Genomic DNA, 144,179 nt, shown 5'->3' with positions numbered 1-144,179 from the left:
TGCCAATTAAAATAGACATTTAATTACAGATTCGGGTAGTAGGAAACAAAACAACAAACATTGAAACAACACTTTTCCTCCCCCATTTTCCCATGCCCAACCTCCTGTCCTCCTTCCTGCCTCCTCTATCCACTTCAAAGTAGTATGAGGGTGGCTCAGGGTAGGGGATTATAGACAGTACACAGCAGTTGCTCTCTGCCTCTCCTTCCTCCTCATACTTTTCCTCTGCTCGGGCATGGGCTCTCCATGGACTGTGGTATCTGCTCTGACACCTGGAGCACCTCCTCCTCCAACTCTGTTGTTGAACCCTGTTGTTTCTCACTTTTTTTTTTTTTTTTTGACTCCTCCTCTGCCCATCCAACGTTTTCTGCCCTTTTTTGAAAACATTTTCCCAGAGGCACCACCAGCTTGGTTGATGGGCTCAGCTGTGTCCTGCAGCAGAGCTGTTGGAGCCAGCTGTGTCCAGCACAGGGCAGCTCCTAGCCCCTTCTCATGGCGGCCACCCCTGCAGCCCCACTGCTGCCAACATCTTCCCATGGTCACCCAATACAACAGGAGGCACACCAGCACATGGAGGTGTCCCAAAAGGCGTGGGTGACATCTGCACAACGTGATCCCACCCAGCACAGAGAGGCCAGAGACTGGCAGAGTGTGCAGCACACTCACAGCAGCATGGGGCAGAGTGAGGCAGCACAGTACTACCAGTTTGTGCACCAGTGGCCTGTAAATACCTCCTTTGGGTACTTTGGTACACACCAGATTGAGAATCTGTTTCTGGAATGTGCCACTGGTAAGACACTGGAAATACAGGCAGAGCATGAGGGTTCACTGCATAAAGCCTTCTAAGAAAGAAACGAGTGACAACAAAGACATTGGATTTGCTGTTATTTGGAGAGTACATCCTTGCTGTTTTCAAAAACATGCTGTGTAACTTGGAGAAATCCAGCCTGCACAAACAGCAGAAACATAGAAATGAGCTGGTGAAACTGTAGTGTCAGGAAGAAGAGGACTTTTTTTTTTAAAAAAAAAAAAAAGCAAAGCATCTTATGAGAGTTTTAATAAAGCCTTTGCAAACTTATTGGCACTTCAGTAGAGAACATGCAAGGATTTCATTTTAATACATTTTAATGGTTCTGAAGTGGTACAGAGTGGAGCCACCAGGAACGCATGTCTCCACACTGAAAACAGATGCCTAATTGTGCAAATTACATTTATCCTCCATACCTGGAACAAATCCCCTTTCAGTGTCTTCTGTCACAAGGAACACTGAGCTCCACTGAGGCTTTTGAAAGTGCTTCATCTGTGCTTCACCATGTGAAATTTGGTAAACGTTGCAGCTATATATAGCATCTACTTGATGGGAAACCCTCTTATCTTGACATGATCATATATTCTGCACCACAGCAAAAAAAAAAATAAATCTTCAACTCTGAAGATCAAGTTTGAGATGGAAGAGAGTGATGGAAGGACTGCTTTGTCCTAGAGAATTCTAGAGAATTAGAGCACGTGTTTATTACAGAATTTTCTTAGTCATATGAAAATACCACGCAAGAAGCTTAAGTTCACCCTATTTTTCAGTATCAGGCAACATTTGGAGATGTTTCAGGCAGCAAACTCCTGGAATGAAACTTAAACATATAACCCTTTGCTTTACTGCTTTAAACAGTCTCTTAAGTGTTTTTAAAAATCTTGGGGCTCCTTCTTAAACAATCGTTTGTAGCCAGCTTCACATTTCTTTGCAGGAAGCACAAAATTCCTGTTTCAATGTTGTGAACAAAACAATCTTCATGCTGAGACTGACAACTAAGTGGTTAAAGACTGGCACAGCCGCCTTCACTTCCAGAGCAAAAATAACCAATGATTTCTGTGGTTTGTCACTCTCTCCTCAGGAAGGCAGGTAATTTGAAAGAAACAGAGCTTAGATCTGGGCCAATGGTGTAAGCAATACTCTTAAACATTTCTGCAAATGAAATCCAATGTTCACTAGCATCGGTGACCGCTCTTTATTTGTTCATTTCTCCTTCCTTCCTTTCTATAAATGCTGCCAGTGACCACAACTGAACTTCTGAGAGCCTTCCTCAGGAATTTATTCCCAAAACCAACAGGAGTACACTTCCCTAAAGACATTCACATCAGAAGTTCCAGCACTAAACCCATCACTTCCATCAGAAGTACAACACACATCTTATAAAGACCTTTAGCCCATCTTTTAGCATATTCACCACATTCAACAGCAAGTTGGCTCCTTAATTACCTTCACTGTTAATCTTGTGCACCACACACACACTCACTCCCAAAAACCTATTGCAAGAAATGGCACCTCAGCATAATGTTATGTCCTGAACCAGCCTCCTCACTGCTACAGGCTGAATGCTAATCTTCACAGTGCTCTCTTCCTTCTGCATAGATGAAGGAGAATTGAGCACCAGCATGTTAAGAAGCATTCGAGCTCTTTCATAGTTTGCAAGTTGGCCAAACAGTTATTCCTGCACTCCCATGCGAAGGCAACAGATCAGATGGAAAAGCCCAATGGATCAGATCTGGCTCATAGATGTTCCTGCTCAGCTTCATAAATAAGGGACAGAATAAAGTAGCTATCTTGCTGCTGGAGGTGTCACTGGTGTGACCATTCCCACAGGGAAACACCAGCACCACGAGGAGTGAGATGCCCCTGAGCACATCAGACACTCACGCTGACACTCAGTTTGCCCTTCCCCACCTTTAAATATATTTACAGCAAAGTTACCACCCCCTCTCCTCCACCACCATGTGCACAGGAACATCAGAGGCTTTTTTATCAAAGGAAGGTTGCCAATCAAGACCAGCTCTTTAGATAAAGGATGTGATTTAATCAAATGGGAATTAATCCAGGGAAGCCTCAGGAACTGATCTATGGAGGAGGCCAGACCACACAACTTGTCACCAATGTCACTGATGTGAAGTTGGACGCAGAGCTCTGAGCACCTGAAGCCCATGACAGATGGACACCTAACCTACACCCCATCCCCACCACTGGCAGCTTCAGGGTGTCCTGGGATGCCAGGGACAGAACGCTCTTCTCTTGGCTGCCACGGTTTAGCACTGAGAGACTCAGGGAGGTGGTTAAGGAAAGCTGGAGCATAGGTCTCCTCTCATAGCCATGGCATTGTATTCAAAAGATGTTCATTCAAAACCTTCTGCTAGAACTACCCTAACTCTAAAATAAGCAAAAACCACAATTTTATGTATAGTGTGGGCTTTACAAAGGTGCAACGGAAGCACTGAAGGCTGCAGCTTTCATTTTACTCCTAGTAAATCAGGAACATGACCTGGTGCTAGAAAAGGCAGAGTACACGTGTGTGACTACTCCCATGAGACTGAAGCATATGCTGCCAAAGGTTTGCTCCATCCTCACTACCCAAATTAGTGGACATATACAAGATATATATGAAACGCATTTGTAGGAATGTAAGGATGAATTCTGCAGAGTGCACAAGAGTAGTGCTGGGTTTACACCTCGGACCAGCTCAGAAGGTGCTTTATGTCTCCTCTGGTTTCAGCACCAGCCTTCACCCACAGAGGGATATCCAGGCACAGTCTGGATATCTGTGGCCAGAGGAGTGCACTGGCAGAAGTTCAAAATCATAGAATCATCATAGAATCACAGAAGGGTTTGGGTTGGAAGGGACCTTAAAGATCATCTAGTTCCAACCCCCTGCCATGGGCAGGGACACCTTCCACTAGGTCAGGTTGCCCAAAGCCTCATCCAAAGTGGCCTTGAACACTTCCAGGGGAGTGAGAGGAAATGAGAGGTTCTTACACCACCGCTGTACCCACAGAGCATATGCTGTCCACAGACAAGACCGAGAAGAGTCATATCAGACACAATTTGCCTGAAAATTGCTTTTCCTTGCAATAAGCTGCACTACACGAAGAGATATGCCGATGGAGCACAGTGGGAAATCTGAGCTGTCAAAGGGCTGAGCAAGGCTCATCCAGACACCCTCTCATCCACACATGTGGTCACTTCCTTAACGTAAGGATTTTACGTCATCTCTGTCTCTCCCAATGAAAGCAACATCTCGATCACAAAGCAGAACCCTTGTTTTTATTCATCAAGATTTCAGCAACAAAAATACAGGTCGGAGCAATTACACTCAGGGAAAAAGCAACAGCAAAACTGGAATGCATTAGCCATAAATGAGGCAATTAAGTCTAACCTTTGCTAACCTGGCAGGGCAACGGTACAAACAGTATGCTAGGAGTTATTTGGGTCCTATAGATGCCCTTTAAAAAGCCAATTATCTGGAAAGGAGTGACTTTGTCAGATGACAATACGGCAGTCCTTCAGATAGTGCTGGGAGGGCAGTGGGGGGGTCTCTCCGCCTGGCCCACATGCAGCTTTCCAGGATAATTGAACAGCTCTCACTGTTCAGAGGAAGGCAAAGGTTTCTTTCAGTGGAAGGTCTTTGGAATTAATTACACTGCCTCTTACCAGGGAACGGTAGGGCACGTTTGCTTGGATGCTATGTCAACGTATGAGTAAGTTTTTAAGAGGTTGGAAAAAATGTACAAAAGCAAAACAAAAAAGAGAGGGGACGCAGCAAACTGTATCAGAGTGCCAATTCTTTCAAAAATGCTGGGATGAAATGAAACTCAACTAACTGAGCTTGTGTTACTAAAAAAAGAAAGCACTGAAATGGCTGTCAGGGCACACACGCAGACCACGGTTACAGAGCAGGGAGGACAGGCATGCCCATCCTCGGACACCTGGGGAGGGGGAAAGGAAGGCCTTAATTTCAGTCTGGCTTTCAAAACTAAAATACTCATCTACACGTTATTTCAGAAAGAGCCAGAGCATCAATCCAACCCCAGGGAATTCTCCAGGTGACATGGCTGGCCTCACAGCAGGCATCTGTATCAAGAGATTCCAGATACAAACACAGATTTGGGGTCAATTATTTTGCCTCAGCCCTAATTTTATTTTTTTTTTTTTTTTACATCTGTGAAACAAATTAAACCTAGGGAAGCGTTATGAATGATGGTTCAGCTACAGCCCTGACCCAAAACTACACCACGCCTCTCAGACTCAGCAAGAGGAAACTGAAGCAAAGGCAAGGAAGGAGGTCCACCTGCTGCCTTTTATCCTATCTCCTGCTCTCTCCTCTCTGCTGTCCTACTTACTCCCGGTCTTGCCCCATTGCCTCGAGCATCCATCCCATTTGTCCTTCACTTCCACTTCCCAGCATCCTGAAGCAGCAGAGGCTGTAAAAGCGTACCAGAAAGAATGAACACGAAATCCACCAGCACAAAAGGAATGGGATAAAAATTACTACCTGCAGCCCTTGCCAGCAGGAAGCAAAACCCTGGAGACGAGCCAAAGCCTCACAGAGAGAGCCTTTTAAAGCTCAGCCTTCGGGGTGGCCTGGCTGAACACTCTGGAAGGCAGATCTCTAAATATTACAGCTGTGAATCAAGATAAGCCCCAGGGCCCACCCGGGCAAGCACTGTTTCCACCGAACTAATGAGGCTGCTCACAGTCCTAAGCACTACAGTTATTTACGCCGTGGCTGGCCACCTTCCTGCACCTTCCGAGATCCAAAGGGTGAGTAGTCTATAGGCTACTGTCCCCCCAGGCATCCCTCCCTGCTGCTCTGATTACATCACTGTAACGTATCAAAGTTAGCACTATTTTTAACCATTGCAGTACAAAAGGGATCTGTGAACGAGCTGTACAGATACCACCCGCAGGACACAGGCTACTCTGAAGCAATATGCAAACAGTGCAGGAGGAACAACGTGCCTTCTGCGTATGTGCACAGCCAGAAGGCAGGGATGAATGCCCTGACCATCTGCATTACGCACCGCTCTTGAGTACTTGTCTTCTCCAGACCACTTCTCTTCCGCCTGAGCAGGATGACGGGCTGGTTCACTCTGGCTCCAGTAATGCACAAGACTCATCGCACACAAAAAGCCTCTGAAGCGGGAAGAGTGTGATGATGTGTGGGGTTAGGAAATGACGTACGAAAGCACCGCTGCTAGTGTAGGCTCCTGCCCTTGTGCGTACTTCTCTGCACAGGCCAACAAGAGAGAATATGAAAATCCATAAAACATCGGCAGATAGCAGGGAGCAATCGGAAAACATGAGATCATAAAACAGCGAAGTACTGCAAAATCATTATATGCTTAACTTTGACACACAGACTGTATGACTCCAGCTTTGGAAAACAAAACACGACTATCACAGCACCCAGTGAAAATAAAATAAGCAGCAAAATCAGCCACATCCATCGGCTCTGTCACTATCCCATACAGCCCTGCCCCACAAACCCTGTAATAAACATTTATTAGTTTCTCACCCCAAATTCAGGTGTACAACAGTAGACTCTCTTCTCCCAGGAGTCCTTTACAGCACACTCCACTCACCCCCCAACAGCCAACAGTCTGTAACAGCCACTGCTCTGTATGTCAGCCTGTTACCCAGGTGAGCGGAATAAAAAGCATCTCCTGGGGTGCTGCACATTTAATGAGCTGGGATCTCTTAACAGAAGTAAATTTACAAATTTTATATTTATTAGCACTCTCAATATAATCAACTGAAATGCACGGACCATTAGTTAAGCTGCTTTTTTGGTTGATTACACTATGTCACCAGAACTCCCTATGGTGATCTGACTACACATTACCCTACGTTTAATGGCAGTGACTGTTGGTGTACCTGATCTGACAATCAGAGTGCTTTACAGTTCCTTTTCTAAGAAAAAATATCTCCAGAAAAAGTAACCCTGTGGTCCTTTCAGTGAATTGTAAGACAAAGAGCACACTGAGCTCTTCTCAGCAGCACCAGTCTCCTCTGTTATTAACTTCCCACTCAGTGCACTTAATGCATGCCCCACTGACACTGGACCTAGCAGCTTGTTTCTCACAAGTGCTTAAACAAACTCCTACCAATTCATCTCTGTTCCCATTGCCATTTTTTTCCATTTCATTAACCGCTTAGATCTGCTTTTTCCCCCCATTTATGTTATCACAGCAGTAGTTTTCATACACCTCAAGCCACCTCCTGTTCAATAATCGCCAAAGTCTCAATGCTGCTACCAGCTCCATGTTGACTCAGTCCTGCTGAGATAGTCCAGAACTGGGTCTGCTCACACTGCAGCCTGGACATGTGCTGCTATCGACTTACAATGGGAAAAGCATTAGTACAGAGGGTAAAAAACCTACTATCTCTACTTAATAATTTCGAAATCAATAAGTACTCTCACTTAGATCTGACCTTTAATCAAGCAACACAGGATAACAACAAAGAAAAAACCCAAAAGCCCCAAGATTACTAACAAGCAGTGCTAGTAAATCTCAAAAGCCTAAGAGATGCTCTACAGGAAACGTGGAGGGTAGACTTGACCTAAGTATTTGGCATCACTGTAACACTGCGCTGCAAGCTCAGCAGAGCAGACTTTCTTATTTGCAGATGACATGTTATAAGTCAGCTCCTTCTGCCATTTAAGCTTTACCCACTTCAAGGAACTGGCTGAAGCTGGAAACCTGAGATGAAAGGAAGAAGGCTCACAGGTTTTCCTTGGAAAATAAAAATTGTGTTTGATTGTACCTCAAATTAGTCACTTCTTCAGCTCCTGGGAACAAATCCTGTCCTCCTGAAGTCATGCCAAGAGTTTTACTGACAAGCATCAGAAAGATGGCATTCACAGGGCTGTCTTCACACACATGCCTTTAGTCTGAGATTTCTCCTCTCCGTTCAGCATTCAGCTCAGCTTCACTTCGCATGGCAAAAGTGTCTACAACAATTTAGACACACCAGTGGTCTTATGGTTGCAAGTGTCCAGCCACAGCTCTCACTAGATATTGTAGAGAGATAAACTCGACCTCTGCCTCTTCCAAAGACTAACTTTTCAGTCTTTGTACCACTGCTTCCTGAAATCGATCTTTGCCCACAGCACATACCTCCCCTCCTATTTTTCTGGTGCTTCACGTGATGTTCAGGACCCTGTGGACCCTCAGCATCCTCTCTCTGATCTCTGCTGATTCTACCCAAGCACTACCTGCATCTGCGGCCCTCTCTTTCAGAGCCTGGAGAAGTCATCTTTCTCAGAGACATTTCTTCAGCACCACTGTCTGTCTAAACTTACCATCTCATGTTCAAACATCCGAATTCCCTCAAAACATCCTCTATGCTGTTTTTTCTTACAGTCTACCATAAACATTTTTATCCCATTTTGTCCAGTTCCTCAGTCTTGCCTACACAGGGACCTGATGAGATCTATGCTGACCATACAGTCTTTCTTGCTAATTTAACCCATTCTCACTGCATATTGTTCTTTCACAGCTCATTTATCCCATTTCTTTGCTTTTAACCTTTGGTTCCAGCCATTACCAATCCAAATAATTTTTTTTTCCCTCCTCCTTTTAAAGGTTTAAAATATTCTTTGTCAATTAATTCATTTTGTTCTCAGTCACTTTTGGCCAAAGACTCAAATAACAAGTCAAAATCAGCACATTATAATATCACAGCCTATCCCCCCTTTCCTAGCTTGTTAACAGGACTTCTCACCACTGCCTTTTCAGTCGACCAACCCCATTCCCCATGGTAATTAACACCCATTTGCAAAGTACTCCTACTGATCAAACTCTAGGAGGATCATGTCCGCAGTCAGTGCAAATGAATCCTTCAATCCAACTGCCTACAAATGTGCCAGAAGGTACATGGATGGACACTGGTATTAAACGCTTTCACAAGTGAATAGCTTCAACCTCTCCCTGGAAATCCCACAGCTTCAGAAGAACAGGTACCAAGCAGTCCAGTCACCTGAAAGCGTTAAACACATCACAGCAACAGTAGCAGGAGATACCTCAAGTACCAGGAGGAAGAAAACTGTGGCAAAAAGGAACAGCACCGAATATAGAAACCACTTTATCTAAGACACTCTTAATCCAAAGCAACCCTTAAGAGCAATCCCTGCAAATCACAATGTTCCTTCAATATAATGTCCATGGTGACAATTAGACTGAAGGGGAATTCTTGATACAGCATTTTAGTTCAGAATGGTAACAAACCTTTGCATTTATGTCTACATAAAAGCCAGGTTGCCTATGTTCATACAGAAAAAATAACCAAGGAATTACTTCTATTCATCTGTTTGGGTTATTCTTGCCTCACAGTGCTGGAACAGACACCGAATTCCCTATTCATTTTTCCCAACAAAACCAAATGATTGCCAGTTTGTTTCCACACTCAAACCTGAAATAAAAAACAAGGATCCCACACACTCCTTGTGCAGCCTCTACAAGTGACTCTTTTTCTCAAAACAAGTTACATTAACATAGACCTTCTTAGGCAGAGACTGGGCAAACAAAAAAAGCAAGGGTTATGATCTCCTTTTCTATTTTATGACCTGGAAAGGCAGGCCAAAGTGTTTGTTTTGGTCACTATAAGACTTCTTTTTGTTCAGCACTTTTGTCAACAAAATTAAAGCATGTTGGAAATGTTCCATTGTTCCAGCTTTTCTTGAAACAACCCAGAATCATAGAATCATCCAGGTTGGAAGAGACCTAGCACTGCCAAGTCCACCACTAAACCATGTCCCTAAGCACCACATCTACAAGTGTTTTAAATAGATAGGATAGTGACTCAACCACTTCCCTGGGCAGCCTGTTCCAATGCTTGACAACCCTTTCAGGGAAGCAATTTTTCCTAATATCCAATCTAAACCTCCCCCGGCACAACTTGAGGCCATTTCCTCTTGTCCTATCACTTGTTACCTAGGACAAGAAACCGACACCCACCTTGCTACAACCTCCTTTCAGGTAGCTGTAGAAAGCAATAAGGTTTCCCCTGAGCCTCCTTTTCTCCAGACTGAACAACCCCTGTTCCCTCAGCCACTCTTCATAAGACTTGTGATCTACATCCTTCACCAGAAATACCAGGTAGGAAATAGGGTTCTGAATGTTCAGCATTAACAGCTTTTCTTCCATTTGCCAGGATTTTAAGATAAATCTATTTTACAGACAGCCTCCCAAAGAGAACTGTAAACAGTCTTGAAACAAAGAATCATGCTGCCTTAGTTAACCAGATTCATTTGCTTATAATGCATGATCCCACTAGTACTCCAGTCTTTCATAAAAAATGGGGTAGGCAAGATTGTGTTCATACTACAAAATTAAGAGAAACAAAAATTCTAGATGTAATTCTAGTACATCTTAGAAGAGTAAAAAAAAGTCTGACTCTTTTTCCCTTTTGCAACTAATTGCATCAGTCATTTAGGAGCTGCGCCATCATTTCCAAACACCTTCTCTACAACAGGAAGTTTCAATTAAATTAGTTATTAAACCAAATTAATTAAAGTTGCACAATTTCTATACAGATGCACTTGGTTTTGTTCAAGAGAGTCTTACTTGCTCTTGGTCCTCTTTCTAATCAACCGAAGCAAAATCAATATACGAGAGTTAATACAGCCTTGTTCGTAGTTGAAGGATGAATTCCAAGTCATTTAGTTACAGCTAATTCGTAAAAACTTTCTCTACTACACTAAGCCTACGAAAATTGCCATTTGCTCTTATCTGAGAATTGATCATTTAATTTGATGACGGGGAGGAATCGTATTAAATGACTAATTAATGTTTTCCAGGTAACATTTTAAGTGAGGAAAATGAGAATTTAGACCATAACAACTTGCCAGAGCTTGAGAAACACCTCCTGTCACACAAAATGGCCACAGCTGTTTAACCAACACTATGAGGTCCACAAGCCGCTCCACACGAGGGCTAACACAAAAAGGTTTGCCATAGTTTTTGACTCATTCTCCCTCTCTTCCCACTCACATCCCACTAGCTTTTCTAAGTATTTCTCATTTGGTTCTTCCATTCAACAGTTCCTCCAGGTTCTTCTTGTGTATCCTACATTCACTTCTTATCCCCTTCAAATCCTCTCTTGTCCTTCTCTCCCTCTGTCTCCTGCCTTCTCCTAGTTCCCTCCCTGTTTTTTCCTCTCCAAGGCCATTCCCAGGCACTTGTAAATGTGACTGCTCAGCAGTCAAGCAGAAAGGGAAAACCCAGGCATCTAGGGAACCTTACTGCTTAGGCCTAACCCGAAATAGACTGACACAGGAGCAATTAGAATGCGATTTTATGTAATAAGATGATTTATTCATTAGTATAAGGCAGGGATAAAAAGCTTACAGTTGATGACAGAGGCAGGTTTGTTACAGCTGTCAGTTCCACCAGTAAAATGTATTAGTCATTTAATTTCTCTCTTTTTTTTTTTTAACACCGAAAGCATCCTATAATTATGTGTATGTGCCCTTCCTTATAGAAGGAGGCTTTGCATAGAGTGCTTTATTTTCATAATGAAATAGCAACAATTAAAGTGTCATGAGATGATTTGTCTGTCAGCAAGTTTGATTGATCCACGTATTACCAAAAATCATATCTTTTTAAAAAAATATAATAGTAAGATCTTGGACTCAAAATACCTATCTACTTCTCCATAGTAGAAAGGTTAATAAGCATCAGGTACTTCAAGCACACTCTTAGCCAAGATACCGGTACAAAAATTTAGATGGTTTCTTTTCAAGGACCACTGCATTAATAGGAGTTATCTCTCATTTCTTTCCTTCTTTCAAAATTATTTCAGCATAGAAGTCTGAGTACCAACATCTAAAGCACTTCTAAAGTTCACCTTCTCAGCAAAGGATCCCTATGAATAACATCTGCACCATTGATGGCCTCTGGACCAGAATGAGAAGCTCAAGGCTTTGTTTCATCATCTCAAACAGCAGCCACAAAACCTGAGACTCTGTAGAAAGTAAAAAGCACTCAGCTTTACCTCTGAGCAATTGTGACAGCAGAGCACACTTTCCCCTTCGCAGTAGCTCCTATGCAGAATTCATGCTAGATGGGAGCACTCAAAGCCTGCCCCATTCCTATCTGCTGGAGAATAATGAGAACACTTGGACATCAGCAAAACCATACCTGAACACAGACTTGGCACTCAGTGAGATTAACTGGCAGGGAAAATGGGCAGAAAGGATCCTTGCCCAATACCAAGTCTCTTGGCTCATTCCACTCTCCCTCTGCTTTCCCATCTGCCCTCTGAGGACTTGGTGTTCTTCAGAACACAAAATTGTGGACTAAGCACCAAAGAAGAGTGCTTATCACAGCAGTACTGGTGCTGGTTCACTTTAAGCAAGATTCCCAACTGGTATGAACCAGCCCCTGTTCCTGCTATTCACCACTCACCAGAAGAGGCAGAGCACCAACACCACCGTTTCATTGTTACAGGGAGTTTTGTTTGTTTTCACATGTCAAATCTCAGTAACTACATTAGCATGTGTGTTCCTGTTAACATTTCAGATAATGAGATTAAATCCCTAGGACTCAACGTGTGATAGAAAGGAAGGCGATTGGTGATTTGTGGAATCAACTAAGGTGGGTAGAAAGACATCATCCACTGAATAGAGTGAGGCCTCAAATAAAAAAAAAAAAAAAAGTGAAGCATGACATTAAGAAGGTCCCCTGGGAAGCAAGGAAAAACAAGGAAGACTACATTCCATCTGTGAATTTCTCAATGCAAGAAGGTCAAGCTGGTAACCCAATCTATGATAGGTTTTGGACTGCTTTGATGTCTGACCTAGGTTAAGTTGCTAAGAACATAATCCTGTCTTCAAAAGAAGAGTGTGAAATCTAACTCAATCAGCAGAGCAGGTGCTGCGTTGGTGAAGAGAGTTGTGACAGGTGAGTTATACTAAAAAAAAAAAAAAAACCCAAACCTGTAAAGAATTTAAACATCATCTTAATTCTGTTTAAAACAACTCAGATTATTAAATTCTATCCTTAAACATGCTTTCTTCTCCTTTTGTGAAAGGTGTCAGAAAAAGTAACCCTTTAAAATAAAAAATACTAAACTCTTCCTGGTGTTACCAATCCCATTCCTAGCACCTGTTCTGCAAGGAGATCTCATCCCTCACTGGAAGGACATAATCCACCACTATAGCATACTGACCTCATGATACTATTCAAGCAGGAGGTATACACAATGGTTGAAGGGGTGTCTGTTTCTATTTAAACTGCAGAAGCAATACACAGAAAAAAACGAGGAGTACTCATAAAGCACACAAGATACTTTGCCCTGTACTTTATGAGAAAGTATCAATTACAGAAGGGAAGGCGGCAGTATAATATGGGAACAGACCAATGCTTTGCACAGACCACAGTGAGCAATGCGACCAACAGCCCAGACGGGCTACAGGGAAGAGATTTCTCAGAAAAATTCCCACTTGCATTTCAGTTGGGATCTACCTTTCAACACGGCTGACCTCACACTCATCACTTAGGACGGCACATCCAATGCATTGTTACTGTGCATTGTACTGTTTAGAGGTGGAAAAGTGTTCATCCATGTAGCTCACTACAGGCTTTGTCCTGAAACAGTTACACTACCTAGAGGTTCATCCAGGCACATCCTAAAACCTCTTGCCGATGGATGGCTGACATTTCCCTTGCAGTAGCTGTGTCACGTGTCTTCCACTCTTCTGTGCAGACTCTATATCAGTCTCTCATTTACAATGAAAATGGTGAGTCCTTCTCAGTAAATATGTAATGCTTTAAAATAATAGCGAGTCTGCCCTCAGTTTCAACAGTACAGCTACTTGCTTGCACTCTCTAACCAACTTTAATCTCTCATTTTTCCTCCCCATTTGCTTGTTTTTAGCTTACAATGACGTACCTTTCTAAATAATTCCCAGATACGTTTTCTAGTTCCCACGTTCTTCTCCAAAAACCTCTATTTGTCACTAAGTCTCACAGTGCACTGGCCAGGACAGACTACTACCATCCAGAAGTGATTACACAAGACCATACACAAACACGTCCACATTGCTCAAATACTAAATGGTAGTTTTGTACCTTAATCTCGCTTTCAGATCTTCCTTAGCACACACTCTTCACCTTCTGGAGAGGAAAGTGCTAGAGATGTGCACAGACTGGAAGAGTGGAAAGACTGGAGCTCTTCACCTGAGAGCACCAACTGATGGCTAGAAAAAACATACTGCAGAAAACGTGAGAAGGATCTGTTCCACTGTCCCAGCACACAGAAAAGGGAATACTCGAGGGATCCAAGGCTAGAACCTCAGAAGTTGTAAAAAGCAGACACTTTTTTCCATCCAGTCTCAGCCTTTACCACAGATAACGGAAGACAGATACAGAATTAGACACAACTCCCACTGAACTGAAAAACAGGAATTAAGTGCCTGCTGTTGCCACAATTCCTGCATAAGTTTCAGTAGGATGCCATGGGACTCCCATTCCATAAGCAGCTACGACTTTGGGGGTTCTTTCTTTCCTTTAAGACCTGGGTTCTAGATCCAAGATTTGTCAACCAAGACTTGAATGTCTCAACTGGAAGCCAATGTGTTTCCATTGGTTTGGTGCCGGAATAAGATATGCCTTCAAAGCAGTCCCTTTGGCAAAAGCATCTGGCTCTCAAAATATTTCAGAAATTATCATCTGCTCTATGAGGTGCAATGTATTTGGCTTGTAAGTCAGCAGGTTCTATGGCAATAAGCTGACAAAACAAGTCACCTCCAGAGTCAGCAGCACTGGTGCCTTTCTGCAGAGATTATCTGTGCATGCCTGACGGTGTCACAACTAAGGAGAATTGGTGAGTTCACAGTGGCCTTCAGCATGTCAGCCTGGAGATACAGATGCATGAGTCATAAACAGGCTCTTCTAGGAAAACATCAGTACAAACATTTCTGCTTTCTACAGAAACAGCACTACTCTTTCAAGGTTTAAGGTGCTGATATGCACCTGAAGAAGTTATAAAATACTGCATTGAGGGTGTACTGTAAGAAATAGAAAAGATACTCTGCAAATCTTTGTGTTGAACAGTCAAAAATCAAAGAAAACTCCAACGAAAGCAGGACCATATCATGCTGGTTCCATAAACAAACCAGTAAACAGAATTAAGTGACTTACATCTTTAGAGAGACTCGTTTTATTAGAAATCTGTGTTCCAGGTTAGTGATGCAGCCTGAAAAATTTGTCTCCTGTTTTCTCACAGGTGATAGTCACAGTTTGCGTGACTGCAAACACTGCTCTTGAAGCAAGCGGGTGCCATGCTGGATTGCACTGAGACTAAATAGCCTTCTCCAGCCGGCAGGCAATGGTACTGTACTGATGCCGATGCAACTGTGCAGAAGTTTTCAGCACCTGTGCAGCAGGTAAGGTACTGCCCAGACTGAGGCAGCATCCAGATGCTCCTCCCAGGCTCTGGGCTTTGATATGCCACAGAAGTTCACACACGAAAACCTTCTGCACCATTTTTTCTAAACCAGGAGAAATAAGTGAATAAGTGAAGGGAGAAGAAAGCCTGAAAACAAAAGATGTGTGATTGCAGGATCTTACTGCATGTAAGGCAAGAGCAGCTCCAGATTGGACTTAAAATGCACACATTGAGCCCATCATTCATCGATGCTGCTCAGTCTGGCCATTAGCCTGATTTCTCATGGGTATCACAGAACATACTGTAAATCTCCACATTCAGGTTCATTACAAGCACCCAAACCTCCCACTGAAATGCCCACACCAATGCCCATACCTCATCCTTTGTCATTCAAGTGACAAAAGACTTTCCTTTCAGTTTAATTATATCAAGCACTTTCAGACTCGTACTTGCCACTGCCACAGCCTGCAGTTACCAAAGTCACACCATGTGCACGAGCAAAGTGCTTACACATCCACACAGCTCCGCAGGTGCACAGCAGTCCACTCAAACACCTCATCCTAGGCACCCCATCAGGGATCGTCCCTTTACTGAGGCAGAGGGAGAGGGATCTGCCTTGTGCCAGCTGAAAGAGCGCTGCCAGCAGGTCAAGGGAGATGATCCTTCCCCTTTACTTAGCACAACCGAGCCCTCTGGAACACTGGGTCCAGCTCTGGGCTCCCCAGTACAAAGGGACATGGACGTACTGGAGAGAATGCAGTGAAGAGTCATGAAGATGGCTACGGAGACTGGAGCATTTGCCACATGAGGAGAGGCTGAGAGCTCAGCCTGAAGATCAGAAGGCTCAGGGGTGATCTTATCAAAGTGTATAAACACCTGAGGAGAGGGTGTAAAGAAGACTGAACCAGACTCTTTTCAGTAGCGACCAATGAAAGGAAAAGAAACAAAGGGCACAAACTGAAATAAAGGAAATCCCATTTAAACATAAGAAAAAGCTTTTTTTCATGTAAACGTGGTCAAACCTGGAGCGGATTACCTGGAGATGTTTGCTGTCTCTATCGGTGGAGATATTCAACACCTGATTGGACATGGTCCCCAGTAACCTGCTTTGAGCAGGAGGTTGGAACAGACAATCTCCAGAGGCCCCTTCCAACCTCATCCACTCTGAGATTCTGTCACATCCTTATTCTAAGCATCTGTTGGTAGCCTAATATTCCAACAAGCAAGCAGAACCTATGTCAGGGACAGTAAACACATAAACGGGTACACAGGCTAAATCAATTTATCACAAACTTTTTTTTCAGGTGTTTTTTTTTTTCTTTTCATAGAGTGTGTACATCATATATCTGTCTACCCACACACTTGTGACAGTTGTGAGGTCTGCTTTGGCATGCCTCGAGTTGTTCACATCATCTTGGTGAATATTAAATTAAAATGTCAGCTTTCAGATTAGATACATTTGAGTGCCTTTCTGTATCTTTGTCAGCAGCAGAGTTAGGAGATGAAAATCTTGGATGCAAAGAGGCTTTGCCCTAACATTTACTGACTCCTGGAGAAGAGTAACCGAGTTGAGTCACAGCACAAAGGAGAAGTGAATGCAAGTTCACGCACGCACACGCACATACGTGGTTTTTAATCATCACCCCCAACAAGTTGCACTTATTTCACACAGCAACACTTTGAGAAAGTATGAGGATGCGAACCCCTCCTCCTGCATGAAAATCAACAACTACAAATACAGTTTCCAATAGGCATTTTACACATTTGTTATAGAAAAAAATTTTTAAAGCACCAGCATCTGGAGAAATTCCATCTCTGACAAATGGTGCAGGTGAATCATGGAACTGGGTGGCGAGCTAAAGGCTCGATGCTGTAATGAGAATGCTCTGCATCCATTAAGTGACCTGTTAAAGAAAGTAAGGTTTGAGTAGGCACCTGAACATGAACAGAGAAGCCTTCTGTGCCGCCGGCTAGCATATGAAGTGATGCAGCCCTGTAAAGCTGCACTCAAAGGCAAAATACCCAAAAGACGTGCAGTGGGGTCAAGGGATTCAGTGCAGAGGAAGACAAGATTATGCAAGACAAGATGCCCAAACTGCAGACTAAAAATCAGATTGAGGTCAATCATTACATAATGAAAGGGGAACAACTCCTTTTCTATCCTGCTTCTGCACAGGGCAGAACGTTCCTTGGCATAGAAGAAACTGCACAGTTGATGTGAACTGATTCATTAACTTCATCTGAAGAGGACACTAAAACTTATCCAAAAATATATGTCCATGTCAGTGTTCTGTTAAGTTCTACTTTCACAAAGAGCAAACTCTCAGAAATCTGCCCCAAATTAAACAATAGCTTCATGTTTCCTTTTTCCCTTTGATTTTACATGCATTTCTTCAAATGCTTCGCTTATCACAAAAGATCTTTTTTTTCACCCTGTGTAATAACGCGGACCTCCTCTGAGCCTGATGAAAGCTGTCTTACTGCATGGTAACAGATCAGTAGTAACTTTAGAGGAGACTTTCAGCCCTAAACATGATGCCCCCTGCCTCTCACTCCAAACACATACTTTTCTTCCTGATTTCCATTAACAGCATGTAAATTTCTATCACCATTTCAGTTAAACTTTTTTAAAAGACTACAAGAAACTTTATAAGAATACCATTTCGGCTTTAGTTTCCACCAAGAAACACAGGATGACTAACAAAAAGCCATCAAATTCACATGACACATTACCCAAATACTGCCCAGATATGTCTATACTAGACCTACATCTTTTCCATATATTCAGGAGAAATTGATTTTAATATCTTCCAGGAAATGACAAAGTCTTTCTTGTATATATGTAATTTGGGAATTACTACAGGAGCCATATGTTAATGCTGTAGCCTAAAAGAAAACACACGTGCTTTCATCCATACTGTTCCACTCTGGGTCAGGAACACAACACGTATTCCATTCCTGTGCAGGAATCAAAACACTCCCAACACCTTTATCCTCAACAAACTTAACATGTCCTAAGTCAACATGCTGATGTAAAAAGCAGAACAGAAGCTTAGAAGAGGCGTTAGACCTCCTTGTCATGGAGGAGTTGCAAAGCTTTGAGTACACAGCAGGGGAAACAGTGACACTGGTTCAAGTTCACCAGATGACTAGAGACAGCTGTTTCTATCCACTTCCACTGAGCAAAGCACTTAGACACAGACTTAATCACTTGCTTGATGTAAAACCTTTCTGACGAGGTAGGCAAATGCTGCACATTCAGAAACAGAGAGCTGGGAGACATCTCATTAGTCTATACCTTGAGCTCGCTTCTTGTGATGGACTTAAGAGTAGTGGAACATACTCTAATTAAACTCAGATCAGTTTCTGTAGTGTCACATCAGATGCCTGAAAACTCTTCCAAGATAAACACCACCGTGATTGCATGGATGCAGTAAACAGAAGAACACTCATTGCCAAGACTGTCTCAACAAGGGAACTGTGAGAGAAGGGACACTTCAGCTTCTATTTACTCAATTTATCAGTGCAAGGAGTGAGGTGGGTTTCTTTACCTTCTCCTAGTTCAGGATTCCCCCTCGACCTTTGAATTTCAGGATTCCTGAGAAAGAGTCTAATAGCAAAAATTCAGTATGAGTTAATGGCCTAAAACATTCTACAAATTGAATCTCTTCTGGAAGGCTCGGCACATCACTCCCTCTAAAAAACAAGTCTGCTTGCATCATACATGGTGTATTATTATTTTTTTAATACTACTCCTACCAGAGACAGCTGAACAAAAGCAGGAGATGTATTTCTCAGAAGTTCACCTCCTTCTGCTGCTGATTCCCCTGCCCAAAGACAACTGTGACTAGATCATCGTAACTACCTCTGCAGCAGATATGCCAAACAAGCACAGCAGAAGGGGAATCAACAGCAGATGATGACTTTTTATAGAAAGAGATCCTGTTTTCATCATCAGGTACCACCTGTAAAAAAAAAAAAAAAATAAAAAAAGAGGTATAAAAAAATCCAGGATAGGATTTGGTAACCTCTCAAGGGACAAAGTCAGTCCCACTTTGAAGCAGATGTTTTGGGAGGATGGGGGGAGTCCCATATAAATACTGATGTAAATGCAGCTTCCTGCCCAACCCGATGCCAATTTACCAGCAGGTGGTGTGTTATTTGGCAATTCTTTCCTCATGGCAGATTAGACATATAGGCAGTATACTCAAAATAGAATGTTTCCCGACAGGATGAGACATCCGTGGGTGTTTTCAGCCTTGTATCCAAACAAAGCTCGATATCTTCCTAATCATATACCCATAACATTCTGGCCACAAAATACACTTACTGCTTGCTGCAAAGCATTTGACAACTAGCTAAGGACATCAGGCCTCTGCATAAAATAAATTAAAATGCTTCAAAACTGATTTACTGATGTACTGAACAAGACTTTACAATTGATAAAGCCTTTGCTGAAGTCATCCTTGCAGGCAGAACCTATTCAGTGCTGCAGATCTCTGCAAATGTCAAGCTGCCTTTGGTACAGAGCAAGTCACATGTGCAGCTTCTAATAAAAAGGCCAGTCACTTTTTAAGCTTTCTAGGGGGGAACTGTAGATTCATCTCGATTGCATGCAGTTAACCTAGGTCTTCTTTTCCTCCCATCTGCAAAAGACAGATTCTGACCCAAGTTTCTACCTTTTAACTTACCCAATTCAAGGTAGTCCAAGTTGACACACTTGTTCTTGATGAAACCAACCTACCTAATAGCAATGGCTTAAGGTAAAGTAATACATCAAAAAAAAAAAAAAAATACAAAAGACAGAGACAAGTAGAACAGAGTTATCTAGCCCATCTTCCACCCCATCCTGGTTACATATACCTCTGTCATTCCTGCCAGATTGTTGCCTTATCTCACTACAGTACTGGAGGCTTCAAGCCATACATTCCTGTGCTTAACTATGCTGAATTAGAATTCTTCTTTCCCTAATGCCTAGCCTTAACTTACTTTGCTGTAAAAATCAACCCATTCATCCCCAAAGGGGAGAAGTTTCAGTAACTCCATTTGGTCCACCTCTGTTCTAGGCTTTTATCTCTTTAAAGATTTAAAGCCCACCATTTCATTACCAAAGCCTTTTTTACAGCTGGTAGATCCTCATTTGTAGACCTTTGACTTTCTCAGACTTCCCCCTCCACTGTTTCTGACGAGTTTTTACTCTTTCTTGACATGTGATGACCAAGTCTGGAAAAAGTACCTCAGCCAAGAAAATGGTATCAAGGAATCCCCACTATTCTACTGAAAGACAGTAGCACTGAGGTCACTGAAGATGTTCCAAGTCTCCAAAAATCCTGTCTTCTCCAACTGATTCACTCTGTAGTTGCTTGGCATTTAACTTGCTAAAGCTAGCTTACCTTCCTTGAGGCTACTAGGATGATCAGTGCATGGTCAAAGGCATGATTCTGTGTATTCTTCAGAAGTGACCCAATCTTGCACAGCAACTTATGCAAATGAAAGTGAATTACCATAGTAAGATTTTATTTATCAAACCAATGGAAGAAGCAGAGATATTAAACAGTGGTTGACTATTCATGGATCATTTCAGAATTAACATCACTTTTCTGGCACGGTTGAATCACTTATCCACAAAGCCCCTCAGAAGAGAGCCATGAGTGAACGAAACCCAAGCTGGGAAGCAGAAGCCCTGGAGGAATCTAAATACAAACACCAGAATGCACACAGGTATGCATACATGTACAGGATCATTTCATCCTTCCTGAACACGGGACAGACACGCGGCAGAAGGGGAGCCTGCAAGCATTTTATAAGAACAAGGTTTGTTTCAGTGAAAAGTGCCACCTCTTGCTGGCACAATGTGGTTATACTGTTACTTTGCCAAGCCTGTGCCTAGAGCCAATACCCTGGCACTTTAAGCTTATACGACATTTACCTCAGCATAAGCTTGAAAGCTTAACAAGAACCGAGGATACTGATTTTATAATGAATGACCCTGGGTACAAAGATGCTGGTCACGGATTTCTATGCCCATAACTTGTTTCTCCTCACCACACTGGTTCCTGAAAAAGCAAGAAACATTACTAGAGCAAATTCATTCTCCTGAATAATGCAAGTTCTGATTCAATAGTGTGTCTCTACCTATTTACCTATCTAAAGATTGATCCTTTCTGTAGAGCTTTTCAAACTTCAAAATGAAGTTAGTGGGTGGCAGGTACTGTTGCTGTCATGGCACCTAAAAAGAGGGAGCATTCCAAAACAAATTGCACCACTTGAGGATTTTAAACTGCAAGTTAACCCACAGACGGTAATGAAAATATTATGTTTTCTCTAACTAAATTAGAGACATCAACCATTCAAGGACCTGACAGTACTTCTGTGGTAGCACTGACTTAACATTAAGCAAATGCTGATTGCTTCCTGCTTAAGTCAGCCCAGGATCGCTCTGAAAGTGTCTGTGCACTGATCTATGGTGGTAGTCACCTTCAGCAAACGAACAAATGCATTTCAAAACAATTCGAACAAAGTATAAATTTTAGGTTGAGGTAGCGGTCATTTGATAATCTGAATGGCTTAGTCAGCAAGTGCTCCACTGAAGCACGAGAAGCTGTTTCGCAGATTTAAGAGGTCAGAGGGACAGATTTACTACGTATAGGGAGGGACAATCTAACCTGCATTCTCTCCTATGACAGGGATAAGACAATTCTGCCACCTTACTGTTGAGCTATTTATCTGATGACACACTAAAAAAAGACATGAATAGACTTATGAATCATAAAATCATACTAACTGCAGCGGATGATGAAATTCATGACTCAGGCTACTAAGATTTCCATGTTTCAAATTATACTACTTGCATTTCTTTTATGTATTCCTTCCCAGCTAGTATAATTTGTAGTTACCGTCAATTAAATGACAGTCATAAATGGAACTTCTAAAAGATAAAAAACGAATCGTGATGTTGAGCCAAAAAGCAAATAAAAATGTCAAAAGATTAACTTCATAAATGTCCTGAGGCATAGTATTGAGATATTAACACAACATGCCGGTCTGTCAGCATGTTCTGACTAGAAAATGTTTTACACTTTCGATAAACAAAGTTCAGCATTTTGACCCATCTAACAGCACCAACAGGTTGTTTCCTGACACTGTGTTCTTGCAAAGGACTAAAGCAGTGACTTCTTGCAGAGTTAGGACCAGCAGGAAATCATACTGCCGCCTGTGCTTTGAAATAGCGTATGGGTGGTGTGTACAGACACTATCAAGTACTCTTCAGACGTTTCACTTGGAACAAGTTCCAGTGCACATTTCTTAAGCTTCCTATCAAAACTTGTTTTTTAGAGAGACTTTCAGTGAAACAGAAATATCCAGAAGGAAAAAGTGGTGTTCAAAAATCAAGTCATTGGTATCCAGTATCTCCCCAAGTTCCTCACACCATTTCTGCCTCCAGCAGTGGGAGCAAATGACTATAAGTAAGAGTGAGGTTCCTGATCCTATCTATAAAGACTAGCTGTTTTCCCAGTAAAACAGTGGGACGAGATGCAGCACACATCCAGACGAGGCTGGAAGTCTAATGTTAAGTCAGAGGAAAAAAGGCTGCTCCGTGACAAATCACTACAGGATGCCCAAACGATCAGTCTCACAGTTTATGCACATTAGCAGTCACATTACTTGCAAATGGCATCATGAAGTAAATAACAGTGTTTGCAAGAGAACACCAGCACCAAACCATTCTCACCCTCTACAATAGTGATGCTTGTAGAGACAATGTAAGAAATGAAGTACTGAAATATAAAGGCTGTTGAGTCATAGTGACTGAATTATGAGGCCCCGATAGCAAGAGATGTCCCAAGAATTTAAAAGCTTTGCAGATATATCACTGTAATGCAACCAAGTCAAGCTCTAGTTAACAAAATATTTCAAGAGAGTATTAGGAAAAGGCCATTAATGTAAACATATTGTCATCCAACAACAACTTTGAGATGTTTATTTCATGTGACATATTGGAAACTGCAGCCCTAGCTGCACCTGCAAGTCACACACAGGTTTTCCCCTACTCTCCTGCTCCTACAAGACCAGGTACAAACGGCAGAGCTTGCCCAAACCAGACTCAATTCTTCAATACTCTCCAGTATTAAAAGGAGGAGGAGCCTCTGGAAAGGTAATGACCATGCATCTCCTTTCCACAGGAGAAGTTCACAGACCATTCTAGTAAAAAAAAAAAAATTTGAGCTATGTTCTGTGTGAAACCATTGGAAAAAAAAAAATGGCACACAAGAACTGTCAAAGGCTTGCCTCTCCCTTGCTCCCTTGACAGAAGTTACTACTATCAAGAAGTATCTTACATGGATAAGTTGGAAGAGTTGAGCAGCCCTGCAGAGAAGGACCTAGGGGTACTGGTGGATGAATAACTGGACATGAGCTGGCAATGTGTGCTTGCAGCCCAGAAAGCCAACTGTATTCCTGGGCTGCATCAAAAGAAGTGTGGCCAGCAGGTCGAGAGAGGTGATTCTGCCCCTCTACTGTGCTCTTGTGAGACCCTACTTGGAGTACTGCATTCAGCTCTGAGGTCCTCGGCACAGGAAAGACATGGAGCTGCTGGAGCAGGTCCAAAGAAGAGCCACAAAGATGATCCAAGGGCTGGAGCACCTCTCCCATGAAGACAGGCTGAGAGAGTTGGAGCTCTCTGGAGAGATCTTATTGCTGCTTTTCAGTACTTAAAGGGGGCTTATAAGAAAGACAGGGACAGACTTTTAAACTTGACATGATTTTAAACTTGTGGTGGGTTGACCCCAGCTGGATGCCAGGTGCCTGCCAAAGCTGCTCTATCTTTCCCTCTCCTCAGCAGGACAGGGGAGAGAAAACAAAACAAAAGGCTTGTGGGTCAAGATAAAGACACGGAGATCACTCAGCAATAACCTCACAGGCAAAACAGACTCGACTTGGGGAAATAAATTTAATTTGTTAACAATCAAATCAGAATAGGATAGTGAAAAATAAAACCGAATCTTAAAACAGCTTCCCCCCACCCCTTCCTTCTTCCTGGGCTTAAGTTTATTCCCGATTTCTCTACCTCCCCCACCTCAGCGGTGCAGGGGAACGGGGGTTATGGTCAGTTTGTCACACACTCCATCCTCCTCAGGGGGAGGATTTCTCACACTCGTCTCCTGCTCCAGTGTGGGGTCCCTCTCACAGGAGACAGTTCTCCATGAACTTTTCCAACATGAGCCCTTCCCATGGGCCACAGTTCTTCAAGAACTGCTCCAGCATGGGTCCCCTTCATGGAGTGCAGTCCTTCAGGAACAGACTGCTCCAGCTCCCTCCATAGGGTCTCAGGTCCTGCCAGAAGCCAGCTCCAGCACAGGCTTGTCACAGGCTCCTTCAGACAACCACCTGCTCCAGCATGGGGTCTTCCACAGGCTGCCAGTGTATTTCTGCAGCACGGGGTCCTCCACAGGCTGCCAGTGGATCTCTGCAGCACTGTTAATCTCCATAGGCTGTAGGTGGACAGCCTGCCTCACCATGGTCTTCACCATAGGCTGCAGAGGAGTATCTGCTCCAACACCTGGAGCTCCTCCTCCACCTCCTTCCTCACTGACCCTGGTGTCTGCATTTTTTTCTCTCTCATATTCTCACTCCTCTCTTCCGGCTGCAGTTGCAGAGGTTATTTTCCCCTCCTTCTTAAATACGTTAAGTCACAGAGGTGCTACCACCATCGCTGATGGGCTCAGCCTTGGCCAGTGGCCGGTCCGAGGCATTGGCTCTATCGGACATGGGGGGGAAGCTTCTAGCAGCTTCGCACAGAAGCCACCCCTGTATAGCATCTGCTGCCAAAATCTTGCCACGCAAACCCAATACAAGGAGGGCAGATTCAGACTAGATACAAGCAAGACTTTTTTTGTGATGAGGGTGGTGAAACACTGGAACAGGTTGCCCAGGGAGATGGTAGATGCCTCATCCCTGGAGACATTCAAGGTCAGGCTGGACAGGCCTCTGAACAACCTCATCTAGTGCAAGATGTCTCTGCTTATGGCAGAGGGCTTGGACCAGGTCTCTACCAATTCAAACCACTCCATGATAACTTCAAACATATTCAGATGGTACAAAATTCAATATGCAAGTACAAGAATTGAGCATTTCACCAAAATATTTACACAAACGTGCAGAGAAAAGAGGCAGCCACAGCAGCCAATCTTTGTTTTTAACTTCGCTATTGGCCCAAACAAAAGGTTCCAAATAGGGTTAAAGAAAAACAAAAGAAAATAAAAAAACAACTTGGCTGTTGGAAAGGTGACAGCTAGAAGAACAAATGAACAGTTCCACCTCTTGCTGGCAACGACAGACAATAAAAATCACAGGCAGACTGATGAGTCTACAACTGCACACCTGCAACATGAACACTGGCAACAGCCAGCCTTCAAAAAGAGCTTGGCACTGCTTTTGTGGAATCATCATTTTCACAGTTACCTTAAATTAGGAAAAAGAATAAAAGTTGCTATGGAGCAGATCTGCATTTCCCAACAGCAGACTTCAACTTAAACAAAGTCCTAAGAGGGGAAAAAAAAAAAATTTTTTCAAATAAAATCACTTCCAATTCCAGCAGCCTCCACCTGCATCTTCCGATACTGAGGTCAGTAGGCTCTTACTTTTGAGTATTCATCCAGGTTTCATCACAGTAGCTGGACCAAAGCATCTTCAATTTATTCGCTCCAAAGGAATTCTCCCGGTTTCTCTCCTGAGAGAGACTGAATTGATTCCGTAAACTGAAAATGAGGTACTTGTACACGAAGAAATCCTCTGAGTTGTGCTGGCTATACACACTTACATTGTACATAACTTTTACACTGCACAAGGCTTCTCGTGTGTTTGTTCAGTGTTTCAGCTGGTAGGACTTGCACAGCTTGCAATCTACCACACTTCACGCAAACACAGCATAAAAACTTGAAGTGCGCTAATTACCACTTAAAATCCTTCTTTTGAACCTCAAGGCACTCAGAAGACTGTCTACTGGGTACACAACTCTTGTATTCTCCTTCAGGAAGACATAAAGAAGCCAGAGAGCTGCTAAATTGACAGATTAAACTCATAAAACCATACTCTGGACACCAAAAACCTCTGGTCCACGCTGGAGCTATTGAGATGAGACAGAACACATCCAGTCTGCTTAACACTACCAATCATTAAGATTGCAGGAAAGTTGAATAGCTGGAAGTTGACAAGCAAAGAAACACGTTGGAGCTTTGGCAAGCTTCTCCAGCCCACTGTAAAACAAGTGGAAGGGGCATCCCACCCATGGGCCTTGGGCAGATACCGAGCGACTGGCAAGGCAGGGGCAGGTAACAAACACACCAACATCACATCTCCACACAGCAGGGGGGAAAAAAAAAAAAAAAAAAAAAAATCTTGTTTTTCCCCATCTATTGGTAACATACATTGCAGCTGTAACACACAGGTGCCAGACAAAAGGGATAATAAAATATATTCCAATTCAAAAGGTTTTAACTTATGAAGATGCTTCTACATGGTGTGACCTTGATGTATTGCAGCCCCTGAATCTAAAGCTGCCAAAACCGAACTTCAACACCTGAGCTCATGTGCCCCCATCACAGTGCAGGCTGGCACTAACAGAACACAGTTTCATGTTGTCACAGCAGATCTGTCCATGAGTCTAAAGGACAGGACAATCTGACAAGTGTTTTCAGTCTATCTAACCACGGTGTGTCTGCTGTGAAAAACTCATGTTTCAAGACAACTCCTGCAGGAGCTGCATGTAGAATGTGGCACGGTGCACAACCTTAGTGCTTGTCAGCACACACCCAGAAATCCGAGGAACGTTTTCACCAGTGTTTTAAATTATATGAATGAAGATCTGGCTCAAACATCCATCATGGTCTAGAAAGCCATCAACTTGCAAGCTACTGGACTCCTGATTTGAAAACAGGATGAATTCATACCAATTTCCTTCTAAGTTGGGGAAATTAAGTAACTGTAGATGAAATAAATCTTTGCTCATTTAGGAGAAGTCCTTGAAGCAGTTGTCTATGAAGGAATACAATACAACCTGCAGGCTATAAAAATTTGCAGCCACCATCAGGAAAAAAAAATGGTTAAAATACCAGTGACTGCTTACAAGGACTTTGTACTAGCGGAAAGCTATTCTGAAGTACAAAAACCCCCCAGCCTTCTCTAAATCACACATGCAGAAGTGTTAAATACTAATGGAGGGAGCAGAAAACTGCGTGGAAAGATGCAATAATGTTATTATGGATGTTAGGGTGGGCATGAAGATTAAGAGGCAGTGAACAGAACAGCAGGAGTATTCAGAAGTGGCCTGAGGAGAAGCATTCAGAACGGAGTAGTTCCCATAGCTCCACTCAAACCATGGAGATAAAGAATGCTGATATTCCCCCAATCTGCTGAAATAACTCCTCTTCCCAAAGAAAACCAGCCCTATCCCTGGAATGCAGACTAGGTCAGATAGAGCCAGAGGAAGTGGTTGTTTGCAGGTACCTGAAGAAAGCATTTCCTCTTAGGTGACTTTGTTACTAGATCTGAGAAGGCAATTGTAGTAGCTGACTTGGGTATGATGTCTCGAGCAAAAGCTGAGACTGATATCGACACACAACTGGTGGACACCAAGGTGAGAAGCGCAGAGAGAACACAAATCAGAACAAGTAACAAAGGCAACAGTCCTCATGAAAGGAAGTTGACAGCACCAAGACCTGGAACTGCAGGCTTACCATCAGAGGCCATAGGAAGATATGAATGTCTTGGGCCCATGGCAGCAACTGAACTCCTTACTTCCCAGTGAAGCAATACTGAGCCACTGAAGGTCCCCCGTTGACCTGGTCTGTGCAAGGGCACTGCTCAAAACTGCAGAACACCGATACCAAGGAAGAGTGAGGCACGTTTTGTTTGGGCTTCTTGGAAGCAGCAGCATGTGAGTAAGGAGACAGACCGTTCCTTCAGGATCATTTCAACCCCCCTTCTCTATCCTCCAAGTACCCATCTTCTAGCCAGAAGAGATGCAGTGGAAAAAGGTGTGTCTCAAACTAAACAGCAAGCAGTCTTTTACTATGGATTAGTATTCAGCTTTGGCAGGATAGCTGTGAAAGATGATCCTGAACAAACCCATTCTCTTAAGGCCTATGGCAAGTAAGAAATGAAAAGAAAGCCAGAGCTACAAAATTACCATAGAAAAGGTCAAAGTAGAAACAAACAGAACTGGTGACACTAAGACTGTAATCAACATTTAATTCAAATGGAAAGCCTGTCTCATACCCTGGCACCAAAAGGTTTCAAGTTTTACTGCTATTGTCAAAAAAAACCCCAAACAAAAACCATCTTGTGCTAGGTTCCACATGTAAAAATCATATTACTTACAGCTGGTGAAGACTTTTTTTAATCAAGCATACACAGGGACTTCTGGTTTCAGAAAGCCAAGAAGGTTAGCAATTTGGAGATTAAGGAAGTACACTTTAGGTTGCATAGACTCTGAAGCAGAAAAACTGGGCAAAAATTTATTCTAATATACATGACACAGCATGACACAAACCATCAGGTTAGTCTTCTAACCTCTGTTCAGTGTTTAACATTAATAAAAACTAAACTTAGCCTTTTATTAACAGTGAAAGGCTGCAACCAGTGTTTGGAAAGCATCTCACAAAACTGTTAAACTGTTTCTCTTCATTGACAAAAAACAAGGTATTATTCTTCTGTGATTTCTGTAATGAAAATACTCATCACACTAACCAAAAATTCTACATTAAAAAAAAACATTTTTAACAAAGGTTTTGCTATCATTGGTTATACACACATTACAGAAATTAGAAAATCATTATCACTTAATGAAAAAAGGATAAAGCATCTTACACACCATTCCATATAAAAAACTAATCAGTTTAACGATGGAAAACCAAGTCTGATATCTGAGGTGCACCTGCCAAGGTGGTACGTTCTATCCACTATGGACCGTATCATTGTACCTGAGGGCAGCACCTTGCCCATTACAGACCGCATTTTCACATTCTCCATCCAACAACATGCAGCTTCAATAATTCCTCTACAAAACACTAGCCTGCCAACAGTGCTGTCCAAGAGCAACACCCAGAGGCTAAATATATTGCTACAGCAACTCTGCACATTTTGACCTGTTTCTTTCTGAGCAGAAAGGAAAACCTTCATAAAGATAAGCAACAACTTCCTGTGAAAACAGTTGACAAAACTCTTTCAATGGTAACGTTAACAGCAAAGTGCTGTGGGCAAACCAACCCACTCACAACACCCCCCCCCCCCCCCTTTGTAGCTGTAACAAACAACGTTTAAGAACAGAAGATATACGCCCACACTTATGTAAAGTAAATAAGCAGTAGTTGTTGCAAATGCGTGTGTACAGTATTTTGGTGGGCAGCAGCACTGCAAAAGAGCAACTAGAAGGATGCCTGCTCTCTGGAAAGCCGACTGAATTTTTCAAATCCAGGAAGACAGAAAAGAGGCAGGCTGCTCTCCATTTCCTTTACCAGTTGCCAAAACAGTACTTTATTTTTTTTCCTTAAGTCTTGCAGGCAGTTGCTGTAGGAATAACTTGCCTGTGCAATAACAAAAAACCTCCAGCAAGAAGGTACTACCCTAGAGCATCTTTACAAGGAAGATGTTCTCTGTAATCACAGCAGGAAGAGGAATAGAAAACTGCATACAAAACCAAGTCACTAAAGCTTCATCTTAAAAGCCTCTGGCATCTAACAAGACTCGTCTCTGTAAATTTAAAGCCTACACAACTGACAAAGGGAAAGGCTGACAAACTAAGAACACAATCAGCGTTCAACACTTATTTAGAATACAAAAAGAAAATGCAGTGAAGATTGTGTAATCGCAAAACATGACTACACCTACCAAACCTTTTATATTTTGAGATTTCAGATCAGGACAATGATTTCAAAACAAAAAAACCCCACAAGTCTCAATCAAACATCTCGTCTTTTGAGTAGGGTTTGCTCCATTCTGTTCAGTTAATCACGTTTTTTTTTTAATCTGTCTTCTCAGAATCATGTTCTTCATGTGGCTCAAGCTCTTCACCTGGTTGTAGTGAAACTGGAATCACATCAGCTACGAGGAAGCAATCATGCCTCAGCACCTGCTCAGCCGTCAGTCTGTTACAGTTGAACAAATTCAGGAGAAGAGATTTAACTTTATCATCCTACAAACAGAGGGAGAAGAATTTCATCAGTAAGCAAAACAAACTCGACTGCAAATAACAACTAAGTACTTGATGAACACATCTTGCAAGTGGTTAAGGCCAAAAGGCTGTACCATAGCATTCCAAATGGTCAGTAACACTTGACAGTCATAGCACTCATTAACAACAAAATAAAAGCACCAGGTCTGTCAACTCACTGCCAGCAGATATCACAGAAGAGTGTGAGTTATTATATTTGAAAAATATCAATTCAATGAACTACTATAAATTAGAGAAATACTGAAGTAGGTCTTTTTACTGAGAAGGAACACAACAGGTGCCATTCGCCTTCTAAAACTTCACCTTTTAACTTTTGTCATATTGTTTTATCTCTCTACACAGGCAGGAGGAATCTCAGCACAGGAAAAAAAGTAATGGACTCTAAATCAACAGCAGCTATTTTGCTATTAACCCATCACTTACACTTAGGCTCTTTGGATTTATCAGAAAGGATTACGTGCCTAAACACTTAGCACATTAACAGCGCCAGATTCCATACACAAAACAAAAACACAGCTGCTACACATACGCATCAACATCAGCTGTTGAGGGAAGAGATTTGGACAAGGGGACTACAAGAAAGACAATCTCAGATGCTGATCTAGGGATCTAGATTACCAGAACTCAATGGGAACAGAATCTCTCCATCAGAAGGCTTGCTTGTTCACAGTCTTCAAGCCAGCAACACCACTGACTACGGACAATAACACAGCAAAGTACAAGATACCCATACACCTCTCACCTCTTCCCACTTCAGCCAGACAGAAGAACCACTGTGATACAAAGGAATATACACAAGAAGTTAAAAACTTGAAGACAGAAACAAGCAGAGAATTTCCAACTCTTCCACTAATTATCAGAGTGACTCTGGAGAATAAGCCACTCCCCAAATAATCTGAAATCATCTAGATGAAAAGATGACATCTGAAAACTGTTGATCTTACAGGCATGAAGGATTGTTAAAATATTTATAAAACATTTAAAAATCTCAAGGGAAAAATCTCTAGTTAAGAAGATCCAAACATGCAATGAAATACAGGAGTGAACCATGACTACACAACTCCTCCGCAAAATAAAAAGTTTGGAAAGTCTGAGCATTTAAAGAGCTTGAAAAGTTTTGCACTTCTATGTTTCCATATCATGATACTATCAAACACCTGTCAACAACAAATATCCTCTTCTAAGAAACTGAAAACTGATTCCACAAGGAATACTGCTGTAGGACACTATTCCATCTTGTTTACTCCATTTCATTGTTTGCTCTTATTTTTTTTTTTTAATCACAAAACTGGATGCTGAAACACACTAAACACTGAAGCTTGGCATGGCTAAATGAGTAGCTACAAGATCTCACCTCCGAACTTTGTTTTTCCTCAATAGTTATTTAACATTAATATCCCTGTTTTAAATCTTAACGTTATTTTCCTATGGCAATTCTATGTTTGCTGAAAACAACAAAAATTTTACTAGCTGCAAGTGTGCAATTCCTCTGGGCATGAGACTGAGATGCAAGGGAAATTACCAGCCTGTCAAGAGCCTGCAGATGGGCACAGAGATTAACTCTGAATAAGCTGATTATAGATAAAGCACTTAAAAGCAAAATAGATTTTCCTCAAGAAGTGGGACGAGGATTAACAGCCAGAGGTCTAAAAGATTCCCCAAGAAACAGCTGAAGGATATTTATTAGTATTACACTTTTAGTAAAACCCTCTTGTGTGTTCCTGTGCACTCCGGGCAGCCCAGATTGCTTTCCAGAAGACTTTGGAGGCTGGTGCACGTGCATGCACATGCATCCAGGACGAATCCTGAAAAACCACCAACAATGGTATATCGACTAGGACTGTTTCACCTGACAAGGTCAAAATCAAATGCTGCTTCTTTTCATCAGGGAAAAAAGTCAAAGGAACTTGCTCTTATTAAAAGCTGTAAAATCAATTAATCCCTGCTAAGAACAATAATGGCTAAATTCATTAATTGTCCTTGAGATAAATGCAGTTGTTTGCACTTCAGAAGATACCTGCTACAGACGAAAACAGAAGTATAATACCCTGACACCAGCCATTTAAACTTTGATTTGCATACTTCAGACCTTATTTGTAAAACATTACCACAGAAGAAATTTTATGGAAAACAGAAGTGAACTAACTCCTATTTTTAATGTTCCAAGAAATCTCTTCTACTTCCTTAAACAATTCAGTTTCCCTTATGCATGAGAAAAAGTTATGTTCTTCAGTATCTAAGAATTATTACGTATAATCCTGAACGACGCACTGTGCAGACGGTTCTCTACAAGTTTTTTGGAATACATTTGAAAACCCTTAGTTAGCCCTAACGGTGTATCATGAAATACCAAATCTTCTTTCCTATAGTACTGTTTCACGAGGTTCATTTAACTTTTGATAAGAAACCAAGCAACTATAATGAGCAATAATCTCACTGCTCAAATGCTGCATGTTTTACTCTTACTTTCCACGGTAGTGTCATACTGGAAATAATTTTGGAGAGGGATTTGGTAAATAGTCCTGTGCTTTAATCAGTAACACTTTCATCACTGAAGAACATTGTTGAAATGAAGTTACTAAAAATCATACTGCAGAGGATAAGAGACATCTAATAAAATAAGATTATTTACAGTACTGTGTTATGCAGTGATACACAAGCTACCGTGCCTGGACATCGGAACCACTACAGCTGTGTTAAGTCTGGTACTGCATCATGACGTTTTCTTAACCTAAACACAGCAAACAGGATACACTAAGCTCATAATCATCACAACTCCAGTAATTTTAGTCAAATGCTTTAATATTTATCTCCACAAAGCAGGCAAATCATTAATACATGTTCAAAACCTGTCTGGACGCGTTCTTGTGTGATCTGATCTAGGTGGTCCTGCTCTGGCAGGGGGACTGGACTAGATGATCCTTTGAGGTCCCTTCCAATCCCTAACATTCTGTGATTCTATAGCCAATAAAAAGGGATTTATTATTTGTGGGTTTTTTTTCCCTTGACAGAACAACTCAAACTTTCCTGACAAATAGCAACTCCACTACTTTGTTTTCTATCTTTCCATTTCAAGTATTTTCGTACTTTTCTGGAAAATATGGGGACTAATCTCTCACTCTTCCCTGTATTTCTTAGAAAATTCTATCCATAACCTAAGACTTCACTTACAAGCTAAATAGTCATCTGCTTGCAGTATAAGGCTCGATTCAAGGAGTTTCATGACCTTCTCAAATCTAGATAAAGCAGTAAGCTCTCCCTTAAAGTAAGATCAACAGAATAAGTATGACATGAGTAGTAGTCCATATAGATTAAAACACACACGGACAAACCACTCAAGGGAGATGGGACAAGAACAGGACAAGAACAAAGCAGTCAGTAAGCAGATAGCCAGAGGTACAGTAAAAAGTATCAAGCAGAAACTAGTCTGGGAAGACTAATGATTTGAAAAAGCTCCATAAAGCTCCCAGGGAATTTTTTTAAGCTATATATGGTGGCATGTCTTTTATTCCAACTTTTATAAGGAGGAAAAAGAATCACTTGTAGTAAAGGTAGAAGAGGCTGAGCAGACAAGAAAAAAGGTTTTAACTCCTGGCCAGAAGGCTGAAAGCTTATGGGAAAGAGTTATGCAAGAAAATAAACCCAAGGAAAGACAAGTGCTCAGGTAACTAAGGCATACTGAGAGAAGGCTGTAAAATGATCTGCTTATGATTAACATACAAGAGATAGATAAGTTAGCAAAGGATCGACTTCAAAGTTGGAGACCTAAGTTGGGAAACATGAAGGCACACAGGTCTACTTATTCTCAAAGAGTCACTGAGACACTGGGCAAGGATAAACTTCAAAAAAGGGACTGAAAATAGAGTTCCAAGGTGACAACAGTTGCTGACATACAGTAGACAAAGGAAAAACATTGAGAGTAGAAAGAATGAAAGCAGCAATACAAATTCGTATCATGCAGGGTCCACTTATATCTGTGCATTTTTTTCAGAGGCACAGGAAAGCAGGAAAGTTTGTTTCACAAAAAACACCAAAAAAAACTCCACAAAGAATAAAAGGGCACAATATGCTTTTGCACGGGCATTTAAGTTATTAAAATGGAATTTGGCTGTTTTAAGCAGCTCAAGCACTGTGCAATCACTACAAAGACAGATGAACAAAGTCAACTTCCCTGACTTCAGAAAAGATCGGTTCCTAATTCAAACACTTCTTTTGAGGCTGAATCTCAATGAGTTATTCCCCAAAGTCTGTAACTTGGTGTCATTCAATTAATGGTTATCCGAGAAGTTTCTCCTCCTGAGGTTAGAGTTAAATACTAAGAAAACTCTGGGATTTTCTACTTTCTCAAACATTCTTTTCTTTGTACATGCTATTTAGAATTATCCAAATAGTCAGTTAAGAACGTTTGCTCAACCCAGCACTTACAATGAAGTGTCTGACTTCAAAAAAAGGATCAATTAACCACCTTTAAACAAGAGCAGTCTAATCTTTCTCCTCTGCCAATTAACATACCATGACAACCATATCCACCTCAGGTGTTCCATCTTCTTTTATGCCAAATTCCTGGTTTTGAATGCAAAGCTGTAAATGAAAAGATACATAATACATAACACTGCTGATTTTTTTTTCCCCTTTAGCTTAATAAAACTAAACATCAGTCAAGGAGATTCCAGGTTTCAAGTGAAAATGGATTGTTATGGGAAAATGGTAGGGAAAGGCTTTTTTCCTAATTTCACAGTAGGGTAAAACACTTAAGAGGCTCAAGTTCCCCTTAAACAGAAACAAGGGGGAAAAAATTTAGTATCAGAAGAAACTTTTAGAGATCAGAAGAAATAGATTCTTAAAAATATGACTCAAAGCCCATGCCCAAGCTGTACACCTAACTATATAACCCTCTTTAAGAAATGCTGAGGGGTAAGTGCACTCTAACAGACGAATGTGAACCCTGTACCCATAAACAAAGTAAAGTTTCCCCAGTCTTCACTATTGCCTACAACCACGACTGAGTACAGCATTTTTAAAACCCTGCCTGCAGGTTAAGCTGAAAACGCCTCTATTCTGAACAGTTAGACAGTAAAAGGGAGCACATGTTTAGTCAGTGCTGGGCTCTTGTGACACAGAAGCAGTTCAGCAGAGAACTCTGAAAACCACTCTCTCAATTTTAGAAGTGGCACTGCTGTTTAATGAGGGATAACACAATTTCAGATGCCCAACATGAAACTGTCAACTGTTAAACATAATACTAACACTTGAGCTAGAATTTTCCATCCAGTGATCAATATAACTAATATTCAGCTCAAACTTGGTGTTGTAAGTGGATTAATCTGAAATTCAGCTGGCAAACTTGGATGAGGTTTCAGCAGAATGCTGATCTCGCTGCATTCCAGATATTCTCCTCAAGCAGAGCCAGCCATTTGGAAAACCGTCTTTTTTCTCCTTTAATTTTGTTGTTGTTGTTTTTTGTTTTGGTTTGGTTTTTTAAACTCACTTCTACTTGTAAAAACCTTTTTTCTGGAACAGATTAAGATCTGAACAGTGGTACTGAAAGCGTTATAACTAACTGCATCACGTTATTATAAACATCTATGCTATTAAGCTACACTTTAGTTCATCTATTTCAGTAGAAAAATTACTTAATTTTAAGCAACTGCTTCCTAGATTGGGACTAAAACATGATGAAGAGTGACTTTTGTATGAACCAGCTTCCTCTTCTCAGCACAGGTAACTGACAGTGGCTACGTAGCAACTTGCAGTTTACACTTTTAGGAAATGGTTTTTAAGAGCTATGGCACAGAAGGGACTACTGAAGCCACGACTGCAGCTGATGGATCCACCGGTGTTTCTCAGGAAGGCCTCCACGTACCTGGAGCTCCAACTACTGTTCTGCAAACAAGTTCCAACACACCAAATGCTCATGGAAAATCACTGCCTGGTAACATCAGTACTTGCTGAGTAGCTTGTGGCTTTTCAAGTCTGGGAGATTTGAAGTTTTCCAATTCAGAACATATGGCACTGACATCCTGAGTTAGGGAAGCAGCAATACAGTGCCAGAAGACAAAAAGGAGACGGAGGAGATGCTGTGTAACATACTGCCTAACACAGGAAACTAGATTGTTTTCTCCTCTCTGGTATAACGTGTTAAGAAACAAAAAACCTATCTAAGCACTGTTGCCAACAACAAAGCATATGACAGTCCCATCCTTGCCTTCATCTTCTCTCTTTTCGTTTGGGTCATTCCTCAGGGGCAAGGTCACAAAAGAAGAAGGAAAAAAAAGGCTCACAAGGAATGAATAGGAAGTGCAGTAAGAACTGACAATCCACAGCAAAAGGAAAAGTAGAATTTTTGTTCATATTACTATACAAATTGTGTATTTTACAGAAATATGCACTGTCTTCAGCCCATAATAGTAACTCCCATTCATTCCACACTTACCACTCAGTTGAAAATATGAACACTTATTTCACCAAAATAGTTGAAAGCAGAAGTTGGAAATAACGTTTTTTGCTCTTTGTAAGCCTGCTACAGTTCCGTAATATTACTAGAAACTCTCCCACAAGCCATAACATACCCAGAACAGAAGGCAGCCATATGCATACATGTCAGAGGCTGGAGAAGCTGGCTGTCCCATTTTCAGTTCAGGAGAAACTAAGCTCAGGGTACCAACAACCATAGTGTTTGCCGCAGCACGTTGTTCCTACAGGGGAATTAAAAAAAAAATAAATGTACCCATAGTTAAAAGCAAGACCAACAGCACACTGAAGGTGATGTTATCTCCCTCTCCCTTTTAATGTGTCAGACAACTTCACCACAGAGTTCTGTGCTGATCCAGACTCAAATGTAAAATCCTCCTTTACTGATCAAAAAAAGTGGTGCATAAAGGAAAAGACATTACATCACACATCTGTCATCCGTAGCTGTAACAGAAGAATAGAGATGGCAGATTTTACTCCATACTAGAACTATTACAGCTTGTAAGGTGGTAAAGAATACAAACTTCTCAAATTAGACAGAAAACATAAATACTAAAAATACTTTCGGTGCTATTTTGGAGAACCTTAAAACTAAAGTTCAGTTCTGCCAGCTTTCCTGTTTTTTCTTCTCCACTTTTCTGGTCTTTACCTGAAACCAGCTGCTTTCCCCCCTCCTGGTTTACGGCATATTTTAGGACCGTCTACTTTCAAAATAAAAACTAGACCCTGAGTTTCTATGCAGAAACTCAGACCTCCATGACAGCAGCCAGCACCAGATATAGCCAGACTGGAGAAGACCCGTCTCCAGATTGACAAGAGTACTCAGTAACACAGCAGTTACCACTCAACTTCTGCATGCAGAAAGTACAAGGCACTAAGCAGTACCGACACACCTACAGAAAAGGCACAAACTGTATCCAGGCTGTGAACCATGAGTGAAACTTTCCTGCTCTATCACACATAAGTTGCTTCTTTCATCACAGCCCATACCTGCAGGGGGGTACTAAAGAGAGAGAGAAGTCTTCCTCAGCTCTTGCAATTTTCACAGTGACACCATCAGTACTCAGCATGATCTTTCAGAAAATTCAGCTGTCAAAATTTTAAGCATCTCTCTTTAGCGTGTTGAAAATTGAAATTTATTTCAAGGGAAGCACACTTTGCTGTCCAAACATTAGATGCTCTTCATGAGATTAACAGATAATGCATTTCCAAAGCAGAAATAAGGGTTAGAAACTAAAGTATGTTTCATTGAGATTATGTTTATTATATTAATATAATGGCATGCTATTATATTAGTATTAAAAAAATTAAATAAGCATGAAGCAGACCTCTAGTACAAAAATGTTTTAGCTCAAACAACTTGAGTTTAGAAAGTCAAAAGGTGACTGCAGAAGAGATACCATTATTGAGACTCTGCTATATAAACACAACGAATAGTAAGAAAAAAGCCTGTGTTCTTAAAGAACATTAGATTTTTCTCCAAGAATAACTATCAAATTCTTTACTACTAAATTAAGACTAAATCACAAATACATATAAATACAGGTATATGTAGGCAACATGTAAAATCTTGTTAATTTACCAAAATACCACAACAAAGTAAAACACATTCTCAAGCCCCATTACATATCAAACAAAAAAGCAAAGACTTCATATGAGCTTAACTAGCCCTTCTTCAAATACGAGTTCTTACTCTCACCTCTGATGATGCTGATTACCATTAACTATACAACACAGGCAGCCAGTGAACAACTACTGCAACTTCTCTGTTTTGTTCCACTGTTTTGCCTAACCAGAGCCCACACTCTCTAATGTTTTTTTCCCCCCTCCAAGATTAGACTGTTTTCACAAAAATTTCAAAAAGACTCAAACTACCCAACCCAATTCAGACTATGAAACAGGAGTCTCACTGCTGAGCACAATGTTTATCAATAAATCTTTCAAATTGCCCACACAGTTGTCTGTTTTGATACATAATTCTGGGTAGAAGTCACTAAAGGATTTTTTATTTTTTTTACCTCTGATTTTGTGAAATCAAAGTCTCCAACGATTCCTTGTTTTCGATCCACAGCAAAAACATTATTTCCATGCAGAGACCCATGTACTATATTAGCTCCATGCAACGTTTGTAGACCTTGGGCCACTCCTTTCATTACTTTTAATGCCTCCTAATAATTTAATTTGGGTGTTTATCACAAAGATAGATATAGAAAAAACAAAGCACAGGATCAAGTAAGTTTCTATCCAGAACTAAGACTTTTTTATGGTTTGTACACATTCAAAGTTCATGCCAGTTTTGTCTTATGAAGTACAGATTAATTCTCAGTAAGATTATTATGACTTGCACAGCCAGGCAGGAATAAAAAAATAAAAAAAAATGCAGTCATTGACTAACAAATCACTGATATGAAAAAATAAATTAAAAACACTAACACAAAACCACCATGCAACTTGGACCTTTACAAGTAGGTTCAAGTCATAAAACAGAAGCTTTGAGTCATCAAACAGAACTAGATAAAAGACTGTATTAGCTTCTAGCTACTGCTTCTTTGAGAAGGGATGACTACCCACACTACTTCTATACTGTACGAGGCAGAGGGAAAGAAAAAGGAGCGGGATGAAGTGACAGAGAAGAAAAGAAAGATCACACAGGCAGGAGTCTTCTAAAATTTCAACACAGAAATGCCTGTCCCTGAACATCTCACATGTTCAACTCCAGTACTTTTAAAATGTACTAGTAATACATGAGGTATTAATTTCAACAAAAGAAAAAAGCGTATCCAAGCAAAATCTCTTTTAGAAAGTTATAAACTACTGCCTGAGCAGATGCTACAAATACTAGTCAAGTTATCCTGTGCAGCTTTACGGTCACTGTCAACCACCAAAGGAAGTACACTGGTGAAACATCAGCACCGTAAGATACAGTAAAACAGTAAGTGCTCAGTTCAAAAACATACAAAAAAAATGCTGATAGTCTAAGTAGTTATACTTACTTCTAAAGTTAAAGGTGTATCAGCCTGCAAAGTTCCCAGACTTGCTCCTGGGTAGTACGGGATCATCAAATACATCAAAGTATCAGACTTCAACAACAAAAAAAAAACAGAAAGAAAAGATAGTTTCAAATATGAGGAATATTGGGAAGTTTCACATGCATTAGATGTGTGATAAATCAATTATGTTTACTAAGCAGATACCTAAACTCAGAAAGGAAATATTTTTCTGATTCAGTGCTCCAACTTAAAATATGTTAAAGCTTTAAAGTCCAACTCCAAGTCTTTCAGCTTAAACCAGAAATTAAGATCATCAATTTGAATCTTGCCTTGCAGAAAAGAAGGAACAACAGTTGTAATAATCCAGATTTCTCCTTCTGCTGATCCCAGGCTCTGTGATACTTGGCAACTCTTTCTATCACTTTGGCTTCTGAGCTTACATCTACATAATATCCCTTAAAAATAAAAGAGATACCCAAGCTATTACTCCCAATGCCTGTAACATTATTGTATTAAACTTTTTTTAACTAAAGAAACGCATATTGTTAGATGCCATCAAGTAACTCCCTCTACTAGTTAACACAAACTTCACTTTCAACTGCCATAGACTGTTCCCATATTTTCTTATTAACTCTTAGAAAGTCTGTATGAACAAAAGAGGAAGCATGTCTCTAATTCGAGATTTAAATAAGCCAAGTCAAAGGCAGGAAGAATATTTACAACTATGCCTCTCATAATACTACATCCCCTGGTTACCAGTCTGCTAGCAATTGGGAAGAGAAGAATGAGGAAGAAGCAACATTTCCTGAAATTTCTCAGTGAAATCATCAGGAAGACAAACCAGCATCTGCAAAAAGAGACAGGAGTAATGAACAGGAAAAAAGGTCCACCAGATATCAGAAAGAACAGACATTAGAGGGGAAGCACTGTTCACTACAGTAGTCCTCAAAAGAAGTGGAAAAAAATGAGTAACATGAGCAATCCAGAAGGAAAACAACACTTCATGTTCTACAGGCCCCAACCAAAAAAATCTGCAACCAGAAAAGGGCTGTTAAACACACGGATATGAAAGGAACAGCAATAAGCCAAGGCCTCACCTGCAGCACAAACCGAAAGCCAGTGCCAACATTACCTTTAAAAGAACCTTCCGGCCCTGAATTTCCGAACACACCAAAGGTCGCTTCGTGCTCAGTTCCTTCATGGGCTTAGTATCCAAAAGGTCTCGCTCCAGGCTGTGTGTCAGAAGTCCACCAGAGTTCTAAAGCACATGCACACGCAGATATCCAGCATAAGCACATGGCATTTAACAGCTGGTAAGATTCAGAGGCTTCAACTACCTCTCCTCTTCTTCAACCAACTTAGCAAAGTAAAAAAACAGCTGAGACATGTTAAAAAGTTAGAGCATCCGCAACAGAGTGGCTGGCCATGAGGAGGCAGCTAACGAAATGCATTCCTTAAACAACCCCCAGAAGAGGGGAAGAAAGAGGAAGACCACAACAAATGATGCTCAGAGTGGTATGTGCCCCAAATGGACGGAGACTGTGCAGAGCATTGTTGGTGCAGAGCCTTGACAGGGCCCAATCAACAAGTGACAGTGCATTCAGACATAATCTCTGCTTACCATATAGTTTAGAATTCCGGCTTCTGGATAAAGAAGTGGTAACTCAGGGAACCATTTCTGTACCAAATAGGTAAGCTTCTCCTAAATGAAGGAAACAAGGCCCACAGCTTCAGGTCATTAGTTTCTGACATACATAAATATATACTGACATTTGCAATGTCTACTCAGGACATTCAAATACACATTGACCATGACTGTACCTCCTTCAAAAACATCACTCAAAGTAACGCTGCCATTGGCTTTAAAAAAAAAAAAAAAAAACAAACACACACATATAACCACATACAACATGAATACAGCAGTTCAGTATGGACAGATTTTTGAAAGCTCTGAGGGTGAGTAGTGTTAAAGCCCCAACCAGCTCATGCACTATCACGGAAAACATTTCATCTTTTCTACAAGAGGCTTTAGTAAGCCTAAACAAAGGAAAACCACTCCACTACAGGTAAGTGGAGGAAGATAGAAGTCAAGTAGTAACACAGACCAGGCTAGCATCTCCTTCTTCTCCAGATCACGCACAGCTGTAATACTGGCAGGTAACTATTACTCACAAATGCTATGTCTGCAGAGGTAGGTATACCACCACCATAAACCCTGGTGCCCTTCTACTTGCTCACAAGGTAACAGTTTCTGATTCTTCCCTCCATTACAGAGGGCTTACAGAAAGGACGATCTCCACCTAAGGATAAAAGCCTGTTTTAACCTAGTCATAAGGAAACACTTCCTCTTTTTGCACGAAATACATTCTTTCATCAGCAACTGAGCTTATACTTTCACTTGCAGCTCTTCTGGGCTGAGAACCACAGCTCACATTTTTTTCCTCACCTCAACCCCTTATGCAGGGGGGAAGGGGGGACAGGTCTGAAGAAACTATGTTCAGAGATTAAATTGATCAGCCTCCACACCTTCTCCCATAGGTTTCACCAAAACAAGCCATCTTAACATTCGACACTATAAAAATCACTTTTTTTATTTTACCCAGAGCACACATTAAAGCAACTGATATGCAGATATGCCTCATACCTGTTTGTTTTAATTGCTTAAGTAGTTTAATACTTACATATTCTTCTTGTTCTTTAGATATTTCCTGAAGAATCCTATTTCCCAAATCAGCAATTTCCTCTTTAATTCCTGCCATTTCAGACTCACTGTAATCATCAGACTGCATTAGGAATAACAAAGTTAGTGTATAATTGTCATTCTGCTATTATACCAAACAATGTAACCTACTGCATCAGATTAAAAAACAGCTTCCATATCACAGCTCTGGAGTTGAATGTATTCTCAAATGTGTATTTTACTCGGTCTCCTTCTTGAAAAACCACGAGAATCTCTTAAAACTTCATCACTGAGAAAGGTGTTCCCTTTATTTATCTGACAGACCAAATGTTCTAGCCCTTTGCCCACTTGTTTCCCAAGTCAAAGAGCTTTTTTCTTTTTTTTTTTTTTATAATTAGCTCATCACATATAATCGTAACAGCTTCATCTACCAGCAATGCCAGGTTCCATAATTTATTCACTTTTTTTCTCCCATAAGCACACATCTTCCTCATTTCACCTCATTATTTAAGAATCCTTTTCCCAATGGGTTTCATCAGGGCGTCTCGTTTTAAATCCCTATTGGAAGCTTTCTGCCCCTTTACAAGGCTTACAGACAGACACGTGTAGGGTTTTTTTTCCTTAAGCATTATCAGAATAATTACCGTGTGATCAAACAAACAGCACTGAAGCTGAGGTAATATTTACATTCTTTGGACTTCTCTGAGGGATAGTAGGGAACCCTGAAAACTTGAAGAGACCTTGACTTCTGTCACCAAAGGGGAGGGAGGTACATTATTAACACAGTAAAAACTTGAAGCTATCACACAACCAGCACAGTATAAGAGAGAGACAAAACTGTTCATGCTGTGAACAGTGACCATCACCAGAGGGACTTAAGTTAAAAGCACCAAGCAAAGGCTGGGGACTGAAACAGAAAAGTGGCTATGTACCGACTCTCTTTTTTTCTTCCCCTCTCTCTTTAAAAAAGCCATTCGGTCTCAGAGGCCGGTAAAACTTCCCCAGTTAAAGGCAAAAGTCAAGTCAGAAAACGCAAAATGTTCTATATAGTTACCACTTACTTGGGATAGACAAAATTAATGTTTCTAAACCAACTTAAAAAACAATAGACAAACATCAACACTGTAACATTTTCATACTTCCTCAAAGTTCTTCTTTTCAACCAGCTTCCACCTTAACTGGGCCTTTAACCTTTTCACAGTTTTCTTAATCGCTAGTAAGTTGTTAATATCAGGTCTTCTATTCAGCCATTCCTCAGCCTGTTTTTTGAACTAGTAGGAAAAAAAAAAAATCAGAAAGTGTTCAAGTATTCTATTTTAATATGCTTTAGTCCAATGCATTAGAGAAACTGCCTGAAACCTATTTGAATTCAGCTTTTCAGGATCTTTCCACACAGAAGAGGGTTTTTATTGTGTTTCATTTTAAACACATTAACACCCTTTTGGAAAACCAACATTCTACTTAACTTTCAATCCCCTTAAGTCACATACTACTGATTTGTAATGAATCTAGAGATTCCAGCTTCCACTGCTTTGTTTTTTAAAAAAACTCTCTTTTTATTTAAATGAAATGAAGCATTGGCTGAGGTAATGCACAATTGCAATTCTCAAGCTTTAACCAAACCTATCTCTCATCACCAATATACTCCTAGAATTTCCTTATAAAAAGAAAGGAGAACAATTTCCAAAAAGAAATTATTTCAGAAAGGGTTACTAGTACAGATCAGTGTTACAGAAATAAATAAGGCAATAATAACTCACCTCAATACTGGCCAAGTATCTGTTCAGTACGACAGTGATCATACTTTGCTCCTTACAAACCTGATGTATAACTTTATTGTAAGCACTCATAATTATTGCCTTCTCTGCTTCATCATGCTCCTGGATTGAAGTACACAGAGGGACATTAAAGACTGAAAGTCATTCTTCATTTATACACACCAACGTTTAAGGTGTAAAACCTTTACTGAGGAGTTCCATTGTTAATGGAAAAAATCATTTATCAGATTTTTCTCTCACTTCTTAAAGAGTTTCTAAAAGAGAAGTTAGCAAGTCTAAGAGCTCATCCAACAGTTTCAACAGAATAAAACTGATTGGCACACTTATGCAGAAGTCCAATTTCATACTCCACATGCTATGAAAGAATTTTTTTTAAGGATAGCATGGTTAAATAGATGCAAAGGATTAAAGCATGCAACTATTCTTCAAGAGAGTCACTGGTTCCACCACAGAGAGCAGTCACAAGCAAACTGAACTACTTTGTTGTTAGTATGATGCAACATTAGAGGACAGGTTCGACTTTTGCTGACACAACCATTCTCTGGCACAGTAGCGACTCTCACTGCAGAGACAACACAAGTAGCTCAAGAGGCAGCAAAAGAGAATGGAGGAAATGCTTATCAGAAAAAGTAAATAACTGGGGAAAACGCTAACATAAGCACAGAAAAAGACTACCAGTAAGGCAAGAACACTTATCCCATGCAAAATGAAACTGATGAAAAACTATTCATCCCAAGACTAGAAAAAGTAAATTTACCCATACATATTCACCCAGAGAGGCAACTCTGTTACTTTACATCAGAAACTTACTTTTCATCACCTGTATCTTCAACTAAAGCACCAAAACTCAGTAAAGCTCAAAGACAGCTTGTCTTGTGAGGGAAGAACCAGTTTTCCCAGTATTTCTTAGTTAAGTGATACATAGACTAAGTTCCTGTAACCCAAAGCTGTCTCTGACTGTTGCCTAGAAAATACATTCTCTTCTCTCTGACGAGGAACCCGAGTGACTATCATATTTCCACCAAAAAAGATGCTGCCTTGTGGCAAATAAACTCATCTGATAACATTAAAACTTTAAACTGAAATCAAAGATGTATAAAATACATAGAAGTTATGACAGAGTAGGCATGATTAGAACTTACATTTAAGTTGGTATCCAGTTCTTCACAAACAGCCAACTCAACCTTTTTGAGAACTTCATCCGCATTGCCAAATACTTCCTCTAAATCTGAAGATGCTTCTGACATCAAGTCGAAACACTTCAAGGAGGGGGAAGGGAAAAAAAAATAATCAGTCTTGGAATTGAAAGAAAGAAGTTAGCAAGCAGACAGCAAAAACAAGCAAGAAATACAAAGAGTTACAGCACTACTAGAAATCTGATCAGAATTTGTGTCATATCTCTAACTGTCTCACACTTGAGTGATGTAATGATTTTTGGAACTAACAGAGTTAAGATTCACCAGGCAAGAAGAAAGCTGATTCTTTCCTTGATCAGGTTTTATTTTCCTAATATCATTTTGACTTTACCAAAAATGAAACAGTTGAAGAATCTCAATATTCTCCTACTGAGTTTCATGTCAAAAATCAACATGTGTGCTGCTCACACAGTGATACACAAGATGCTCAATATGGCAGTTTCCCTATCGAGTGGGCTTTCCATTCCTATATAGTACTATCTGAGATAAGGACACATCCTGGGATCTATTTCACAGTTTATCAAGTGTGAAATAAAGTTTAAGATTTCACCAGGATACCCTAAGTGTTTTCAGAGAAGTCAGAAATAAGCTTAGATTTAAGACACCGAAGGTGACAGAGAAAAACCAGTAAGATCAGTTTATAATTAAAATAAATGTTTTTTTCACCGAAGTTTTGTTACTCCTATCTACAGAAGAAGAGATATTACACTGGCAACCAGAACTACAACAAAAACATGGTCCTGTAGTTAGCATGCAAGATACACAGTCACAATAGAAACCCACAAACTCCACCTCGTTTGTTTACCTATTTAACATGTGTATTCCACTAAAGATTGTGAAAATATTTTATTGCCTTAACCTTAAAGGAACTAAAAATAAAAACATGCAGGTTCAAACAGTATGTTCCTCCCCAAAGCCTCAAGTTTTAAAGGAAAGGAGCCGTCCGGTTTCTGAAAATTTCCTTGTCTGTCATTGACCCATTTTCTATTGTAGATTTTGATTTATGCTATACAAGATTAATTTGGATTCAGAAAGAGAGGAAGGAGAGTATCTATTTAAAATGAGGAGAGGGGAAACACTTTGGAGAAGTATCTGCTCTACACGATTGCACAAATTTTTTAAAAAAAAGGAGCTAGAAGTTAAATTGCAACAGAGTAATTGCATATCAAAAACTGAAATAATTAAGATGGATAAATGAACATTTCTTCCTTGGCCCACCTACCAGTGCTTCACCAAACCATGCCAAAAGTCTGTACATTTCCAGGGTCTCTGAACTGTTTGCAGAAAAGTCCAGATTTCAAACAGGTAAATCAAAGTTCATCGCTACACTAATAAGCTTCTACCACTTTCATATATACAGAATAGCATTCTGAACTGCACCCAGCAATCACAGAAACCTACCTGCAGGTTTGTTCGTCCCTTCTAATAACTGACATGATTACACACATCTGCAAGTAGTTATATTCATTAACATTACACTGCACATGACATGCACCAAGCCTACACTGCTGCTGAACAGCATTTATTGTCTGGTCAAGGAACACTGTTATTCGTAACAGCATCTAGCCACAGTAAATGCTCTGGGTACAAAGAAATGCAAAGGCAGAAAATCTATTCCCTATGAAAGGGCATGACCCTTGTGGATTATGTACAACTCACATGTCAGCATACCCTTCCAGCCCATAAACTGAGAACATTTACACACAAGTGCAACAAGGAGATGATCAAGGAGCAGAGGCAGCACACCTTGCAGCCTTCCCAGGAAGACTGAGAGCCCTAAACTGAGTAAGAACACAGATATTAAGCACAGAGACAGGAAAGCCATAAAGTTACCTACTTCCCACTTTCTTTACAAGCAGAACTCAAGGGGTGGTACCCCACTTCCACCATCCACCTCCTTTTAAGATAAATAACACACACTCAACTTTAATGCTCCCAAACCCCCTACAACTTAAACTGAGGGAGACACAGCATCAGAATGGTATTCCAGAAAACACTGCAAGACATGCAAATAGAAGTGGACAATTTAATTGCATAAATTCTCCACACTCAGCATTTTGATAAGGAAAAAAAAAATCTATTATGTATTTGTCTGTAACCTGTACCTAGATTATATCAAGTCAGACTGGCTTCTTCTTTGCACTGTTCTTTCATCACCTCTTTCAGTAGCATTTATGAACTAGAACCTTTTATAAATCTGAAGTCTTTCTATACAAAGACCATTTGAAAGGACTAACTAAAGCATTCCAGTCACGTACTGAACAGATAGAGCACACCCATACAAAAGTTATACTTGCATAAAAGTACTGATCTTTTGTATCAAAAGATTCTCTCATAAGAAAGCAGAGACACCGGCTCACTGCAAAGGTAAACTAAGAATAAAAGCAAATTAACACTCCATTCCTCAAGGCATTACCATTCACTCTGTTTTAAGGCATTGCCATTTAGTGCCACTGCTCATAAGCACAATCTCTCTGCCACAGGTGGTTGTTCCTACTAATGCCCACTCCTCACAGGCTTGGTTACACTGTGTCATACTTCATCTTTTTCACCACCAGGAAAGACCAACTGTTTACCTTACCTTTAAGATGCCACTGAACCAGTCAGCAAGAATCTGAAGGGCTGTGTCTGTATTATTTCTGACGCAACTTAATTTCTTCATTTTAACACTCTTCCACTCAAAGAACTGTTGAAATACCTCCTCAGAGTCATCTGCTCCACAACCTTGACCGTACTCCATCTCCAGAGAGGCAGATAGTTCCTGTGCATCAAGTGAATCAAATAAAAACAGGCTTGCAAACCCTAAGAATTTTGTGACAGTATACTATCTATTAAAAAAAACCACACCACACAAAAACACCACAAGACATTTAACACAGAAAAAGTTAGCACTACCTACAGGCATAAAATTATTTCTACTATGGAGGCCTCTTTCTACATCCAAGAAGCATATTTTATATTCCACTTTCCTCTCACATCTAGTGGCAGTACATCTACCAGGAAATGCAATGCAGAAAAGGATCTCACACAGAGATCGGAGTCTGATTTTTCCCTTCAAAACATGGAAGGAAAAGACACCACAAAAAGCTTAACAGCCCATAAGAAGTCATTTGCATTCTAGTTTCTTCTTCCCTATGGATTGGACTTTGAAGCCATACTCATCAGGACAAAGAGGAAAATGGGGTTCAACTTATAATGCTCCTCGGAACGGCTCGAATTCAGAAAACAAAGTGAACTTATACTAAGAAACAAGGTGAGCAGCCAGACACCGAAGGAATGCTTCTAGGCTGATCCCTTCCTTCACAAGTCACTACTCAGATCTCTTCTGATGCACTTCCGTTGTCACACTGATTCTTAAATAGAACTGCAACTACCTATGGGTCTGACACCCGAAGGCCCTGTGAAAAGTTTTACAGTCTTGAAACTTCTATTTCAATCCAAAAGCCAAGTATTCTGCCAAGTATATGAACCACAGGGTCCACCTCCTTTTGACTTTTACTGGAAAACAAATTGAAGTGCTACATGTAAGGGAAAGGCATCAAGGCTAAAGCTCAGGGCAAACAGAAATCACTTTTAAACAAAGGGCAGTCTATCAAATGACCTGAAGAAGCAGCAGGGTCAGGGAGGAATGTATCAGTCAATTACCAATGGAGACAACATCCTGACAGAAAGAAGCCTTCCTTGCGCTGAAAAAATACTTGAGAGATACATTGGTGTTTGCAAGCAATTTGCTGTAGTTCAAAAGAGAAAATTCTCCCTAAACAGTGGGATTTGACTCAAAGAGCCTGTGCTTTTATAATAGCTAGCATCCTTCAAAATCCATCATTTTACTTATCCACATCGTTCCCAACAAAAGGACTAAAGAAACCCTGAGGAAAGCTGCTGACAGTTTGCTTATATATAGCATTTCACTTATTTTCTTTTCTCAGATCCCAGAACGTTTCAGCTAAATATCATAGACCTTCCCAAATACCACCTAGGTCATGTTGATGAAGAAAAACACCAACACACCTCTCTCTCTCTCCTCCTCTTAAGAGGGGTTTTCATCTTTGCATCCCTTCAGACTCAACAGCCAATCTTATGGAAAAAGCAATGCGACAGAACTTAATGTCACGTCGGGAGCCTTTCAGACACTTGAAACACAAGGGTCTTATGAGCAACCAGATGTATCTTAGAATAAAACAGACTGACACCACCACCACAGGCCAGAACACAGCAGTAACGAACTCCCCTTGCTGAGCACTGCAAGTACCGTGGAGGTAAGGAAGTGAGCTTGACCAATTTTGTACAGCTACACATAATGATGCCACAATCAGGACTCAGCTCTACAGATGCAATACAGCAGAAGTCCAAATTGGGGCCAAAAGCATAAGAATTTCCTCACATAACAGCTAATTAAACACAGTGATCATAAAAACACCCCCACTCCACCCCCAGAAAAAAAAAAAGCCACCACCGAACACATAACCCTCAAAAAAACCAAACCAAAACAAAAAACACACCACCAGACAGTATTTTATAAAATCCTAAAACTAATTTAACAACAATAGTTACTACAACCAACAGCATTCATTTAGTACAACAGATTGCTTAAAACAGCAATTCCCAACTGAGCCAGGTGACATGAGTTTTGTACAAATATGCTTGTCCATAAGCAAATATAAAAAGTAGGTTTGTGCTAATATTTATAGAGGCTATTTAAATCACTCAAGTGCACAACAGATTTTTCTCACATTCTTTTTTGAACAGCTGGATTCTAATACATCAGGACACATATAGATAGAAAAAGGCCCAGCAAGGGAGGAGTCAAGTTGAAATGAAAGAGTCTGAAGGAGGGAGAAAATAAATAAACGAATGAATCAACGTCAGCCCTTTAACAGCAGCCAAAACTGGGTAACAGAACTGAGAGAAGTGCTCAGTAACAGTTTCATATCCAATATCACATCCTTTTTACAGGAAAAAGCAGCACTAGTTACACCAGAAGAGTATCTGCATGCATTCCATCAGACTGTCCTCAAGGAAAGAATCCACTAAGCCACATTCTGTTTCTGTCCTTTTATTTTTCATACTATAAGCATACTTCCCTAAAACACCTTAAGCAACTTCACCAGCATAAGGATACAGAAACAGGCTCCAGACGGAAAACAAGTTACCATATGAAGATGTCTCAGATGCCTACATGCGCTTCTTCTAGTCACGATCTCTAAGCGCGTCAACTCAGAGGAAGCACAGAACAAGCTACTACAGGCCATGCATGGGGCAGAGGAAACATGCTTACAGACAGCTAACACAGAGCAGCTGACAACTGTCCAGATCATACCCTAGCTTGCGTGAGAGGAACTTAGGTGTATGCCCACACTCTTGGCCTTCCTCCTAACCAATGAAGTATTATCCCTTGGAAAGCATGGAGCTCACCAGCTGTTTATTTTGGTCCTAGCCAGCTGGACACAGCTGTGGCTGAAGCCGTCTGATTTTGTCTGTAGTTCAGGCCAACAACAGTTCTCACTGGAAGGTATAAAACATAAGTCAGAACAGATGTGTGATTAAGAAGAGAGGTCTGCAATACACAGCCTCAGTGAGAGGGGCATTAGCTCCCACACTCCCTTTCTTCTGAGAGACACAAAAATACTCATCTCTATAGGACAGCACAGCATGACCTCTTCAGCCCTATAACACTGCAACCAAGGTTCTCAATGATATTTGGTAAAAATTTAATTGTTTCCCTACTTGGAAAAACTATTTTGACCTTCTAGCTCCTAATACAAGAGAGGACCATCGCCACTATTAAGCTAAAACCGGAAATTCACTTAACATACCTAGCAACATTTCAGTACCCCTTCAAATATCTTCAAAAACTATTAAAATTTCACTTCAGTACAGTTATGTAGAAAATGCTTAATGCCTACCACCTAGTGGATTAGCAAAGCATAACCTTTAAACACACACCAAAAAAACCCAACCAAACAAAAAAAAAAAAACATACCACAAAACAGAGAACACCCCCACAACAACACAGCACAACTTTCCCCTGTCTGAAGGGGCAGGATCCACACCATGTGTCCAGTGACAGAAAGTCATGAAATGCTACCCATCCAGCATCTTTTCTAATTAGACATCAATCTGCATATCAGACTAGAATCAAAAAGTAGGTGTATCAAACCATTTTTTTGAATAGCATTGAAAAATAATGCTATTAGAAATTGAGTAATTCTATAAAAATTTGCATGCTTCATTTTACTAATGCTGCTCCAACCTTATACAAACTTATGTGCAGCCTGTAATAACGGTGATTTTTTTCATAAGAACCCAATCCCATACCTGTGTGGATGAACACATCTCTAGAATTTGTACAGACAAGCTGTCAAATTATTGCCACTCTGTTTCCCCTCTCCACACACACTTGGCACAGTCAAAACAAAAGCAAGTAATATTTCCAAAGTTGAAAGAAAAAAACAAAACAAAACCACCAAACTATTTCTAATAGCAAAGGCAGAAACATCAGCTTGGTAATATTTCTATTAGTAAAGTCCTCTTCAAAAGTTCTTACTGCCTCTATAGAGTCTATTTCCCTGTCTACTTCCCCACATTCTGTTGTTGGTTTGGCTGGGAGGGAGAGAGATTCTTGGTATAAACATGTGCTTCTGTAGTGGTCAACTTTCACCTTAAAAAACGTAAAAAAGCTTTGCTACACTAGTCCAAACTACACAGCTATCTCATCAGAAAGGACTAAAAAAAGTGTGTAATGCAACCACAAAACCCACTGCCACAACTTGCAGGATAACTGCATCGACTTTTTATAATTTTAAGTGCTCTCCTTAACACTTGCCTTCTGTTAAATACTCTGTGCTTTGTGAAGTCCTGTTAGTCATCAAACACAGTACAGTAAGAGAAAAGCTGCTGCTCAAATCCAGGATCTAGACAATAATTTGCCTCTAGAAACAAAGCATCTAAGAGAGCAGAATGATAAGTAAGACTGAGAACTACAGGTGTCAAAAGTAGAACTTAATTCAGAAGCGTTCCTAAAACTTCATCTGCTGCTGTCGAGGTCTCCAACTATAAAGCGTTTAACATTTAAGAAACATTCTCCACAGGTTTGGTTTCAGAATTGATACTGATAAAAAGCAACCTCCTTACCTGTAACTTTCTTGAGCGCTCAGAAAGGGGCAATTGATCCACTTCCAAAATTAATTCTTCCACTGCTGAATACAAGTTCTGCTGCACCTCATTCCTCTTGGTAATCAATTCATCTCTTTCATCCTATGCAGAAGGAAAAGCACATCAGCATCTCACACCCAAATGCCAGATACACAAGATGGAAAGTGAGTTAATCCCTGCAAAGTATGAATAGTACAACACATGCCTGATCAGGAATTAGTGAAAAAGCGAATTTTGTTTTTAACCTCTACTCGTATAACACGACCACCTTGCACAAATACAGCATCCTTTACAGTGTAAAAATATGACTACATTATCAGACAACTAAAGAAACAGCTTCTGCATGACCGTTGATAACAATGAGAGTCCCAATTGCCACTGTAAACTTAAAATGTCCTAGTAATCCTGCAGTTTTGGATTATCCACACTTCCATACATGCCAAATTACATCCACAAAGTCATAAAGCCAAAGATTTCTTGCTGCAGAAGAATACTCTAGAATTAAAAATATCCTTTTATCTACTTTTTCTTTGCCTTCTAGCAGGAAAGACAGGTGACCTGTAAACTCCCTGCTGATTACCTGGAGTAAGATCATTAAACTAAAGATAGTTTTCTAGATATAAAAACAAAGTTTCCCTTGGATTACTGGGATTAGTTCTGCTAATGGGAGAGAGACCCCACATTCATATCAAAGAAGGTACCCAACAGACTCACCAAAATCAAACCTTTCTAAATGCACGAGGCAAGTTACTCAGAAGTATGTTTGCAGTGTTATTTTCACAGTGATTTAACCCAACATGCCCATAGAAATATGAAAATATATATATATATGAACATAGAAGACCAAATTACAGCTTTACAGACCTGCTGCAAAGATTTGCTATTCTCTTCTACAACCATCTCCAAAAATAAAAAATACAAGTAAAACGACTCAAGTAGCTATAACTTGAGTTATAATCTCTGTCCCCAAAGATGCGTTCCCTTCCTCACCCTGAAAAAAGAAAAATTATCTTGGAAGGTCTAGTGTGGAAGGCAACTAGCAAAGAAACAGAAAACAACAGAAGAGTTAACCATGGCACTAATACCAGTTTTACATGGAGCCAAAGACCAGCCCAATTGCCCCATCCCTGGAAGTGTTCAAGGCCAGGCTGGATGAGGCTTTGGGCAACCTGGTGTAGTGGAGGGTGTCCCCGCCCATGGCAGGGGGGTTGGAACTAGATGAGCTTTGAGGTCCCTTCCAACCCTAACCGTCCTATGATTCTATGATTCAAATGAACACTTCCTACTAACACACAATATAGAGTATATCTGTAATATAACTATGTATACACAAACATAGGTTCTCAGAGTTTTTAAATTTAGTTTATCCTGTGAAAGTTTAGAAGTTGACTTAGCTGAGAGTTTGTAAGTATGGACAGAATACAGAGCAGAAACCTTCTGCCTCTAAAAGAGAAGGGCAGAATGGGATCCAATGGTTGGAAATTGAAGGATGGACAAACTCCAACTAAAAATAAAACCCTAAGTTGCAGCATACACTGCTTTAAAACTTAGATTAGTGATTGAACAGATGTGGTAATTCAGCCAGACATTAGCAGGCTGGATAATAAAAACTAGTGGATTGAGTTCTACTATAAAAGGTGAACATAACGTATTGCTTTAGCACTTAAAAACATGAAATAATAAACAACAAAAAAATTTAACAGGCACTTCTGCACTTTTTAGGCATCTCTGGTGACCAAAAGCACACACAATTTTTACAGACTTCCTGCGTAAGACAGGAGCTAGTTTGTAAAAGAATACTGTAACACACTGCGTGAAAAGGGTTTTTAATGACAAGGGGTCCTTATTGCTTTTTAAGTCAACATTCCTGCAGAATATTACTTCAAAAACTGGAGCAACAGAGACTTAATGTAGTAGAAGATTCAATCAGACAAACAAACTCTAATTAATACCAGTTTAAGCACGAGGGTAAATTTAACAGTGTACATATGACCAAATAACAATCCAGGAACTGAACAGACGACTCAGGAGCCACAGGGCAAGTCTCCTTCCAACGTCTGCCATGTAATTGGGTCCATGAGATGGTTCATGGCTCAGACAATGCCTGTTAAATAACTCAGAGGATGACATACACAGGCAGTATTTTAATAGCCTGCTTTACAAAGATGTAAGTTCACCACAACAGCAAACAGTAGAATTAAATTCCTTTAGAATAGCCTAAAGGCTTCTTAAACTACAAAATTTAGTTTATTTTGTGTCTGGTCCATCTTGTATCTTTCAAAAACAAAACAAAAAACCCTCACGCAAACAAAAAAAACCCAAACCTCACAAACCACCACCACAAAACAAAACTACTCCACAAACAACCCCCCACAAACAACCACCAGACTCAGTCATACCAAATGCCAAGCAAGCTTACCGTCTTGTTTCTGGTAACTATAGAAAATGCTTATGAAAGTCCATAAGAGCAGAGTATGTATAGTGCAATTACCTCATCAATGCATTCTTGCTTTAGTGTGATTTAATGACCCCATAAGCAAGAGAGAAAAAAAAAAATCCCTCTTCATGGGTAAGTTCTAATCTATTTTTAGAGTCTATTTCTACTTTTGGTCCCAGTTTTTGGCTTTCTTTAGTTCAAGTTACTACTTTGCAGTAAACGGAATAGCTAATTCTAGCTCTGGCATCAGCATCCTCATTAAACGGCTTTGTTTATCCCACCCTCACTCACTTTTTTTTTAATGAGCAACTGAATAGTTCCCCTTTTTTAAGCATTGGCATGATTATTTTTTCATCCTTCCCACAAAAATTGCTGAATATGTGCCCTACAATCTCCAATAAGTTTCTACATCAGAATCATAAATTAAGCAACATATCCATAAAACACTATCTACAATGTCTGAAAAGTCAGAATTTGTATTACCTATTATTACTATGAGTATCTGCCTACATTACAATCAAGGAAGCTTCTAATTATCCCTGTTTTTCCTTCTGTAAAGCTGCCATTATCTCAGTAACGTTTCACAGAAGAGCTGGTTAAGTGATCAGCACCACTACCTTCCTATTTGGACACTGAATTTACATCAAATTCTATGATTAGTTTTGAATATATTTTTAAGGATTTCCACTCCAAAAGAATCACCTTTGCTATTTTCATACACACCATACCCCAGTACTACCTCAGTTCACTGATTATCTTCATAATGCTTCCAACACATACGTTCCATAAATACCTTATTAAGAACAAATGCTCCAGTCGCCCATCTTCAGTTTTGGGACAGCATCCAGGACAGACCCAGTTAAACCAGCATAAACCAACTAAGAAAGCATAGACAATGAGAACTGAAATCATGCCATTTACTCCGCACTCAAACTTTATTGGGTTTACTCACGCCTGTGATATTTGTTTAAGATGCATTAGGTTTCGCCCAAAGCGAGACAAGATGTTCAATCCCAAGAGCTTACAAACAAATGAGGCTTGTGACTGTAAGAGAGGGCATCGGCACTCCAGGGAGGTTACATTGCTTATGCGACTGAATAGCAAGATTTAACTTAGTAAAACCAATTTTGACAGCTAGGTTGACAGATTAAGCAAACAGTTAAAACAGTCTGTTATAGTTTAATAGCCAGCTATTTCATCCATCTGTTTGGGTTCACTGGGCTTCCTGTACACTGGATTTTTACGTACATCATTTTAACTGAGCAAGAAACAAAGCTAGTGACATCAACATACTCGGTTGCACCATTAAATATATTCATTAGCCAATCTACAGTCAGTATAATTTAAGTAGGGATGACAGGCAGAATAACAAGCACATTCTTATTACTGTGTGCATCCTGGACGTTTCTTGTATTTGAAAATACAGTAGCCAAGATTTTGTGGCACTTACAGCACATAAATTAGATCTTTACAAATCAAAATTATTCCCAGGAAAAGAAAACGTTAAGTCACAACACTGCACGTTAAAACAGGGCAACCTCTGTGGTACCATAGCTCTAGCATGATGCAACCAAAACTCTTGTTCCGTACCTTTTACCCACCAAAGTCTTCAAAATACTTAAGACAAATTCTGCAAGAGCCTTGAGACGTCCTGCTTCCAGCTGCTACCAATTCATCTTGAAAACTAAATTAATTCTTCAGGGAGCTCTACGCTTCCACACACATTCCCACTTGCATACCCTTTGCAGCACTCAGGCACCCTGGGGGATACGTGACATCTAGCAGAACTCATGTCCTCTTTATTCTTCCCTGTTTAAAATGTTGATGACACTACCATGACAACTTCCCCTCTTCAGACAGCAGAAATTTTTTTTACAACAGCATGCTCTTGAAAAGTCTTAAGACTTCACGCTACTGTTCATTTACACCTCAGCTAAGGCAACCAGGAACAATGTCAAAATGGGCAGGGGGAGGACCAAGGGCGTATTGTTGATTTCTGAACAAAACTAGTTTTCGTGAGGCCACACCTCGTCAACACAAAAAAGAGGGCTACACAAACACATGTGGAGCTACCAGAAGCAGCATAGTACCGTAAGCTCATTTCAGCAGCATTTCATTTTGGCATTTCATTTCATTTTGGCAGCGTAACCACTGCAACCCATTGTGCAGACATGATTTCACGGTTAGCCATTCACAACTGAAACAGGTGACAATGGCCAGACTGTCTAACATATTCCAACAAAGCAGTCCATCAGAAAAACTTCAAGCACTCTTCAAGAATTAAATCTCTTCTCATGACGTTTCTCATGAAAGAATGCTGCTTGCTGGTGTTGGCAACTCAAAAAACAAAACAGAACAAAAACAACTCACACATACTGCCACCTAAATGACACCAAAGCAACCACCTCCTCTACTGAATAAACACTTTGAGAATCCCCAGTCACACCACTGTATCTGCATCTGTCCTAACGCTTGTCCACATTAAAGAGTTTTCTTTCCCTCTATCCCCAGCCCGACTGAGTCAAAGTAAAACCAGACAAAAATTCAGAGGGGTGCAAAAACAAGTTCTGAGACAGCTTTGCTTTACTTGTATGCTGTTGTTCAACAAGGCATATGGACCTGCTTGAGCTCAACCATCCCATGTAATCTCCAGAAAATTGCTAATGCTACTATTTCATGTAGGATCAGGAACTCACCCAAGCAAGGCTTGTGCTCTGGCTCCTGGGTACCTTGCAGTCTAGCTATTCTTCTACCCATTGCTCCCCTATACGAGATGCAAGACTAAAACGTCATCTGCTTATTAATGCATATCCTCATGTTGTCAAGTTCAAACATTTGACTTTCTTTTGTTTACTAAAAACTACTTCTTTTCACCTACAGCAATCCAAGGTATGCCATGCCCAAGATGTTTTAATACTTTTATCCGCACAAGCAACAACAGAACTTAACTTGGGTTCTCCTCACAGCTCATTATTTTCTAGTCCATTTCATGAGCTGTTAAATGCAGTGTAATACAGCAATACTTCTTAAGCAAACACGTTTAAAATGGTTTAGGTTATACTTGACACAGCCACAACACATTTGCTGTCATTCTCAGAGACGCACAGCTACCACCCCTTCACCGTCCCTTCCCTGCCTTACCCCAACGCCTATCACAGACCAGGGAACCTTCCCGTTCCCAAAAGCAGCATCGCTGCAGGAGACACACAGTACGCACCCATCCTTACCAATTCAGCCATGCTTATGCACTCAGGCATGGTTTTTCAATCTCTGGTTGCAGAGAAGTTGCACTAGATGGCAGCTTTCCTCTATGCAAGTCCCTCTTCCTATACCACCGCACTCGCATACGGCTCTTCCTGCACCTCCCCATACGAGGGAAGCATATACCAAGTAGCGGCACGCTGCTTTAACAAAAGGTTTTCAAGACACGCGGTGCAGCTGCACAGCTCAAGCAGCTTCTAAGTATTACAGAACAGAAACCTTTCAGCTACCATGTTCTGATTTCCTTATACTTCTTTACGAAATCAAGGGTGTCAAAAAGTCTAGGTTTAACACAAAAAATACCACTCCACAGGTACATCAGCTGTGGCAAAGGCTGCAAAGCCTCCATGTTATCTAACAAAAGACAAGATGTTTCCAGGTGGTGCTCATGCTATCTGGCTAAACTTACAAAATTAATACTCTCGTCAGTAGCTGTTAAATTATAGCTCTTGAGAAAAAAAATAATTTCAACCTACCACATTTCTGCATAACTGAATCCTCTCTTGAGCCAAGTCGTACTCTGTCCAAGTCTTCTGCAATTTTTCCAAGGAACACGGAACAGTGATGCATCCTTCTGTAACTGCTTTTATGGCTTGTGAGAGTTGATTCCAAAACTGACTGTTCTTATTTGTGCGTCTAAGTTGTACAGAGGAAATGACATTTTTCCAGGATTTCTTTTCCAGAACTTAAGCAATTTAAAAATCAATGCTATTCAGACCCCTTGAATATAGGGATTTTGACATAGCACCTGCCATGTTAATAAGGTAGTTTCATTCAAAAGGTACCAGCAGCAATTTGTCTCATTCAGCTGTTAAATCTTTTTTTGAGGAAGGAAGAAGGGCCAAGAATGCCTTCATTATACCTCGTACTGATGAGGCTGTACGTGGAAATTCTCTCCTGCTTTTAATTCCCCTTGTCCTCTTTCCTCCCTTGCTTTTTGGTTTGTTTTTTTTTTTTTTTTACTCATCTTCCACAAACAGTTGCACCAATATATATATTCCTTTCTAAAGGAGCTGATGGTCATTTCTATTTCAAGTCTTCTTCCCACTGAACTTTTGTCCCTTCTTTTCAAACTAGATGATTAATTTGGGCCACTCAAAGAGATGCATCTCTCACAGCAATACAGATACCCAAAGAACTCTGACTACTCGGTGACTTTTAACTACTAGCTGCATTTACTAATTAGCATCTTCCTTGAAGATGGAATTGAAAGCTCTTCTTGCAAAAGCTATAGTAAAGGAATAGACCTGAAACAAAGTCATCTGATAAACACTGAGAAGCAGGCAACACAAATTCCAGCATGAGCTTCCAAAAGCTCAAGTTTCAGTCTTGCTTTTGGGAAACTCCCCTCTGTATACAACACTACATTTTTCTTAGAAAATTAACAAAACAAAAAAGCATGTATGACTTCAAGAGATAAAACAGGGCAATGATAAATAATACTATTTTAGGAAAAAAAAAAAAAAACACACCGCAACAAAACAAAGCATACCTAACTTCTTTCAGTGTCTTCACCTTAGCAGCCAAACTTCTCATTTTCGTTCCAATGTAAGTATGTAGGGCTTCCTCAAAACTTTCAGCAGTTTTCCTGGATGCTTCCTTCTCTCTCTGAATTATTTATCATTTTTAGAGCAGCATTTCAACAAAGAGAGGAAAAGATAGATCAATAGTCACAACAGCCATCCAGGGTTACTAACACGCAGACCACAATTTAGGCTTTTGAAAACTCGAGATAAACACACACATGCATGCACACACCCCCACAGAGCTGGCCCTCTTTGAAACACTAACAAAACGCCTAAAAGACCTACAAACCAATGAGAATAATTTTATTTTCTTTAATAGCCTCTTAAAGGTTAATGGCTCATTTCCTTCCTCTCATTTCAGCAGCGATGTGCTCAAGTGTATTTCTTCAATTACTCCCCATTTGCTAGCAAGTCTTCAGACAACATGGAATTTTTTTTCTTTCCTTGATGAAAAATTCCTACCCATTAGTTCAGGGAAATCAAGTCAAAACGGTGCAGCAAAACAAGAATCCTCACTGTATGTACAACCATCTGACCTTCCTACAAGGAATAGTCTTAAGACAAAATAAGGAATATTCTTGACTCAAAAAAAGCCCATACATCACGTCAGGCTATATACCTCAAGAGGCAACCTAAATTTAAAAGCTCTTGCTGCCGCACCACAGAGATGCTTTTATAAACTTCACTTTAAGCAATGAAACACAGTCTTTAAATTTGTTAGCCTTTCAGACTTGCTACACATTATGTTAAAAAACCAAAAACATCAACAACCAACAACAAACAAAAACATTAAAGGATTTTAGTTTTGTATTCACAGATGAGCATCCAAAGTCTCATGACTGCAGTGGTTTTTTAAATATCCCTCAAAGTCACCACCACACATCACTCTTCTAGAGCAAATCACTGCCTACCATAGCGCTTTTAGCAGTTTACTTGCATTCAACACAAAAGAGTAATTAAAATTTGTAGAAAAGAGTGGGTTTTTTTTTAAAAATCATCAGATTACAGATATGACAGGCTTCTAAGAATTCATTGCATTCATTTATTTTTTCTTAGCTGCAGACATATATTCTGTTGCTTGTTAACTGAGTTTACACAGAAGTGCACAAACATTATGTCTTCAGTTGATGGAGGGTCTTTGCAATGACAGGTTACTATATGTAGAAACATAGGTGTTCTAGGTAGAGTTAATCAAATAGCAAAGCTGGTTATGAGTAATTTCATTGTCCAAGAAAGAAAAATGAAACAGCTGTGTGGAAGTTCAGGTTTGGGGGTGTCAAAGCAATTTACACAATGGCAGATTTTCCTTTCATATCTGTAGAGATAAGTTTGCATAACATTTTTCTGAATTTATGCAAGTATCATTCCACCCAATCTCTTCTTACTACTGCTGTTTATCAAGCTTAAAACCATTCACAGCACTTTTAAGCCTATCAGTAACTCTTACTAAGTACTGTGCTTCTCAGATAGTGCCAGGAGATTCTCCTGGAAAGAAATATAAGCATCTTTTCTATTAAGCAGCAATTTAGGAAATAATAATTTTTATCCAGTTCTAAAACTCCACAGCTGCTATGATTCTGTGATGCTTAGGAATTTTCAGCCCAACACACAAAAAGCTCTTTTTCCCCTCTAAGTGAGGAAAAAAAAAGGCAAGGATTACATCCTTATATAAAAAGCATGTTTTAAACCACAAAGTGCAAAACTCCATGTTCAAACTGAACACCTTCATCCAAACCAGCAGTTGCACCAAGCGAGGTGGCAAGGGAGTACCTACACCATGAGAAGTTAGGGTCCAACCTGGACTGTGAAACGCGTGCTGACACACACTGACATCATCTCCCTGCAACAGGGCAGGACAAATCTTTGCTCAACCAGTGTAATCCTTCTGTATTCCAAACAACGGTGCACAGCTGAACTGCAGTACGATGAAATCGTAAGACACAAGTATTGTCAGAAACAAGAAGAGAAGAATCCTCTTTGCATTTCCACATACCTGAAGTTCAAGTTTCAGCTGTTGAACCTCCAGTTCTAGTTCCTTCTGCCTCTGCAAGTGCTTTACATTCTCCCTTCTGACAATTTCTTTCTCTTTGGACAGCTTCTGATCTGATATTATTTTTGCGAAGCTGTTGTCTGGCATGGAGGCAGAAGCTAGCTTTTTTTCCCTTTTAAAAATGAATTAAGATCAATTAATTAAAAAAAATCCACACTACACAATAAAACATAGTGTGTTCTTTCATGCTATTGTAATTTCAGTAATGACTACAGAACTCCACATCAAAAAGACTACAGAAGCACCTACAAAATCATGTTTTAATTCTTCAGAATTTGTATCCCTCTTCACATCAGTCTTTATAAAGACTGTTACAAAACATCAAGGGAAAAAAACATCATTTGAAGACCACTCTGTACTTGTTTTCACAGTCTCTAACTCAAAAGCCTTTCCCATACAAAAAAAAAAAATCCTATGATGCCACACTGCAGACCCAGAAAAGTCAAGGTCCATTGTAATTCCAATCTCCCATCTACTAAATAAGCCAAAGCACTTCAAGGTTAGTGTTTTGGATCTATACCCTACAAGTTGTAACGAAGAAGTGTGATGTGGAGCTGTCTGTCTCAGAGTACTGTGACAGTACTGTACAGTACCAAAGCTCCACCAGACCCCACATCAACTTCATCCTCATCTGCGTGGCTTTGGTTACATCCTAGCTTCTTTCTTTCTCAATTTCCTTTGCAGGCATACTACCCTAAAAATTCCTGCGATGTGCAAAAAGTTAAAGGACACCAGAACACACAGAAACGGAATAGAGAACCTGCTGGCTGCTTAGGCCAGTCAGAATAGCCTTGTACACAAAAGTATCTCAACACTGCACACCACAAAAAAAAAAGGAAAGAAAAAAGGCTATTTTTTTAAAATCTGACTCAGAAAACAGTGTAGATCAGAGTATTGAAATCATTCAGGATGAGGTACTTTACTATAAATTCAGACTTTTTTGAAGAGCATCTCATTTCATATTAGTATTTAGCAGCACAGACTTACCTAAATGCTCTAATTGTAAAACAGATTTGGATACCATACTGGTATGTGGAAGGGCATGCCTTCAGGTGACTCATTAAAACATTCGAGAAGCTCAAATTATGGACCGCTAGCAAATTCTAAACAAGTTTTTTTGGAGAACATTACTTCTTACGCCATTTCAACTTTCTGAATGCCAAGTACCATCTTTCCCACCCACAAACATTTTTCTAAGCAGCTTGTTACCATGGTAATCCTAGCAACTGTAGGACAAGTCTCTTTAAAAAGATTTCTGACAACAACTGTAACTGCCAACTTACCACCACCTCTCGTCAATATAATTACAAGTTGCAGAGACGCCGTTATCCCCTAAAGCTTACTTCAAACTGTGATTGCTGGCTTTATTTCCTATAAGCAAACACTGTTACATTCCTACACAAATAAATCACAAAAACGTTTGTTCTTCTAGGTAAGTGTACTTTTACACTCCACATTTGTGTCCAGTGAGTTTTTAAGAGAGGTAAATAAACAGGGTTAGCTACAAAAAGTCTCCAAGACAAGCATATGGAAATTTCACAGATGCTAAAACGAACATCACTGCATTGCCTATCACAGTAAAATCTGCCAGAGGCCTGATGTCCTGCAACTTTCACTTTCAACAAAGCTTTCCGGTATCTTCTCCTCCGCTTACCTGCTGCTACTCGTTCTTTCTTTTACAAAATCTTGCACTAAGACATGAACAGTCTTATGAACAGTCTGCCTCTGAGGAAGAACAGTTTTCTACTGTTTAATGTCCTAATTACCACCACTACAGCACTGCACACACACACACAGACTCAAACATACTGCCCTTCCTTTGAGTACCAGTAGTACTTGATGCTGGAAAGACAGAAACTGAACTTCATATTTCAGATACTCAATTCCCCTTCCATCTTCCCACATCCCAGCAACTAAGCTAATGAGATCACTCATACAAAGTTTTCTGTGACATCCCACTGCCTTACTTTACGGCAAACATATGGTTTCCAGTAAAATTTTGATTCCTTCCACTGACAGCTGCTTGGTCAAAGCGCCCTCTCGGGATGCTGTACAGCGCACGACTAGGCCGACTTGCCCTCAGTGGAACCAAAACGTTCATCTTCTGATGCTGGTTTTGCACAACATCTAATTTTCTCTCTTCTGCATCTTTAGTGTTTCCTGGAGATGTGCATTTTTCAGCAAACCCTGCCTTGGCCACCTCTTCTCCAATATCTATTTCTCCATATTCTGCCTGGGCAATAAGGGTACCATCCTCGTGCTTGGCTTTGTGACGTATTTTTATTTCTTTTTCAAAAACTAGGCTGCTCAAGAACTTCTTCCCCTGTAAAACAAAAATACAGTGAAATTCTGTATTGGATACTCTCAACACTTTTAGCTGAAATCGTACATCTTTTGACTAAGAAAGAGGACATGCTTAAGGCTAAAACCCAAAATGCTGCACAAGTAAAGCTGATGTTTAACATGTTTATTCTGAAACAATGCTCTATTTGTACAACCACAACTGTACCTGATCTAATCACTGCCAATGCCAGACTGGACTTAACACCAATAGTTCTCCCTCAACATTTGGCTTTGAAGAATTCAGTATCATTTATAAGTGACAGAAGTCCAAAATCCCATCAACTTTCAATATAAGTTGGCATCAGGTTATTCAAGTCTTTTAGAGGATACTAGACCAACTACGTAACAGTATTATACAAAATAAAATGAAACAAACATTTTAATTATTATATTGTTTAATAGCCTTTCAGCACTATTCCAGTCCAGAAGTTGAAATAGAACAGTCACGAATTATTATATGTATCTACCTTATGGATAGATTTCCATATGAAGGGAATATGGATAGATTTCCTTACTGAAACTACTCATTTAGAAACTGGGAAATGCCAGAATTGGCAGCTATCAAAGAAAAACAGCTTTGAAAGACTAGGGAATGCACTCAAGACCTTCACAAGACATCTGGGATAAAGTTATCTTTTATTAAAAGGGTTTTTTTGGTGCTCCACCACTTCTGAAAACAAGCTGGTTTTGCTGAAAATTAAGAATGAAAAGAGTGGGGTCAGGAAAGCTACACAAAGTAAGTAAATAAAGCTTTACCTCATGCAGCAAGAGTTAAAAACAAACAAAAAAAAAACCCCACACCACCACCACACAGAACAACACACAAACCAAAACTCCAGGGAACTGAGTACAGAGATTTTCACGTGTCTCAGGTAATCACATTAAGCAAGGGCAACAGGACCACAGGGAGGAGACCGTACACAAGGGGTCTCGGGTTCTCTTCTAAATGATAGAGGGATATGAGAAGGAAAGTAGGATAGCTGCTTCCCGTCTCCTCCTCCAGCAACTGCTGCTCCCAAGCCACCGGCTGGTGAAGCAAGGGCAGTGCCAGTGCCAAGTCTCCAAGAAGTATGCCATCAAGACCATAAGCGGTGTCCTGGAAAGGGAGACTGTTGCTAGCAAAACTCAACAAATGGTCACCAGTGCCACTCAAGAAGGCTCAAAGCCTTTACCCGTCCTGTAGGCATCGGCTTCTGAGCCTTTCAACATTCGTTTTTGGCCAGGGATGACAGGGTTCCTACCACTCACATTCACCTGCTATTCTCCCTCCTGACCAAAAGTTTGTACAGTACTCAGGCACACGGCATTCAAGCAGTTCATAGATGTAAGTGACTTTATTGCAGGTTCTGTGACCAAGGGAGGCATTTTCCCTCTGAAGGGAAGGAGACAGAGGTACTTTGTTTCTTCAGCACCCGAAAAGAACTCGAATCCGTCAGAAATAGATGTGAGGCTCTGAAGATGGCAAAAGCATACTCTAAAAAAAAAAAAAAATCACCCCTCAGCACCACCTGAACCATTTCTGACAAAACCGTTTTAGTTTCTAGAGTATGCTCAGGGTAACAGATCACAGTCCTTCCCAGCCTGTCCTGCTTTCACAGTCAAACATCCAGCCCTTAGAAGACTGCTCCTGGTGACACTGTGCTGATATTTGACAGCATCTGCTACAGATCCCATCATCTAAATGCTTCAAAATCTGTTACTCACCTCGTTAAACATGTTTAAGTTCTGGCCAGCTGGTATCTGTAGTCCCCAGAGTCTGTACTTCTTGGCAACACTCGGACATTGCAAGTTTGGTGGAATTTCAACTATGTCTGATCTATTCAGCACCTCAGAATTTCCATAGTCAATGTATAATACCTGACACTGCAACAGTAATATAAGTCAGCAGAGGTTACAGAAGCCTCCTATAGAAATATGCACTGACAGCTACTAGAATATAAGCCTTTTAACACGTGTGCATGTTGCAGAGATCAGAAACTTCCATACTAAACCTAGACACCCTTTAGAGGGAGGAACCAAGTTAGAGAAATCTATTATATTGGCACCTCTCTAAAAGGTTAGCGACAAAATTTTTAAGTAACAAAACAGACCTTTGCTGGCAATTTTTTTTTCCTAAGGGCTACAGTTAAGAAGCAATACAGATTTTCTTCAATGGACAGATATGCAATCTAATGTTTCCATGCCAACCAGCCTGTCTAGAAATTATCATTTTAAATAGAAACTACTAGCTTTCTGTATCAGACACCTAACGCTGATTAACAGCTCTTTCAGGCCATTTGCATCAGTGCTAACATGTCACACAAAGGTTGCCAGTTCACCACTCTGAAGTTTTGAAATTAAATTACATTGCTTAACAACATTAACCACCACTTGTGAATCTTTTTATCAAGAGATACAAACAGCATTTCGCAAGTACATCACGCTTTGCCAGTCTTTTCATCAGCATTTTTCAAAATTACAGATCACTTAAATCTGTGTCCCACAGGTATATTCACTGTTTTTAAATGCATTCGCACAGCAAGTTTCAAAAAGAGGAGTTGCATGTATTCCTATCATCCTGCATGTGGAACTGATAGATCATTAAAGACTTTCAAAAAAACGGTTCCTACCTTTTCATCGTTGATCACTTGCTGTACCACGCATCTGTACCAACATTTATCTTCAGAAAAATAGCCACAATAAATCTGGAAATTAGGAAAAAAATAACAAAAATAGCATTCTGAAAATACAAGCATACTTCAAAAAGCTATTTGTAATACATTACAAGTCTTATTCTCACACTCCTATAATTATCCTATAAGCAGTATGAAAAAGTAATGCATTTGATATCCTCTCTCTCAAAACAATATATGCTAAACATAATCCTCTACTCTAAAAACAATAGCTCAAAGAAAATTCTGGAACTAGAGAAACACCAACATTTTACACAGCAGAGTCCCATGGCTTTTCTGTTAATGTGTTGCTACAACATTTTATTGACACTGACTTAGTAAACCCAACAAAGGAACAAGTCAGTCACAACACAAACACGCTGGGTTTGCTGTTGGTGTGCTTTCTTCCTTTTTAAGAGGAATGCAGAAGGCCATTTACCTGCACACACAAATCGTTTTATTTAAATCTTACTTTGCAATAAGCCATTAGTAGTACACACACAAAAACGTAAGTTGCCATCATTCTCTGCATGCTTGTCATAGAACTGCTATTAAATATGTTCTTGTTATCTTAAGAGTACTTTGTCCAGCGCATTTAACATCGCAGGTTTTTCTAAGATCTTCCGCGCTTCTTGAGATGAAGCAATGAAAAAGAATTCAGTGTTCTGTATATTACCTTCTTGTAGTGTTTCTGGAGCGTTAAAAGAAAAAACACCACACTTACGTCCGCATAATTTAACTGAAGTCTGAACTGCAGAAAGATTTAAACTTGCTCACACAAAATAAGCATTTTCTTTAGGAGAGCCAACCGCTCTTAAAAGAGATCTTAAGAGAATATAACTCACAGCATAATCAAAGATCAAGAAAATACCTAAGAAAAGGGTTGCACAGAATTAAGGCTTTTACATCCAGGTGAAAAACAAACTCCACGTGAACACAACCTACTTACCTTACTAAGATGAGGTTTGCCAAAAACTGCATCAGCCTGAGGACAAGCTTCTGCCAGCGCACAATTTAATTCCAAGAGGTCATTATATCTACTGACATTCTAAGAAGTGTGGAGAGACGGTATGAGTTATTAACTGTCACTTTTAATAAATGCTTGGTGACTTGCAACAGCCAAAAATTAAATCAAAACAGTTCCATTGCTGTTGAGACAAGTAATGCCCCACCTTAAGCTTTCAATCTTTATGATTTTAGTTGCATTTGTAAGCCTGCTCTCATTTTCTTCCAAAAATAAATGAAATGGATCAGGGGCAGGTAACTTACCCCACAGAAATAGTTTGCAACGAATGTTTTTAACAGTTTAATTACCAGTTTCTGCAAGCAGTATGCAGATTACTTATCAATCCCTCCTCACAAGTTTTAGTATGTATTTGATGTTCTTTTTCTTTCTCTCCTTAACACAAGGAGACAACAGCTCTGGCATAGCCCTTGTTCTCTTTACAGGCAAGCTTTGGGTTCTGGTTTGGCTAGAGAAGCAGTGTCTTTCCAGTTACAACTTGGTATCTGAATCACTGTAAAACTGGGTCAATTCCAGTAACATGGCATTTATTAGACAACATTCTGCTCATAATTCAAACGAAAGGATCCAGAGTTCAGAGCAGGAAAGAAAACTCTAGTGCAATTAAATATTTTCTTAACCTTCGAAGAACACTCCTAAGGTTTGTACCTTACAGTATTAAGAACACTGTGACTGAGTCTCAGAATACCAGGGTAAGAACCTAAAGGAGAACTACCTATGACTATTACATCTAAAAATCTCTGTATTAGGAGTTATTCCATAAACAGAAAGAGTAAAGTGTGGTCCTCATCCTCACATTCCTACTAAGTACATGACAAGCAACACTACCTCCTCCAACTGGCTCAAAGCTACACAGGTTTTGATTAATCTGCACACATCAGTTAGAGAGCAGACCAACTAGAAAAAGGCAAGCTTTGGTACTCCTTCTGCATTCTTCCCTCTTCCTGCTGCACAACTCCAACTTCACACCCCCACTAATGAAAATTACTCATTGTTTTGGGGTTTTTATTTTTCCTCACTCCCCTTGTCCAAAATCCTCCTGCCCATCTACACAATACTGGAAAGACTGAAAAGGACCTTGCATATTTGAACCATTCCCATGTCATGCTTCGCTGAAACTGTCTCACATGCTCAGCTATTAAAGGGTAGGGGACCCACCCTCAGCAGGCTCCAACTGCCTCCCTCCTACAGTATTATTCTTCAGTCAACAGCAAATATTTTAACCCTCCATTTTTTAGTATACTGAATATTCAAGAAAACCTAGATACAATTCAAATGGATGGATGAACAATCCTTTTTGACATTACGGAAAAGAATAACTGATTTCAGTTTAAAAGGGAACAATAATACCTGCAATTCTTAGGTCCCAGTTAACTTCATTTTCTCCAACATCAAACGTTATCATTTATTCTCACTTCTACAGAAACTTGCTGGGGCGGGGGGGGGGAAGGGCTAAAATTAAAATCAAAATCAAGTAGTTCTCTGAATTCACCTGTGCCCAAAATGTTACCGCATCTTCAACATGGCAGCCCACAACATCTTCAACTTGAGAGAGAGTAAAGAAAAAAAAAAAATTATTCTCAAGTGTAAGATTACAGGTGTTTGTTTGTTTTAAAAGCCACCTCACATTACCTTCGCTACACTCTGTGTCTCCATCCATCGCAGCAGGCTCTGAAACACTACAAGATATCTGTAGTTAAAAGAGAAATTAAAGGCCCGCGGTGCGCCGACGCACACGCGGCCCACGCGACTCCTCCCCACCCTCAACACCCCACGGGTGCGCGGCTTGGCGGGCTCCTGCTCTCCTGGCGCCTCACCCCCACGCTCTTCCTCAGCCCTTCTCCCGGCCAAGCCAGGGGCACCCAGTTCGCTCCTGGAAAACGCTTTTTTACGCGAGGAAGCGCCACAAAGCTCACGTGGCCGCGACTTCCCGCCAGAAGAACAGGGCTCCCGCCTCCCCGCGCAGCCCCGCGTCCCCTGGGAAGCCTCGGCGGACCGGCCTCCCCTCGGCGGACCGGCGTCCCCTCGGCGGACCGGCCTCGGCGCTACCTCAGGCGAGCGGGCCGACTCCGACCGACAGACCCCGCCGCAGCCGCCGCATGTGCTGGCCTCACCGCACCGTTCCCGCCGCCGGCCCCGCGCATGCGCCCGCCGCGCCCAGCCCCGACTCCTTTAGCCCTGCCCCGGGCCCCCGCCGGCGGCCGCCCGCGCGGGCGGTGCCCCTGCTCCCTCAGTGGGGCGCGGGAGCAGCGGGAGCCCCGGCAGGGGCGTGGGCCTCAGGTGTTTTGTGCAAACCCGTAAGTGTCATGGTATGGCCGGGTGCGTCCTTCCCCACGCAAAAGGGCGGCGATCAGCGCACGCCGATCCTGCTTTTGGAGCTCCAGCGAAACAGCCGCGGGAAGGCTCCTGCATTGGCGGCAGCCTCCGCGCCGGCCTCGACAGACCGTTTGAACGTGCTCATCCGGTTCCCCTGGTGCCATGTGTCCGTGCTCATCTTTTGGTTTCACAAACGGCGATTGGCAATTTTCCTGTCTTATTTAACATAAAAAGGAAAACCGAGGAAGCCACGAGCGAGGCAGGAGTGCCAGTGTCACACCGGCGACATCTTAGGCTTGGCTCCAGGCCCTTCCCTAGGGAGGTAACTGAAGGAGTACATGCGCTGAGTGCTCAGCCGGGGCTGACCAGCACAGGTACAGTGAATGTAAAATTAGGGCTAAAACCAGGGCAAAGCAAATAAAGATTTACTCTTCCAGAAAGGGCTCTAAAGCAAGAGTGGGCCTCTAGACAAAAGGAGTCTCTTTTTTAAAAAAAAAAAAAAAAAAAAAAAAGGCAGGTACACCTGTGCAAGGTCTTTTAGACTGGAAAAGCTTTGTTGTTTTAAATTGCATTTATGCTAAGAAAAAATATTATCACTACCTGCAAAGTTGTCTCTTTCCTTAGGCTACATGGCTGTAACTAAACTACTGGGAGAGACTCCAGGGACATACAGACATGAGACCTGCAAACCGTTTAATATGCACAACATGCTGTGAAGACACTGACAACTTGACAAAGTAATTCCGCACGGATGCCGTTACTGGCTGTGCTGGCTGTGAATTCACACATCACATTCCCCTTCCTCCCAAACCTGAAACAGGCAGACGCATTTTATATTTATTATCAGAGACGCACAGAAGGGGAAGGAGCCCCTTGCCTCCACTTAGGATCACTGACCAGTCTCCACTATCATAAATAACCAAGGTAGATCCAAGCCTTTTCATAGGATAATTAAAAACTAGTGAAAAAATGCTGTTCTACGCTCTAGGAGTGTTATAATAATGGCAAAATACTGATTTGAAAGCCAGCTATTTAAAAAATGAGTAGTGCTTAAGCATTGCCCAAGACCTACGCAATTAAGCTTTAACAGCTCAGAGCACTCCATGTGTGACAACAAATCATTTCTCCTATGCCAGATTCCTTGGATTAGAGTCAGAAACGGTTAATGTGTCTAGCTGAACGACAGATATACATCCACTAATAAATCATACAGATGAACCAATAACTTACCTGTCCCACGATACTATGCTCAAAGTTCATGACTGCTCTCAGGAAAACAAACCATCAACGGGTACATGTTAAACTGAGATCATTATTTAATGACCACTGTTAATGGCAAACATACTAGCATTTTGTCTCTGCTTTTACCTTTACAAGAATTTTCTTAATAGAAGTATAAAGAGATTTTTCAATAGAATTGAAGGTTGCAATTTCAATCTTACAAAATGATTAATTTTTTTTTAGGATAAAAATAATTTCAATTAAGTGCAAATTTCACTAAGACATGACATCAGTGTCTTGTTTTCACAGCTAGCAACATTATAAGAGATATTGTATGTGGTTTTTCATGTATAAATATGAATAAAAATTCTACAAAAATGTACTGCATTGAGTACCAAGAAGTCAAAAGTACGCCTTCTAGTAAGGAAAGTGAGTTTCTTTTACTTGGACATCACCAATATGGGCAAAAAATGTTTAGAATTTCTGAGCAGTATTTAACACAGTTGATATTTTTATGATCTCACCTGTTTTCCAACTAAAAAGAAATATCATTAAATAAATGTAATAACTTTTTTGTATAATTTAAGTGAAAATTCTAAATAAGTTTAAGCACAGAATAAAATTTTTAAAAATTTACTTTGATAAAACCAGTTCATGATGATCAAAGTACAGTTTAGTAAGACTGAATTTGGCAGAGCAAACATTTAAAACTAACAAGTATTTTTAAATCAAAATTTCAATAAAAGCTCAATACATTATTTCCTAAAAGTAAAAAGTTATCAGTATAAAAAGAAACACAAAATACGAGTTTTTTGTAACTGTTAAAACCTCTGTCTATGCTAATATTTTGCTGTGAGAAACCTCCTCTTTGAAATATATATATAGATTTCTGGAACTGCATTCCCTAATGGGTATAGCTACAGAGATAAGTATGGAAGTAGAACAAACTTCCGCTATTAAGCTTGTAATAATCTCTCTAAAGACTGTAATAAAAATATTTTTGTATGTTTATTTACCATTTATTTACTGATGTTATTTACACTCATGTGTTTATTGTAACTGTATTGTGAAATCCCCATTTACTGGGTATCTGTAGAAAAGATTGCTTATTAGGACCAGAAGAGAAAGCTCAAATTAATAATTTTATTTATTAAGTTAAAGCAGCATGTTACAGTGTGGAATTTAAAGGTAAAGGTACTTTTAAAACATTCGTTAGACACTTTGATATATTATGCATTTAAATTAAAGTAACAGATTACCCTCTCTGATTGGCGGCTGTAGTAATGGTGGTATAGCTCAGTAAATGGCCTTTTTTAATCTTTGAATTTGGGCAATTGAGCCTCCCATTCCCTTCTCACTCAGCTTCCGACCACCTCCATGAGTCATGGTACGACGTGCATGCTCTCCCCAGAACTCCCCTTCCACAGCTGGCATCTGAACAAAAAGCAAGTTGCCCGGCTCCAAAGGCATTCAGCATCACCTCTTTTCCTCTGCTGATCAGGCACATGGAGGCATCAGGCACACAGAGGCGTTCTGACGGGAATCAGAGCTTTGTCAGCTTCTCCCAACTCTTGCTATGAATTCTCAGTACACACATACCACCTGAAAAGCCTTCAGTCCAAGAGACATCTTCAAGTATTTTCAAGGACAAACCGACTTAGACCTCTCTGTTTTCAAAGGAGACGACAAATGCAGTTAGCTCAGGCTCTGCTTTTGCCTCTTAAACTGCAGTCTCTGCCAGTTACCGAGTTCTTGTTGTGCTGCTTCGCAGCTTTAAACCACCACAAAAAGTTACCTAATTTTAAATTTTTCTGTCCCCTACTTTTAACACAACGTATGCTGCCACAGCTATGAATATGGACAAAGAACACAAAAGCACATCTCCCTTCTTTGAGGGACTCAGTTGTGTTGGATTAGACATGATAAAAGAGTACCTGTTGGATAAGTAAGTGTATATCAAACACTATATAATTATTTGTGTACATGCAATAAATAGTATGTCCTTTTCCTCTTAATGTTTTCAGAAGTTTAGTGTAATAGAATCTTTGTTATGGACAGTACCAGACAAAAAAATTGGGAGAATGGTACCACTAGGGAAATCCAGGATAAAGTACACAAGCAGGATCCCTTCAAGTAGCTACTAAGTGTGTGTGGAAATGTGTTTACATGCGTACAGAACTTCACGTGTAAAAAATATGTATACGTTGGCACAAACAAAGCCTAGAGAAGCATGAGAGAAGAAGGGTATGTTTTAATTTTATGTAAAGGTGATAAAACCAACAGAAAGAAAAAAAAAAGCATTTAAAGAAAACACTAAGAACAAATCCCACCATGTAAAAGCCCATTAACAAGATGAGTTATCAGGACTCTACAAATAAAGAAAGTGCGTCATAAAAGTCTAAGAATAGGATATGTATTTTCTTTGCCCTGCTGCAATGTAATACTTAAATACATTCTTATTCTCTCAGATCTTAACTAACCGTTCTGTAAATCTCTAAATATTATTTTCCATTCTCAAAGGAATATCTATATAACAATTCCAGAGATTAGAAACGCATTGATTAAAGTACCAATTTTATTACAAGATAATTAAAATTTAATTTCAGCAATAGAACAAAACACCAGAATAAAGAAACAAAGAAATACAAGTATGCAGGTAGGCACAGCAAAACATACTCTTCAATATAAGGATTAGCACTATGCCATATAATAAACATTTCTTTATTAATCTCACGGCTTCTTTGGACTTTTCTCTTTCCGTTTAGCAGCCTTCTCCTTTTTCAGCTGTAACAAAGAAAGACACCAACAGTGGATTAAGCATTAATTTGCAAGTCGGCTAGTAATGCAACGTTAAATCTCTACATCCAGTCGTAAATCTAGCAGAGTGATGATACATGCAATGGAGAGAGCTACAGATCATTATTAACCCAACCTAGCATTGCTTACTTTTGCACCATAGGACAAAGGAGCACTTCTATAGCTCTGCAGCTCCTCCCCTATTCAAACAAGGGCTGCCTTTATCTCTGAGGATGTCAATCTTTGTATTTATGTATCCTTCAGGGCCAAAGGACCTCACAAATGTTCATGGGTTTATCTTTAAGGCAATGAAAGGTAAAGTTGTTTTATTACAGATGTGTAACAGTCACAGTCAGACTAACCAGCATGCACAGAATCACACAGAGGTTTGTTGCTGAGGTAGATGCTAAACCTCGATCTCAGTGTCTCCTCACTGACCCACAACGTCATGTCTTCCTCTCAGAAGATTTTTCTACACAGTAGGCTATTACAGAATGGTATGATTTACCAACACACATACATTTAACTCTGCCACTTTGTAGTAAGACTATTAATCCAAACAAATACATCTGTTGTTTTTAGAAGCAACAGTTGTTCTCGAGTATTGTTACATTAGTGAATGAAATTCTATTTAGAGCAATTATATAAAAGGGATGCATGGACTTTTGCATCTCATCTAACAGAGGTTATCATGTTGCTATCAAAAATGCAATGAAGAAATAACATAATATTTTAACATACTTTTTTTTCTCCATAAAATAGTGTCAAAAGGAAGCAAGGCCTAAGTCCTGATCTGGGTGTCTACAAATGAGCTCACTGCTAAGAAATCCTGTTATTGGTCTACACAGGAACTCATTTTAAAACATTTTTCTGTATTTGGAGGCTTGAGGTTTGTATCTGAAATTCCTACTACCTTTTGCAAAGAAAAGAAAATCTTAGGGGTAAAAAGAAACGAGACAATTTGGATTTGGTAGTGCTGGGTTTACGTGATGGGGTTTTGGTAGCATGGGAAGGGCTGTGGAAATGGCCCCTGTAAGTAGCTGTGAAAAGCTTCCCCAGCTCCAAAACCGGTCGGACCAACTTCTGGCCAGGTCGGAACCCCATCCTCTCAGGCCGGCGCCGAGCCAATCAGCGCCTCTGTGCGTGCACTATTTAAGATGGGGACAAAGAAGCCTGAATGGAGGCTGAACCTCCACTGAAGAGATGGGGGAGGCAGGGGCTGGGCCCCTGGCTGGGCAGCTGCCTGCACTAGGCTGCCGCTACCCAACTGGAGATGGCTGCAGGAGCACGGCTTGGATTTGCTCCAAAGCACCCCGCTCCCAGGGCGCCTGCTGGACCGAGTTCGTCCTGTCGGGACTGCCGAGGCTACAGCAGAGAGAGGACTGAGACCTGAGAGAAACGGCCACACAGACTCCAAGGTGAGTAGAGATGGAGCGGGACGGGGTGTGCTGAAGCCGAGATTCCCCTGCAGCCCGTGGAGATTAACGGTGGAGCAGAGATCCACCTGCAGCCTGTGGAGAACCCCATGCTGGAGAAGAGATGGCTGTGCCTGAAGGAGGTCGTAGAGAACGGTCTCCATGAGGTTCTGGAGGCTGACAATGAGGCAGAGGCATCTGAAGCCCATGGAGAACCCCACGCCGGAGCAGGTGGCAGCTCCCTAAATAGTCGTGACTGTGGAGAAGAAACCCGCGCTCGAGCAATCTGATGGGTAAGGATTGCATCCTGCGGGAAGGACTCACATTGGAGAAGTCTGTGGGCTGTCCCGTGAGGAGGGGATCCACTGGGCAGGGGAAAAAGCTGTAAGGAGTCCTCCTCCTTTAAGAAAGGAGTGGCAGAAACTACGTGTGACCAACTGACATGCAACCCCCCATTCCCCGTCCCCCTGCGCTGCTGGGGGAGGAGGCAGAGCCAGGAAGAAGGGAGGGGTTGGGGGGGAAGGTGTTTTTAAGATCTGGCTTTGTTTCTTGTTATCCTCTCTGAACAAACCATTAACAAATTAAATTGATTTGTCCCCAAACTGAGTCCCACGGTTGGTGGGTGATCTCTCCCTGTTCTTATCTGGACCCTCAAGCCTTCTGTTACATTTTTCTCCGCTTCACCTCACCGAGGGGGAGGAGTGAGCGAACTGACCTTATGGTAGTTTAGCTGTTGGCTGGGCTAAACCACGACAGATAGTAACAGGTTTTCTCCTATAAACTGGTATTATATTTGTGACATCTTACCATATTTTGTGATGATTTCTAAAATAAAGAAAATTATTTAAAATTTCACAGAGCTAGAACAGCTTTCTCATGAACAAACACTTTGTTGCAAGCAGCGAGCGTAACAGCAGTTAAGATTTTAAAAGTTGATTATGCAACATTGCCTTACAAAAGAATTCATAAACAGTCAAGACATACTTCCAGCAGAGATGGTGGAGCTAAGGAGCTAATGTGGGGAAAGAATAAGTATTCAAACATCTAAGTAATCTGCACCACAGGGCATTTAAATTTACGACACAGTCAGTGGGGTGAAAGAGGCATCTCTAATGGGGTGATTTGGCTCATCTAAGAAAGACTCACCAGATTTAGCCCAACTACACAGATATGCAAAATGAAAAGAACATCATAAAGTTTTATAAATGAGGTAGCAAACACACACTCCTAAATGTCACAGGTTACTTTCTGTAAGTCTGCTTTGTTGTTTCGTTTTGTCATATAGTAAAATATTTTGGTTTTCTGCAAGGGAGAAAAATAAAAATCTCAATAAAAATCTGCCCAGTTAAGGTGGTAAATACCATCCCAGACATGACTGACTTCTGAAATCCTGCAATAGCTCATAATTGTATTTAAAACTTTATTTAAAGAAGCTAGGGTTTTCTCAGGAAGAGAACAAATGATATAATGCATTTATATACCACTTAAAAATATGTTTATCTTTTTTAGACATTCTCTTGTGAAAATGTATTTGAATTAAGCAATAAAAGTAGTAACTTGCCTGTTCTTGATAACGTTTTTCAAAGTAAGCCATGTCGTCATCTTCTGAATGCTTTCCATCAGAAATTTGCCTTGTGGCACTAGAACAACCTAAGTACAAAAAAAACCCAAAACTTTTTACAGTCATGATACCTACTATTCCATTAGTCACATTTTACATTTGGCAAGTAACAAATCCCAGCAATTGGGAACAAAAAGCAATCTCTTTAGTCTAGGCTAGCAGCTATTATAAATAGTCTTGGAGGAGTTCAACAGTTATATTAATTGCTAAATTCTTATACTAAATGAGCATAACCGATCCATAATTCCACACAGAATAGACTTTCTGGCACAAGTCAGTTTCACAGAATTGCGCTGAATATGTACAATCCATTCAGATATGATGAGCTTCTAGCAGGAAAAAAAGCACATCATGACCAAAAGTAACAAGCAGTAACAAAACAGTTATTCTAAGTACTTCAAGTACCTGAATGTTGTACTAATTTTTCACATACCAAGGCTTCAATACCCATTTTAATTTTTAACTTTGATTTTAGCCCTAAGCATCCTTCGACTCATAAATAAAACCAATTAATTTTATATTAAATACATTTTGTGAAATAGTATTATCCTACTAATAAAGCACCTGCTATCTGTGAGATGGTCTGAGCAGAAGTAGGAGGTCCCTGAAATGCTTTTAGAAATGGATGATCCATGCTGGTAACAGTGGATTCTGAAAGTTCAGCAGAAGGAGCCCCTGTTAGAAAACAAGTGGAATGAAAGCAAAAATTAACTTCATGAGATCCATTAAGAACATACATGATGGGGTTAAAACAGGCTACAGATAAGTATCTACAACACTCAGTGCAGACACCATAAACTCAAGTTTATAAAAGCAAAAAAGGCTCCAAAAGAAATGAAAAGCTTTGTCTCTTTAATCACTATGGCTATGCTCTAAAGTTCTGACAAATCCAGGAAACCAGATCAGAATTTAAAAAAGAAATAATGAGTACATGGCAATAATAAATAAAACAGTATTTCAGGACAAAATGTGTCCATTACTAAATGTAACAAAATCACAGAGCAGCAGAGGTATCGAGGCCAACTAACAGACCTGTCTTCTACAAATGACCTCTTTTTTTTTTATGCTCAACAGCTATTAACCTTTGAGTTTGGAAAAAAAAAAATGCTGTAACTATATAACCAAGAAAAAACTGGCCAGTATTAGGCTAAAGGATTAATGTCAATAGAACATGGAAGTATTAAAAGAAATGCAGAAGTTAGAGTTCTTTCTAAAAGATGCCTTGCACTTCCAAGTTACTGGGCTGAACACCAGAATTATTGATAAAGAGTGTTTTTATCAATTCACTAAAGGAAGTTGGGCAAGATGGTCATAGTGGTCTCTTCACACTCAAAGACTGCTGGGGAAAAAAAAAAGTCTGTTTTAAGTCCTACTCCTGTTGATCCAGTTTGCCTTCGAACTTTGAAAGTCTATGTTGAATCACTACTTTTACAAACCACTTGGAGAATTAAAATTTCAGCTCAGTTCAGCTGCACTTACCTATTCCACTGTCATCGAGTCTCATGTAGCCTTCTGCTAGTGAACTAAAACCAGTCAGTCCTCCCATAGCAGCATACGGAACATCCTGCCCCACAGGCTTTCCTTGGGCTAAGCGCTCTTGTTTAGTTTCCACAACCGTTTCATGAGCATGTGTGGGCTGACCACATGCACAGGTAAAGCAACTGTGGAAGCCCGAACACTTGGAACCTAATTAACAAATAAACAAGTGCAATGAGTGAGATGATAATGGAATTTATACTTCATTGCAGACAAAATGGTGTTTCCCTAAACAGATCTTGACAAAAACTAGAATTCCCTCACTGCAAAAACATCCACCTATGCTTTCTATCTGGAAGCACATATGTGATTAGGGGCAAAGCAATCAGCCGTCTTTGCCGAAACCTTTTACAGCCTCTTTCCATCATGATATCAAAATACTGTATAAAAGAGGAGAAAGGATGAATGTGGGGATTAGATCATAGGGGTCATCCAGTCTCAGATTCTCACTCAGTCAAGTTTTGAGTACCTCTGAGGACAGAGATTCCACCCCTCTGAGTAGCCTGGACCAATGTCGGTGTTCCATTGGAGCAGACATTTCTTTCCTAATATCTAATTGGATTTCCTATGTTGCAACTTGTGCTCCTTGCCAGTAATAACACCCTTCTCCATCCCTTCCCTGACTAAAAAGAGAAAAAATCCTGTCACTGGGTAAAGACGAAAACCTGCCAGCATTTTGGCAGTATTATCTCCAGAGGTGTACAGCACGTGTCAACGTTTCATGGCCAGAAAACTTCAAATCGCAATTTATGATACAAATCACAATTTAAATGCCTTTTAAAATTATCAAAATTATCTGAGTAGCGAACAGAGGCTGTAGCAACAGCAAAATAGGTTCTATATAAGAGCACCACTAGATTGACTTTCAGGGGTTATTTAAGCTTACACAGCCACAGGATGTAACTGAAATAGTTATACAAATGACACGTGACATTCAGAAACACAGAGTGACGGGATCAATCTACCCTAGCTACAGCTGAGACTCTCACCAAGGCCCTGCTGGAGCAATGATGCAAATAAGAAATTGAGGAACCGATTTTACAAACGTTTCACTACAAAAATTACCCTGCTTCCAACTCCTAGTTACAGTTCATTTTGCAGAGAACCAAGAAAGATTTTTTATAAGTCCTGGGTAATATGTTCAAGGATCACATTCTTGGAAATGTTAAAGGCTTTCTCATACCATTTTGGGCACTCCTCGGTAACAGAGCTCTGTGTTTGGATACAGAACAAAGTATATACGATATATAAAATGCAACAGCAGTATTTTTTCAGTTACAAAGAGAGTACATCTCTAATTCATCTATCACATTAGATTTACACAGCACTGGGCTAGACTAATACCAGTATATTAAAACAATCCAGGTCCAAAGCAGAAGCAAGTGTTGGCACTTCTCTGGGTAATCTTTGAAGCCCTCCGAAGTGTCAGGTATTTTTGAGAAACACTAGAAAAAGTGCATAACGTAAATGATTATTAAAAACACTGCGTTCTAAGGATTCAGTCTGAATCATCCAATCGCACATTTAAGACTTTCACATTACTTAAAGCAAATTCTTGAAAGGCTGTCATATAAATATTTTTTGCTTTATTCTGTGGGATATGATTCTCATCCAGCGAAAGCAGTTTATTATTTTTCCTGTACAAATTAGACAGAAAGAAATTTACTAACAGTACAGAATCCTAACAAAAAAAAAGTCTTCAGCTTATGTAACAAGGTTTCTAACTAAAACACCTTTATGCATTATTTAGTTTCTATGGTTAATAATTACTGCTATTTCATTACGATAACCTCGGAACAACTGAAGCAAAATCTTCCTCTTAATGCCTTCTCAAACCTTTTGCTTGAAACTCCATTCCCAATTGCATTTCCGGACCCACAATCTGTATGCTCGGGAATGGCTTTGTTCGAGTGCTAACAATAGTACTATTTGGGAACACAGTGCTCCTACTTACTGAGTTAAGAGAAGATACAAAAATACATTAACATTATGTTCAACTAGGCAACAGAGGAACGGAGATCAACACTTCCCTCTCTCAAACTACCGAGTTCAAGTAGAAAAGTCACACACATGCAGCAGTGGAAATGACAAACTGCAAATGAGGTGCTTTCATACTCCCTGACTTTAGGTGACTGTCTCCATATGTACCTAACCCAATCATTCAGAGACTTATGCTCCTTCACAGAACTTGCAGAGGCTAAGGATGTTGTTCTAAACCCTCCTCTGCAAAAGGTGATGTCTTCCTTCCCATTTCCCATCCTTCTGCAAGGATCAAAACACACATCAGTGAAAAGTGCAGCACATGCTTAATACTCTGGGCAGAACACAGATCCCTAACATGCTGTTCCTGTCAAGTTTCCTAGCAAAGAATGCTGCAAGTCCATCAGTAACTTACAAGAGTTACATGAAAATCCAGGTGCTGCACTGTGCTGATCGGCAAAGTGTTTGCATCTGCAACGGATGGGCTGTGTGCCATTTAGAGGGACATAGTGATAGGACTGGCACAGACAACGGCTCACTCTACAAGGCACACAAATGGGACGGTCTTTGGGAATCACTTCATAGTCCGTTTTGTGTTGTTTATACCTGAAACAGGTAAAAATAATAACTTTTATAACTTTGTTAGTATTCATCAGAAAACTAACTGAAAGGCTTATAATTTATCTGCCAAGTTCTGTTTTGAAGTATCTTTAATTATATTAATTACTGTTTTTAATTTTTGGTTAAATGCATAATATCAGGTGGGTTTACATCCATTCATTATATGGATATCACAAATCCTTATGTTTCATTTTTACACCACTATCAGAATCAATCTGATCTATGATAACTTGTGCCTTAAAGCTGAGATTGTTGAAGACTACAAAAAAATTTTGGTCTCAAAAAAATATATTGAGATTTAGATTTAAGAACAGTTCTTATGATTTAAAACCGAATTTTCTCAACCCTTAGACCTTAAATAAACTTGCCTATACTGTACTGTAATGTATCTGGAAACATTTTACATTTTCCTTATTTTAAAAAATAAAACAGTTCAAAGAAATTAAAAGATTCCTACCGGTGAGTACAGAAGCACAGCGTCTCCGGTCCCACAAGCTTACAGTCCATGCCAGTTGGTGATCTCCAGCTCACGTACAACCTGTTCTGTAACCGCATTGGTAATACGTTTCTTTTGTACTCTTCATATTCCTCAGGGGTAAAGAGCTTTCCTTCATCATCGTCACCTACAATTCTGTAAGCACATAATAAAAAAAAACATAAGAAAATGAAAACAATAAAAGTAGGTTGCTGAAGGTATTTTTTCAAATAATATCACAGAATCATAGAACGTTGAAAAAGACCTTTAAGATCATTGAGTCTAACTGTTCACCTAGCACTGCCAAGTCCACCAATAAACCACGTCCCTAAGCACCACTTCTACACATCTTTGAAACACTCCTGGAGATGGTGACTAAATCACTTCCCTAAGCAGTCTGTTCCAACGCTTGACAACCCTTTTGGGGAAGAAATTTTTCCTAATATCCAATCTAAACCTCCCCTGGCACAACTTGAGGCCATTTCCTCTTGTCCTGTCACTTGTTACGTGGGAGAAGAGACCAACACCCACCTCACTACAACCTCCTCTCAGGTAGTTGTAAAGAGCAATAAGGTCTCCCCTTGGCCTCCTTTTCTCCAGGATAAACAACCCCAGTTTTCTCAGCTGCTCCTTATAAGGCTCATGCTCTACATCCTTCACCAGCTTCATTGCCCTTCTTTGGACATTCTCTAGCACCTCAATGTCTTTGTTATAGTGAAGGGCCCAAAATTGAACACAGTATTTGCCATAGCATGGTGCAGCATCACCAGTGCCAGGTACAGGGGTACTTCCCTAGCCCTGGAAGTTCCTGAAGGTCACACTATTTCTGATACAAGCCAGGATGCTATTGGCCTTCTTGACACCTGGGCACACTGCTGGCGCATATTCAGCCAGCTGTCAACCAACACCCCCAGGTCCTTTTCTGGCCGGACAGCTTTCCAACCACTCCTCCCCGAGCCTGTAGCGTCACCTGGGATTGTTGTGACCCAAGTGCAGGACACAGCACATACAATTGGCCTCAGCCCATCGATCCAGCCTGTCCATCTTATTTTGTCTTATTTTTCATAATACTGTTCCAGTGACATACATTTAACAGAATTATAGCTGAATTTTAGAGAAATTTTGCAAATAATGTTCTTTGAAAAAATTTGCTCTGGCGGACTGAAAACCAGGGTTGTAAGAAAGACAGAAAAAAATAATAAAGCAAACTACCAAGCTCCTTTCCATATGGCAGAAGAAGCAATGAGCATCAAAGATTGTGTAACCAGCCAGCTCTGCCTCAGGCTTCTTCAATGACCTCTGGCAAGTCACTTCACCCATCTACACCTAACTGTACTGCAGATTTGTATCAGGTTATCTTACCTTAGTCTAGTCTAAGCAAGATTATTCAACTGCAAGTAGGTAACTACACTGCCATCAAAGCAACACACAATACATCCAAGCTGTCTTCTGCTTTGCAAGAAGACTACGCCAGTTTCTGTACCTAAAGTTGATAGCAGCTGTATCTCACACCTCGGATCAGCCCATTTTCAAGTTCAAGCTATCACTATGTTCAAATTCAAAGTCACCAAACAGCCGGAACTCTGGAGCAGCATCCAGATTCTACATTTGTGGAGATGACTGAAGACAATAAGTAAAGCCTACAAAATATAATTTAGACTTAACTGCAGCACTTAACTACACTGAAGGTTATTTATTGGTGTCCGTAAACATTTCAATTATTATTTGTTGTGTGTGCTAAGACATACTGAACAAGTGATTCTTTGCCAAATACTCTGTGCATTTGTACATTGCCAGTACGGCACAACACCAGAGTAACGTATCAACATATCACTGTCATTTGCACGTCAGTCCTGCTGGCGCCCACTGAATCAGCGCGTAACTACTTATGTAAGAAATCCCACTGTGCCTACTGCCTCTGATGTTTCACTCAAGGTTTTCCTAAGCTAAATTAAGGCCACGCTTCAGTACAACGACTGAGTTTGTGTTTATTTTTGTTCACGATCAACTCTTCGGAGAGGAGCAACGATGAGATTAGCAAAGACACGTAGGAGCGCAAGGGCATGCGCTTACACCCTGCAAAACTTAGTTCAGGATGCACGAAAGCCCGCGTTCGCTGGAAGAGCGGTGCCGCTGGCGGATCGCCCTCTGGCACCGCATCTCCAGGCCGCGCTGCCAGGAGAGCCGCTCTCGGGCACCTTCGCGGTGCCCTGCAAAACTTAGTTCAGGATGCACGAAAGCCCGCGTTCGCTGGAAGAGCGGTGCCGCTGGCGGATCGCCCTCTGGCACCGCATCTCCAGGCCGCGCTGCCAGGAGAGCCGCTCTCGGGCACCTTCGCGGTGCCCGCAGTCCGGGCACTTCCGACTTCGCCGGTACACGGCGGGAGGTGGGCTCGGGGGCGACCGTGTGACACAACGAAGCGGCCGCAGACCCTGAAGAGGCGGCCTCCGGGCGGCGGGAGGCGAGCGGCGCGGTGCGCGGGCCGCACGGATCCGAACGGGAAACCCTGGGCGGAGCGGAACGGAGACCGACCCCGCGCGAGGCACAGCGGGCCGCAACCGCCGCCCGGCCCCCGCTGCCCCGCTCCGCTCCGCTCCCCTCCCCAGCGACGGCAGGCGAGGCCCGGCGCCGCCCTGCCCTCACCGCCGGTACTCCGCGTACTCCTCCAGCGCCGCCGCGTCCACCTGCAGCCGCTCCATGCCCGGCCCGACGCCCGCGGACAGGGCGCCGGGAGCGCCGCAGCGGCCGCCGAGAGAGGACGGTGAGGGGCGGGCGGGGGCGGCTGCGCGCCCGCGGCGGGCGGAGCGCGCTCGGCAGCACGTACCGTGTCTGTAGCGCAGATTGCGGCTGAGAAACCGGCCTGTGACTAGGAGGTCTGTGCCAGCGTATCCATGTGGGCAGGGCAAACCCCGCGCCAGGATACGTGCGGACGGGGGGTGCTCACACAGCCGCCACGGGGGGTTGGTGGTCACCCCTCGCACCCTGCTGTGACACCCTGAGAAGGCATCTTCAGCAAACTGCACTGCTGGGGCATAGGCACGCGTGTACATACCGGTGTGGTGCCACAGAAAGGGCGCTGACACAACCAACCACCCAACAAGTCATGTCCACCCCAAGCCCTCCTGTCTTCTGCCCCTGCTCTCACATTGCCCTGAGTTGCTGCTACTAGTTAGACCTTACCTTAGACAACCATGTTTCTGATGGGTAGGCGAGGGGCAGTTGTGATTGGTCACTGATTCCCTGGCACTCAGCTGGCAGATGTAGGGAAAACCTCACGAATGCTCAAGCTGGAGCCAGGGAGAGCTCTGGACCTCCTTTTGCAAGGGGAACCTGCCTTGGATCCCTTTTTTTACACCATGGAACCACACTTCCGCTGCCCTGCAATGGCATGCCCAGTACAGATGCATTCAAAGAGGCCAAATCCACATGAGTTATGTCGTGGGTATAGGAATACTTCTACAACATCCTGGCAAAGTATACAGTACAGTCATATTCTTGACCTACAAAAATTTCCCCCAGCTTGCCCAAACTAAAAAACGAGCCTTACCGCAGCCACTCAAGAAGCACAGTTGTGATGGTCTCCAATTGCTCTTAGCTGACACCGCTGCGTTGAGAAGAGACTGTGATACGGGTCCTGTGTAACGATGTGCTGGTGCTTCTGTGCGATACAGTCTACGTCAGCCTTGTTTTTAGCTGCAGTGTAAGGCAGTGTATATTTGTGCTGCTACTACATGTTAGCTCAGAGGCACAAGTTTTCAACAACAGTAACATTAACCATGTTAACACTACGATTGTAGTAGTAGGGTGAATTTCATTTTTTTAGTTGCTCCTTTTTCCTGTGTATAAACAACAAGCCTACCCTACAGTACCACGGCTATCTTCCTGGAAGGTAAGCGGACTGCCGTCACTTCAGTCTCACTAGGAGTAATTAGTGTATGTTGGTAAGGCTTACTCAGGCTCCAATTGCTGCCATAGTCTTGTTTAACCTTTAAATTCCCACTTATGCTAAATAACAAACCATGCAATTTACTAATTTTCACAAGTTTGATGCTCTAGCTGATATACATTCCTATTTACTTCCTATGCTGCTGTTGTGCAATGTAAACAAATAAAATGTACTATGTAAAACAGATGCAAGCAAAATCATGTACGACTTGGCTTTCATTCCTTATTCAAGCAATATAATGAAAGTCAACAATATTCTGCTTTTTATCAGGGGTAAAAGGACACAGTGTGGTTTGTAACTGTGTTGACAAGCTGTAACCAAGTTGACTATTGCCAGGTGAAAAGTGTTCCTTTTGTTGCGGATTACCTGTTTAGTTTTGCAAAGTTTATAGAAAAGAGATCTTTTATTAGATTGACTGATACAATGGGAAAAACAGACAAGCTTTATGGCAAAAAAGCTCTCAGTTTTGGCTTTGACAGACAAGGTCCTACTGCAGAAGAAAGGTTCTTTGGTTATTACAGATTGAGTTGATGGCAAAGATGCTAGCAAAAAGAAAAGCACTAATTCAAATGTTAAATTATTTTCCTGTCTTAAAATTCTAGTGTTGAGTTTGTTAACTAGACAAAAAAATATGCACCAAAGTTACAGTCTTTGTATAATGCTTACTTGAAAAGACATATCTGAAGATACAATTTTGGCATAAGCATGACCATTTCTCCATGTTTTTTCTCTATTTCAAATGTTTATAATTTCTAGTTTGAATAAAATGAAGTTACTGTAAACAAATCCATTTTAAATACTTTTCAACAAACAGCTTAAATATTGAACATTTTGAAGCAAGTGTAAAGAGCATAAACAGCATAAGATGCAATGTACACATTTAGCATAATGCATTATATGGCTTGTCCCATAATGTGTACATTTAACAAAGAAATCACCCCCCCTGGATTTATCACCACCACCTGTCATAGATCTTGAACCTCTAAGTTCCCTCAGTGGGTGAGTTTATACTTACGGAGAGTTTCATTCTTAGTGAATGAAGGAATCTACAGAGAATGTGAAGAACATGACCCAGTTACAGCATCAAGGAACTCGACTGTAAAACTTCACAGCAGCGACATTCCCTATCTTTGTGTTTCAGAGAGAATCCAGAGCTGTTGATCCTAAAAATAAAAAATAATCAAAAAAAACCCACAAACAAAACTGTTGCCATTTATCTTAGAACAGCTTGAAAGATTTATTTCATCTAGAACATGAAAGCTGCCTCTTGGTATCATAAATCTTACCTCAAACTCACTGATGTTCTTTGAAAGCTCTTCCATTATAAAATACAATAAATGTTTTGTTCATAGTTCAAGACAAAAGGAGGCCAGCTTTGGGAAGGACTGGTAACCAAAGATGGTTCTTAGGCTGGCAACCTTCATTTCCCACTTCCTCTCCATGTGCCACTAACAATGTCACTATTCTGAAACAACTCCAATGTGTTTGGAGGCTGTAGTAAATAGACCACAGGCTACTATTTCTGATATTGCACTATCTGTGTAAATTGACTACTTGCTCTTGATACGAACATTACGGTCACGTAGTGACTGAATACGTGAGCAAAAGACTTAGTACGTTTTTCTTAACTGAGCTTTAGGAAATTGATGTTTAAATTGTGCTCTGCGTGTTTGCATAAGTTATGAGCCCTCAGACCGTCAGAGCGAGACCCAAGGAGGTAGGCTTTTTCCATACAATAAATTGATGGGTGCCTGTCAAAAACAGTAGAGCAACTCAAGGAAATCTCCAGACTGTTTTGCACTGGGCAAGCCACCAACAGTTAAGCAGAAGGTGAAGAGAGATGTCACAAGGACCCAGGCGGTGTTTTGCCAAAATATCCCCCAGAGAGAGTTGAAACACCAGGGAGACTCTCAGGTTTCCAGCAGTATCTAAACAAGGTGATAGGGCATATGGTCTGGGCATTTGTCCTGTGGCTATGCCACATGTACAAGAAATTTCAGCAGAGCAGCCAGCACCGCAATACAACAGGCAGATTCTGTCACTCTGAGATCTGAACACGAATATGTCCCTCTCAAAAGCAGGAGAGATATGGGAGCAAGTCATCACTGCGGTCAGTACATCTGCAGGTAAGGTGGCGGAGGAAAATAAAACCCCACAAAAAAGTCAGGACTGCTTTTCCAGGGAAAATAAAATTCCTCCTATGACCAAAACTTCAAAAAAGAAACAGATGGGGAAAGGGGACCTTGAAAGTAGAATCATAGAATCATAGAATGGTTAGGGCTGGAAGGGACCTTCAAAGGTCATCTAGTCCAACCCCCCTGCAAGGAACAGGGATATCTCCAACTAGATCAGGGCCTCGTCCAACCTGGCCTTGAACGTCTCCAGGGATGGAGCATCCACCACCTCTCTGGGCAACCTGTTCCAGTGTTCTACAACTCTCATGGTAAAAAATTTTTTCCTAATATCCAATCTGAATCTACCTCCCTCTATTTTAAAACCATTACCCCTTGTCCTATCAAGGAGTAGGGGTACAATCAAGTAGCACAAGGAGCTCTGCAGACAGGGAATTCAAGCATACTGAGAAGCACGCTGCCACACAGGAGCCGCACAAAATTGACCATCTTTGAGATACCTTATCTGTATGTACGTTTCACTGGTGCCAGAGATCCCAACACTGCCAATAAAATGGAGCGAGAGCTCTGGTAAGCCTGGTTCACACAGAACAAGCAGAGCTTCTGTGCCATGGGTTGATGTACCTCGTCTGAGCAAGATCTTTGTTAAAAACAGTGCTCTGAAATACAGTTTGCGTTTGGAGAGCAGAGCCAGCTTTCTGAACAAGGCAGCTTTTGGTGAGGGCTACAAATGTTCATCTATATTGTGCTTCAGTATCAGATTGCCTGTGAAACAGTCAGTGTGAAGGTGTTGAGAGGAGGAAATCGAAAGTAATTTTTTTTTGTGGGCCACCTGTCGTATGAACTACCTCCCATCTTAAAAATTGAGGATTTATTCCCCGATTTGATCACAGCAAATATTTTCTGCAATAAGGAGACTGTTCAGCTTATTAGCACCCCAGCATCTGCTTGGATTCAAATTTGTGCTTATACTTACTTGGGAACATATACAAAAGGTGAAAGACTTTGTAATTAAGAAATGGAGTTCTTGGCTAAGAAAGGCATTTCAGGCACCCACTGTTTCACTGTCAGAGTATGAGTACCGGAACATATTTTGGATTCAGAAAACCCTCTCCTGTCTCCCATCCCTCCCAAGAGTCTGGAATTATGTTCATTAAAGACTGAGTCAAACCAAATTTTCCATGGGAAACTACCAAATAATTTTGAATAGCGAGGGGGGGGTGGGGGGGGGGGAAGAGGCTTTCTGCTACTGTAAAGAGGCCATGCCACAAGGTAAATAAAAGGAATAGAAATCCAGATGGCATGTTTTACCTCCTATGGCTGTGATGTGGCATACGGATGCTGCTGGCCCAAGATCTCTGAACACATCAGAGTGGGTTGAACATATGGACACTCACTTACGGTACAGCTCTGTGAGACCTAAGGTGCTGCCTACACATCAAAGGCAACAGCTTAATGCCGCATAGGGTGTTGACAGTCTCTCTCAACACCCTCTGTTAATAATAAAATGTGTGACCCTTTACATTTTTTTAAATCCTTACAAGTTTGACAAGTGCTTTAAAATTCATCTCTGTTAAATACCTATGTAAATTGAAGATGGCCACTTTATTAATGTAAGGATAAATAATTTAGAAATAATTTTTAATATTTTAGACCCCAAATCATAATTTTGAAGGAGCAGTTAGTCGTTCTATTTCTTTGCATTTGGTCAATGACAATTTCTAGCTATTCTAAAAATGAGAAGAATTGAAGTGGCGTAAAGAATAACAGAAACAGTTTCCATCAAATTGTTTCCTCCCTCCACATTTGTTATCAATATTCTGATATACTTAAAAGCAAATGCAAGCAGTACTCCCTTATTGTAAACTTCTAACCACGACCATACATTATGCTACAGTAAAAATTAGTTTGCATCTTATTAATCTTAGCTTACAAGCATATAAAAATGTCAACGTTTTTCTCTTCAGTTTTGCTATCAGAGAAACAGAACACGATTAGACATCTACTGAACAGAGAAAGTTGACGAATGCCACAGGGCAATGCAAGCTCATATGCAAGAAAGGGTCAATTAATAATGAAAAGTTTTTGCTGGAGGTACTGACAAACATAATTGGGAAATTTGTAGTAATTAAGATCACTTACAGATAAGATAATTCCATAGCACGTAGTGCCACTGGTGCTTAAGTGATGCGATTTCATTTATGTATGTAATGGGAGTTTTTTTTCTTTTAACTTGGGCCTCATTTTAATAACCTAAATGATATTTTTAAACAGATATAAATGCACATGTGCATCATCCCAGACAAACTGAGATTTGGTGAAACATCAATTCAGTAACAGTCTGTTCTACATGAGAAACATTGCAAAAGTCTAATTCACCTTCTTAGTTGCTATAAAAAAAGTCTCCCATTTCACTCTTGCCTTTGAAAAAGTATTTTACATACTATCAAATACATGAAATCAAACCCCACAGATAGCAGATGGTGGTGTTTTGTAAAGCACAGACTAATGAAAGGACACAATCCCACGTCAGAAGGTTGTATTTGGATTGTTAAAGATTTCAATAGACATTCTACATGACCTTTAAAAAACCACACCAATTAAGTAAAAATGTTTTAGACATTTAGCTCATTCCATTAATTTCAGTATTTTGAGGAAGTAAAAAAAGGGTTTTAAGAAAATATAATACACTGGAATCTTAAATTTTATGCAGTCATTTTTCTAAATAAACTTCTTGAAGAGGTTCCCACAAGCAAAGGCCGCAACAGCAGCAATTACCCCCAGAATACGTACCTGCACGGGAGGCACTTGGTCTCCTAGGCAACTTGCACACATCACAGACATGACGCAACTTGGTAACCTCTGCATTAGCAAATATTTTTCAATTAGAATTTAGATCTATCTAGCCAGCCCCTTTAAATGATTGTGTTAATGAAAAAAAAGTATTTAGCAGTTACTTTGAAAAACAGACAACTGTGCAAACTTAGGCTTGTTACTGGGTGCCAAGGATACTGATGTTTCACCACGCTGATTACAAGAACCTCTACATCCTTGTGTCATGCTGCTTTATTTTTTAAATTATTTCATTAAAAACAGATCAGCAAACTTCTGCGATCTTAACTTATTAAGTAGCTTGTTAAGAACCATCTCAGTGCATTTCAGTAGAGTATCTGTGTGTCTGTCCATCCATTCATCCCAAACAAAGGTTCTTTAATGTGGGACCACTCAGCACTTTTTGTTCTTCACACACAATTGTGAGACAATGCTTGGATATCTTAATTACATTAAGGTTACTATGGAGAAATTCAAAAATTATTTATTTAGACAAGGAAAGCAACAAAAAGAACTAGAGAGTCAAGACAATCTTCCCTAAGATGTCTGCCTGCCAGTTCCTTGGTTGTGGAACTCAGCTGTATTGAGACCTGTGGTGCTTCTAGCTTTTGAGACAGCAAGCAATATACTCTTTTTCTTTCCATTTTTCTTCATTAGAATTTTTGTTTGGGAGTGGACCTTGAACATTTTTTGCTACCTACGTTAAACAATCATTCGTAGGCACAGAAGTACTACCAATTACCTAGTGAAATCAGCTGGTAAACACTCATGAGACAAATTACAGCTGGGAAAACTCAAGTCTCATAATTTACCAAAAGATTTCAAAACCAAAACAAACACCACCACACCCCACCCCCCTGCCGAATCTGAAGTTCTTTATATAAAGGAGGTTATATGTTCCCCTGCCATCCAAAGAAAAAGGAAAAAATCCCCAAACTCAATGCAGCCAGCCTAAGAACCAACCAACCTTTAGGAGATTCCGTATTTCACAAAACTTCAAGCAGCTCACTTTGGGAGGATTTGGGATGTCATTTGAAATAGGAAATACATAGCTGTACCATAAAAACTGTAGCATAACAGAAATATTATTTAAATATTCCTTAGAAAAATAAATTTTTAAAACGTTTGGCAACACAACCAAATGCTGTGATACTATCAAGCATTTTGGACCTGGGGTGAGTTGTAGGCTTTCTCTGGCTTCTTTTTCACAAGCCCTTGGGTTCTTTACACAACCTCCTGCCATGGCAGGGCTGCCACACCTCTCAAAATATCCTATAAAGGAGGCTGCAGGGTAGTACGTTCAGATGTTTTCTTGCTACTGTTGTTGATAGAAAAGGCAGCTGAGACTCTCCTCTTATCCTTTCCTTACTTTCTTTTCCTTAGTCTGCACACTTGAAGTTTTGGTTTGCCACTCTGAAAAGTGCTGTCATCTCATCAAAAGGACGAAGCTCAGCTTCCACCCTCTGCACTGCTCGAGCACAGAAATCACCGAACTAGCAACTGCACTAGATAGCTGGTTAAGGGAGAACACAAATCAGAGGCATGGCATGGAGATACAGCTCAGAACAAGACTGGCCTTGAAAAAAGGGGCAAGACGTGTCATGGACACTGATGTATTGCTGTATCAACCCCTAATAATGCTGGTTTCATGTAAAATTAGATGTAGGATGCACTTAGAGTATTTTTGCTTCTTGATAAACAGTTGTTTCAACTACATTCATGAATGGAACATTTGTGCCATAAGATATAGGTAGCTGTCAGTTCTGCCAATATATTTGTCCAGTAAAAGCTAATTCCAATGAGCCATTGTACTATTGAAACCTGAGAGAAAAGCAACTATTTGCTAATGGCACCATGCATTACTTTTGAGTACGTAACTGCACTCCAAAATCCCAGCATAAAAAAAGTTGCCTGTGCACATAGTGACAAATATTCACCTTGCAACTTTTGTGACACTCGTTTAATAATCCTCAATAACTTTAAGACTTCACATACCCTTACAATTTTGCGTCACACATAAAAACTACCCATATTACTGTTTACAGCACGAAGGGACATCACCCACCAAGGTTTCGGCTGGTACCAATCAAGTACCCAGGGAATAAGAAGTATGTACAGATAGATATAAAAACCGATCTTCACATTGTCAATAGACACTTGCAGATTCAAAAGTTATGCACCTTCTTCACTCGTAGATTAAAGAGTGAAATTTTCAGCATTAAAGATCTAAACCAGTAATTTTATTTTAATTTCTTTCTCCCCTCACCTCTAACCTGAGGAAAGTTTCAAGGCATTAGAATTTCAAGGGCAAAAGAACTCAGTGATCAAGCAGGAAGAATACCAAAGACTACTACTAAACTTCAGAGGCATACAATTTTCCAGTCCAGAAACACATAGAGCACCTGTAGCAAGAATGACAAGACTGTTAAAAAAAACCAAAACAAACAAAACACAACAACAAACCACCCCAAAAACCCAAACAAACAAAAAAACTACACAAAACAAACAAAACAACAGGAGCCTTCAAAAGTACAATTAAAAATTTATTTTTCTCTTTCTGCATGGAAGTGAATACATGTTTACACACAATGTGACAGAAAAAAAAAATCATCTGGATACTAACTAAGGTTGTAAGTGTATTTTCCTTTATAACAGTTCAGAATATCAGCAAGGAAAAAGAAGAAAAGAAAAAACACGTAACTTTGGATGGTGTATCATCCAGCACCGCCGGTTTTACTGGTCGTTTTTTTTTTTTTTCCTTAATATAAGATTAGACCATCCCTACCCACCCCCCCAAGAAACCCACTTACAGCACACTTTGGGCAAAAGTCCCTGAACATTCCCTCCCTCCCCCTGCAAACATTCAGTACATTTTAAAAAATGGGCTCAGTGGCACTTTCTCTTTAATATGACTTCAGTAACATTTTGAAATACAGTGTATCCACACTTCAATTCACTTCGCTGTAAGGCTAACTTAGACATAAGGCAAACATCACCTTAGCTCTCAAATATTCCACAAGAAGACACCCTTAAGTACATACATCTCTGTTAAATGCAGAGATGCCTTGTTTCCCTTCATTGCTTTTCCTCCTGATCAAAAGAGCAATTCAGGGAGATGGTGTGCTATACCCATCACAAATTTCAAGGTACTAAAAAGTTAAAAAGAAACAGCAATGAATAAAAATAAACAGTATTCACATATCCAAAACTTATTTCCATCACTTAAATAATTTTATCTGCAATTACAAAATACATACACTTAAATATCTTTGTAAGAAATAATAATCTAAGATATCACAGATTATGATTTGCTTTTGATAATCTAACTGCCCTAACTCCGGCATAAAGATATACCTAGACAGTGTTACTACCTAGGATGTTTTCCCATTATAATTAATTTTCTTAAATATACAGTAAATTTGCTCTAGCTATTCTGACAAATAGTGCAAATAAAGACATTCTTTGGGTCACAATTTTAAAATATCACCCCCATTACTATCCTCAATTCAGCATTGTTTTAGTACATGAGTAACAAAATATTTTGAGTATACACATTTTCCAACATCTGTTTAACAACATATTTTCCTCAGTTACCTCGGCTTAATGCAGATCACAAAAAATGAATAAGCTACAATACTGCTCACCTATCCAAAAGATATGTTATATTTATATTTAAATAAATATATTTAGAAACCTACCTATAAGTTCCCCACTGCTTTCCATTTATTGTTATTATCCAATGGCATACTACATCAAATCATAGTAGCAAAATATCTTTAAAGACAACAAAGACCACTTCAGAAGTACTGCTCAAAGGCAATGAAATAATGCTTTGAGAACCTATGCACATAAGTTAGGCCTACATAAATCCAGCGCATTGTGTAAGAATAGTTTATGTTTCTTTTAGAGTCAACTACTGCTTTGCCCTAGCCAGCGATAGAAAGCTTATCTTAAATATTACCTATCATAGGTGTAGCAACACAAAGTGGCCCTGTTTGCTATCTAATGTTGCTTGCTGCTTTTACGCGTTTGTTTGAAGTTACTGGCACCTGATTGCTAGTTCCATTAGTGGTATTTGTTGCTGAGCCATTCATGACAATGTAATCCACTTTGTTTTCCAATTTCACAAGGCGTTGTAAGATGTCATCCAGAAGAACAGCAATTGTTCTCTTAAGATCAGCTGAAGATAACGGAAAAAAACAGATTAGATCCTATTATTTACTATGAGTGGAAAAGAACTGCTGTTTCAACATATTCATGTTGTAAGACTTGCTATCCTTCCTACTATGCTTTTTGGGAAAGAGTGCTGATTAGTATACTAAAGTATAGAATTAAATAGCTGCTTGATTGTTCTTTAATACCATTTCTTTGATGTTTTAGGTAAGGAAGACATCACCACAATAGTAAACTGTTAATGAAGCCAATTAAATATTCAAGTGTAAGAACAAAACCACTAGTTCGAGCAGAAGACTAGTGACTGTTCAAAGGCAGTATTTCAAATTTCATCCAGATAACAGCACTAGAATACCCAGCTATGACACCTTTTAGCGTTGGACAGCAATAGAATACATCTAAATAGTTTCTAATGTAAAAAAGGTAGTTCTTAATAGCTTTCCTCTAAATAACAAATCTAACTCACAGAAAAACTACTGTGAGAAAGTATCTTATCACTTCTTACATAAGCTAGAAAACAGGAAAGAAAATTTCACGTATTTAGGCCTATATTGATTGAAAAACAAGAGTAAAAAAATTTCCATATTCTGGAACACAAAAACAGTAACAGAACTTTCAACAAAAGCTAATTATGCTGTTGGCAATGTTCACATCACTGTCTTCTCTCAGATTTGTAAAAACTGAACAAACTTACCAGGTTTTACAAGGTGTTAAGATCCCCCCAGCACACACAGACACTCTCTCTCATCCCCACTGTCCCAGTTTTAGCTGGGACAGAGTTTTTTTTTAACAGCCAGAAGAGCTCCCTGTTTTGGTTTCACTCAGAGGCTCACTCTGAGAAGAATGTTGATAGCAAGCTGATGTTTGTGGTTGGAAGTGAAACTCCAAGGACTTTTCAGTGTGCGGAGTACAGAAACACGGCAGGATAAGGGGGGAGCATAGCTGGGACAAGGGGGACACGATTCCCCTTGTCATTTGTGTGGAACTTAAGACTGAGGGCCAAACTGGCCAATTAGTATTCCATATCATGCAGCGTCATGCCCAGTATAAAAGCGAGGGTCAGCCGGGAAGAGGGGCTTTTGCGCTTTTGCTCTTTTTTGCACTTTTGCTCTTTTGCGCTTGCTGCGCTGTTGCTCTGCTGTTTTTTTTTCTTTCTCTCTCTCTCTCTTTCTCTCCCTCTCTGCCCCTCTCTATTTCGGGGCCTCGCGTTCGTCCGGGATTTGCAGTTTTCGGGACGAGACGGGCTTCGCATACGAGGGGTGGTGAGCACCTACATTGTATTAAATCATCTGTATTAAATCATTCTTATCTCAACCCACGGGTTTCACGTTTATCCTTTAATTCTCTCCCTCATTCCTGGGGGTGGGGGAGGGGGAGTGACCGGCTGTGTGTGGGGTGGTTCAACATAACCCACGACACCCACCCTCCCATCAGTTCTTAACTAACCAGAAAAATTGGAAAGGATAAACATAGGTAAGAAAGTGAAAAAAGATAAACTAGTTCTTGCTTAGTAATGTCATCTTGGAAAGAATAATAAAATAAAATAAAATAAAATAAAAAAATTGCCTTACAATTCAAACCAGAGCAGGGCCTGCTGTCAATGACACACAGAGGGTCAGGTACTCTCTAGTAACATTCTGTGCTCAACAGCCTAAGGGAAGGAATTGTCTACTCAAGTTGTAGATCAAGAGTTGACTTAATTTATTCAACTTCAGACAAAACCTCAGAAGGCAAATCTCATTTGGAAATACACTGTAAGACTTGCACAGAAGTAAAAGCTGACTGCAGGGGTCAGCACAAGGGTTTTTTACAACAAATTAAACAGAAAAGTACACAGTTAAGGCAGGAAATCCTTGAAGACAAAAAAAAAAGGGGGGGGGGTTTTAAGAAAAGTGGGGAGAAAAAAGTAGTCTCTTTCTATGGTAAAAATGTTAACTTAATAAATGAAAGAATTAAAGGCTAAGACATTTTGATACTGTCCTCCACTGTTGGAGAAATAAGGGAGGTAAAACAGAAAGGATTTCTCAAACTCTGTAAGATAACCCTGAGGAGGGCAACAGGATGGCACCATAAATCCATCAAACAAGGATATACCAAGGTAAGTCAGCCAAGATTAAACTTACACTGAACTTTTACTCATTAGCATGGTAAAACTACATCTCTAGGGGAGAAAAAGCCCCCTACCCAAAGGGGATGACCCCTCTGACAATGTGTGATAAAATATTTGTGGAGTATTCCTCTAAATGGAAGCACAGATTAGTATGCCAATCAGTATCAAGGACACTGACCAAGTAGGAATAATGTACTACCTGCACAAGTTTCAGCGTGTAAGAGTTCTCTGTATAGTTACAAAGGTGTGCTAGCTCTGTGGAATTACCACCTGGCACCCACCTCTGCACAGACATGCAACAAACAAGCATCTCAACTCTGTGTGTGGAGCGGCTTTTTTGCACACTGGGTGGAAGAACCCTGACTTTTGGGACAACACCTCCTCTGAGGTTGCTTCCTGCTCATCTTATCATCACAGCCTTGCCTCCTTGTTCCTTGAGCAGCAATGAAAAGAGTTCAGACACATTTTTGCTGTTTGTGCTCTTACCAGAGTGCCTATTAAAGGGCATCCTACAACTGGTAGAGCTCACCCTTGTAAAGATTCCTTAAGAAGGGGACCAAAGTACATTTATATAAAACTTCACATATACTTATTTTTCTAGAATATTTCTTTTTAAGCCTTGTACTACCCTTATTTTCACAGACACATTTTTTCCTTTAGGACAGAACACCGGTAGTTTCTTCAAACCTAATCCCTAAGGAATTATCTAGAGCTCATTGCAGCCTTTCCTCAAGAGAAGCTATGAGGGACTGAAGAGTTGAAATTATTAAGACTTTTTATAGCTTTGTCAAAAAAGATCCCAAAACTATAGTCTTTTCTGTATTCCAGAAGACAGGCACGGGCTCTAGTAACACACTGCCAGTGAATACTGGACACATATTCATCAGGTTAACAGGTAAATCAGACAGAGGGATACAATGCAGATCTAGAGACAGACACCTTTTCTCTTAACAGCTGCTTCTAAAGCATGGGAAGATTGTGCTAAATTCATAATCGCCTTGCAGTCTCAAGACTGCAAACTCAACTAGTATGTTGCTTTCCACTGTTTTTTTGCTACGTAAAGAGAAGAAAATTAAAGAAAGAAAAGCAGAAAGTTAGCAATGAGGCATAAGGAGAATCTGGAATGTTGAAGTGACAATCTAAAAACTTTGTCCCCGTTTCAAGCATGTGCTTATTCCTCAATAGCTTAAGATTCAGAAAAAGCACAATGTTACTGTTAATCCAGTAAGTAACAGTAGTCATATACTCAAGATATCAAAAAAATTCCTGGAAAACAAAAATCTCATGTCTCAAGCTTGATTTTGCACCACATTTTAATCTTTAACTTCAGTGAATAAACTAAAATCAAACCAGTTAATATATAGAGGTTTTTTCTCTTAAAGAACAGTATATATTGCTTTAAAAAAGAAAAAAAGAGTAACTTTACAGTTTTCAGGAAAAAAGATATTTGTATAACTAGTATGGTTTTTTTTTCCTCTTACCATATCCTGCCATAGAGGCTCCACCACCACCATTCATTAAATTTTTATTTTCTTCTGCCAGTGCTTTGACGTATCTTTTACTTAGATCTAATATCTGTCCACGCAGCTCAGCACTGCTTTGGCGTCTTGGATACTGAAAAGTGTAGCGTAGCAACATCAAACCCCAAATGATTCCAAACACTAGTAAAAACATACTCAGTTTCTGGGACATATTTTTTCTTGAAAATGTTAGAAACATTTCTGATGAAGGCCACAGGTGTGTCTGAATTCCAAGATAAGTAATTGAACTTGGCTTTGTCAAATTATATTACTATTAAACAAAATTAAGATTTCTGTGAAGTGAAAAATCTTGTGGCTGGATCATCTTGAATACATCTTCTCATGTTTTAGTTGGTCTTGATTCCTGCAATTTGTAAAATATCACCTGGTTATTCAAAACTGCTATAACTGTTGAGATCAAGGACAAATATCAGTTTCCAAATGTAGTATTATTGCATAATCTAGCAAACAGTTGTGGATTTGTATCTGCTTAGAGGTGCGGTCATCTTTCTATCTCACCTGTTGTTTACAAGGTTTCCTTTTCTTTTTTTTTTTTTACCAATTTTTATTCTCCAAAAGTCAAAACTTCTATACTTCTAAAAATCACCTTAAGTATTTTAAACACCATAATTGAACTGACATTAAACCCAGATGCATTTAAAACAAAATGCAGTATCTAGAAGAGACTTGTAAAACATTTATACACAATGTTTTGATGCATTATACATATATATCTACACAGAAGAAAAAGATCTTGTGAAATTACTCACTTGATACTTATTCCTCACTTAGAAGCATGGGGCAATTATAAACAGATAAAACGCAGAACAAAGTTTCTTGGTTGGTTAGTTAGTTAGTTCCACGTTGGGCATCATCCTCGTTTTGTACAGCATTATTTTTTTTATTTTGTTTTAGTGCCTTGCTAATAAACACAGAAGTAAAATCAAAATGAACTACATATTGCACCCGCTTTTTGCATGTTACTACCACTTTTAAGAGTCTTACCATAGCAGCCAATTCTGATCCCTCAATAGATTAAGGCTTCAGGAGAAAAACAAATGGTAGGAAAGCTTCAGCAGTTAAACAGCAAATGTCCAGACAGTTTGAAGCAATGTGAGTCAGACATCTTCAGAGAGTTCTGCACTGGGGAAAAAAAAAAAAAAAATTAAACAAAAAGTGCAGGACTAAAGAGACCTTCGTTTTCCTGTGGAGTGGCTGAAGTTGAGGGCTTCAAGCCACATGCTTTTAAAACAGGAATACATTTTTAAACCTAACTTGAAGCAATTGTTAGGGAAAAACATAGAATTCATTTCCATTTTATTATAAATGCATACATTTGAATGCCAAATAACTGATTTTAACATATTTAAAAAAAAAAAAACTTGATAAGAATCTCACTGAAATACATCCCTCTTCTTGTGTTATAACACGGTGACAGCAGATGTTCCACATTCATCATATATATATACACACACATATTTGCATATATATCATTCTCTTATTGATTTTTCCCCCTCAAATGAATCCAATCTTTTCATTCTCTTTTCATGTGTATACCTCACATTTCCCATTTTCAACCACCTGTGAAACTTCTTCAATCATTCAATACTTTTTTGAGTGGGAGTTTCTGTTATTTAACACAGACTGGATAAAGCTACTCACTTTACATAGCAGTTACGCTTTCCCTGTTATTCCCTGTTCTTCCCCACGTATTACCTGACACGAGTGCTTTACAGACTGAAGTTACACATTTAACAGAGTTCCCCAACAGACTTTCTATAGTGATACTTAGGTTTCTGTTTTTATTAGAATATAGAGACTGAATTTCTTATCCTGCTAAGCACTCATATAAACTTAAATCTGCCTCCACAGTATTTTTCATCACCTCTGCTGACCAGTTCAACTGGCCTTATGCCGACACACCACAGTCTGCTGCAAACACAAGTGCCACTGCCCGCAGGGTTCTGAGTTGTGCTTGTTGCTTACCCTTCACCTTCACTCTTCAGATAATCCTCTCAAGGGGCAGGCCAACACGACTGATTCAAGTGGCAAATTCTCAAAGTGCTCTAAAAATCAACATGCATATCTAAATTATTCTGAAAATTATCAACCCAAGCCACGGGCAATAGTAGGACTTGGATCCCAAAGTTGCTGTGAAGTAACAAGGTATTGAGTGTAAAATGCTCTATAGTAACTGTCAGTACTGACTTTCACTGTTGGGTGTACTAACGTAAGTGGCAATCACAAGTCACTGAATGAGGAACAGCTTACTGCATCTTAACTGTGGGATATGACTGTGCAACATGCAATAATTTGAAATCCCACTGTAAATTCAGTGGGATGTACTTTGTTCAAAGAATGTGCTTATCCTCAAAAAAAACTGTTTTTAAGACACAAATTTGTCTAAAGTACATAATATAAGAGAGAAAACAATAAAAACTTATGTTCTACAATATCAGCACAAATATTTGGAATTATGTGGTTAAACATTTCCTGAAATCAATCCTCCCTACAATAAGCTAACCAAAACTTCTTTTGCCTAGCTCTTTGCCGAATCTATGGCTCTGCATTCAGACTTTACAGCATAAAATGCACCTACATCATTACCCATCTACATAATCCCTGAATAGTATCAAATATGATGGAAAACATTTACATGTGAGGTCCAGGAGTGGGGTATTCACATGATGGCTCAGAAGACCAAAGAGTATCTCTCAAGGAGAGACCACAAGTTTCAACACCCTTTACCGAAAGTCTACATTTTATATTATTTAAAAAAAAACAACCACCAAAACTGTCTAAAAATAACAGATAGCTCTTGCAGAATTTAAATTAAGTTCAGCTCTCCATAGATCTCCAGCCATATCTCGTCGTGAAGCATTTAGACAATATCACTGTAGAGCTTTGGAGTGGAAATAACTCTGCCATCACACTGTATATAAGACCACAAGCCAGGATAAGAGTCGTAGCCAAGAGGAACAGATTGCATAAACTCCCGCCAAGGAGCAGTAGGAATTGCAGACTGGGTCTTTGCCATGTATATTTGATTCACAGTGCACACGCTGACTACTGAGACTAACGGAACTCAAGGACTTAACCTGCTGGGCAAATGGCATTACATCCAAATGCTGACACTGTGCAAAGGAACTGGGAGTAAGGTGTACCAAAACAAAGGGAGCTATTTGTACTTGTCACTTTTCCTATGCATTTTTAGAGGCCATTCCCCCTTAAATGAATTCCAGTGTAATTTCAAAGTTCTGGAGATTTGGTCTCCTCTTTCTTCCTGAAGCAAGCACTTGTGGTGACCTGTAATACACTCCCTGCAAGATCCTTCCAAGATTACACAGTGTGGAGTAAAAAAAAAAAAAAAAAAAAAAAGAGGAATCTTATACTCGTGTGATTTGCAAGTAGGAAAAAAAGGTATCGGAGCAGCAGGTGTACACATTAGGAAGAAAACAGCACAATAAGTAAGATGGATGGATTATTCTTTTACCTTTTGTTGCCCTGAAGGGTCACAACTTCTCTACACAAACATTACAGTTTAAACAAAAATGGTCCTCAGAACAGACCTTTGTATTCAGTAATTCAGAGCGAATATCCCATGAGATAACAGTGTACATGTAAGAGGGAACACTGTCTCTTGCAATCTTTCTTCTCCCTCATTCTATCAACTCCTCCTTACCCACCCCTCCCTGAGCAAGGGAAAAAGTAAGCTGAGTCTTCCTTCTTCACACTGACTTAGCCTGGGTTCCTACCAGTTGGGCTCTCTCCCAACTGCAGCTGGAGGGCTTTTATGGCAAAGGAAGTCAAAGCACTGCAGAGAGCAGCAGGAAAAAAGGGCACATCAAAGCCATACCTTGTTGGAATTCATATCATCCCTAATCACATCGACTGAGACAAAAGGAAGATGACCATGCAGATGAAGGAGTACAGTCAGGACAAAATTTGAAAATCTGAGGCAGGAAAGAAAACAAAAAACCAAACAAAACAAAATACTCCCAAAAAAACACACACACACATGCACATCCCCCCAAAAAAACGACCAAAAAAATCACAAAAAAAAAACACTAAACCCAAACAAACCCAAATAAAAAAAAACACAACCCTGACCTGACTGTGCAGGCAAAATGGCAATCCAAGAGTCCATGAAGAAGAGAGTACTTTCCAGATAATTGTTTCAATGAGCAGCCTGAAGTGACCCAATCAAGCAGCAATTTTTCAAAGCTCTTTAAAATCAACACGCATATCTAAATTACTCTGAAAACGACAAGCCCAAGCCAGGGGCAAAATTAGAACTTGGAACTACAGGCAATTCCTGAACAGAGGATCTGAGACTAGGTTTGCCTTTCACAGACATATAAAGAGTTTGGTTTTCTTCATTGTTGCCACCACTGGTTGTCTAAGAAATGCATTGCCAAAGCCTGCCAATGTGGATTTAACATTGTCCAGCAGTACAACAACAAACACTGACATACATCTGGCAAAGAAAGAAACCAACCAAGGCACTCGTCCTCTCCAAAACAAAATCATGTCTCTATCCTCTGAGCTGTGTTTCCAACATCAGTTATACATAAATTATACTAGTGAGCGCATGAAACGAAAGGAACAAGGGCCAAAGAAAAAGCAACAGAAAATCCATTATATGTTCTGTAATAAAACAAAGTTCTAGTATTTGTGATGCTACTTAACTAAACAGTGGCATCGGACTTCAGTTTGAATACTGACCCCTCTCCGTGGAAACCAGCCCATACGTACAGAACATCATACTTGAATTTCGTTGCAGTCTTCCTCAGATTGCTTTACTTATTCCCAGCAAACCCCAGCAATTATATTCATGTACAACACACAAAAAAATGCAACAGTTTGTACGGCAAAGGAATGCCTTATACATCCTCTGAAACAGTCTCAGCATGGCACGCACCTTACAGCACTGTCAGTTCTGCTAGTCAGTCAGCTCATGAAAGACCAGTACATATTAATCATCACTTTTCTAGCCTGTCTGAGAGACCCCAGCCTTCCTAAACCACTAGAAGTGGTTATTGGCATCAACAGGGCAAATGCAAAACTGTGCTGCAGAGATGGTGTATACCTTCTAGTTCTGAAAAACGTACAGGACAGATGAAGATGATTATTTATACGAGAAAAATAAAGCAGTAGACCCGTCAGGTATTTTTGGTAGTTAACAGTAAGCAGCTTTAGCAAAAAAATAACAAGATAGAGTCAACATGAGGTGAAGAATAGAGAAAACTAAAGCCTGAGAATCCCATTCCATTCAAGGATCAAAAAGACTTGAAGGATAAAGCCAGGAAAAATGCACTGAAAACAGTATTGTTAACATACGGTCCAATACAGTCATCTCTTTGGTTCTAAATTTTGAAAGATAGAATGCCAAATACTGAGGCTGTAGTTCCTCAGTGATACCCTAGAGACCTATATAGGTCTCTCATGAACTAACATATTAAGAAAGTAGCCTTGATAAATGGGAATTTTGCTCAATCTATTTTACTTACTACCATAATATTTATCTGTTCCTCACCGCCAAATTGTGATCAACAACATGACACAGTGAATTCAAAAGCAAGTCTGGCTCTGCAATCAATTATTATTATTAACTGTATAAACACAAGGGATTTATCAAGACAGAGATTAAAAAGAAAAATAAAATGCCAGATATAGTCATAGGAGATTGCATTCAACTTCAGACAGAGGACGGGGAAAAAAAAAAAAATCTTGTAACAGAACAGACAGCAGACAGAAATCAGACAGTACAAATAAAAGCTGACATTAATAATTGCTATAAAATAATTGTACAGTACAAAATTAGAATTTACTACAATATCAATGGGAGTGTAACAAGTTTATGAAATTATTAAGGACTTAAAATTAACATACTAAAATTATGTCTATACAAGAAATTTCTATTAAATTCATGGCAGCAAACAGTGCTCAGTAGAGTGAGGGTAATGTATTAGTAAACGATAAGCTGTGCTGTGAACAGGCATTATGATACCTCACTGCAACAGCCAAGGCACATTTCAGGAAGACAAAAATCACAAGGCATCACAGAATACCAGGAAATATTTCCACAGTTCTATCAGCCCTATCCTATTAGTTGTCTTTTTTGCATCTCCTTAAGATTGTGCTCCCCCAGCCCGTTTACCTCTGTGACCTCCAAAATCTCTTTTTTTCTGATTTTCCAACTCTAAACTTGGAGCATCATGGTCACTCTGCTGACAGACATCGCGCCGACCATTCTGAGAGCAGACAGGCTAGTTCTGTTATTTGGAAAGCTATCGGCACAGTCGCTGTGCAACACTGAAAACGGGAAGTCTAAAGAATGACTGATACAAAAAAAAAAGTATAGAACATATTCACTGACCAATTAATCTCTGAAGACAGGGACAATGAAATATGCACCTAGAAGCGCAGAAGCTGTGCGCTGAGACATTCTGGAACACCAAAAGTTATGTTTGCATTTTGATAGTTTGCAGTCTTAGCTACTGGTTGGTAGTAGGAGAAAAATCTGCATGAGGTGCAGCTGACAAACAGGTGCCCAAAGACCTTAAGTACCTCCCGCCACCCAGGACTGTGATTCCTGGCAATACACAGAAACTTCAGTTCTCCGTTCCTACGCATAACACAAACTCCCTTTGACAAATCATCTTACCCACATCATTCATATTTGAAACTGGTGCCCAAGGAAGAATCACATTCCTCACATTTTTAGGAGCACATGAGTTCTTGAAAAGTTGTCAATAAAACCATTTTCCTGTAATGACACATCCACACTGGTGACTTTTGACCATCCACACTGGTGACTTTGACTGCTTTGACTGGCAGACCAACTCTCCCCCTTTGGTTCCCAGGCTCATTAATCAGGTTCACTCAGTTGCATAGCGCCGTAAGAGAGCAGAACATTCTACTCGGAAACAATCGATTAACAGCAACGCGTGTCCCCAGACAAGTTTTGAAACCATGTTTGAGCTGTCTTTTGACGAGATGAACTCTCAGCACGTTAAGTATTCCTATTATTGTTGCTGTAAAATTCAGTTGACAGAAAAATGTCACCTGCAGAGAGGGTAAAAGAGGATATCCTACTGACAAAACCTCAGCAATGCCTGACACCACAGAGCCTATCAAAATGCCATACCTGTGCGCTGATGAGTCTTGAGGGTCTTTAGAGACTGCATCATAGATCAGTGGATAGAAGAGAGAGTTTATATTAATAACTGCTAGGCTGAAGTGAAAAGAACAGCACTATACAACATACTGCCATCTTAAGAACAGGTAAGAAGGCATATTTCTAGGAAAAAAAAAAAAAAGGCTCCCCTATCAGTATGACAGCTGCTGGAATGCAAGTTTTAGCAGTTCTGTACCACTTTTGGAATGCACTGCCAAAGGAGTCTGCCTAGTGCTTGGTGTCTTTTCCAGGACATCTATCTTTATACCTTCTCCCACAGCATATGTTCCTTCATTCCCTGCCTCTGCATGTCCTAGACTTGCAAAGAATGCTGAGGAAAAAAAAAAAATTATCCCTTTGCCTTACTGCTACCTGACTTTCGAGGAATGCCTTTAACAGATATTCCAAGTGAAATCACACAAAGACATGAGGTTAAAGAGAATAGCAAGAATGAGTAAGTAACTACCAAGAGCACCTATTCTTCTGCAGCACTGCAACAAAGACAGAAGAAAATCTCGTCGTGTGCCAGTCCCTGTCTCTCAGTGCAGCCTAAGGACATCCAGGCTAACAAAATTCACAGCTCACCAAGCAGACAGATATTGTCAGGGCTGACAAACTGCTGGGATTACCTCAAACATCTTAAACCAGTAACAATTTCACCTCCTAAGAACAGCACACAACCAATTTGTTTTGTAGCTGAACTTTGAGTTGAAAGCAAAAGCATATCACTTTAGACTTGAAAACCCTCACATCAAGTTTACAGTGGCTCTGGTATAAAATCATCTGAGTGTCCAAACACTAGATTATCTTTTGCATTTCAATATTTTAGAAATACTGGTGACTTGTTTCTATTTTGAACAAGTGTAGTCCTATTTGCATTGGATTTATTTTACACTTTCTGCCAACCATTGTTTTTATTTCGCATTGTGTCTAAGGAGTCTGCTTAAGTACTTTTTGGTACCTTAAAGTATCCGGGCTTTTTTTTTTTTTCAGGACCGCCCCCCTCCTTTATTTTGCCAACTACTGTCAGTGAATGCTTTTAAAATAAACCAACTACTCAAAAACAGAAATTCTTTGTTCCTTGACTGAGCAGTCAGCCAAGATTCAAGATTTTTAGAGGGGAAATGACTTGGAAAGGGTTGTGAAGAAAATGAAAGAAAGCAGGTATCAATGGGGACAGTATATTATACTTGCTGAAGCTCCCCTCTTCCCACTGGGTCGATCTGGGCCTCAAAATATTTCTTCATCTCTGCATCAGCTTCTTGAAAAATAAAAATAAATCTCAGCTTCATTCCATCTGGGACCCTTTTCTTCATTTTTTCTTTATGCTTTATTGCTGACGTTCAGGTCACAGTAGGACATTTGCTCCTAAGAACCACAGTTATGACAGAGCGTGAGGTACCTTCTTACCTTCTCATTTCTCTCCAAGATTGCCAGAACTTTTTCACTGCAGTTGAATGCTAGGCTATGTCAAGTATTCCCTTGCAAAGTCCTAACTAGTACTTCTACTCCCTCATGAAATTTCATAGCTGTGTTTGCACCACTCTTTCCAAAGCCCCTGTGACTACAAAACTTCCCTTTAAGGTGGTAACATTTAGCTAATTTTAGCTAGTTTTACAGAGAGCCATACTTGCAAGATTGTGAATGTAGGCTCCTGAGAAGAGAGGGATTTTCACTGAACATTTTAAAGAGAACTGAAAGGAAGGGGGGCATCATGAAAGAGAACTAAAAAGGGAGGGGAGAGGGGAGTCAACTAACAAAGCGATGGCTGCAATGGTGGAGAGATTGCCACTGCAGAACTGGTCATACATGGACATCCAGCGCAGCATCCACACAAACACTGTTTGCATAGATCAGTAACAAAAAAGGGCCTGTACCACTGGGGAGAGAAGAACAACTTAACCTGCCTGGGTTTATTTCAAGAAACCTGTAGAATTTAAACTGAGTATGGATATGTGCAAGGTGTCCACTGGTAAAACTACAATACAGACCAGGCCTTCGATCCACAGTCCCTCCCAGGAGGCTGATCCAGTTGAAGATTTTAGAAAAATAACACTGCAGGCAATGTTAAAGACAGATTAAGTTATTTTCTTCTACATCTTTTATTATTTCAAGACGGATTTGTTCATTTATCTTAGCATAGCAAGGGTTATGACAGTAGTAAACCATAGCACCACAGTGGTGTGCACTGCAAAATATTTTAATATTAAAATTAAGTAGAAAGTAGCCGGAAATTTAACTGGATTTTTTATATCATGGTAGCCTCTTATTTCTTCATTATTACTGAAGAGACCAATTTCAGTGGAGTAAGTTTTAACTCCTCTTGTGTGGGCCTCTAGTTTGAGCCCTGTTTTATGCAGGCAAAGTACCCATTTCGTTCTGAGCAATCCAAAATTAACCTGTTAAATTACATAGGCAAATGGTAATATAAATAATTTTTTGTATAGTTGACAATCATAAAAGAAAATTTAGGAGACTATTAATAATGCTCAGCCGAGGAAACCCAGCCCACCTAACAGTACAAGTTTTCAATCACAGGTGAAAGAGCTTGTCAAATAACCAATACCATATAAAGTACGTTTTAGCAGTCAACTTGTACCAGAGCAAAACACATTCATTTGAATGACTGAACTCCACAGATTTTTTGACAGCTACTGAAAACAATTTAATGGCTATTTTTGATAATAGTCTTCAGGTATGTTGACTACATGGCTGAAAATGTAAGCTGACAGCATGCATTTATCCTGCTTACAGTTTGGGCAAGATGCAAGAACTAGCACCCTTAACTATTCTTGGAAAAGGTGCAAGTGATCATGAACTCCAGGGCAAGTTTTTACTTTTAGCAGTTAAATGATGTCCAATCCCCAAGCTAAACCACAACACATGATTAGCTAATATCAAAGCTAAAAGCCAAAAGGAGTCTCTAAAAGCAGAGACTACAATAGTTTTTTCTTTTTTTAGAAGAAAAAAAGGAATTAGCTTTATTTCCAACTGTAAAAGCTTTGGAAAAAAGACCTATTTACTAGACCAAAGGAATTCCAGCATAATTGCTTAATCCTCTGGAGTTCTCAAGTACCTGAAATGAATTATTAAACAATTACATATTATAACACACAAAATAACAAAAGGAGGCCAGAATAATTTAGGCTTTATACACATGGGTGTCTCCAGCAACCAAAATGGGAACAAAGATAGCAATAAATCTCCATGTTTGATCTAAAACTGCAATCGCTCCTCTTTTGACACTAGAATAAAACGCTACTTACAATATATTATCATCTTCATATTATCTCCTTTCTTTGATATTCTCATGAGAGTCAAATAGCAATTCATGCCATTTGCTCCAAAATAAACACTATGTTACAATTAGAACAAATCACATGCATGCTTATTATGTTCAGTGTGTTCATATTCTGAAGGTTCTGTGAAAAAAAAGAACAACTCACAATTCCTACAAAGCTTGCTTTTCACAGTGAAAAACTGCCCCCCTCCAATTTACCCACTGAGAGGGCAAAACAACAACAAAAAAACCCTGATCTAAACTGTACTAAAGAAACTCCACATCATGTCCCTGCTTTGCTCTGTGGCACACAAACACAGAAATTACACTCCATTCTAGCTATCAGTATCTTTTAGATGACAAGATACATAAAAAAGAATTTACAGGATGCTATCATGTTAGATTAGGAAACTCAAATTTTATTAATCATGAATGATTAATGGAGCTACAGAAACAAGGTAGAGATAATAGCATATTATAAATATATACAGATATAAATTGAACAGATGATTAAAAATGTAGCTAAAATATCATCAGATCTTACATGTAAAAGCAATTCTATCATACTGTAAGAAGGAAGTGTTATTCCACAACTCTTGCTGTCAGGAAGTTTCCTATTTTATTATCTCCTAAAACTAAATGTTTTGCCTGTTACTTTTTTTATGCAAACTTGTTAGTGCCAGAAGACCACCTAACCTAACGTTATTAAGGATCCTGCCTTCGCTTGAATATGGACTAAACAAACATTTTTTTCTTCCTTCTAAATTCCATCACATCATCACAAGCATGCTTTGCCTCTTTGAAAGTTAGGTCCTTACAGTACAAGCCGGACATCAATCTTGCAGAGTCACTGCAGTCACGGTTCATGACAGCGAGGCCACTGCAAACGAGGAAGGAAACCAGGAAACCCTTTTTTCCTTCACTGCTTCCTCACCACCCAAGGACACTGCATCACAGCCCTGAAGTACCGTTATCCAGCCGAAGGGAACACGTAGGCACGGCGGGCAGCCGATCACGCCGTACCCGAGCACCGGCAACAACACCGCCACGAGCCACCGGAAAGGCTCGCGCTGCTACCGGTAACCAGAGCCCGCAGAGCAGAAACGAGACCGACCCGCCGGCAGCGCCAAGTGCCCGGGCAGCCCCGCAGCACGGCCCGCTGCGGAAGGACAAACCGGGGCAAGGAGGGCGGCGAAAAAGCTGACGGCTGCGCTAACGCCAGCTGCGCGGCAGAAGCATGACCGAAGCCAGATGAACCCGTCTCGAAGCAGAGGGCGAGGCTGAGGGGGAGAACAAAGCGGGACGCTCAGGCGAGGTGAAGACCCGGGTGTGCCCGGCAGCCGCAGCCAGCCTGCGGCCACTCGGCTCCCCGCCTCGCCGCTCCCGGCCGAGTCCAGCGCTTCCCCTCCGCCGCAGCGGGGCCGCCCCGTCTCCCCACATGCACCGCCGGGCCTCCGCCCCTCTCACGCCGCCCCCACTCAGCTGGAGGCCCCTCCTCGCCCCTTCCCCAGCCAAGGGAAAGGGGGAAGCTCTTCTACACCCCGCTCGGAGGTGCTGCCCGGCACAGTGCCTCAGGAAAACGGGGAAGCCCTGACGGCGAAGCCCCCCCGGCAGCCCCGCGCTACCTCCGCTCCCGGCCCACACCCGTCTGACAGACGCCGCTCGCTCCGCTTCCGCCCGCCTCACGACGCCATGGACCACCCGAGACCCGCCCGTGCTCCGCCCCGATCACGAGGCTGCCGCAACGCCTGCCATCGCTGCCCGAAGCGCATGCGCAGAGGGAGTCTGACCCCTTCCCGCCTCCCTGCCCGTGGAAAGGCGGCAGCGTGAGGAGCGCCAGGCCGCGGCCCGTAAACGCCGGTGCCACTGCGGGCGCGGGGCCTCCTTCGCGGCGAGGAGGCCTGGCCTCAGGACTCTCGCCCGCAGGGCTCTCGCCCGCAGGACGGCTGCTAGGCTGGCGGGGAAAGCCGCAGCGTGTTGACGGGGAGCAAGGCAGGCTGTGAGGGGCCGGGACCGTAACCGCAGGGCTGGTATTCCTTTCTGGAAGCGCTCACTGCCCGGCTCTAAATAGGAACCCCCGAGGAAGCCGGAAAGCTGTGTGGCCATGGCTGTCAGTTACCATTGGCGTTCGTAAGATTGCCGTCAGAAGTACGAACCGGGAAAGGTACCGTTTCTGCCCTCTAACGGCGCAAGGGAATTTTGACAGTGGCCTCAGAAATGAGTGCTGTCCTTCAGGTCTGGTGCGGGGGACGGTTTGCCCTCATCCATTCTCTCCTTCTTGTAACCCGCAGCCACACAAGCTGGACTGCTCGTGGCTCGGACAGTACTTAAACTCTCACCACGTAAATAAAATCCATTGCGGGTGTAGGACTGTGCTAGCAAGTTACGTCAGGCTGCTCCTGCAAGGTGATATTTCAAGGAAGTTGGTATCAGTTAACTAGAAGTGAATAAAAGGACGTGTTCAACAGCTGCAGTTTTGCTGGTATTCAGGAGTAACTTGTTCACCCCAGCTCGATCCCGTCAGGATTGTTCGTACCTAGACAAGCTGAGGTACTTGTTACAGGTCAGATGTTGCGAGCAGGTGTAAGGGAAGGTTCTGTTTGCAACATTGCATCCTCTGTAAAATAAACACAGTTACAGCAAGCGTTTTCGTGGCAGCTTGCTGATCCCACCATTGTTCCACGTCCCCATCAGTACCCCTACACCTGAACTGTGCTGCAGTTTTCCTGCCCTTCCAGTGCATCTCAGAGGCTACCTGGCTCCTCTCTGGTTTTCAACCTTTTTTTTCTTTTTGCACAGATTAGATGCAGGAAAATTCAGCATTTAAATCCATTGCTTTAATAGAGAAAGATATATTGATTAGTGACCTAGACCTAAGTAGATAGACAAAACTGTCGGCAGGTGGTATCACATCAGCCAGTGAACTAGTTGCACATAAAACTTTCCTAATGTCAACTAGTTCACAGTCCCTTATTTCAGAGTCTCGTGAAATATATTTTGGAGAAGTTGGGTTTTTTTCTTGTTGGTCTGGAAAAACTCGGTGTTCACCAGAGACTTAGTTTAAGTTTGAGAAAATTAGGCAATTGTTAAAGTTACTAGAAGGCTGTATTCACACAGAGAATTCAGAAGAAGCTGCATTACAATGTTGAATGAAGGCAGGCAAAAAAAAAACCAACAAAAAACAAACCCAAACCTGAAATATTTGATATGTAAGCTTTTGAGTGAACGGATTGACTGTATATTGTGCAGCACCAATAAAATTGTTGCTAGAAGTACTTTTTACAGCAGAATCACCTCATCAGTTTCTGTGGGTATTTTCTCATGAAGATTTCCTCTTGAAAAGATCAAAACCAGATGGTCTGAAATGGACTTCATACAATAAATGTACTGCAGCTATTTACTGTCATTCATTACCGTACTGTTTGCTCAGTGATTAATCCTTTATTTTCACAGACATGCAGTGAACAGCTATAATGTCTTTGCAGATATAATTCATATGGTGTTTAGGGAGAGAAAGGGAAATCTGTCAATGGTGTAACACGGGAAGATTTGCTTGTGGAGGTCACAAAATTGTATTAAGAAATCTATCTCCATTATAAACGTACCCTCTGTTGACAGGAACTCTCAAATATTAATAACATTCTTAATCCCTGTTGCCTGAAGGCCTCATGTATTTGGTCATCTTTCATGAATGTGCATCTTACAATATTATGTGATACTTTTTCTCCTTATCCAAGATGTGTGGTAAAAACTATACCACAAAATAATGTCAAGCACCTTGTTTCTCCTCAGTGACAAATGAAAATCAAATCTTCACAGTGTTTACCTGGTCCTCATATTTGCGGGTAATAATATTCTCAGGATCATTTCAAGGGATAGATAAAAGCCCAGAGTTGTAGCAGTAAAAACTTGCTATACTGCAGTGTTCTGTATTGTTTTTCAAAATCCGAAAAAGCAAAAATAGGTTGCTGCTGCAGTGTTACCTCTGTTCCTTTCCCGTGCCATTCACTATCGGTAGACTGTCCTTCTGACATTAGTTTGCATAGCTATTGCTTTATCCTTTTCAAACACGTATTAAGAATTTCCTCTCTCCTGGTATGTTTAAACTGCCTAATGGTAACGTCTAGAGAAGGGCACTCTGATGAATATGCGTTGTGATTAGTGTACCTGCTGCCTTCCTACTTAACCAGTTAATCCTCTGATCTGTATATGTAGATAAGAATATACACAACCTTTTGCTTTCCTCACTGCCACTCCTATTTTTCTCTCTTCCTGTTCCCTTACCAGTAGTTATACCCTTTCACTCTAGGGAGTGGGCCTGATCTGCACCCATCTTTCACCCCAAAGTGCATTTTTCCCCCAAATTGTGGGCACTGCATACTCACTACTGCATTAAAGTTATCAGTATATTACAAGAGTATATGACTATTGCTTGAAAAAACTCCATAAGGCATGTTTAAAGTACATATAATTATGTCACGTTAGTGTATCCTTTAAACCATCTCTAGCTGTTTTCTGCATTTGAACCATCTTCCATTTAGCAGAAAGGGTCCCAAAAATCCAGGTTAACTTTGCAGTCTTACCAACTAATCAATAGTGAAAGCTGAAATGTAATATCAAATAATTATTGTCTTTATACTCCAGAAAACTACAGTGAAGTTTTTGTAGAGAACAATGGAGGCAGATGCATTACAGAAAAAATGCTGAGGAGAGCTTGTAGTTTTCAATTTAAAATGTAAACTTGGTTACATTTTTTTTAATAGGTATTTGTATCAGTGACTGCCATTTTTATTTTAATTGCCAGAACATTTTAGGATCACAGCAACGAAAAAATCCTGCTGGAATAATACAAACATCTTGAATGTGTGCATTAACATCAGTGTAACTCTCAGGAGTTGCAATGACAACGTGGGCTATAACTAGATCTTATATACATACATGTTAACAAAAAGTATATTCCTGAACTATGTTCTCCTGACCTTTTCCCTCCTTTCCCTGCTTGGTTGTTTTTTTAGTGCAACGATTATGTATTTTCAATGGGTTCTTCATATTTCATTTTTTCAGAGATCCACTTCATGGTAGAAGACTGATAAGTGTTTTCCTCTCAGAATTTAGGCATACCCTTCATGCTCATTCCCTTTTGTTCCTAGAGTTAGATTATAGGGAGATGAGCAAATTTATCTATTGGAGCCGAATGGAGTAGAACAGGGATAAAACACAGATTATGACATGGATTCATAATGGCTTTTGGAAAGTGAGACATCAGCATAGGCTAAAACTCAGGCCGGCCTCCTAGGAATGAAAATTTAATTGTAATTAAACAAGAACTGGCTAAGGAGTTGACTAAAACTTTTGAAGTAAGTGACACGCAAGAAACTTTCAGCCAAGGTGAAATATTTTGCAAGCCTAGAGGACAAGGAAGATCTTTCCCCAATACTACTTTCTTTACAATTGTGAGCTAATTTGTTCTTTAATCAACTATTTACTTCTGATTCACCAAGCAAAAAGAGGAAAGGCTGGCATGTACTGTTCCAGCCTTCCATCTACAATAGGTGCAAGAGATAATCAAGATCATTTATGGTCCAGGTAGGAAGCAATATGAACCACTTCAGTAAAGACGAGCCTATGTCAAGGCTCTGTTAGAACATCAACCTGTGGGTCGAGCTGCATGAACTTCTCCACTGGGACACCTTGCCCATGGGGCTGTGCTACCACAGCAGCTGTCAGAAGCCAACATCATGCGCTGTGAAAGGAGAAGCAACCAGTGCTGTGGACACTGCTGTTGTCTAAAGCCCTGGGAGCATGCTTCATGTAGAAAGGCAATTGATTTCTAGGGAACCATCTCCGTCTGGCCTGTGAATCGCCTTCTGAGCTCCCCAGTCCTTTTTGGGAAATACTCACGTGAGGACTCAGGCTGGTCATTCCTTGGTTCCAACCATGGTGAACTGAAGATAACCAGCCTCAGCCAACGCAGGAATTTTGGCAGAATAGCTTCTCAACCACAAAGGGAAGGTCCTGCCCCTGAAGAATGGGCAGGACAAGACAGATGCAGAGCTGGGGCAGAAGCCACAGCTTGAGCTTTCTGCTACTGCTACTAGCAGGAAGCTGCGAAATGGGGGTGGGCACAGCTTTTGGAAAGGGCAATCTTCAGCTGCAGCTGCTGGACACTCGTCTTCACCTGCTCTCCTCACTTTCTGGTGCAGGCTGAGCAAGTCTAGCTGTTTCGTCGTCTTCGGAAATTTCCTGACCTAAGGAACCACATACTTAGCCTTGGTGCCGAGCCTCTGCTGCCTGCAAGGTACAAGCTGCTAGTTGTTAGTGTGTGCTGGAGGAAGAAGTGCCAAAAACACACAGGACAGAGAGGAGGAACAGGGAAGCCCTTGTGATGTGGCTGAGCAGAAAAGATGAGCCTTTCAGTAAAATCCTGGTTACAAGGGAATTCTCAAGACCGCAAGTGAAAATTCAAGCCTTTGTTTCCTAGGAGTATTCAAGATTGAATCACATAGGTTCATTTTCAAATTTGTACAATGGAAGCAACCTTCCAGCCCTGCACGTTAAATAGCCGTTTGCTGTAACAAAACACCACTGATAACGGGGACCTAAACGTACGAACTTTAAAAATTCTTTCCTGCGGTGCAGAAGCAGCACCCCAGAGAACCGGCCAACGGGACGGTGAGCGGTGGTGGGGGAGGGAAGATGAGAAGCCAGGTTGATTTTTCACGGTGTGCATAAGCAGAAACCCTGATGGGAGAGGCTGCCCCCCGGCTCCGGCCGGCAGGAGGGAGCGAAAAGGAACGGACCGGACGGCTCGGGCAGCCCCTTGGCTCCCGCGGCGCCGCGCCCCAAGAGCTGCCGAGAGGAGGCGGGGCGAGGCGGGGCGGGGCGCTCCGCTCCCGCCCGCGGAGCGCGCGCGCGCGGAGAAGCGGCTGCGCATGCGCGCCGAGGCCCCCGCGAAGCCCGTCGCAGCCGCGCTCGTTGTCCCGCCGGCGGCGCCTCCTTTGTGACAGGCGGGCCGAGCCGGGCCCCGCCCCCGCGCGGTGTCGGGCGCAGACGGAGCGGAGGCGCCATTTTGCGCTGCTGCGGGCGGCGGTTTGGAGGCTCTGGCGGGAGGGAGGTGGCAACGGTACCGGTAGTGGTTATAATAACAGCAACAACCATAGCGGTAGCGGTCGTGGGTGCAGTTGCTGCTCGGGACTAGTGTTCCCGTTCTCCCAGCCCCGTGGCCAGGACTCTGCCGACATGAGCGACGTGGAGGAGAACAACTTCGAGGGGAGGGTGAGTGGCCGCCCCTACCCTGGCCGTGCTGAGAGGGGCTGACTTGACCCGGGGAAGGTGGGTGGGGGCGCTCTTTTTCCTCCGGCCCGGTAGGGGTGGGAGAAACGCAGCTTGTCTCTAAAATGGCTTCTTCAGGCGCCCGAGTCTTGACTGGGCCGTGGGCGACTCGCGTCCCTTTCCTGTCCCTCTCTCCTTTTCTGTGCCGACCCGGCGCTGAGGAACTGACCCAGCGTGGGCCTGAGCTCCGCTGCCTTCCCTCTCACAGGCTTCCTTCTCCCATCACGTCTCTCCGTCCCCATCCCCCTCCGTCGGGGTGCGGGCCCCGAGCTTTGGTGCTGCGGGTTCGCCTCTACCCTGCAAGCGCAGTTTTTTTCTTTAAGCGCTGCTGTAGCCCGGTGTTTCGCCCTGTTTCTCTCTTTATTTTCTTTCCTTCCCTTCCCGTGATCCCGAGCCGTGCTGTTGTCCTGGCCCTCTGTTGTCTGCCGGGTCTGGGCTTCGGGTCGTTTCCCTTCCCGTCCCCACGCTGCCCGCGGGCAATGCCCGTCTCCCGGTCGTGGCCGGGAGAGCGTGGTCCCGCGCAGTGCAGCCGAGGCCTCCGCCCGCGTGAAAGAGGAGGGACTGGGTCCTTTTGTGAAAGGTGCGCAGCCTCTCCTGGCTGCTAGCCTGGAAACGGGATCTTCTTCGGGCCAGTCTTCCTGAGGCCATCGGCGAGATATGGCCTTCGTTGTTAAACCTTTGAAACTCATTGATCACGCAGCTGAAGATTTTCAACAAGCTGCTGTGGTTTTGTAACCTTGTTAGGCCTGTTTCTTCGCTCTTCCCTCTGATTGCTGTATTTTTTCGTGTACGTGTATGACTGGACCCTTCCATTTTCAGTGTTTTTTATTTCCTTAGTGATGATCAGGACAAGCAGGAATTAGAAGCTGCTTGAAACAGGAATGAAACATGTGCTTTGTCCTCAGTCCATCACTATTTACTCTTTTTTAATTTTGCAGAGATTTTTTTTTTTGTTCAGTCTTTGAGAGATGCTTTAGAGGAACACCTGAGCATCCTTTTGGTGACTTTCTCTGACGAACCAGTGATAGCAGCTTTGCAGTTATATAGGATTACTGCCTGGGGAAAACAAGCAATGAAATTTTGGAAGAGCAATGTCATATTCCAATAATTATTTTTACACTAATATTGTTACCCTTTTGTAGTGTTAGTAAAAAAACCCAAAACATTCCCTAGGCTGTGAGTGCTGTACCTGGCTGTGCAGTGACTGCTGCTGGTTCCTCAGGTGAGGTAAACAAAATCTGTTCTTGTGTTGATTGCTTGGACAAAGATGGCTATATAGCTAAGCTGTTTTCAGCTAAATAAACTAATCTCTAAAGGGAAAACAGCTAAGTCTGAGAAAGTTGAGCAACAAGTATGCTTTGTTGTTTTTTTTTTAATTTTTTACTTCAATCTCTTTTACAATAAGATTGATTTTTAAAAATTATTTTCTTGTCTGTATTCCAACTGTGGTTTATTGTTAGGAAATATTTATGTTAGGTTCATCCACAGAACATTTGTGTTAGGTTCCTTGATGGATCTGTTGTTCCTCTTACAAAGCTGATCTAGCAGTGTGATTTCAGTATTTCTGCGTGCCTTCTGCCAAATGTAGAAGTGAAATAATTCATTTTGAGAGTATGTGAAGTCTGAAAAGTCTTACGTAGCGGTTTTCGTGACTGCTACTTCTTAGTTGGCTTGTTCTTTTTTCGTGGTGGAAAATTTACCTGTTGGAAAGAGCTGCTGACCGTGTTGAGTCTTCATTTGGAAAACTTCTGTTCCTTTCTCTCTCTAACACTGGAATTTTTGAATCAATCTGGCATGTGGCAGTGTCTTGTCTACTGGTACTTTGTTTTAGAACTGAATGCAATGGCAGGTACTTCATTCATTTATAGTTTTTTTTTCTTTCTACTCATGAAGAACACTTGTAAACAATAAAATATTTGAAATAAATTATATTTCAGTCTGTAACATTTTATATTTAATTTTCACTGAAAGTGATCACAGGCATAAAATTAAGCATGTGAAACTTCAGGGCTTTAGTGTTTAGTCTGCTATTCCCGATTGCATAGAACTCTATTATGCACTGTGGTCCAGTTTGCGGTATGCAGGAGCGTGGAGAGTATGGCATAAGTTTTCAATGGGAGAAAGAACTGCAGAAACTGGAAGAAAGTTTGTAAAGAACTTTCCTGGAAATTGCCACAAATAAGAATTCTGAGTACCCTTTCAGTTCATTCCCCCCACCGCCTTCAGTTTAAATACTAAATAGTGTGATGTGCTTTTGAAAAACTAAATGCCAAGGGAGTAAGGGAGTTTTAAGTTTAGTTTAAGTCCTTTTATATTCTACCCGTGTAGATGCTTATTGTGCCAAAAGCACTTCAATGAAAGTTCTTGCAAGTAGTGATGAGGCTGCTTGTTGATCTGTATGAAGTTTTGTCTTAAAGAGATTTCTTTTTTTCTGCTTTTCTACTTATTTTGTGAAGAAAAAAAGTTCATTTGTAGATAATGATAGTTCAGTTATTTTTCTTGATTTTTCCCACAACATGATTAGGAATTTGACTTTTTTTAAAAAAACAAAAAGCATATTTTTAGCAGCATTAAGATACTGTCCATTCATATGCTTTGCCTCTAATTTATTATTTTAACATTATAATGTTAATTAATCTGAACAAGAAATTTAGAATAATCATGGAAATAATTTTCCAATGAGATTGCATACTTTGCACTGTTAAAAAATATTTCTGAAGTGTTGGGTAGAATCAGTGTAGACTTTTTTGTTTCTTCTTGAGCTTCTTGCTTGTTTTTTTTTTTTTTAAAGCAAATGTTAATCACGTATGCTCAAAGTAATTAACATCTGCTCTGTTTTTATGTCATTTTGTTTCAACTTAAGCAAGTTCTGTATTAAGACTGTGGCTGATTGAACAGAAGAAATCCCCCCCTCAAACAAGCATGATGATTTAATGCGAAGAAATTGACAGAAGAATTAGAACACAGTGGATGTGCTGGGGCTAAGTTTATGGACATTATGAAGAAAAAAAAATTTTAAGTCATGCTTTTTATCCAGTGACTTTTGGAACAAAAGTCGTAGGATTTTGTCACAATTGAATGTTCTTTGTGAGCAGGTTAGACAAATAAGGCTTTTTTATCTTTTATTGCTGTCAGATGACAGGCAACTCCCATATCCTTTCATATTTGGTGTTATTTTTAGTAACGCATTGTTAATTTGGTGCACATTCTGTGATGCAATTTTATTAAAATGTTTCCCAGAGCAGAGAACAAGTTGGGAGTCTGAACTAACCTACACTTCAGAAGCTCTGCTTGAAACTTGGATAATTTTTTTTTTCTTCTTCTTCTTCTAATACTTGATTTCTGTAATCTTAAAAGTTCAGTAGTTTTCTACCAATATTAGTGTGCTTTTTTGTGTAAATAGATAAAACATTTTTTATCAGAACAAAGATAGAACTCCCCATTGGTTGTCTTTCTTCATTCTAATGGGGTGCCTCTTCCTGCTCTGTGCTGAATCTTAGTGATCTCAGTCAAATAAAGCTCTTGAAATACATGATTTTGCATATGAGCCATCTTGTTGAAGGAAGTATCCATAGTTCATATGTGTGCAAGCAGCTTTTTGGTTAGCTTAACTGTGAATATCTCTTCATGAATTGTATGCCAAATACCTGATTTCATATATGTTCTAATGTTAGTTACCTAAATCTGATCAACTTTGAGATCGTTTCTATGGAAAAAAAAAAAAATGGGGGAGGAGTCTGTTTAGCCTTCGTATTCAGCCTCTCTTCTAATGGCAGTCTGCCACCTCGATGGAAGGGAAAGCACATTGCTTTCCATACCTTTTGAAATACAAGCATGACGGTGGCCTTATGCTCAGGAGTTCTGCATTCGGTTGGAGAGTGCTGTCATCACCCTGTGGTTTCTAATGAACACTGTGGGAAATGAGACTTTTTCTGGAAGTAAATTTTTTTTTTCTTATTTTTTATTTTTTTTATTTTTAAATCAAGCTTAATAAATTCTAGATTGTTCTAGACTATGTCAGCTTGGAAGACTGCTCTTTTTGAAAACAAATTCTGTTTCCTATATTCCATATGTAATAAAGGAATGACTACAAAACCCTCCCTGAAGAGGTATGTTTTCAAGCCTCAGTGAGAAGACCAACTTGTAATTTCAAAAAGTTTATTGCTGAAGCTTCAGAGCAGTATCGTTGAGAAATGCATAAAGTTTGCTGATGCTGGTAACTTTAAAAATATACATCTTCAAGATAGCACAATTTAGGAGTTGCTTTTTATACAGTTTATTACGTATACTATCGAAATATTTATATAAGAACAGCTAATTGAGGGATCAATTTTATTTTTAGTATAGGGTGACAGTGCATAGTATGAAGCAAAAATTATTTAACTTTTCATCTGAGTTTTGGAGAAGGTTGGTAGATTCCTCTCAAAACAGTGGTTAAAGTATGATCTTGTCCTTTCTCACGAATAGGATGTCACTAAATTGACAGTTTTATCCAGCGAATATAGGCTGCTGCTAAATTTCTGTTTCTTTTTTGACTGCTTATATTTTTCTGTCCCCTTATAAAGCTAGACTTCATTTATATTTTTGAGTTTGGGCAGAAATTTTTAGAAGGATTTTTGTGAAGTTTGAGCTGTTGTTTTGCTGGCTTAATGGTATTGCTAAAGTACTTGTTGTCCTGTCCTTTTTTACACCACGAGTATTTTTTCTTAAAAAGGTCAAATGAATTTCAACTGAAATCTCTGTGTGATTAATAATTTTTATTTATTTTATTCCCATTTCACTTCCCATGCTTTGCTATAAAAAGCGTAATTCAACTTATTCAGTTCTTTTTATTTCACGTTTCACTTTAAATTTTGATAGCCTTTCTGTCATACTCTGAAATGGTGAGATAAAGCATGACAGAAGTTCAGGACAGGAGGGTGGTGTAAAAGAAAGAAAATTTCCCCCCTCATGTTCTTTATCATATCCTCTCATGATAGGTGTAAACTGAAAGAATACTTAGACTTTTGCAGTTCTGCTTTGTATAGAAGTGGTTTAAATGCTTTTAAAATAGTAATTATATTGGAAAGTAGCGTTTCTTTCGGATGGTGCGAGGAAGATAGACGGTAGATATAACTTGTATCAATTATATGGTTTAAACAGTTGTATCAGCATGGATGAAATGTATTGACATGACTGACATCTTGCTCAGCTGGATCATCTAAAATTGTTGATAGTTGTTCAGTGAATGAATTTATGTGATCATGAGGTGATAGGGGAGGGAAGGAGAAGAGATATCCTTTCCATACCACTTTATTTCATGTTGTCCTTTCTGGGAATAGAGACGGTAGAAAAGATAAAAAAAAATGTTCTCTAGTGCTGTCTTTAAATGCTTCTAGCTGCACATCTTCTTATCCAGAGAATCAGTAACTGAAGCTGCACTTTAATGTACATTTTGTGTTTACCTACAACAATTTCTTTGGCTTCAAGTTCCACTTCTTGGTGAATCATTAATCTCATTTCCTGGTATATGTTTGAGGAAGCCACCACATCTTATTCTGAGGAAGCACGCTGTTACGATTGAGATTTTTTTAATTACTATTTAAGGTGGGATTTTTGATGGTGTTTTTGTTTGGGGATTTGTTGTTTGTTTGGTGGCTGGCTTTGTGGTGTGTGTTTGTTTGGTTTTTTTTTGTTTTTTTTTAAATTTTGCCCTGGGTGTTATTGACAGATGTAGCAATTGTTTTGAGAGGGAAGTCTGATCTGAAGAATACTAGGAGAGTTAGCTGACTTGTCTTTTCTGACAGGCTGTAGTGACAGCAAATCTGGATAGTTTGGCATGGTCACAGTGAGTTATCTGCCTTTAAGTTTGTAAGGGTCAAAGTAGTGACTTGGACAGTTGCGTAATAAAGCCAAAGGCATTAAAATACATACTGTTTTGTAAGATAGTTGTGGGTTGAGAAGCTGAGTTTAAGGAATGCAGTCTTATCTATGGCCTGTAAATGACTGAGGATCTTTAGAACAGAAAGATAAGAAAATGTTGAGCATCCAGAGAGAAATTTTAGTCGTTTCTCTCTTAAGCAGTATTTAATTTATGTGATAATGATGCAGGGAAGATCAGAATGTATAGATTGCTTAAAGACTAGTGCAGAATTGAGAGATTTTAATGCTTTGGATAATAGAGGTGTCTGTTTTCTCTTGTCAAAGATGATGGAAGAATGTTAACTATTTAATTTTCTTGTTTGTATTGCAGAATGAGTATGAATTGCTTATGCAGAACAATTAGGTCGGTCTGTGATATAGACTAAGATACAGCTTGCCAATTATTTCCTTATAGTAGGAAGTAGAGGAGGAAAATTCTTCAAAATCTCCCTTTGTGACTGACTCCTTGAAGCTCTGAATCTCTTTAATCCCTGCCTGTAGTTGCTGATATAAATCTTAGTAGGTACTTTTTCAGCATCATCCTTAAGTCCTTAAACTCTTGCAGGTTATTGTGATTCCCTTAGTCTCTACTTTTGGAGCACTGTAGGAGATATAACTAGGTGATCTATGTTGCATCAGAAGATGAGATGTAATTGCCTGCCAATGACAGACACAGTATGCAACTTCTAACAGGTAATCTCTCTTTAGCTGCAGTTTACATCTACACTTTCTTTGTTTGAGGAAATTTGAAATGTGTAAGAACTTGTGCTGTCACCTCTGTCACTCCAGTTTTAAAGTTGTATGTTTGTGAGTGCAACCCCCAAAAGGGCGTAAACAGATAATTCTAAAAGGACTTGACCTACGTGGAATGATGTAACATTTGCTTTTGGCAACTTAATACAGATTCATTGTTGTAACTGATACTATTAGAAACTCTATGGGTGGTGTCGTAAGATGCTTCAGTTGAATAGATAAGGACACTAAGCTAATTTTTACATTGTATGGGAGTGATTGGGTCCTTGGTATTTTTGGCACCTCTCAACACTTCTAGATTGTGTAGTATCTACTTTTTGTTTTGTTTGGTTCAAGCTTCCAAAGTTCTTGTTCAAGAATTGATCTTCACAATGCAATATCCTCATGAAGGAGTGACTGAGGAGGGTGAATTCATTGTCTTTTTATTGAAGGGTGTTTTCTAAATCTGAACGATGTCACATTAAATGTTTTTCTATATTGCTGATCGCTTTTACTAGGGAGGGGAGTGGAAATAATCCCCAGAGAAACTAGTAATTGTTGCAGGGAAAGAAGTGTAAAGGGAAGAATTAAGGAGGCTATCAAACTTTGAAGAATACAAAAATAGAGGCGAAATGATTAAAAAGCGTGTTAGTGATTCTAAAAGGAAGTGTTTTTTTTAATAGTGACAAGTGGATTTAAAATGTAAAAATAAAAGCCTCAAATAAAATTTGGTTATATTTAAGTGCACGTACATCCTTTTATTTCAGTGAAAGTCATGTAGCTAGATTAGCAGATAGCCAGTTTAATAAGAGTAACCTGTAATGCAGACTTGATTTTATATGATCCATGTGTCACAGCCAAGCTTCACATTTGGCTTTCATTGATAAGTTTGGCAGGCCTGTCATCCCAATAGGTGACATTCTCCATGTATCTCTTGTCCTTTTTATTGAGGTAAAGGGGAAGGGAAGGGTAGTGTAGCTGTAATACTTGTTAGTAAGAAGTCTCCCAGGTTCCGTTTCTGGTGGGTTTGTTGTCTTGAAATGTGAGGACAGCATCCTTTGAAAAGAACTTCAGCCCAAAGTACTGAAGAATTTAACTGCAAAAGAAAATGCAAATCTGGACATAGAGTAAGAAATAAATGAACATTGTGAGGACAGGCGGGAGGAGAAATGATACAAATAAACATGAAATTTAACACGGGAGGGGAACTTGATATGCTGCTTTTTTTCATTAAGAATTTTGTGCATTTGTTGTGAAGTTACAGATGTATATAGCATACTACTCTGTAGGGTTTTTTTATAGCTGAGCTCCCTAGAAATGCTGTACACTGTAGAATGTTAGGAAATCCTAACCTACTCTTTGTTTGCTTGTTTTCCTAGTTTTTCTCTTGTGTGCATTACCATGCAAGAAAAAAACCCTTCTGTCTCTACTTTTATTGGATTGCTTTGAACTGTACTATTATACATCTTTTTTTTTATATGGATTAAGCTGTATGCAAGGAAAACAGGATAACAATGAGGAAGAAAAAGTAGGAAGAAAAATAATTTGTTGCATATATCTATGTGCATGTATTATGAGAGTAAGTATGTGCATAGATCGGTTTTGACTGGAAATCTTTGGCCATGCTGTTGAACTGAGAGTGTCTTAGTAATGTGTAGGAGTAGAGTTTGGGATATTCAATACTGAGAAGTGCATAGTTGTTATTTCAGGGGGGAAATCACAGTTATTGATATCAATACTTTAATATAATTGTGCTAATTAGTTTTTAGTGTATCTGTGTATCTTACAAAAAATTCTGGAAGGGGAGGAGGGTAGCTTTGAAAATACAGTAAAACACTGAGAACTCAGTAAGCTCATTGTTAGAACATAGAATACAGTTTTAAAGAATTTTTTTAAAAAAGAAAAAAAGTTGTTTTATAAAATAGTTTCTTGCACTTTACCTGCTGGCTTTTCAATTTGATAGATAACATCTGAACTCCAGCAGAGTTTTATAATCCCCACGTGCTTAAATATACTAAATGTTCTTTTTCCATTAAGGTTAATGTTCGTGAAGAAATTGAAGAGTTTTTTCCAAGAATGTGGAAGATAAATCAAGATAAAAGAAGGCTAATGAAAAGTATTAAAGATCAGAAAATTAAAATTGAATGGGGGAAAAAATTGAACAGAAGATTGGTCAGATAGAAGCACTTGAATATTTTTTTAAGGCTATAATGAATTGTTTGAATTGGGGAAGAATACACGAAGTATGAAAAATGAAAAACTCAATGAAGAATGAAGAAAAGTAGAAAGCAAGAGTGAAGTAGAATTAAAAGAATCTGGAAGAATGAATGGGTCCTAGGTTAAGTAAATGTATGGTTTATGTTCCAGTGTCTGTATGATCAAGTTGTAGATGAATTTGCATGATTACTTAGTTAATAGAGAATTGGTGATCTGGTTCAAGCAGGGACCTATTTGAGGAAAGCATACAATATTAACAGTGGGTTAGCAAAATGAAATTTGTTTTGGAGGGTATTGCCTAACCATTTGTTTTTCAGGAGCAATCAATGTAATAGAATTACTGTACTTTAAATGTTAGGAGTTAGGCATTTATACAACCAATACCATTTTTAATACTGTCTTTTTTGTTAGGAGTCTCGCTCCCAGTCAAAATCTCCAGCTGGGAGTCCTGCTCGTGTAAAATCGGAGAGCAGGTCAGGATCTCGCAGTCCATCAAGGGCTTCCAAACATTCTGAATCGCACTCTAGGTCAAGGTCAAAATCAAGGTATGTCCAGGAAGTTATTTGTGCTAACTCAGTGTTACTGCTTATGCCTGTTCTTTTGGTAGATGGATGAGATTTCTTTTGTCCTTGTTGTAAAAATTATAAATCTTCTGGGGCTATGTTAATTTGCATGTTTGTCGTAGATGGATAAAGTTAGGGAAAGATTCCATGAATAATAAGGCATTGGTATGAATAGAGAAAGTAGTATAAATAGAAGAAGTGATGTAGAAATCACAACTAAAATTTGTAGGTTTATCTCTTCCAGAAGAGAGAGAAGGGATTGCATCTTAATTCAGAAGGGATTACATCTCAGTTCTGTAAAAGTTTCTGCCTACTTCCTCAAAAGTAATTTGAAGGGGATCTCTTTTGTGGACCTCTCCTTTAGGAAAAAAAAAAAGAAAAGTCAAGTGAGAACTGCAGCAAAGGTAGCCTGGGTTAAATAAAAAGAGTAAGCTCTAACTGTTGGAAATGTTGGAAGATGTTCCTTGGGGAAGTTCTTGACATTCCTTCGTTGGAGGCTTTAAAAACAAAATCCAAAACCTACGGCTTAAATTGGGTGTAGATAGCTTCTTGTTTTATGGGAGCTTTAAGATTTAAATTCTATTTTCAATGTTGCACTTGTCCTTCTCTGTCCTTTTCTACCCCAAGTGTGTGTGTGCATAGACAAAGTTTTATAGTTCTCCATTCTAAGGGAGCTTGCTCAGAACAGACGAGGAATGTTTGTCTTCTCTAAATAGCTCATAAGTATTACCTGGCTTATACTACCTGTTTCCTCTCTTCCCTTGTACCATCTTACTGGTGAAAATAGGGAGAGCTACCGAATCCTTCTTTGATCAATGGAGAGAGAAGCCAGAGACCAGCATTTGTATCTCTGGGGGGGAAAAGGAATAGCATAGTATTATGTTGTTCCTCCTTCCCAGTTCCTGGGAGAGATCAGTAATCCATCTTCCCTATTTGTACACTTTATACTAGGGCAGCCAAAAAAGAGTTGTTGTGCTCTGAATTCCCAAAGTTCAGCGTAATATTATAGCTTCGCTTCTTGCAATGTTTATCCGGATAACTAACTACTTATTAGGATACAGTGCTAATATGAAATCATGGAACTTTGATGGAATGATTCACGTTTAAAACTGAATTTACCACTGGCTGGATGTCTGCAAAGAAATGCTTGAGGAGTTAAGCAGGGTTTTTTTTTTTGTCCTGAATAATTTTCAAGCCTAGGTGAACTTCATTAGTAGATACTGCAGCACTGTAGTGCTGCTGGATCTTGCCATTTTTCAGCCAAGACGGTATTTTACACTGTGTCATATGTGGTTTCTATATCCTTGTGTAAGTGTTAGTTACATGTGCAACCAAGCTGATGCAAGTTTAAAATTTGGACTTCCAGAAAACTATAGTGAATGAAATCCTTGTTGTATGCCAGAAGCACTCTCACAGAGTTAAAAATGATGCTACTGAGCAGGGTATTGGAGATCTGTGCGATCTTTAGATATGCAAAGTAGAAGAAACTTAGCTATTTTAATTGTAGAGAGCCTCTTAAAAAAAACCCTATTTTTCTCTAGGAAATGTAAAGCTACAATTCAATATGTTACGTGGATGTGACCCTAACTAAAAGCTTTCTTTTCGTTGAAGATCCAGATCCAGAAGACATTCGCACAGACGTTACACTCGTTCCAGATCCCATTCCCATTCTCATTCCCATAGGAGACGTTCTCGAAGCAGATCGTACACACCAGAATACCGTCGTCGAAGGAGCCGTAGTCATTCTCCAATGTCCAACAGGAGAAGGCACACTGGCAGCAGAGTATGTCATGTTCATCAAGGCTGAGTATCAACAAAACAATTAACTGCTTACATCAGTGTAGTCCGGGTTACCTGCAGGCTGCTGTCTTGTCACTGGAGGGTATGGGAATTTGGGGAGGGAAGCAATCGCTGTACTTACAGCTGGGCACTTATTTCTTGGGCCTGCAACTGGCAGGGCAGTTGTAGAAATTCATTGAAAACCTTACCATTGCAAGTCAGTATGTGCAGATAGGGTGAAATCTGCTTCCGTCTGCTCTAGGAGTTGAACCCTTCTGATTTTCTTTTTGCTACAGTTCCGAGTATATGTACCCTTCATGAAAACAAGACTTTTTCTGTGCATGCTTGCAACGTGACAGTATTGATAAGATTGACTAGAGGAACCAAAGAAGAAAATTCTCAAGTGTTTATTTGCTTAAAACATACAGCATATTATGTTGAAGGTTGCTTGCGATTTTATACCTCTGAGGAATTAATTTGGTTTAACTTGAAGAAATAAACCCATGTGTTGTTAGCTAATCCGTAAATCTTAGTAGACTAGAAAAAATTACAGTTAGGAAAAGGATCCGTAAGCCTCTGAAAACGTAAATTACAAGTATCTTTGTATGGACAGGGGGAAGTATAGGTACACCAACCAAGTTCTAAGATGGTGATCTTATGTCATTCTGAGAGATTTGGCTGTCCAGGTTTAACCCTGCAGGCCACTAAACATCATGCAGCTGCTCACTCACCCTCACCCTCCCCCACCCCCAGGGAATGGGGAAGAGAATTAAAGGGGAAAAGGGAAGGAGACTCGTGGGTTGAGATAAGAACAATTTAATAATTGAAATAAAATAAAATAAAAAGTAATAATTATAACAAATAGTATACAAACGAGTGGTCCACAATGTAATTGCTCACGACCCACTGACCAATGCCCATCGTGTCTCGGCTAGTCATCCCGAAATGGAAAAGTCCTGAAACCACAATCCCAGAAGCACAAGAGCCTTGAAGAGAGATCCAAAGAGAGCGCAACTTCCTAGCCATCCCCTGTCTGTGTAATGGGCACGATGTTGCATGATATGGAATATTCTGTTGGCCAATTTGGGCCTCAATCCTAAATCAAATCTCAAGTCCTGACATAGTTGTGGGCCCTTTGTTGCAACTATGCTCCCTACCAGTTTGTTGTGCACCTGCACACTGGCAAAACATGGAAAGATGAAAAGTGTCCTTGATGTCTCAGCAGCAACTGTAAACATCGGTGTGCTGTCAAAATTCTTCTTATAACAAATGTCATACTAAATCCAGATCACAGAGCTATTCTAGCTACTAAAAAGAAAACTAACTGTCCCAGCTGAAATCAGGACAATGGCTGCCTTTATAATCAGTTTCAGTGCCTTAGCTTCTGGTTCCACATCACTTCAGGCTGATCTAAATGAGTGCTGTTACACACAGGGCTGCATCTACTGTGGTGAGGGCTGTGGTACTTTTCTGATCTTTTTAGTTTTATTCTGGTTTAGTTGCTCTGAATTTTTACTAATCCTATCAAAAAGAGTATAGTTTTTTTGCAGGCTTACCTTGGTGAAGCAGCTCACTAGGACCAGTAAGACCAATGTGAGGGAGAAGACAAGTGTGTGGAAAAGGGCAAGACCACAGCAGTGCTAATTTACAGTGGCTTAAGCTGTTGCGAAGCAATGTTCATAGTTACGCTTTTTGTGGATCGTTGCCAGTGTGTAATCATGATGTAGTAAATATGAATCTAACGTCTTGAAAAATTGGCAGGAATAACTGAACTTCAGAAGAGTTAGCGGATTTCGTGGTGCAAGATGAATGAACCCACTTGACTACTTTATGAAATATTAGACTATTTTACTCTGTGAAGAAGTCTTTTTGCCTTGGAAGTGACTCTATGAAACATGAAGCTTGCTTTCACAGTGAATTTCACATTAATTCTAAGGAGTAGTTCTAGTAGTGTCAAAACGAAACTCAAATCAAGCAGATTTGAATCCCCTAAGTAGTGAGGTCCTAAAGACTCCAGGAAAATTGGTAGCAATTTTGCCACTTCTGACCATGTAGAGAGCTTGCATACTGTGTTGATGAGAGGCAGTAGAAAAAACTAACGTAAAAGCTGTCTTTTAGTCCTCCACAGTCAGTTTAGTCCTTTCAGTGGTGATGTAACTGTTACTTAACACTTCTGGTGCTCAGACTGTTTCTTGGTACTTTTCTTGCCTCAGAAAAGGTAATAGGGCTTAAGTGTAAGGGGGATGTAAGAAAGGACAATACTGATATGCACTGTGCGGAGGGACTTGTCCAAACAATGATATAAAAGATGAGAGATTTCATTAGACTCACAAGAGTTTCAATAATAAAAGGAGTATAGCTGTTAATGCTGCTGCATTTTCAGATAGATTGAAATACAGAGTAAAAAAGAAAACTAAACCTGTATAATTAAAACGTTCAAATGACAAGCTGCCAGGTTTTGTTGTGCTCTTCAACTATAATAAGAAATTGTAGAAGATTCATGTCTTAAAACATGGCAGGAAAGAAACTTCAAATATACGAGTAGTTCGGACATCTTATTTTCACAATGGGTTTCTGAACAAAAGCTCTGAAAAGAACAAGACAAAAGATCTAAACCTGTTCATTCTTTGAATCAGACTGAAAGGCAAGCTGAGGCATAAATTGCTGTGCATCAGTGGCTTTGAAAATCTGAAACTGAAACACTAATTTCAACTGTGTCAACTTCCTAGTTGATATTTTAGCAGAAACATTAAATCCCTGTGCCTGTTGCTGCTGTTTTAAATTTCTGCATCTAGTATAACTAATGCCAGAAGCTTAACTGAGAAAACGAAAATTTTGATAAAAATAGTGCTTACAGTGAAATTGGCACTAGATGAACTCTCTGGCATGTAGAGAAACTTTGAACCTAATAGAGAAATTGTAGAGAAATATTTGGCTTCCGTTAGTTGAAGCAAAATGCATTAAGTAGATCTGTATCCCGCATCACGTTAAAGAATCGAGAGTCTTGCTCTAGAAAAGTGTGCAGGCTTTTGGATTACAGTTTCACAGAACTGGCCTTCGGCAGTTGTTACTGTCTAGATGAAAGCAGGTGGTGATTTTCATCCAGTTCACGAGTGGAAAGAGATAAAAGTTTCAAATGTAAATACTGACTTTCAGTATAGCTGGATAGGAAACACTGAGGGGGGAGGAAGTTCTGATAGAAGCTAAAACTGTAGTTCAACGGTCCATGTTTAGGAGCTCAGATGCACTTAGCGTGTGCAGCTGGAAGCAGCATGCACTCTAGTACCAGTGGTGACCATGCAGAAAGGCTGAAGGTGGGAGTTGTTCTTAGCACAGGCCTGTATGTCATGTCTGCAGCTTGTTGGTGATTTGAGTGTGAAATACTAATAATAGACTAGATTCTTGTTGTTCTATAGGTTTTCTGTAATCAGAATGCTTAATTTTTATCAACTAAATTTTTCACCAATGTGAGAAGTTTGTCTTTTTTCTGAAATGAAAATAATGACAGTAGTTGCTTTTTGAAAATATCTTTGGATATTGTTGTTTGGAATAACAACTGTTGAAGTGTTAAGCTTTGTAATAAACTATGTTTAATTTTCTGCATATTATTTTTTTTAATAATTGAGAAAGTTTGATATGCAAATGTATAACTTGTTTTTTATAAACTTAATTGGAGTTGAACGTTTTTCTTACCAGGCTAATCCAGATCCTAATACGTGTCTCGGAGTGTTTGGTCTCAGTTTGTATACCACTGAGAGAGATTTGCGTGAAGTGTTTTCCCGTTATGGACCTTTGACTGGTGTTAATGTGGTTTATGATCAACGGACTGGACGATCGAGAGGATTTGCTTTCGTTTATTTTGAGAGAATCGATGATTCTAAAGAGGTAAATTCATGCTTTACTACTTTTAACAGATGTACTCCTCGTGCATTGTCTTTATGGATGTATCTGGGGAAAAAAAAAACACAAAACGTTTTTGAGTGCGTATTCACTAGCAGGTTCTCACAGACTAATTTAAAATAGTTTGTTCAAGCAACATGGCACTTCTAACAGGTGAAGCATTTTAGTTCAGTGTTCAGATGCTTGGGGAAGTCTTCTTGAGTATGAGCCGTCTGTATTGAATCACTGAGGAGCGTTGTGCTTTGATTTTTAGTCTGTTTCTTCAAAATGAAGGTAAATCTTTAGATGTTCATACAAGCCTACTAGTATTTTTTAAATACTTGGAAAGTTGACTTTTCAAAGTAGCTTTCTGTATCTATCAAAATTCTGAAGATTCTCCTTCTATTTTTTTCTCTAAAAGCATGTCATTGTGCATTGGAAAAATAGCAGGTTTTGTCTTGGCTTGAGCCTTAGTGACTTCACTAGTTATAGGTAGCTCTTTACAGCGGAACTAAGTTGTCATTAGTATAATTGATCTGTAAGGAAAGAATCAAAAAATGTGGACAGCAGCCTGTATTGTGATTCACCACAGTGAGCAGTACTGTTTTTACCTTTGTAGAGATACTGTGAGCTTTACTACGTTTACTGGAATTTGTAGATGAAAATGCTGTTAAAAGTAGGGAGACATCCTTTTTTTCGAAAAATTTTTTTGTTTGTTTAAGCCTTCACTGTGGGTTTATCTTTCTTTTTGGGCCAACTGACTCACAGACTTCAAGCATCTTGTTTATGAATTAATAGTCTTGGGCAGATGTTTCAGATTTGCTGTTTGATTCTGTTTACATTAAATAAGTATATATGTAATGCTTGGATGTAACTCTAATCCCTTAGCATTGAAGGGAAGGAGGGTGACAGCTGTGGAACCTACTATCCGTAGCTGAAAAATGAACACTGATGCTAGTTGATACTTTAATGAGAAAAAAAATGTTTCATGGAAGACTTGGTTGGACTAGATTCAGTTCTGATCTTTTACTAATTTCGGGTATGATGGCAACAGAGAATCAGTTTATGGGAAGAGTAGAGTTTGTAGTAGATGTATGTATGTGGTGGTTGCAGGTTACAGAGGTAAGTAAAAGGACAGCATCCTGTGTATTCCAACTGTCACTTTAACAGGTGGAAAGAGGGGTTAATGAGGTGGTGGATAGCTGTATAGCCATCTTCAGTAGCCTACTGTCTTCTTCTAGCCTCGTATTTCTTTGCACTGAGTTTGGTGGGATTTTGAAAATGTGACCGTTTTGTAGAAAGTTTAACTTGCACAGCATTTCTTGTCACATTCATGTACCAGTCTGGTCTCTTTTACAACTTCATAGGTCTTTAGAAGTAGGATTTTTTTCTAGTTGCCATGGGCAATGGTCATGCATGACACCATGCATTTCTTAAAACGCTCCGTGTAAATAGCATGAAGTATTTTGTTTAGTATAAAGCTGTTTTGGCAGATACTACAAAACTGGAATGCAAAGAAAAAAAAAAGATATTACTTGCAGTCAGAAGTACAGAAATACAGACAAGCACCTTAAGCAGGAACTGAAATAATTGGGAATGTAATTAAACCCATTTTTTTTCTCCTCAACGGGCTGGTGTGTGAAGAGGAGGAAAGGATGCAAAGCCTCCCAACACTTGGAATTTACATAACTGAAATATTTTTGCAAAGAGGAGAGGAGAAAAACTTGATTATTTGACAAGATTTCATGGGCCTTGAGGACAGATTTGAAGATTGCAACAAGTGGTAGCTAGTGTAGAAAAAGGAGATACAGCTGTAGGCATGAAACTCTGTGACAGGCCCTGCAGGAGAATGCTGAAGGACATGAAGTAATTATCTGTGTGGAAGATAGATAAAATCTGAAAAGTTGAGTATGCATAAAAACAGTGATGCTTGAATTACTTTTTTTCTGAGTAAAAACCTCTCCTCTTAAAAAAACCCAAAACAAACCAAAACAAAGAGAAAACCACCCCAAATTAAGAAAAAAAAAAAAGGCAAACAAAACCCCAAAACCCTGAGTCTCCAAATAAAGAGAATAAATATAAGACTCTAGATGAGATGTTGAACTAAATTCCAGCCCTCTTAAAGCAGTCATAGATGGACTAGATGTGTGTAGAACCCTACAGAAAAAGGAAGATTTCACATAATCTTCGCTGTTGTCCTTCCAAGAGAGGTAACGTTGGGAAGCTTTTCAGCTGACATGCTCTCAAACACTGTTAATACTAAATCTAACACCAAACAAATTGTGAGTAGTTATGTTTAAACTTCCAGAGCTTGGTTTAAGATAGGTCAGTATCAGTATTGGATTCTGTTGCAGCTGAATTCCCTCAGGATCTTTGTTGTCACTGGTTACAGTTCTTACAAACTGGATGGGTTATTGAGCTAGTTAAAATGTTGCTATGTTCTGAAATCAAGTGATGCAATGTTTCTAGCTCCACATCATGGTAAAGGTATTTAGAAATGTCAGCTGGCTCCATGTGGCGGAAATCCATAGACAATGTAAAACAGCGTTTTTTGAAGGTGATACTTTGCAGTGTCCTAAAAACAACAAAGGGACAAGAAAAACAACAAAGGGACAAGAAAAACAACAAAGTTTTTCTCTTATGCTGTTTTAGACTTTCAGAAACTCATATTGCTTATGACACCGTAGCAGCCTTGTCATTAGCTGTTTATGATCGTGTTGGTTATAAAGGGGAGCAGAGATTTATCTTTTGGTTACTACTAGGGAGAGCAGCTGTTGGAGCGTTACAGTAGCTTCAGTCATTCCACCTTAACAGGAGTGGGAAAGAGATGTTGGGTGCATGTGTTCTTTCTAAAGAAGATTTCTTGTGGAATCCCTTCTGCTCTGTTTGAGACTCAGCTGAGACTGTTAGACCATGAAGATTCATCTCAGAAGGTTGCTTTTCTATCAAATGTCTTTTATTGCAGAGGTCTAGTGTTTGCAAGTGTCATGGTTTAACCTGGCCGGCAACTAAACACCATGCCCCTGCTCACTCATCCTCCCCACCCCCTGGGGAAAGGGGAGAAGAATTAAAGGGGAAAAGGGAAGGAGGCTCATAGATTGAGATAAGAACAATTTAATAATAATATGAAATTAAATTTAATAATGGCTAATAATGATACATTAATGTATATATGATTATAATAATATATACAAACAACTGATGCACAGTCTAATTGCTCACCACCTGGTGACAAATGCCTGTCCCGTCCCATCAAGCAATGCTGAAACAGTTAAGTCCTGACACCACAGTCCTTGAGGAGTGAGAGACCCGAAAAGAGAGTGAGAGAGAGAACTCCAAGAGACTGAGAGCACCTCCCAACTTCCTGGTCAGCCCTCATGTATATACTGTGCGTGATCGTTGCATGATATGGAATATTCCGTTGGCCAGTTTAGCCCTCAATCTTAAACCTAAGTTCAAATCAGAAATCAGAAGTTGTGGACCCTTTGTCCTGGCCATGCTACCTCCTCAGCCTGCTGTGCACTTGCGTGCTGGCAAAACTTGGGAAGATGGGAAGCCCTTGATGTCTCAGAAGCAGCTATAAACATCAGTGTGCTATCAACATTCTTCTTCTAACAAGTCCCATAGTAAATCTGAAACACAGAGCTATTCCAGCTACTAAAAAGAAAAACTAACTCTGTTCCAGCTGAAACCAGGACACCATGATAGCACTTGGGTAGGTTGTTATGTTCTGACCCGTATTAAAGATGCTCGTAGACACTGTCTTTAGTTCGAAACATGATAGCAGACAGTAAATGTTGAGGATTGACAGTTGTTTCTCCAGAACATCCGAGCTTTTGCTGTGCTAATGTTGGTGTTGGTGTGCTTATTCAAAGCCTATTTGAAAAGCTTATGTATTATCTGCCTTTTTCTAGAAGAAAGGATATTCTCTTTGTAGGTGTAGTGTTTTTCTTTTTTTGTGAAGTTGTGTTGTTTTTCTTAAACAACAACAACAACAAAACTTCTCTAAGTAATATTTGGTATTGCTTTTTTGCCTTGTGCGTTGCAGTGGCTTGTCTTACATGGGCTACCCTTCTGCTAAGTCTTCAGAACTACATGTGTGGCATTATGCAAAGGACAAGATCTTTAAACATCTGTTGAAGACCTGTTTCTCAAGATTGGCATAGTTCTCAGTATTGGCAACACTGACACTGAGCCAGTGGATATTACAGTTTTGCAATATTTTGCTCAATTACAGAGGATATTCACCTGCCTGTCCCATTAGGATTTTCTTCCTGTTTAGAGGAACACAAACTTTTGTGTAGTGGGATACACTTCAAAACTGCAAAAAAAAAGTTGAGGAGGGAGATTGATTATTTCAGGGTTGACAGTAAATTGAGAGGGTTCTGAGTAAAAAGTGCTGGCTGTTCTAGGGACATAATTCTTACTAGAGTTACCAGGAATTTCATATGCCATTATCCAGCTTTTCAGTAACTCAGAATATGAAATATTGGTTGTTGTTTAAACTACTGTGAATGTACTATGTGTCTGTAGCAAGAACTCATCTGAGAAGCATTAGCTACAGCAGCTGTTGGTAATACGGAATTTTCCCTTTTCTAATGCTAGTTATGCTTTTTATAGTCTTGACCATCTTTCAGAACCGTTTTCTGAAGTAGCATTCATTAGCAGTCAAGACAAACTTTATACAGGGAAACTGAGCTATTAACGTAATTCAGCTGACAAAGAGCAGAATAATAACAGGGTTTTTCGGTTTAATTTGCAAGGCATTTCATCTGTGGTGCACGCAGACTAGCTTAGAAACATCATTATTGACCAAAATTTCTCCTATAGCCTGTTGAAGAAGTGCTTTAAGGATTGTTTGTGGTATCAGAAGGGACCCTTGATATACCAGAAAAGAACACAAGAAGGTCTCAGATGTTTGGAAATACAAGTTACACGCTTCCGGAGACTCTGAAATACTGTGAAATTGCTAATACTTGCAGAAATACATCCAGTTACTCATTCTGGTTCTCTAAAATCTTGTATTTCTTGACTCAAAACTCGTTGAAGTGTGCTTTAAAGAGAATACATTTAATCAGTAGATGTTTAAACTCAGAAATTTATATATATAAATTATCATTTATTATAATCTAATAATATTTTTAAAAACAAAACCTTAAATTAGAGAATGCAAATTGACTCTTGTTCAAAGGTGAAATGGACACTTGAATTCAACTGGGCAGACTGCAGTAAGTGTAGAAAGCTGGGTTGCCTAATTTCTTTTTTCATCTCAGATTTTTTTTTTTTTTTTTCCCCCCTAGAATGTCCTTTCAGATATCTTCATTAAATCCAGAGCTGAACTCATGAACCAGTTTACTAGGGGGGAAAAAAGCTAATCTATTATGTTGTTCATCCCATGCTGTACCTGTGATACAGTGGAGATGATGTTTTTATTGGTAGCATTAAGTACAATATGGGAAGGACTTCAGGTAAAAAAGACACAAACAAGAAACCCCCAAAAAACACAGCAAACAAAAAAGACAGTCTCTTACATAGTTACTTTTAAATAATGAAAATACATTTTCAGAATGAGTCCCAACATAAATTGCTGATGTTTTACTATTCAAGTGTGTTCAGTCTGTATTTCACTAACTTTATGGTGATGTGACATTATTGAAGTAAATTTGGAGCAGCTAGACACAGTTGAAATGAAGGCTTGATGATCTTTCATACCATGCACACAGTATCTTGAGCTCCACGGTAGAAATGTGAAGTGACTGTGACAACAGCTCTGCCAAGTCAAGTTCTCTCCCTTCTCTTCTCTTCTTCCTTGCACCCTTCCCCTGTGGCCACAGTGCAGATTGCAGAAATGTCCCACATTGTTTCCTTGTCCAAGCTGCCCTTTGTGGCATTATCCAGACTAAAAGATTTATTTCATTTCTTCCAGTGAGTTCTTGATTGCTTAACTAATAGCAGTCCCCTGTGTAAGTTTGTGCATACAATTAAAAGTTCAGTGTTTCCAGGCTCGTTTTACTTTACCTGAATGCTAATACATGTACAAAGCAAACCAGACTGTAATAAATATCAATTGAAATTGAAATCTGTTAAGTTTAATGCTTTCTTTCTGTTTTGAGCCACTGGAGGCTGTGATCCTGTAGTTTGGGAACTGCTAATTTTGTCAAACTGACACCTTACAGTTAATAGTTTGAAGGAGCTTTGTTATTGTGGATAGACTGCTGTAGGTTTAAAACTATAATTTAAGATTGTGTTATTACCTGTGCCGTTCCCAATCCTCTTTCTCTGTTTTCTGACTGCAAACAAATAGGTATGTCTTCTGGCCTACAAGGTCAATTTCTCCTTAGAATTTGCAACCAAAACTAATAGTGCATGTTTATAGGAATCCTGTTTGCTTGCTTGCTTACTGTTATCTTGCAAAAGCCATGCAAGTTTCTTAACAACATTCAGATATTTGGAAGAAAATTCAGGTTGAAATAAAAATGGACTCTTGACAGTTAAAGGCTCCTAAGAGGGTATTGTGTGGCTTAAACCCCAATGTAATTTGATTTTTCTCTTCAAAATATTTCATTTGATGGTCTAGAAAATACAGTATTTGAGAAGGTCTCCACATTGTTAGAGCCAAGTTTTTCCCTTTGACTTGTAAATGTTCTTAACACGGCATTCATGCACACCCAAAAACAGCAAGAAAAGCAAACTGAAATTTGTTTTGAATATGACATGCTAGTCTAATAAAATTGTAAAATCCAAAATTTGTTTATAAACTGTTTTGACCTTAAAGAAGACACAAAAAGTCAGTAATTAGAATCACTAATATGTTTTTACAGTGTTTACACAAAATAAATGCTATCATATCACTTGTCTGAAACCAAGTTTTCAAATAGGTCTTTTGGTCATATTGCAGCAGTCATTAGTTAATAACGACAACTTAAATATTTTGTTTCGAAGATTCGATGTGCACATTAAGAATGATGCGGAGAGTTTGAAAACATCTTTGGAAGGAATTTCCAGTTGCTACTGACTGAATGGGAGTGATACTATCAATTGCTCTGGGATTCGTAATGGCTTATTGTAGGTTTTGGCTTTTCTGCATTTGGAGGATGAAGTCAGAGCTGTAGAAGGCTTTGTTATGTCTGTATATCTATTAAAGATTTTTATTATTTTAAATTTTTTAGCTGACAGTTACTGCTGACAGCTGCTGAAAGCTAAGAAAATTAAAGTTCTAATACTGGGTAGGTCATTAGGCATTGTGACCGGGATGTCTGAGTTTCATACAGACTGGTTAACTGTGAACTAATCTTTATACACTGACATGTAGCACTTTGGTATTTCCAAAACAAACAATCAAGTCTCAAAATGAACTTATTCATCTGTCTTGCTGTTATGTTCTTCTCTCTGTTGCTCCCTAGGTCAAAGAACTCTTCCTCTTAGAGGTGTTGTGTCTTATTTAGTTAAAAGAATGATGTACTAAATGTTCTGGATTTGAGGTGGCTTCTTGTCAGCTAAGCTTATTATTCTGTAAGTTTTTGGTCGGACATAAAAGTGTTGTGAAGCAGAAAATTCCTTACCTTTCAAGACACCTTGCATATTGCTGCATTTCCAGAAAGGTGCTTTTCATCATGAAGTTAATTTTTCAGCCAGTCATTTGCAGCCTTTGTTTTTAAGTTTGTGCACACGTACATTCCTAGGGTGTGTGCACAGATTTATTTTAGTTTAGATCATCCTTGTGGAACAGGACTTGAGAGTGAAAAAAAAGTGTCAAGACTAGGAAGCTGAAGCTAAGGATCATGTCTTGTTGACAAAACATACTTTAGTGTATGTTGAAAGACTTGATGCGCTCGTTGGTTCTGCCTTGCAGTTAGCTAAATGTGGTTGTATTTTTGTATGGGAACAGCCCTCACTAGGTGGCGATATAGTATAAACAGTGTTATTAAAACACAAACTGAGTGTAGTGAAAGAGGTTAGTGATAATCCAGTCACTTCGAGTTTGGGAACCTCACAGTTAAATCATGTGAGTGTCAGGTTTTTGTTTCCTCTATAACTTGTATGTTATTTCAATAAAGTTCCTGTTAGAGAGCTGCAAAAAGTTCTGAGTAGTTGTTTGTTTCATTATTTAAAAAAAAATAAAATAAAAAAAAAGCTCTGAGGCACCTTCATGTTTTGAAGTTGTGTATTGTTCCTCACATTTGAAATTTAAAAGCGAAGTGGTTGTGGTCTTTATCTCAAGATTGTAACAGTGTCTCTTTTCCACACATGAAAAAGGAAAATCATGTATGTTGGACTAAGCACTGTGCTTAAGCGTCACAAACTAAGTGGTGTGTACCAGTATTTCAGAGATCCCAGAGCAGCTGATGAAAGGATCAAAGAAATTTGCTTTGCAAATTCCAATAGCTTTTAAGTCCAGCATTAACTGTTTAAATTTTTAAGATTGTGGTTTTGTGTGTTTGGCGTTTGTTTTCATTTTTTGGGGGGTTTTTTTGAAGTTACTATTGCATGAATATAATTCTCAAAAGTATGCTGTGTGCCTTTGAAAAACTACTTTTGTGGTTCTGAGTTTGTGAAAGGCCATTGTATTGATTCTCAAAGAGTAGAGAAGCTGTGTCTGGAACACCCAGTGAGTGTGTGCCGGGGCTGCGGGCGGGTCTGAAGGCACAGTCTGCTCAAGCACAGACCCTTATGTGTATCGCTTTAGCGAGCTGCTATTGTGAGAGTGAGTGGGGAGGAAGGTTGTAATTAGGTATCCATGTAGGCTGAACCCGCCATTTTACTAAGCTCTGCTGGAGTAGGTCCTTGTAAGGGAGATGGCAGGAGGCTGGGAGAGCATGAAATGGCAGCCGACTAGCAGTAATCCGGCCATATGCACCCTACAGGAAGCCACTGTTTTGCTCGGCTTTTGAATCCGCCCGTCCCCTCTGGGTCAGAGACGGTGGTAGGAAGGAAAGATACAGTTTTCAGAAAAAGCTGATTTGGCTTTCAGTTTACCTTTCTGATGGGCAGAAGACAAAGTCTAGGGAAAAGTGACTGTGCTAGTGGTTAGCACCGTGCTCTCCTAAGAAGGGTTTGCGAAGGGTTTGTGTGTCGCATTACTCCAGCACCCCAGTGCAGTCCTGTAACACTGCCGGCAAAGGGGTCAGGGGACAGATGAGCTGTTCGCCACAGTGGGGCACTAGTAGCCAGTCTAATGAAAACAAGTTCTGGGCTTGTTTTTCAGATGGAAAATAACGTGTTTTGTACCTAGCCTTCCAGAATTACCAGTAGGTTGCAGGTTTCACGTCCCTGTTCATGTCTCTCCTGCAGGCAATGGAGCATGCGAACGGTATGGAGCTGGATGGCAGGAGGATTCGGGTGGATTACTCGATCACCAAGAGAGCACATACACCCACCCCAGGCATCTATATGGGCAGGCCAACACAGTAAGGAGTTCACTCATTTTCTGTAGTGGGACTAAAATTGATTTAAACTGAATTTTGGGAGTCTGGTTGAAGAAATAGAGCTACAGATACTTTTTTGGAATTTTAGAGTTATGCCAATTGTATTTTATCGTGAAGTCACTAACATAGAGTGCAATACTATGGTTCACATGTCCTATTAAATCCTGCTGTAGTTTATTGTATCTTTATTTATTAAAAAACACTGAAGGAGTTTTTTAAAAAAATAAATCCAGCACAGTCAGTTAATGCACCCTTAGCTTACTGAAATACAAAGGTGCTCGTTTGCCTTTGATTTTGATGAGAATTAGGCTCTCATCCCTGGTGGGTTTTCTGGGGTTTTTTCAAGGCGTTTTTCTTTAAATTTTTCATTGTTAGATTGTTTCATGACATAGTCTTAAGTGTCTGATTTACAAGAACACTTAAAAAACCTTTTAAATAATTTAAATTAAGGTGAGGAGTAGATATCTGAAGTAATTTTTTTGCCTTTTCTCTAATAGCAGTGGAGGAGGTGGTGGCGGTGGAGCAGGTCGTCGCCGTGACTCATATTATGATAGGGGATATGACAGAGGATACGACAGATATGAAGAATATGACTACAGATACAGGTACCTGTGGATTTGTTTTGTAAAACTGAAAAGCTAGGTGACAAAAAAAGTTACTCAGTTTGTAGCAAGATTCTACACACATGCTTGCGATGTATTAGAGCCTTATTACATGAGGTTTTGTCAGATTAAAGTAGTCATAATCTTCAGTGTTTGTGTTTTACAGTAAACAATTGGGCAAGGGATTAATTTTGCTACCTGAAGAAGGCAGAGTGTGTGCCCTGTGAATCTAGTGGACAGATAAAAAGGGAACTCATTTTTCCATGTGTATGTAGAACCAGGGACAGCTGACACACAGTCCTGTTAAAAAGGGGTTATTTGTAGATGGGATTTTTAATGCTTGACATTTCATAACCATCTCACTGTTTCGAAAGTTATGTAGTTTCAGAGAATGTTGTTCAGCAAGAATTGTAGGCGTCTGTAAAAGCACTTCATGTGTTTGCTAGGCTGGTGAGAGTTTATTAAATTCTGTATCTGGGAATATCTTACAGTTTTAAACGCATCCAATAGAGGAATATAAAAGCATTTGTTAAATAACTGTAAGCCACAGCCAAATAAAGCTGAAATCATTCATGCAGGCCAAGTCTTTCAGTGCGAAGGAAATGGTTCTGTTTTGTAGAAGTGATGTGAATAAGGCTTCTTTCATAATGGATGTCGTTGGGTTTCTTTTTTAACTTCTTTTAAAGGAGACGATCGCCATCGCCTTATTATAGTCGATACCGATCACGGTCAAGATCCCGTTCCTACAGTCCGAGTAAGTAAATACAAGTGAATGAATAGAATCTGGCTGGCTTAAACCTTGTTGTTACTAGTATTAACCGACCAGTAGAAATTCTGAATGTGAAAGCAGAAAAGCTGGGTACATTAAACCTGAGTTGATGGGTGTACAGTTAGTTTATAGTAATTGTGTAAATTTTTTTTTTTTTTCCCCCAGGACGCTACTGAAGATAGAAGAGCTACAGCTGAGGACATGATTTTTAAATACGAAGTTCAGATCTTACCTTCCCTACTGCTCTCCCTCCCATCCCTCGCTTCCTGGTCCTTCATCCAGCTCTTTTACAAATCTTTGGTTCATTTAGAATATACATACTTTCTGTTGAAGTATTCCTGTTTTTCATCCCTCCTTATTGTAACACTCTGAAATATTGTAATTGTTGTAGTTTTTGTGTAGTAAAACATCTTAAGTAAAATGAAATAGAGAACCCAAAGTGCTGATACCTTTTGGAAGTCGTTCCTATTTCGTTTTTAAAACAATTGGACTCCTGACTAATCGGAAGAGAGCATTCATATTTTTAAAGCTTGCATGTCATGTGTAATATACACACTCAGATACTTTAATATGAACCTGCATTTCCAAGTAACTCGTTAATCTTTCTGTTAAAATGTTTGCCTATTACTTTGATAAACAAGTAACGACTTTGAGCCTTTTCTGTAATGACAAATTTACTTAGATAGTCATGAACCAGAGGATTTTTTTTTTTTTTTTTTGTCAGGTAGTTGCTTTGAGTGTAGACTCTTTGAGCTAGAGTAAAATTTGGTATTCGACTGACTAGGAAAATAGATCCTTGTACACTCAAAATTAAGACTGTATTTTATAGGTAAAGTTTCGGAATTGCTACGCAGTGGATAACGTTAAAAGTTAAAGCTGTAAAAATCTTGGGTTTTTTGTTGTACTTGGTTGAATATTTCCCCTTAATTGGCGCAAGAGAAAAAATATTTATTGAACATAGCAATTAGTTATATAATTTGCTGTTCATTTAAACAACAATAACAAAAACTGCCAACTTTTTGGTATTGCAATAATGATTAAGCACGTTTCATTTCCAGTCCTTTTTGGAGTTTTGAAAGTATGGATGGAAAAACCTACAACTACATGTAAACCTTTTTTTTTCCCTGTTCAATAAAAGTTAATTCCACCGAGATATGGTTTCGTGTGGTTTGTTCTGCTTTTCGTGTCAGCTTGGAATAGAGGTTAAATAAGACTCGCTATTGCTGTATGGATAATAAAGTCAGCATTTATCTGTCTTCTGAGGAGCCTTGTCTTCCCTGAGAATCAGCATGCGGTTATATGGGATGGCTACACAGAGTGGGTAGTCCAGCTCTCTCTTGTGCCATCTTTGGCACTTACTGGAGCTGTGGGGAGATCGTTGAAGGAGAGAAACACTATTGACTTTGTTCAGATTGCTGGCAAGTTTTGCCCTCTGAAATAACTTGCCACGTGGCTGGTTGAATGTCAGTGTTGGCACAGCAAAAGGAATAGGGACTACTAAACCCTTTCAGCAAAAATAGTTTCATCCTGGTTGTCAGGGAATGCCACGGAAAGAGTTTGGCGTAATTTTAAGGGGGTAAGCTTATGAAATGTGATTTTGTAACTATTTCTGAACTATTTACAAGTAATCGAAAGAAACACAAACACCTCCACCTCTCTTGAAAGGCTTGATACAAGATGCCAGGAGAAAGTGGTGACAAATCAAGTTGTAACTTAATGGTTATTGCTCCATACTTTTTACCCATTATGTTTTATCCATAAATTGTAGTTGAAAACTCTTAGTAGAATGAAAGCAAAGGACCTGAAACTGAAGTTCAACGA

The 144,179-nt window shown here is 40.1% G+C and overlaps 4 protein-coding genes across 7 annotated transcripts; 1 reads left to right on the top strand and 3 right to left on the bottom strand.

Moving 5' to 3' along the window:
* Positions 1-30,212: 30,212 nt before the first annotated feature.
* STK31 (serine/threonine kinase 31) lies at positions 30,213-69,665 on the bottom strand. Its single transcript, XM_009983315.2, is given in 23 exon segments — positions 30,213-30,404; positions 34,956-35,024; positions 37,013-37,138; positions 38,933-39,082; positions 39,908-39,994; positions 40,234-40,359; positions 41,037-41,162; positions 41,526-41,606; positions 42,586-42,687; positions 43,724-43,855; positions 44,345-44,464; positions 45,505-45,621; positions 48,140-48,319; positions 52,693-52,815; positions 58,888-59,047; positions 59,904-60,019; positions 61,931-62,099; positions 63,955-64,310; positions 66,035-66,193; positions 66,940-67,014; positions 67,931-68,029; positions 69,498-69,550; positions 69,638-69,665. Coding segments are annotated over 23 exon segments (2,946 nt in total).
* Positions 69,666-74,272: 4,607 nt separating this feature from the next.
* FAM221A (family with sequence similarity 221 member A) lies at positions 74,273-84,685 on the bottom strand. Its single transcript, XM_086614990.1, has 7 exons — positions 84,630-84,685; positions 81,969-82,142; positions 81,306-81,496; positions 78,854-79,060; positions 77,939-78,049; positions 77,315-77,403; positions 74,273-74,326 (listed from the first exon to the last, which is right to left on the bottom strand). Exons 1-7 carry the CDS (start codon positions 84,683-84,685, stop codon positions 74,273-74,275), a joined length of 882 nt encoding a protein of 293 aa, XP_086471116.1.
* A 9,019-nt stretch (positions 84,686-93,704) lies between these two features.
* Positions 93,705-110,839, bottom strand: CCDC126 (coiled-coil domain containing 126). Of its 3 annotated transcripts, none has more exons than XM_086614701.1 (4): positions 110,785-110,839; positions 99,705-99,842; positions 98,661-99,063; positions 93,705-95,076 (listed from the first exon to the last, which is right to left on the bottom strand). In XM_086614701.1, the coding sequence occupies exons 3-4, from the start codon at positions 98,896-98,898 to the stop codon at positions 94,895-94,897; spliced, it is 420 nt and encodes a 139-aa protein (XP_086470827.1). In that variant the 5' UTR covers positions 98,899-99,063; positions 99,705-99,842; positions 110,785-110,839; the 3' UTR covers positions 93,705-94,894. The 3 variants fall into 3 exon arrangements, with proteins under 3 accessions (XP_086470827.1, XP_086470828.1, XP_086470829.1); XM_086614702.1 differs by having other exon boundaries at positions 99,705-99,837; XM_086614703.1 differs by lacking the exon at positions 110,785-110,839 and adding an exon at positions 109,978-110,236.
* A 5,371-nt stretch (positions 110,840-116,210) lies between these two features.
* On the top strand, positions 116,211-143,511 carry TRA2A (transformer 2 alpha homolog). 2 transcript variants are annotated; one of them, XM_086614319.1, is made up of 8 exons: positions 116,211-116,434; positions 125,753-125,886; positions 127,588-127,687; positions 131,380-131,568; positions 140,854-140,969; positions 141,485-141,592; positions 142,276-142,343; positions 142,524-143,511. In XM_086614319.1, the coding sequence occupies exons 1-8, from the start codon at positions 116,399-116,401 to the stop codon at positions 142,532-142,534; spliced, it is 762 nt and encodes a 253-aa protein (XP_086470445.1). In that variant the 5' UTR covers positions 116,211-116,398; the 3' UTR covers positions 142,535-143,511. The 2 variants fall into 2 exon arrangements, with proteins under 2 accessions (XP_086470445.1, XP_086470444.1); XM_086614318.1 differs by having other exon boundaries at positions 127,516-127,687.
* Positions 143,512-144,179: the final 668 nt, after the last annotated feature.

The sequence above is a fragment of the Tauraco erythrolophus genome, chromosome 7 (assembly GCF_009769465.1).
Source record: "Tauraco erythrolophus isolate bTauEry1 chromosome 7, bTauEry1.pri, whole genome shotgun sequence".
NCBI lineage: Eukaryota > Metazoa > Chordata > Aves > Musophagiformes > Musophagidae > Tauraco > Tauraco erythrolophus.
The sequence above is the reverse complement of the archived record's forward strand: the minus strand, read 5'-3'. Positions and strand labels throughout refer to the sequence as shown.

What these genes read in the sequence shown, in the direction of transcription:
- FAM221A (XM_086614990.1), bottom strand. Translation starts at nt 84,685, where the DNA reads ATGGAGCGGCTGCAGGTGGACGCGGCGGCGCTGGAGGAGTACGCGGAG. An exon ending in ACTCGATGACAGTGGAATAG is followed by an intron (nt 78,050 to 78,853) that starts GTAAGTGCAGCT and finishes GTTTTCTAACAG; the next exon opens with GGGCTCCTTCTGCTGAACTT. An exon ending in GACCATCTCACAGATAGCAG is followed by an intron (nt 77,404 to 77,938) that starts GTGCTTTATTAG and finishes TTTTGTACTTAG; the next exon opens with GTTGTTCTAGTGCCACAAGG.
- CCDC126 (XM_086614701.1), bottom strand. Translation starts at nt 98,898, where the DNA reads ATGTTTCTAACATTTTCAAGAAAAAATATGTCCCAGAAACTGAGTATG. An exon ending in AGCCTCTATGGCAGGATATG is followed by an intron (nt 95,077 to 98,660) that starts GTAAGAGGAAAA and finishes CGTTATCTTCAG; the next exon opens with CTGATCTTAAGAGAACAATT.
- TRA2A (XM_086614318.1), top strand. Translation starts at nt 116,399, where the DNA reads ATGAGCGACGTGGAGGAGAACAACTTCGAGGGGAGG. An exon ending in GAATCGATGATTCTAAAGAG is followed by an intron (nt 131,569 to 140,853) that starts GTAAATTCATGC and finishes TCTCTCCTGCAG; the next exon opens with GCAATGGAGCATGCGAACGG. An exon ending in TATATGGGCAGGCCAACACA is followed by an intron (nt 140,970 to 141,484) that starts GTAAGGAGTTCA and finishes TTTCTCTAATAG; the next exon opens with CAGTGGAGGAGGTGGTGGCG.